At 39.4% G+C, this 144,179-nt stretch overlaps 1 protein-coding gene and 1 pseudogene across 1 annotated transcript; both read right to left on the reverse strand.

Moving 5' to 3' along the window:
- Positions 1-1,684: 1,684 nt before the first annotated feature.
- CEMIP2 (cell migration inducing hyaluronidase 2) lies at positions 1,685-83,449 on the reverse strand. Its single transcript, XM_040252310.1, has 24 exons — positions 82,883-83,449; positions 65,691-66,034; positions 59,563-59,703; positions 58,438-58,999; positions 54,517-54,686; positions 50,509-50,697; positions 48,643-48,812; positions 47,117-47,326; positions 46,608-46,813; positions 46,396-46,465; positions 43,213-43,341; positions 41,564-41,652; positions 35,500-35,631; positions 33,836-33,871; positions 32,947-33,102; positions 30,281-30,458; positions 27,814-28,029; positions 23,522-23,730; positions 19,281-19,463; positions 16,772-16,991; positions 13,295-13,393; positions 10,044-10,198; positions 6,155-6,258; positions 1,685-5,815 (listed from the first exon to the last, which is right to left on the reverse strand). Exons 2-24 carry the CDS (start codon positions 66,019-66,021, stop codon positions 5,619-5,621), a joined length of 4,152 nt encoding a protein of 1,383 aa, XP_040108244.1. The 5' UTR covers positions 66,022-66,034; positions 82,883-83,449; the 3' UTR covers positions 1,685-5,618.
- A 36,193-nt stretch (positions 83,450-119,642) lies between these two features.
- On the reverse strand, positions 119,643-119,937 carry LOC120872195 (annotated as a pseudogene).
- Positions 119,938-144,179: the final 24,242 nt, after the last annotated feature.

The raw sequence follows: 144,179 nt of genomic DNA on the forward strand, positions 1-144,179 counted from the left end.
TGACCAAAGCCTTCCTCCCTCAGGAACTGGGTGTTATGATCAATGAAAGCTGGTGGGAGAAGGTGGAACAAAATAAACCCTCCATGCCCTCCCAGAGAGTATATTACCCTCCTTCCTGGTAAGGACCCCTCAAATCCATCCAGCCTTCTCCAAAACCTCTCCATGAAGCTTATGTATTAAGAGGCTTTTGTGTACAAAGCAACTTGCTTATATGAAATAATTCATTCTACCTTAAAAAAAATAGACCTGCAATTGCCGATCAGCACTTTGATAAATGTGGGTTACAGTTCCACCCAAAAGCAAAGAAACTTAGGTTTTTGTTAGTCATGCAGCCTGATTGTAGCTTATTGTACACTTTCCTTTAGACTCCTTAAAATAATAAAAAGAACTTTCAAGGGTGGCTGGGATTTCTTTCTAGAAGTAATTTTAGTCAAAGGAATAATTCTAACAGTGAGAATTTCAGACAGTGAAGAGACTTTATCACAGGCTACAAACCTTTGCCGCAGAAACCACCACATACCGTGTTGTGGACCAGTTCTGCCCTGTATTAGTCACCAAACATTGTGGGGAAGACAGTGTAGATGAAGCTGTTAGAGTTTAAAAAAAAAAAATTGTTCAGCTGTATCCTCTATTAAAGGAAAAGAGAGAGAGTGGTAACAGGGGCTTACTACTTGTTACGGGGTTCTCAAATGTCAGTGCTCATAAGAAACACCTGGGGAGCTTGTTTTTACTGTTACTATTATATTTAATTTTTTGGCTGTGCTGCGCGGCATGTGGGGTTCCAGTTCCTCAACTAGGGACTGAACCAGTGACCCCTGCACTGGAAGCTCAGAGTCTCAATCACTGGACCGCCAGAGAAGTTCCCTGAGAAGCTTGTTATACTATTATATTTCCAGCTGCAATTCCCAGAAATGCCAATTCTCCAGTCTGAGTTAGAGCCTGGGATTTTGCAGGTTCATCGAGTACCTCAGGTGATTCTGATGAAGATTTTTCCCTGAATTTTGTTTTAAAAATTCTCAAGCCTTAGGAAGGTTCCAAGAATAGTACAATGAACACCAGTATACTCTACACCAAGATCAAGGGTCAGCAAACTCTTTCAGTAAAGGAATATAGTTCAGACATACCTCAGACACTTCCAGTCTGGTTCCAGATCATTGTGATAAAACAATATCACCATAAAGCAAGTCACACAAACTTTTTTACTAGTGGATATAAAAGTTTACACTATACTGTAGTATATTAAGTGGGCAACAGCATTGTCTAAAACTATGTTCATTTATTAATTTAAAAACTTTATTGCTAAAAAAATGCTAATCAACATCTGAGCCTTCAGTGAGTACTGTAATCCTTTTCCAGTGGTAACAACAAAGATCACTGATCACAGATCATAACAAATATAATTTGTTAGAAAAAGTTAGAAATGTTGCAAGAATTACCAAAATGTGAAACCCAAGTGAGTAAATGCTACAGAAAAATGGTACCAATCGACTTGCCCCATGCAGTACTGCCACACACCTTCAATTAACAACCCATATGTGGGAAATGCAATAAAGTGAAGCACAATAAAACAAAGCATGCCTGTAAATATTTTCAGCTTTGCAGGCCATGGTCTTTGGGCAACTACTCAAACATGCCATTGCCAAATGCAAGCTATAGTCAATATGTAACAAAATGGGCACGACTATCCTCCAATAAGACTTTATTAATGGATACCAAAATATAAATTATACATAATTTCACATCATAAAATATCATTCTTCTTTTGACTTTTTCTAACGTTTTATATTTGAAGATATGAAACCATTCTTAGCTCAAAATTAGTACAAAACCGGTCAAGGGGACAGGTTTGTTCGACAGGTTAGTTTTCCAGTTCTTGACTTACCAATTTTGATGAAAAAAATCTAAGCTTTTCTGAGGACGAATCTTAAATCTGCTATTACTTTCATAACCAGACTAATTACAATGTTCATCTTAGAAAAAAATTTTAAATGAATCTATGAAGTTGTTTTCTGACCCATTATTTGTTGGATTTTCAGATATTGCTATGGCTGATATTTTTGGATGCCCTGTGGGACACAGTTCCTCATTCAGAAATCTTCATAGTTCAATCAGTCATTCTTTAATTTTATCATATAAAAGCAAAGTGTTCTGTGCCCTTCCCTACAACAAGGCCTAACTAGCATCCTTTTTTTTCAGTTTTTCTCTCTTATCGAAGATAAATGTGAGTAAAACTTTCAGTCTTACAAATGATGCCAAGAGTCCAGCAAGAAATAAACAGCATTTTGTTATTTGTGAGCAAGGGGCTGGCAATGCCTTTTCTTAACTTTTTTCCCTCCCTTTTGTTGAAAATGAGCTCCAGTCCAGTGTGCATTCGTATTTCTAAAAGTCTGGATTATTACTAAGTTAAGACTAACTATAAATATACAAACTTGTTACCCAATTACTCCCATTCATGGTATTCACTTCTAGGGGAATTTCTCAGGTTATTAAACTTGATTTCACAAGTATCTGAGAGCCAAACAAGAATTCTGGAAGGTAAACTCCAACCACGCATCATGAAATCAACAAACACTGTCACAGTGGAATTTAAGTACTTACCTACTACAACCAACTTAAAAAAAAAAAGCACATACTTAAATTAAGTGCATACCTGCTTACTGAAATGCCTTTCAACTGGGCTTATCCAAACATTACTTCATCCCTTAAGGAATGAAAACTTAAGTTATCTGAAGCATTCAAGCCTCTATCCATCACCGCATTGCCCACCCCTCCTCCAAACCAAATATTCCATCTAATGGTACAAGGATATGTTCTCTTCTGACGGAGCTGGAGAACAGAGGAGTCATAAACCTCCTCCCCACTCTCAGGTCTAAACATCAGTTTAGTGGCTGCTTTGGAGTCCTATTCTGTAAGATCATGAGCCTGCCTTTCATCTTCTCACATGCACTCTCTTCCAGCCTCTGAAGATAATATACAACATGCTGATTCAGGTGGAGAGGGAGAAATCTCACAGGAAAGACTTAAAACCCAAGTCTGTCGATATATGAGAAGGCCCTGTGTTTCTCATCAGCTGGCCAATTCGTGGACGGCCACATTTCTGGAACTCAACCAACTGCCTCACCTGATGGAAAATGCTTATAAACTTATAAATCACCTTTGAACACATTTTCCCAGTAGAAATAAAACAGACTGCAAGCTCCCAATAGCCTTAAATGTGTATATCAGCTTTGATAACCAATTTAACAATTTGAAACAACTAAGGACTAAAAACGCCATCTGAAAGTTCAGACAATAGCAAAATGTTTTGTTTAGGGCTGGGAGTTCCATAAGCAATATAGGAATCACAAATAAAAATAGATAATTATAATTTTGTTTTTATCACACAAAAAATTATAGACTGAGGTTAAACAGTGGGCCTATTATATTAGTACAGTGATACCTAACCTTGGCTACATGTTATTAGCATCACCCAGAGAGCTTTTAAAAAAATTCCAATGGCCAGGCTGCACCCCACACCAATTAAATGTGAAGCAGGAGCTGGAGTGGAGGGAACAGACCAGGCCATCATAGGTTTTAAAGCTCCCAAGCTTTCTCCAATGTGCAGCCAGTTAAGAACCTCTGCACCAGCCTTCTGAAGTTACTTAGTCTTACAAAATCTACCTAGTGGATGAAAATTTCCTCATTATTTCTGCCCATAGCTTCTTTACAGATGGGATATGGAATGAAAAAAAAAAATTGACTGCTTGCTAGATAGACAGTCACACACATACATGAAAAAATACATGCACACATATTTTTATTTTATTTAAATTGGGCCCTGACCATTAGCATATAAATCAGAAAAACTGAGTGCTTTAGAACTTACATATTCTCTTCAAATCTTTAAAGAGCCAAACTCTAAAAATCACACATAAAAGATATTTGTCATAAAAAAAAACACACATACACACAAACTTTAATCACCTTAAGGAACCATGATCCAATAATATATTTAATAGGTAAGATTTCATTTATCAATGTACAAAAAAAACACCCCAAAACCTAAACTTTGATTAAGACACGTACTCTTTTAACAAGAGTACTTACAGTTAGAAAGGTTTATCGGTAGCACTTTGAGGTAGCATATTTTGTAAGGTAATGGAAATAAAATCACAGAGCTGCTCTGCAGTTTCTTTTGGACACAAAAGGACAGGCTGTTAGCTGTTGCTCTTGATAGAGAAGAGTGAATTTGTCTGTACTCATTGCCAAAGTCAGCCTGACCATATTCCTTGCTGTGGCCATCCCCACGTTACACTTCATACATTGTGGGTTTAGGAAAAGATAAAAGCATTTCAACACCTCTTTCCTCTTGGTGTAGTGACATCCTGGCTGTGGCATCAAGCTCCTTGAGCCACATGCAGTTCTCACTGGCAGGAGATGCACACACCCAGTAAGAAGAATAATAGGGCATCACAGTGCCTTTTTTTCAGTGGGCTCTAACGATTTACTTAAGAGTGATGGACTCCTCTAAGGCTAAAAAGAGGTTTATTTCTGAATATTCTCTCCTTGATTCTGGCCCTTAAAAGGTTCTCCTGTTTTTCCTCTCCCTGAGTACAATATTTCGGGGTATCATTAAGTTTTTTGCAATTGTCCTGCCAGGTTGGTGAGCAGAGAAGCTTTTTTTAAAAAATCCACAAACAAAAACAAATTTAAAAAACGGGTGCAGGAGTAACTCCAAGAACAGACTTCCTCTGTGCAAGTTGAAATGACACAAGTTAATAGTTCAGGAAAATGGCCTGCTCCTTTTTTTTAAAAAATGTAAATATTTAGCTCAGCTCTTGCATTTTAAATACAAATATACAGTCAAACAGGCTAAGGATTAAAGCTGCAAAAATGGTCCCACCAATATCAGACCAAGGTGCAGGTCCAATTTTTGCCCAATGGTCACAGATTAAAGGGATGTCGAACCCATAAAAGCCCTTTTTTTTCCCCAATAATACTTGCTGTTTGAAAGTTGAATCCTTAGAAGGAATCAATATACAAATGAATAAAAATAGCACATGTCCAAGCAAAAAAGGGCATGAGCTGGGCCTGAGTTGCCACTTAAAACTCCATCATTCAGTAACATACAAAATCCTCAAAGGCTGCGTGGAATCAGGGCACAAGGCATTCCTGAACATGCCAGCCACCCAGGTCAACTGCTGACGCAAAGTCAACGACACAAGTGAACATTAGACTTCAAGTATCCAAGGTGCTACAAGAGCTGGTCCTCTCAAGGACTGACTCTCCTCAGGCTGACTCTCAGAAGCTCCCCTTCCCTCACAACATCCCATTTTTTACCAAAGGTGAAGCACTGTTTATGGTCACTACAAAACACAGGACTGGGACGTGAGGGATAAGAGAACTGATCTCTGAAATATACCAGCCTAACAAATACAAATAAATTCTTTAACATTTTGTACAACTAGAAGGTGCATAAGCTGGTATTCAAGCAATCACTTTAAACTCTTACTTTTCTCCTCTTTCTGCCTCAAACAGGAAAATGGTTCCATTGGGTTAACAGTGTCATTTTAAAATGCCATAAATTAAATAAGTTAGTTCACATTTTATCCCCCAGCACTTAAGTTACAGTTAAGTCTCTAATGTGCCTTTGAAGTTTGCTTCAACAGCTCCAGGTCTCTTCGGCGGATAGTGTCAGCTCTGTGACAACCATATTCGTCCAGCTGCAAAGGTATAAATTGTTCAAGCAGCCCGAGGCCCTGTCTAGCAGGGCTGGTATACAGCTTAGTCCACGATGGTTTAAAGTTTCCATTGAATCCCAAAAATATGGTACTCCCTAAAAAAAAAAAAAAAAGTTCAATTTGTATCTCTACTAGTTTCAGGCAATATAATGTGAAAGGTGAGGTGGAGGTGAGTGAAACAAAAAACAAAAAACAAAACTATACTTCCTTACGTCAGAGAATGAACTCTTACCACCCACCTCCTGCCCCAAATAACAAATGACATCCCAACACACTTCCTCTAACACTGTCTCCTGATTTAGAAATTATCTTCATAATACCCACCCCAGCCTAACAAGCTCATGAAAGCAGGCTGGTAGCTACACTCCACCATAAAAATGCATATGTTGCTGCTCTCCTAAAAACTTTATGGAAGAATACAGATACAAACAAACCTTTGTTATAAAGATTGGCTGGTTTGGCTAATCCCAGAGGTACTAATGAATCTGAAATATTCAACTGCTTTATCTGTCCTCTTGTGCTCAATAGGACAACTGACCTGTAAAAAAGTTAGAAAATCAGAGCAAGTTTCAATAATTCAACATGTGTTTACTGAGTACCTTTCTGAAGTAAATACTAGATAAAAGCAGAACTCAAAAAACAAAAAGCACTCCACATGCCTTTTCATCCTTGCTGTTACAAGGGTCTACTTCAATTCCGCACCTAGAACTTAATGTTTCTATTACAAGGAGGTCTCTAAATACAGGGAAAACTAGTGAGAGTTGGACTGTGAAGAAAGCTGAGTGCCGAAGAATTGATGCTTTTGAACTGTGGTGTTGGAGAAGACTCTTGAGAGTCCCTTGGACTGCAAGGAGATCCAACCAGTCCATCCTAAAGGAAATCAGTCCTGGGTGTTCACTGGAAGGACTGATGCTGAGGCCGAAACTCCAATACTTTGGCCACCTCATGTGTAAGAGTTGACTCATTGGAAAAGACCCTGATGCTGGGAGGGATTGGGGGCAGGAGGAGAAGGGGATGACAGAGGATGAGATGACTAGATGGCATCACCGACGCGATGCACATAAGTTTGGGTGAACTCTGGGAGTTAGTGATGGACAGGGAGGCCTGGCGTGCTGCGATTCATGGGGTCGCAAAGAGTCGGACACAACTAAGCGACTGAACTGAACTGAACTGAAAGTCATATACATCAGTTGACCTAGTGGATGGCTTAGGACACAGCTCCGTCATGGAGCAAACTATTTTAACAGAAGAGGTTGGTTTTGTTTGTTTCAGACGTTCTATACGTCTACTTATGTTCTACTATCTATTTACTAAGTAAATGGATAAACGCCAATCCTTAAAAAAAAAGAAAGAAAATGTTTCCCATGGCTTGGTTTAAATTGCTACTTTTATTATGAGTATATCACCACATACAGTCAGATCTGTTTGTGGATTTTCTCTTCTGATCTCTCTCCTTTGCCACTGCTACACATAATTACTATGGCTTTATGGTTTGGGCTTCCCTGGTGGCTCAGATGGTAAAGAATCCACCTGCAATGTGGGAGACCTGGGTTTGATCCCTGGGTTGGGAAGATCCCCTGGAGAAGGGACAGCTACCCACTCCAGTATTCTGGCCTGGAGAATTCCATGGACTGTATAGTCCATGGGGTCACAAAGAGTTGGACATGACTGAGAGACTTTCACTTTATGGTTTTATGGTTTGTTTTAATATCTGATAAAATAAGCCCCTTGTATTATTATAATTAGTTTTAAAATGTTTTATGACTCCCTTATTTATTTTTCCAGATGAACTTCATCATCAACTGTCAAATACAATAGAAAAGTAACCTACTGGTACACTAACAGAAATGTATTAGATTTAAATTTTAATTTAGATAGAGTCACATGACTATGCCAAAGCCTTTGACTGTGTGGATCACAGTAAACTGTGGAAAATTCTGAGAGAGATGGGAATACCAGACCACCTGACCTGCCTCTTGAGAAATCTGTATGCAGAACAGGAAGCAACAATTAGAACTGGACATGGAACAATAGACTGGTTCCAAATAGGAAAAGGAGTACATCAAGGCTGTATATTGTCACCCTGCTTATTTAACTTATATGTAGAGTACATTATGAGAAACAAGGGGCTAGAAGAAGCACAGGCTGGAATCAAGATTGCCGGGAGAAATATCAACAACCTCAGATATGCAGATGATGCCACCGTTATGGCAGAAAGTGAAGAGGAACTAAAAAGCCTCTTGATGAAAGTGAAAGAGGAGAGTGAAAAAGTTGGCTTAAAGCTCAACATTCAGAAAACAAAGATCATGGCATCTGGTCCCATCACTTCATGGGAAATAGATGGGCAAACAGTGGAAACAGTGTCAGACTTTATTTTTTTGGGTTCCAAAATCACTGCAGATGGTGATTCAGTTCAGTTCAGTTCAGTTCAGTTTAGTCGCTCAGTCGTGTCCGACTCTTTGAGACCCCATGAATCACAGCACGCCAGGCCTCCCTGTCCATCATCAACTCCCGGAGTTTACTCAGACTCGCATCCATCGAGTCAGTGATGCCAGCCAGCCATCTCATCCTCAATCGTTCCCTTCTTCTACTGCCCCCAATCCCTCCCAGCATCAAAGTCTTTTCCAATGAGCAGCCATGAAATTAAAAGACACTTACTCTTCGGAAGGAAAGTTATGACCAACCTTGATAGCATATTAAAAAGCAGAGACATTACTTCGCCAACAAAGGTCTGTCTAGTCAAGGCTATGGTTTTTCCAATGGTCATGTATGGATGTGAGAGTTGGACTGTGAAGAAAGCTGAGTGCTGAAGAATTGCTGCTTTTGAACTGTGATGTTGGAAAAGACTCTTGAAAGTCCCTTGGACTGCAAGGAGATCCAACCAGTCCATTGTAAAGGAGATGGGTCCTGGGTGTTCTTTGGAAGGAATGATGCTAAAGCTAAACTCCAGTACTTTGGCCACCTCATGCGAAGAGTTGACTCATTTGAAAAAACCCTGATGCTGGGAGGGATTGGGGGCAGGAGGAGAAGGGGATGACAGAGGATGAGATGGCTGGATGGTATCACCAAGTTGATGTACGTTGAGTTTGAGTGAAATCCGGGAGTTGGTGATGGACAGGGAGGCCTGGCGTGCTACAATTCATGGGGTCGCAAAGAGTCGGACACGACTGAGGGACTGAACTGAACTGACAACTTTACAGTATTAACTTTTCCATTCAGAAGCAGGGAGAGCCTTTCCTTTTACTCTTATCATATATCCTTTAATAAAGCATTTCTTTTCTTAGTATATTGGGTGCCTTGCATGACTATTGTGTTGCTCTAAACATCTGTGGTGAGCTTTATGTTCCAGATTGTTTTAGGTGAAGTGACTGTGTTTATTTTCCAACATTAGGAAAAAAATCTTTAGATACATAAAGAAAATTGAGGCCTTGCAAAGTAAATACCTACAAATGTATTAAACCAGAAGATAGAGCTATATGTACACAAAGAATGTTATACTCAAAGAATATCATGACTTTACAGGACTTGTTGAGATCTGGTTCTTTAAAGTCTAAGGAGCGTAAGTGACCAGATCAGTTGATGATGATTCAAAAGCTACATAGGACTTTGCTCCCTGGGAAGCCTATGTTCCTCCCTTTTGGGGCTTCATTAAATGAAAGCCTGTGTGTAAAATCAATGTCCGCAGGAAAGCAAAGGGGGCAGAAAGGGGACTGAATTTATCTTCTTGCCTCCAGTCAGGGTCTGCCCAATACAAATACAGCACGGTGCACCTTTGTTCAGATACTAACAAAGAAAAATGAATCATGCTAGGGCTCTTAAAAAAGGGATCACACACTCATCCACTTAAAAAATCAATTTAGTCCTTTCCAGTCAATTCCAAGTGACCCGGGTGGCAACTTCCTATACCAGAGTCAGAGCACAATGCTGTCCAAGGGTTCATCAGCAGGATAGACTGTTACAAAGGCAAAACTCAATAAAATTGTTTTAAAATGATAATGAGCCTTCTGAGAGAGTTGGGTACAATGTAGACCAGCTTAATACTAAGAAGTGGGATAGGAACGATCCAAAATGTTGAGCTTTTCTCCTTCCAAGAACCTTCCCATCATTTGCAAACTCTTCTAACATCCAAGTCCTCACTTATCAATGATAAGCAACTTAGATCACACAGGCATCAACCTGAAACTGGAAAAGGAATGAGTATCCATCCTTCAAGAATCCTAAATACCCAGAGTAAAAAAGAAAAGTAGAGAAGCCAAAACTCAGAGTTAGCCAGGTGTCATCTTTAAGGTACCTTATCCTTTATACAGGGCAAGCTTCACCTACCTTGGAGGGATGCTTGTTTTTAAGTATTCTTCCATGCGACTGACATCAGTGAAAGAGAAAACCTTTTTTTCTGTCAACCGGAAGGGAACACTGCAGGCATCCACAATCAGGAGGAGGACACCCACACTTCGGAAGGGAAAGTCGGTGCCATTGATCTGAGAATACAAGATCGTCCCCTGCTGTCATTACCATTTCAGTATCTTTCCAGCCCCTTTCCCTCTGTCTTCTAAACCCATGAATCAAAAATAATAATTCCAAAATTCAAACTGCATGTTCCATCACTCTTCCTCTTCCAATATTTGAAACTGAGTCTGTGTTTTCATAGGCTTTTACCTTGACTGGTCTTTACTGATTTCTCTAAGCAAGACATGGCAGCCTACACTCAGCTGAGTAGGGTGACTCTGCAGGTTCAGGGTTTTCATTCTTACATACTCTCTCACTGAGTTTCCAACTCAGTGATCAGGTGACGGCCTCTATACTGAAGCTCAGATGTTGTCACATTGCTCAGGAAAAAAATATATTGTATAGACTGTATACAATAGGTAACTAGTTACATAGGTAGGTAAGTAGAGAGATAGACTTCCTTAACCCACATAAACTCCTGCCCCATCAGAGCTTAGGTTTGAAACATCAGAGGAGGCAGATAGTTTCATCTGCTTTGTTCCATATATAGGTCTCCCTTAAAATCAAAATGGAAAACAGGAAATTTTACCAGAATTTTAGCCACGAGTAGTGATAATCTTGTTCAAACAATTACTGTGAACTGAAAGTTCCAGTCGTTCTCTTTAAATTAATGGCTCGAGACATTTTCAAGAAAAAGGAATTCCAGATATACCCAAATCTCATAAATTCCTCAACCAAAAAAGGAAAGAAAAAAATCTTGCCTGAAAAAATGATTTAACACTAAGCCATAGGCACTGTTTCTCTTTAAAATGTGTAAAATTATAAACTATCTTAAAAGTTAACAAATGAGAGATGCTCTCTTCATTATACCTGTCCTCACTTGGAGAAGTTATACTTAAATTTTAAATTCTAAATTTTATTTCTAATCACTAATGATCTCACAGGAATTCAAAATGGCTTTTTGCCTGTATTTAAACTGCTCTAGTCCAGAGAATAATTCTAGAAGTGCTTAATATATAGTGCCATTCTATATTTAGAAAGATTGAAAGTAACTCATTTTTTAAAATCTGAATACTTAGAACTGAGACATATTTGATTTAAAAAAAAAAAAAATCATGATCTTTAACACACTCAAACTGTCCCCTTGAAAACCTGCTGCTTAAAAGAAACACAAAATTTTCCATAAAAACTAAAGTAAGGCCACATCCAGCAAAGACTTTTCAGGTGATACATGTGAAAAGTGTTGGAGGTAAGCATGACAAAACACAGTCCTCTGTGACCTCTTTTACGGTCCCAGGCACGCAGTGACTCCAGCAATGGAGCCAAACAATGTCTGCAGACCCTGAGGAATACCCTACCTGAGACTGTCTGGGCAATACAGTATCTTGTTTAATTACCTGGTAAGCTAGTAGAGCAGAGACTCAGCACCCAGTTGCATCCCTTTGCAACTGACACCCAGCAGATTCCACACAAGGAGGCTGGGATGGGTTCTTCACACTGCTGACTTTACTGAGATGCTGAGCTAACAAACTTCCTACGTCATGAATATACTACAAAATGAAGACATGCTACCATAGAGCAATAGGTATATATACGTGAGAAACCTTGGAGTTATATTTAGTAGGGATCTTTCTTTCTTTTCCTTACTTCCCTCCTTTCTTTCTAATTGTGGTAAGAACACTAACATGAAATCCATCCTCTTAAATATTTTAAGTGGACAATATATTATTACTGATTACAGGGAAAATGCTATAAAGCAGATTTTGAGAGTTTATGTATTTTACTCAACTGAAACTTTACACCTGATGATTAATAACTCTGCATTTCACCCTCTTCATCTTAAGTAGGGGTATTTTTAATTCAAAATTATTAAAAAGTTCTTAATTCAGAGTTAAGTTCTGGCAGTGGATAATGGTGATGGCCACACAATATTATGAATGTATTTCATACCAGTGAACTATACACTTTTAAATGGTTAGGATGGTGAGTTTTATGTTATGTGTACTTTAACATAATAAAAGAGATTGAGAGAGGAAGAAAAAAAAAGATTTAAGTTTGTTCACATATATGTGAATTTGTAAATGTGTTGTCCACCACTTAAAAAAAAAAAAAAAGCTCCCAAAGAGACCACATGAGACTAAGCCCAGGCCCTGGGTGGGTATCAGTTGGCTAGATACCTCCTACCCAAAGGGCCCTTTATATAGATGCACTCTGGTCAACTCAGTTTTGGACAGGCCACATGCCTAAAGCGGGCTTCCCTGATAGCTAAGTTGGTAAAGAATCCGCCTAAAATGAAGGAGATTCTTGGGTTGCAAAGATCTGCTGGAGAAGGGATAGGCTTCCTTGGTGGCTCAGCTGGTAAAGAATCCACTTGCAATGCAGGAGACCTGGGTTTGATCCCTGGGTTTGGAAGATCCCCTGGAAAAGGGAAAGGCTACCCACTCCAGCATGCTAGCCTGAAGAATTCCATGGACTGTATAGTCCGTGGGGTCGCAAAGAGGCGGACACGACTGAGTGACTTTCCCTCCTAGAGCTGATTAACCTTGCTGGCGAACTTGGCTTTTAGGCCAAATTCCAATACTGACACTCAGGCTAATAACACTTACACTTCCATTAACTTACTTAAAGACAACTAATACTTTGCATTGTCACCTTCCTCATCTGAAAAACTGGGAGCCAAGCAATCTCAAAATAAGAGGCTGAGGAGATTTTAAAACCTTCACCTTCCATATTTTAACCTTCACCTTCCATATTTTAATCAAATAACTGGGGAGCTTCTTTAAAGTTTCAAAAACTGAGGTTAAAAACAATTTCCTACATATTAATTACCAATGACAATTTTTTAAACCAAAAATATCTTTTCTCCTATAGAAAAGGAATCTGGGTCACCTGAATAATTTTAACATTTGCCTAAAAGAAATCAATAAACTGAGAAAAAAAATTTAATAAATTTCATTTATTTAAAAATACATATGGTTTAGGAGTATTTATACCTCTGTTGTATAGCTCACTACCAACAATAAAAATGTGATTAGAAACAAGTGAATGTTGTCAGAGATAATTTATGTTACCAGGATAGAATGAAAAAGTGAGAAGCTGAGGCAGTGCACACAGCAGATGGTACTCACAGAAATAACAGACACATCTCCACGCTGAGTCTCTGCTTGACTGGGTGACCGGAATTGCACAGGGAGGTAGCTTGTATGAGGGTCACTTGTAAACACCGCCTACATGGGGAAGAAGTTCCATATCTATGTTAACCTTCCAAAAAGATCCTTCAAAATAAACTCAACTATATCAAAGCCAGTGAATGTTTTTTTGGGGTTTTTTCTCTGAACTTTCTGTACATATTTCATGACCTGGAATTTTATTTTTTGATATAAGCTTTAATAGGAGAATGGTATATTCCTCATTTTCTAGAGCAATCCCAGTTTCAAGTCATTGCAATCTTGTTAATAAGATCAGCTCTTAATCTAAATCTTTGTAAACATTTCATGCAAAAAAGTCACAAATCTTTTTGAAGGCTCTTTTCAGACCAGTTATCCTCAACTGTGATTCAGTCACTCCAGGATTGAGGAAAGAAGTATAGATGACAAGGATTACTCTGTTTAAAAACTTTTAGGGGCCTTGTACATCACCAATTTTATTTAAATTTCTCTACCTGACATGCAAAATGTTCCACAAACAGAGCCACTATTCTATTCTATTTCCCATATTCTATCCACATTCAACATGCAGGGCATTTCCCTCAGTTTTCCACTCTTATGCCACTTGCCTTTTCAGATGCTGTTCCTTCCCCAAGAAAACCCTTCCATTTTCCCTTCTACTTCAAACCACTTCCAACCTCCAAATCCCACCATCTACCGCCTCCCTAAAGGCTATCTTCTCAATCAAAAGCACTCAACTCTTCACACAATTTAACACTTGAAAGTATATGTACCGAGGAATTCCCTGGTAGTCCAGTGGTTAGGACTTAGCACTTTTACTACCTTGGACTGAGTTCAATTCCTGGTCAGGGAACTAAGATCCCACAAGCCATGTGGTAGAGCCAAATATATATATATATATATATTCTTATAAATCAGTGCCAACAAGAACAAATAATCATGGCAAGAGCAGATAATCATGATGTTAAGTATCCAGAAGCTGAACATTTGTTTGAAGTCTCAGGTCTGAAGTCAAAAATTCTTGTGAATTTTCCTACTTATCAGATGATTAAATTATCTTTATAAATTCTAGTATTTCTTAAGTATAAATTATTTGAAGTCTTCTCAGTAATGAAGGACTTTCTTAACAAATTCAACTTGAGAATTAGGCTGGAAAATTTACTTCTCCACAAAGATTATCTGACAATTTCACTTTAACAGTCAAAACATTACATAGGACAGGCAAGGATTCACATAAGCTTATTTCTGTACCTGGTTTATTTTCTGGTCTGTTGGTTAGTTTAGCTGAACTGGAGTATAGAGGTGGCTCAAGGGTATAAGAGACCAAGACTGTGATAGTGAGTTGTCATCAGAAAAATAATCACCATATATCACAACAGGAAGCATAAATCCCCCTTCCTTTCCCTGTTCTTACTGCCACCAATGGACAGAAACAAGAAAAATTAGAAATAAGAAATAAAAAGAAATATTTAGAGGTTTTCTCCCTCTTATTACAGTATGCATTTCTGTGGCAGTAAGAACTTTTTTTAAAACTCCTCCAGGCCCATGGAACTAAAATGTGAATGTTTATCAGAATCACCTGCAGGGTCTGTTAAAGCAAAGACCATAAGCCCCACCCCTTAAGTTTCTGATTGGGTAGAACTGGGTGGTGCCCAAGAGTTCGAATTTTTCACAAGTTCCTGGGTGATGCTGATGCTGCTGGTCTGGGGACCACAAGTTGAGAACCATTCCTCTTGACCCATATTTGTTTATATACAGGTTAAACATTAATTAGGGCAATATTGAGTCTGTACTTCTTTTTCTCCTGGAATCAATGTGACTTCCTATGGGGTTCCCCATGCCTGATTTTAGCTCATACTTTGGATTTACTTTCACTGCCAAGTTTTCTCAAGATCTAGAAGACTGTCTCATTAAGAATATGTCACAGGAAGCATTTCACTTCTAGCCAAAGTCAGTTTGTACTTTTAATTACAGGTAAACATAATAGCATATGCTTCAAATTAATGGTTTTTCATCTTAAAGGAAACAATATTCATGAGTGCCTTTTCTAAAGATAAGTTTCCCACTGCCAAGAAAACAGATATTTCCACATCACTGACATGTATACATAATAGTGATATTGTAATGGAATCACAGCTGAGAAAGAAAAGATGACAACCAATAAATCCACAGTGACCCAGGGCAAACTGATGTGTAAATACATTTTGACTGATTTTATTATAAATTTGGACTGGTTTGCTTCTTAATGATCATTAAATTCTAGAGTGGGCTAAAATTCAGGAGAAATCATTCAATATTTATAAACTGGCAGCAAACATCATTAAAAAATGTACAAACAAATGCTGGAGGGGGTGTGGAGAAAAGGGAATCCTCTTGCATTGTTGTGCTGTGCTTAGCCACTCAGTTGTGTCCAACTCTCTGCAACCCCATGGGCTGTAGGCCACCAGGCTGCTCTGTCCATGGGGATTCCCCAGGCAAGAATTCTGGGGTGGGTTGCCATGCCCTTCTCCAGGGCCTCTTCCCAATCCAGGGATCGAACCAAGGTCTCCCACACTGCAGGCAGATGCTTTAACATCTGAGCCACAAAGGAAGCCCTGGTGCTTGCACTGCTGGTGAGAATGTAAACTGACACAGCCACTATGGAGAAGAGTATGCAGCTTCCTTAAAAAACTAGAAATAAAACCACCACATGACCCAACAATTCCACTACTGGGCATACACCCTGAGGAAACCATAACTGAAAAAGACACATGTACCACAATGTTCACTGCAGCACTATTTACAGTAACTAGGACATGGAAGCAACCTAGAGGTCCATCGACATGAACGGATAAAGAAGCTGTGGTACATATATACAATGGAATTATAGTCATAAAAAGGAATGCATTTGGGTCAGTTCTAATGAGGTGGATGAACCTAGAGCCGATTATACAGAATGAAGTCAGAAAGAGAAAAACAAATGTTGTATATTAACGCATATATGTGGAATCTGGAAAGATGGTATTGAATCCATCGGCAGAGCAACAACGGAGATGTAGACACAGAAAACAGATTTGTGGACACTGTGGGGGAAGGAGGACAAACAGTAGGATGGCAACATAAATTACCATACGTAAAATAGATAGCCAGTGGAATTTGCTATATGACATAGGTAGCTCAAATCAGGTGCTCTGTGACAACCCAGGAGGTGAGACGGGGTGAAAGGTAGGAGGGAGGTTCAGGAGGAAGTGCACATGTGTATACCTATGGCTGATTCACACTGATATATGGCAGAAACCAACACAATATTGTAAAACAATTACCCTCCAATTAAAAATAAATTTAAAAACTAAAATAAATGGGCAGCCCAGATGTTTCAGGGGGGAAAAATGTGTTGACTACACAGAACCTTTTGACTTTTTCTCTTGGACTAAAGCCCATTTTTACTCCTTGTTTTACCTGACGGGTTCCACAGCCTTGACAGAGTCCTTTGAGCATGGATGGCATCGACTTGAGGGCTGATGGCTTTCTGTAATACTGGGGATACGCTTTGGCCATGCAGTTACTGATGTCTTTTGAGTCTGTTGCTGCCTGGATCTTGACTCTTTCGCATCCCTGAGATGAACAGTAACTGTGACCATCCCTGTGGCTTTTGGCTTTAAGATACAGAAACAGCAACCTGCACAGAACAAACCAGTCCAAAGGGTATTAGATTTTGACTTTCAAAAACTTACAAGAGTTCCTCAAATTAACTCATGGCCAGTGGGGATATTCCTCCAAAAAAGTAATTTTTTTCTCAAAAGAAAAATAACTTATGAAACTAATAAAGTTGTTTCTCTTTCCTTTCTGTCCTCATAGGGTTCTAAGTCAAACACAATACCACTTTAGAAAATATCATGAAAATCTGATTCCATCATTATGGACAGTATCAAAGTAAATTTCTGGTTTGAATAACTTCAATAGGTAATTTGGGAAGATGGAATTTGGCTTGGCTCAAAAATTCCTTGGAAAACTTAATACTTATGTTGAGTTTAGAATTTGGTAAATTAGGGTGGTTTATTCTTTCTTTCTTTTTCTTTTGGTTTATACATTATTTTGTTTTAAGGCACAAAACTGGAATAATAAAAACAGCAACTTTGAGACTTGTTTGTTTAAGGCCAAGATATGGTCTCAAATCAATTCCTGTGATGTATACTAAGAGCAGATGGGCCTGGAGTCCTTCTGTCTATACTTTGGCCAAAATCAAGTGAAATGATCAGTCCCACCCAGTCTGAATTCTCCTCCAAAATGAATGGAAAAGCAACTTCTAGGCAGCAGTCCAATGTCTTGTCAGCAAACCTAGGCCTTCTAAACCAAAAGAAGTCAAGTTTCTAAAAATGACTTGATCAACTGTGATTGATTACTGGAGTTCACAAGTTCACATTTTAAAATGAAGTCAACAAACAATACAAAGTTGAGATTATGAGGTGAAAATCAGCCACTGTTCCAACATCTAGTAATTTTAACATATACATAAGGAATGACAGGGATCTAATTAGGCACGTGCCTTTTGATATATAATTAAAATCATCAAAATGAACAGAATTAAAAAGAATTTGAACCTCTAAGGCTGAAAGGTTCTAGAAATACCCAGATGAAACAATATTTCCTTATCATTTTACATATTAATCATTCATTTGTGATCACCAGAATGTCCTTACAAATTTGGGCCATACATTTATTTTTGCAGAAAATCAACTGGGAATGTGGCTGTTCTGTCATCTATAGAATAAAAGTCCAACTAGGTTTTAAAAGGTTTTAAAAGTCCAACGAGGTTTTAAAATTAGAAGTTAAACATAAGAGAAAATGATACGAAAGGATTTAAGCTAATCACACTGGCTGCTGCACCAGCCCTGGAGGGTAAATGAGTTGCTTCTTACCCAAACGTTAACAAGGCAACTGAGTGAACTCTAACCTCATTCCCCCACAGTCAGTGTGGCCACCCTTCTCTTTAATCCAAAATTTTCTTTCCCCAAACATGCCATGCCATGTTTTTCATGCCTCCATGCATTTATCCATACTGTTCTTGGAACACTTACTCATCTCCTCCTACTCACTCCTCAAGAGTTAGCCCCAGTGTCACCCTCATGGGTTGTCACTGACCACCCAAGGCTGAACTTATGGATTATCTCAAAAGGCAAGCTATAGGACTTACAGCATTTAAACCTTTCACCCTCCAATTACTTGATTTACATGCCCACATCCTTCAGTGGACAGTGAGTTTGCAGAAGAAATGCATCTTATTTACATGAGTATCTTTATAGTATCTAGACAATGGTGTGGAGTAGAAATGTCAGCTTAAGGAATGGATATTGGAGGAGCATGCTACTTTCTGGAAGAGTACAGGAGATCAAGCCTACCATAACCCAAAGGCTGAGAGACTGTAACTGGATAAAAGCAGACAAAGCCAACAGGACCCCAGGTGAACAGGATTAGAATTAAAAAGTGGAAAGATGCAGCCTAGAGAAAGTTGAAAGCAAATATGCCATGGTTACACAGTGTTTTTTTTTTTTTTTTTTTAAACCCAAGGTCAACTTGAAAGATAGCCTTAAAGGATGAGAAAAATGAGCTTTTGCTAAAATATGGACTATATCATATGGAAATAATCATCTTTAGAGTTGTTATGGAAAACATTATTTTAATTTTCAACTGGGCCTACTGGTTTTTTATTGACAAGGATAATTTCTCTCTCTAAATTGCCTTAATAGGTATACGGCAAACATCTCACTCGATTCCTATTGCCAACTGTAATTATGAGTCATTCTAGTTCTCCTTAAACCCCTAATGGTGATGAGCAGAGAATTACCCACATCAGCTGCTTTTCTAACTAGCCGTCACATCACAGCCTATTCTTAGTTACCCTGAAGAACTAGTAATTTCACCATTAAAGAAAAGCAAAAATTTTCGTTCACTGGTTGCCCTGAATTACCCTGTGCTGGAGTCAAAATAGAATTTCCTCTCAGACTGCTTCTTCTGCAATTCCTCCAGTGAATGCACAGGCTCATACTCTTCCATTTTGGATAACGAGCCATTATGCCGCTGTAAAAAGCCAAAGGTAACCTGAAAACTTGTGTTTGATGGATAGCAGAGACCAACTCGAATCCAGTCATTCCTATAAAGGAGAGACAATAAAAACACAAGTCCACATTTGAGCCAATATCTTTTGAGTATTACAGCATATGTAAATTTTAGCCATGATATTCTCCGTCTTAAATTACTACTGTGTATGGAGCCACTAACAATGAAAGTCCTGAACCCTAACACACATAAGTTATCCACCTTTCCATGTTACCCAGATTTCTCTCATCGTATATTTATAATGATATGGCTGAGAAAAATCTTCTTTGCAACAAGATTTCAGAGAATGTGAATAGATGTTGGATAAAATGTACTCAGATACTGTAAGCAGATAATAAAATTAAATGAGATGGTTGGGAATGGGTACACTAAGATGGAATAAATACTAATAGCCTGATTGTGGAAATGTACACTGCCAAAAGTTTTCCAAAGGATTTTTTTATTCATAAATATATTTGTATCTTTTATAATAACCCCAGGAAAAATTCCTAGTGGCAAAATTGCCAGTTGCTGTTATTGTTGTTGTTCAGTCACTAAGTTGTATCCATAACCCACCAGGCTTCTCTGTCCGTGGGATTTTGCAGGCAAGAATACTGGAGTGGGTTGCCATTTCCTTCTCCAGAGGATCTTCCCAACCCAGAGATCAAACCCACATTTCCTGCTTGGCAGGCAGATTCTTTCCCACTGAGCCTCCAGGGAAGCCCTAGAATTGCTAGAGATAAAGGTATATGCATTTTTAAAGTCTTTGATAATATTACCAAATTGCAATAGTGTTTTTTCTTATCTAATGTTCTTGGATATAAAATTAATACTCTTCAAAAAAAACCATTAAAAATATTTCTCCTTTTTCTATCATTTGCTTTTTTCTGGTATTCTTTAAATTGTGGTAAAATACAAAATGTGCCATGTTCTACATTTTTAACTTTACAGTTTAGCGGCATTACGTACATTCACAAGGTTGTACAACCATCACCACTATTCATTTCCAGAATTTTTTAATCATTCTAAAGAATTTTAACACAATATGTAATGAGGGTTTAAAACTGTTCACACAAATTTCATTCAGTAATCTCACTAAAGAATTAGAAGCACAGACTAAAAATAAATAAGGAAAATGTTCTATCCAGTATTATTTGTAATAGCAAAAGGGGAGGAGGGACAGGAGAAAAACAGTCTAAATGTTCATGGGGGAATGGAATAGTTAAATACATTTTGGTATAAGATATACTCAGAGAACCTTTGAGGGTGGAAAGAGATGAGAACCCTATACACATTTATAATGCCTTACTTTGATTAGAAGAATTATAGGTTATTGCAGTTTTCTTTATGTTTTTCTGCATTTTCTTAGTTTGTGCAAGAAGTATAGATTTATAACTTTTAAAATGTTATTTTCAAAAGTGCCACTATGACAAAATCCATGATCTCTCTATAATTATCTTAAACATGGGAAAAAAAACTTACATCTCCTCCTCTTGCCTCTGCCCATGATATAATTTTTACAAACTTTTAGATGATTAAACAAGGAAACTCTGACTGAATTTCAAGCCCATATAGAGTTTTGAAACTTCTGGCTCAGCCCTTTTCTCACTTTAAAATGTTTTTTACTTGCTCAGTATTTATTCAAAAAATTATGTTTGGTATGTACAGAACCCTGTTTACCTTTTGACTGTAATATCTCACCCTCAGGTTCACAACCTGCCAGCTATAACTTTTTGGACTGCTGATCACTCTTTGGCATGTCTCCCCCACCCTCTTTGACAATCATTTGTTCTTTCATTGACTTCTAGGTAGCTCACAGATGGGAGTGATATGATCAGACTGGCTTTTAAAAAGAACTACACTCTGGCCACAACGTGGGCCAAGGATTGGAAGTGGGGGGAGGCAGGGAGACCGAGTAGGAGGCTGCTGCAGGGATCTAGGTGAGATGATAACGACTCAGTCACAAGCAGTGAGGGTAGCAAGAGTGAAGAGATTTGAACAATATTAAGGAGACAGGACCAACCGGGCTTGGCCACTAATAGGATGCAGAAATGAGAGAAAAGAAAGAGCCAAAGATGAGTCCTGAGTTTGTTTTCTTTTTTTGACTTGGTTGACTCAGTAAGTGAGGTGGAGTTCTTTGGCAGCAACAAGTATTACAGGAAAACAGTAATGGTTCAGTTTAGAGCATATGTCAGAGGCCTAACATCTCAGAATAAGAGCATCTACCATATGTTCAGCCATTCTTAAAAGTGGCCTCAGTTCAGTGCAGTCGCTCAGTCGTGTCTGACTCTTTGCGACCCCATGAATCGCAGCACGCCAGGCCTCCCTGTCCATCACCATCTCCCGGAGTTCACTCAGACTCACATCCATCGAGTCCGTGATGCCATCAAGCCATCTCATCCTCGGTCGTCCCCTTCTCCTCCTGCCCCCAATCCCTCCCAGCATCAGAGTCTTTTCCAATGAGTCAACTCTTCGCATGAGGTGGACAAAGTACTGGAGCTTCAGCTTTAGCATCATTCCTTCCAAAGAAATCCCAGGGTTGATCTCCTTCAAAATGGACTGGTTGGATCTCCTTACAGTCCAAGGTACTCTCAAGAGTCTTCTCCAACACCACAGTTCAAAAGCATCAATTCTTCGGCGCTCAGCCTTCTTCACAGTCCAACTCTCACATCCATACATGACCACAGGAAAAACCATAGCCTTGACTAGATGGACCTTTGTTGGCAAAGTAATGTCTCTGCTTTTCAATATGCTATCTAGGTTGGTCATAACTTTTCTTCCAAGGAGTAAGCGTCTTTTAATTTCATGGCTGCAGTCACCATCTGCAGTGATTTTGGAGCCCCCCAAAATAAAGTCTGACACTGTTTCTACTGTTTCCCCAGCCTACTTAGAGGCAAATTCTTATATGATCTATGTCCATTTCTGTTCATTTCAGTTAGTACTTTAAGAGAGTTCTGACAAGTCAAGGTTTATGACCAATCAGGTGAACAAACCATTTCAATTTTTCAGGGACATATCTGAGCAGTTTCATGGAGTCCCATGGTTTAACCACCACACATATCTAGATAGTCCCAGTTCTGGTTTCTAGTCTCTTCTCTGTCACTTCCCTAACCTAGGCTCCCATGGCAATCAGTACATCGGTCTTTGAGCAGAACTAGCCCTTTACCAACTCTGCTGCTTTTTGTAACAAAATGATCACTTACTGTCACTTCCTCAGTGTAGCCTGGCCCACCTCCCTTATGCAGAATAATTGCTCTTATCCTTTGTCCATTAAAAAAATAGTACTGGCTTATTTACTAAAATTTTGTTCTACCTGTATACTGTGAGCTCCTAAAGGACAAATATTTCTCAGTCATCCTTATATCAACTGGCACACAGTAAACATTTAAATAAATTAAATAATAAATTAATTAATAAAGAGGTTTTGATTAAAAGTAATACTATGAGAGCAGACAATTGAGAGGTCAAGAGGGAACAGAAAGATGCTTTCACATACAGGCAGAGGTGCAAAATATCTGGCATTCAGGCCACAATTTTCCACTCCATGCCCACTGACGACATGAATAATCAATCATACCACTCTCTTCTGTGAAGTCTAAACTTGGCCTCAAAAACCTTTTTACTTTCTAGGTAACCAAGTGCTCAGCTGGAACACCAGATAAAAATGTCTTCCTATCCCAGCTATGGAGAATTAAAGTATTCAGCATACCGTATTAAAATCTACTGTTGGGGAATTCTCTGCCAGGCCAGTGGTGAAGACTGGTGCTCTCACTGCTGAGGGCCCAGGTTTGGTCCCTGGCCAGGGAACTAAGATCTCACACTTCCACATACAAGCCACATGGCAGAGCTAAAAAAAAAAAATAAAGAATCCTACTGCTAAATGGCTTTCTGCAATACCTTGGCCATAGAGAAAAATACATGCTTTTAAAAGGAGAGGATTTAACCTCTATTATCCCTTAATTCCATCAATATAACATATATAGCCTTTCCACAGCAAGAACAAAGTACGTAAAGCCGGCATTCTTTACTTGCTACAAAGGAGATAGGTTATTATTTTTCTCCACTAAATTACTACTTGCTCAACTATTTGAAATAACAGTAACAGAAACATACTTGTTGAAGTTTATGAGGTATAGAAAAGCAATCTTGGGTGCTGGCCCATTCCAGTGGATGGTGTAGCCCTTCTCCAGCATGATCACAGGCTGGTACTGTGAGAAAGCTGCCTTCTGGTTAATTCCTCGGAGCACCATAGGATAGTCTGGATACTCATCTCGTGTGATAGTCATAGTCAGATTCGGAGTGCTCCATGTCTGCACATAGACCTTCAAAAAATAATTAAGAATTAAAGAAAAGAAAATGAAAATTTAAATAGCTAAAAAAAAAAACATTTCCAGCAAAAGTCAAGTGTCTCTACTTTCAAAAGAGAGATTCTATGATCTGTGCCAGACAAAAATGAGTAGTAGCCAACTTCATCCTAAGCTCCACTTACAATGAAGCCTACTTAAGCTGAAATGGTAAAAACAGACCATGTGCTCTGCTAGCCAAGATCTTCATCATCTCTTCCACAACAGCCCAGCTTATTCATCAGAATATAAAACCTCTGTGGTTTACATAGCTTGTCAAAGAAATCCCTCAAGTACACACATATAAAAAATCCCTCTGAAGTACACACATATAAAAAATTAGTAAATTAATGTGAAAACTGATACCCTCTAGTTAAATCTGAAAGGCTTTCCTCTGAAATAAGAGGTGGAAATTTAAAATATCTTAGAGCTTTGGCTTTCGATTTTCCATGACCTGCATCAGCCCAAGAAGTCATTTTTCACCCATTAAAAACAAAAAAGTTATAAAGTGTTCTGCAAAAACTGGAAAAACATATTAAACTGAGGCAAATTTGAAAGCCCTGAGTTTATTCCAGTGGCATTTGGGCCCCATGCTACACCAAAACAAAATCTTCCCCAAATGCATCCTCCAAGGAACAAACTTCAGAACAATTTCCTAAAACAAATCAGCATCTGTAACAGAATTCCCCAGAAGTATCAAAACATCTGCAGAATGCTGCATTTAATCCACACGACTTCTCTGTTTTCTGTTTCCCTATTCCACAGTTTTGTCCATAGTGATTCCTTAATTATAAATTCTTTGAGCCAGGAAGTCTTAACTTTCATTTGTGTTTGACTATTTTGATATAACTCTTCTATACTGACAGCATGTAAAGATTAAAATACAGATAGGAAATATATAGTTTGAGACTGATTGTCTTCATTTAAATATATATGTTTAATATATTATATTTACTTATTGTTTATTTAAATGTTTATATGTGACCTGTACTTCATTACATTGGGTTGACCAAAAAGTTCTTTCAGGATTTTTTCATTACATGGCAACAGAAAAACCCAAATGAACTTTTTGGCCAACCCAATAATAGGTTATATAAAGGTTATATATAAAATATAATAAAATACACACCCCACCCGAAACACCTATCTATAACCTGCCTTTTTACAAATCCAAGGATTTGAGGTGGCACATGCTCCTTATGAGGGCTTCTCTAGTAGCTCAGCTGGTAAAGAATTCACCTGCAGTGCAGGAGACCCTGGTTCAATTTCTGGGTCAGAAGATCCCCTAGAGAAAGGGTAGACTACCCACTCCAGTATTCCTGGGCTTCCCCGGTGGCTCAGTCGGTGAAGAATCTGCCTGCAATGTGGGAGACCCGGGTTCGATCCCTGGGTTGGGAAGATCCCCTGGAGGAGGGCATGGCTACCCACTCCAGTATTCTTGCCTGGAGAATCCCCATGGACAGAGGTGCCTGGTGGGCTACAGTCCATGGGGTCGCAAAGAGTCAGACACGGCTGAGCAGCTAAGCACAGCACAGCATGCTCCTTATGATACCACCTTTCTTCTTGAGTACCTTTATCCTTGGGTCAGCAAAAAGCAGACATTCCATTAAAAATATTTACAAATAGCTAATATCTTGAGATCCAGTTGTTTCTAACTTTTGCTAAAAACTTACAGTATTATATATCATCCAAGGAACAACAAATGGCTGTAGATCTGGGCTCCCAGCCCAAATTTCAAATCCTCAGGAGAAAATTTCTATCTTACCATTCCCAGAGCCTCGTGGGCAGGATTAAACAAACAAAAACAACAGAAAAATAGAATTACTACTTTTCTTTGTAAGACAGAAGTATCAGGTTCACATTCTCAAGTATATGAAATCCAGATTACAGAGACATTTAAAATAAAATATAAAGTCTTCATTAATGAATACATATCATGTTAAGAAAGACAAACAGATACATATTCCTTTGAATACACATGGCTAGCAATTTACCTACAACTGTAGCTATTAAATAATTTAAAAGCTTCTTATTTTTGTTTTAATTCTCGAATTTCTACATCTTCTTAGGCATTAATGAGTCTACTTAATTTTAGAGGGCAATTCTGGTTAAGAATAAAATGAATGAAAAAATAAATCACATTTTTAATCACAGTCTTTTCTTCTTTATTTTTTACTATAATTAATTCTCCATCCTTTCCTGGTCCTTCCTGGAACTCAGGCAAGTATGATTCTTCTTGCTCCCATGGGGATGAGAAATCCCACAACAAAGAGGCTAGTATTCCATTAAAAGAAGCCAGAAAAATCTCTCTAATCTTTATCCCTCTTAAGTCCTTTGTCTTGTCTATTGATGAGAATCTTTTTGAAGCTGTTTTTTTTTTTTTTTAACTTAAGAATCATAGCATTCTTTAACAATGATGATTCAAAGTCTGAAGAGTAATAAAGAAATCTGCTTCAGGAAGCTCCCAATACAGAAGGCTTATTAAATGGCAGAAACCATAAGCCTCCAGGGGCTCAAGAAACTGAAACGCAGGAGCCGCAAACACACACTTGATGGTTTAAGTAGCCAGAGTTCAGCAAAGGTACTCCATCACCAAACTGGTCCTTCCCCAGGAAAAACCCATCCTGCAAATAAGCGGATTCAGCAGCACATCAGCAAGTGAGGCTTCTTTCTTGCCTTTGAGACTATCAGATCCCAGTCTGCCTTGGAGAAGACCTTGCTCTTCCTCTAATTCTCCTCTTCATGCTCCAGTTATCCTTTTCCTTTATTCTTTTATCTCCCTCAACATTTATTATTAAATATGACCATGTAATTGTCTAAAATATGGAAACAAAATTCTGCTCTATTCAAAATTCTGGGCAACTCGTACCTTCATTCTGCAATCTTCTATCCATCCAAAATATCACTATTAAAATCATCTTTGCAACTTAGAGCCTTGCTCTTCAAATAATACTAATTGCAGCAAGCACTTCACTATGTGCCAGGCCATGGGTGAAATGTATTATCAGTACTCATGCATTCTATCTTCGCAACAGCCACATATGAAAGAATCTAATATTATCCTCACTGTGCAGAGGCACAGAGCAGCTAATTAACTTACACATCTCGTATTTAAGAAAATAGCAAAGCCAGGATTCAAAGCCATGTGGTCTAGTTCCAGCATCTATTTTCTGAACATTATACCTCCCAAAGTATTCCATCCTCTTATACTTGGCATCCAGTTAATAAATGCACACTAGCTTAATGTTTTCAAAGAAGTGTTTCCCAATCTATAGCATCTCCTTCATATTTTCATAGATATATTATGATTTGCAGAATTTCCTTGAATTTCTTTCTTGTCCACTCATTTCCAATTCCCAACTCTGTTTCTGAGAATATACTACTTACTTTCCATGTGACCTACTGATATTCTGCCTCACAAGTTAGATTCCCTAATTTAGAGATAAATAGCGATAATAACCCTAAAGGGCTTCCCAGGTAGCACTTGTGGCAAAGAACCCACCTGCCAATACAGGGGCTGTAAGAGACATGGGTTCAATCCCTGGGTCGGGAAGATCCCCTGGAGGAGAGAATGGCAGCCCACTCCAATATTCTTGCCTGGAGAATCCCATGGACAGAGGAGCCTGATGGGCTACAGTCCATAGGGTCTCAAAGAGTTGGACACAACTGAAGCAACTTAGCACTCAGTAACCCTAAAAACAAAGAATAAAATGGCTTCTCAGGGGGCACAGCTGTAGCACAGCCAGAAAATCTGGCCTAAGACTCAGGAAATATGGTTTCTCACCCCAACTATCTCCCAACCATACTTAACCAAGTGCAAATTAATCCTACTTCTCTTGGGTTCACTTTTCCACTTTTAAATTGGTTTGTAGTGGGGGAACTTTAAATAAAATTCTATGAGTCTATGATTTCTAATGAAATTTTTCTTTTTTTTACTGCTTAAAAAAAAAAAAAATCATGCTTTGAGAAGTATCCATCAGCCGGAAGACCTGAAGAGTACTCACAGAAACAGTGCTGTCAGGGGCTGGGGTGGGTCAGGTATCACAATGCACTTCGGCCTACCTGGGCATAGCTCCCACTGCACACCACTGCATTCCATTTGGTCACGTTTATACAGCTTGGATGGCGGATCAGGTAGTTGTCCATTCTTCCCACATAAGCATCCTTGTATCCCGTCACAGAGCCATCAATGTCGTGGAATATGGAGTTCTTATCACCATCTAGCTCACAGTCTTCAAACCAGGGGCCAGGCTTTCCAAAGAATACATTAAGAGAGACCTGGCAGCAGTGAAAAACAAGGACACCCCACAGTGAGGGCTTCTGCCGTGTTCCCCAGCGTCCCCGGCAAGAACCCAACTTCATGTTCCTTACAGTGCATTACAGTGCCTTTAAGACGATGCAGTTCTGAGTCACAGCATAGTTGTCAACCAACATTTTTGATTAATTATGACATGAAGGGGAAAAAAAAACTTCCTGAAGCCTTAGTTTCGGCAGCAAGCATTCAACTTCATCTTTGATGTTTTCCCTTTTTTCAACTTAAAAACGATTACCTGTTCCCCAGATAAAACGAATTCATGGTAACAGAAACCAGAATAGTTGTGGAAAGAGGAACGATGTAGTCATATGTATTTGTTAAAACTTAAAACCTTTTCACTTAAGATCTCTGCATTTCCCTGTCTGCAAATTATACCTCAGTTAAATTAAAATATATTACAAGTTCAATCTCCTGAGCTAATCATTTCATTTTACTTCAAATGTTTTAGTTAACTTGTGAATGACTCCTGTCACCAAAAAATAAGTACAGTTCCAAACTGAAACAGTCTAAATGTTGTTTTGGTATGGTTGCCTGACCACTGGACTCATTAGAACCTGCTGAAAGGTGTCTGTTATTTTTTTCTCTCCTCAACACAGATTAAGTCCAGCTTAGCAATTTTCATGTCGGATAACATTAATTCAATACCTTTATCAAACACATAGTACATAGCTAGCTACAAAGCAGGCTACAGGTTACATCATTTATAATCTTTTGGTGTGTGCTAAGTTGCTTCAGTTGTGTCTGACTCTTTGCGACCCTATGGACTGTAGCCCACCAGGCTAATGTTATTCAAACCATGCAGATACACCTTACAATGCTTTTATGCACTCAGTGCCCTGGCAAGTTTTAAAATCAACTGAACATCTAAATGATAAGCAACTCAATGGAAACTCAGTGATGTGTGGGACCAATGGTTCTAAGTTCTTAGTTCTAGACTCTTCTCTCTTCACTTATACCTCTTTAACCACTTATACGGTTAAATCTTAAAGTCTAGGACATACGCTCCACCTTTTTAGAAAGAACAAATTTGAGGAACATACCCTTCACAAATGGTTCCAGAGCATCAGCACCTTAGAAAATTCCAAGCTGATGAAACACTGGCCTTAAACAGCATGGATTCTCCTAGGCTGTGAGAACTCTAACTCTGCAACAAATGCAACACCTAAAAACTGTTTTTTCAGTATGACCATGTCAGTGATCACTAAACTCTATGTATGGAGAGAACACCCAGGCTGTAAGTGAGCTGCCAACCTCCACAATGGAGAGGCAATCCAAGACCCACCCTATTTACATGCAGCCCTGTCCACAGTGTAGCTCTTCCTCTTCCCCTGGAGTAATGCAGTCTAGACAAGAACCAGTTAATCAGTTTGCACCTGTGCCTCTGTTCCATGCCTCGGCTATTCACAAAAACCAGTTACAGACTTTGGTAAACTAACCTAAGTTCTCTTTTAAACTGGGGAACCACAGAATTTGCCTATGGACATGAACGACAAAACTAGGAGTCACTTTACAATTGTGGCTGCCTGTGGGAGCAAAAAGCAAGATGGTCTGAGACTCAATCTCTACACCACTGTCATCTTAGAAGTGGCAAGATGGGAAGAGGCTGGGGGTATATAATCAGATTGGCCTATGTATCGATGGTAAGGAGGGTGCTGGTGAAACTACTGAGAAAATGATTTTTGCGGCCTACTGTATTGTAAACAATTATTTCTAAGTCTTTTTTGCAATCTTCATAAAAATACTCCAATAGTTTATATCAGAAATAACCCAATTTGTTTCCTATCACCCCAGTATTTTTCTTCTTTCCCAATCTTTTATTCTCCAGCTCCCTAGGATAGATCTCAGAAAAGTAAAATACCAGGTAAAACCCAAATCTCTTTATGGATTATTATACTGAATTCCCCAAAATCATATGTCCTCTTATTCCTATGAAATTCTACAATTCCCACCACTGTATCATCACATTAAGTCATTTTCCCTTTGATGATATCACCAGAATATCAAAAATACTCTAGGTCACATGGGACTTCTGTTCTCACCCTAAACTCAGCAGGATAGAGTACCTGAAATCAGGAGTTACTCTTGCATAGAATTCGCCTCCCAAGCCTAAAAACTCAGTGCAAATCCCATCTTTGTGTTTCTTTCTCTGGAAATGTGCCATCCCTCTGCTTGGTACCCATAGTCACTGTATAGGAACCATAAGAACGTACTTACATGTGGACCAAACTTTATGAAGGAGATGTTATTTCTAGGGGTTATCTGCCAGGAATTCTTCATGAGGAAGCCAATAGCACTGGTATATCTATCTAAAGTTGGCACATATTTTTTGAAAGTGCACCTGGTGAGATGAATGGGCCCATCATAGATCTGAAAGCCTCTAATTGGAAATGTCCTGTTGAAATATAAAATTTTGTTTAATGCATATGGGCCCATCTGTTTAACAGCATTTCACTTACATATTTATTTCATAAATACTGTTAAATATCCCATATACACTAAGTACAATTCTAGGATACAGTGCTAATAAAGCAAGATCTCCAATCTAATGAAACCTATACTGCAGTGAGAAAGGCAAACAAAAACATAATGGGTAATTTCAGATAAGAGCATAACAAAAGACACAGTAATAGAATAGAATTGAGTAGGACAGAGATGCTATTTCAGATACAGTGAAGGCCTCTCCAAGAGGTGACTTTGCTTCCTTGAATCAACTCAGTTAAGATCTTTTCTTTGATAACTCGTAACATTTAGCTTTAATTCCGAAATCTCTAGCACAAGAAGACAAATCTGTGCTTAATCAGAGAGACCTCCTTTCAAGCCACTAAATAACAGAAATAAGGAGAAATAATATACTTAAAAGTACAAAAGTATAAGTCTGCAAGGCTTACTACAGCTAGATTGAGAAATTCATTTTATTCATTTTACTCCTTTCTGTCCAAACATAAGCTCCTTAACTTACTAATCACATGTTATTAACCATAATTAATGTACAAAACCCATAATATTCTGGATCCCTTAGGTTTTTCCCCTATTAAGTTTTTTAATGGCATTGCAGAGGACTTCTATAGCAACTAATTAGTTTATGACTTGGCAGTGTTTTACAATAAAAAATCATATACACTAGCAAGAAAGTCAAATAATCTGGTTAAAAATCTATGCCTATCTTTGTGTATCCAAGAATATATTGCAAAATGGTCCTGTGCCATAGAAAAAGCTGCAAAGATACAGTAAAATAAAATTAGGCCCATTGACCAACCAGCAATCTTTGTTTAAAACATTCCTTGCTAGCTAGCACAGAAGCAACAGCATTTTGAAGTAAAACTGGAGGCCAAAGTAAAATAAAAATAATGAAATTGAATTGCCCACCATTTTACTGCAGCCCATACCCAACTAATACAGCTTTTCTTTTTCCTTTAATTTACATATTAGAAGAAATAGCTTTGGCTTAATTGCGAAGAGCAGAGCACTGAAGCCAAACTAACAGGTTTTGAGTCCCACATTAGCTACTTTTAGTAAGTTACTCATTTACAAAGCAGGACAATGACAACACCTACCTCACCAGGCTTACAAGGATTAACTGAATAACAAAATATTCAGAACAGGGCCTGATACATAATAAATATTTAGTAAATGTTAACTATTAAAAATCCATGAAGTTCCTTTCCTAGTGGCTTCCATGGTCTAACTAAAAGAAGTTCTACAGATAGTATAGCATGTAGTAAAGACGTTTAGTATTTCCCAAAAATAAGCACAGGGGAGGCAGGCCAAGGATAGGCTGCCCTTTGCTAGAAGCTAGTTAAGCCCTTCAGCCAATATTTACCACCTGTCTCTTAAAGTCACCTGTCTGTCTGCCTTACCCTGCTGACCTGTCCTAGCCCAATATCCAGACGCAGTGGATAGCTTTAAGGGGACTGATGCTTAATGAAATCTGACATTAGCTCTGATATAAGGACTTTAGAACGCTAACTTTTCTCTACCTGGTTTTCTTACAAATAAAATGACGACAATTCTAAACTGTGGCTCAGAGCTGAGGTACAGATTAATTAGGTAATAGTTTCCCCAAAGTTCTGAAGAATCTTTATAGTGCTAAGTACTATTTTAATGACTGTGATTATTTTGACAGAAAACATGCCAAAAGTCTACCCCATACCCTTTCAATATCTGAAACATTGTTAATTATACAGCTAGTTAGGTTTTGAGTCAGCTTTGGCATCTATCAACTGATTTTCTAGAACTCTTTTCAATAAGTAATTTCTTTTTTCCAGTGGCTATTTCTTAAAACTAACATCACCATATTAAGGGAAAACTGATTTGATGTCCATAGTTTATGGTTTGGTAACTTTCTGTGGCTCAAGAAAGAAAAAAAAAAAAAAAAACTACCAGCTTATATAAGACTTTATCCAAGAAGGATAAACAGGATAGTTTCCTTCATTATAAAACTGATGTGGTGGTTTAGTTGCTACGTTATATCTGACTCTTGCGACCCCATGGACTATAGCCGGTCAGGCTTCTCTGTCCAAGGAATTTCCCAGGAAGGAATACTGGAGTGGGTAGCTATTCCCTTCTTCAGGGGAGCTTCCTGATCCAGGGATCAAACCCAGGGCTCTTACATTGCAGGTGGATTCTTCACCACTGAGGGAAGCCCCATAAAATTGATAATGACATCTATATATAATGTTTAATAGTTAATGCTCCAGAATCCCAGAGGATAATACAGACAATAGAAATAGCAATGATAATGAATCACTTTAATAATAATAAATATGGTGGGAAAAGTGTCACAGTGGGAATCTATTCAGGCTTATTATGGAAACTTTTTTAAGGGTTAGAGCTTCATTTATTGTTTAAAGGTAACATTCCTCTGATAAAGCAATGCTCACCTGTTCCTAGGTAATGTCCGAGGCTTCAGGTCTATCCCTCCAGTGCCTACATACTTGTTCTGACCACCCTGAAAGCCGTAATTCCTGCTCTCCCCTACAAACAGAGATTCAGATACCTCTTGGCTGGAACCTTCATCACTTGGGAAGCTTCCATCACTGTTAAAATAAGAATAATCATTAATCACACAGGAAGGCAAGCTATAACTTTAAAAACCTAAAAATATTCAAAGTAGCCAGTAGCTTCTTAAATACATATTAGTGAGTCATCAAAAGGTGCCTCTAAATTGTGAGTATACCTCTTATAAATTAATATGTGGTTTGCAAATTAGACTTAAACAAATGAGATTTAATTTAGCAGCAACAACTAATTATTTTAGTCTCACACAACAATATTGCAAATGAGGAGAATAAACTTGCCCTAAATACAACAACGAGATGACAAACATGTTTAAGATGGGCATGAGAGTAACTGTTATCTGGGGGAAAATATGTAACATAAAAAGTTCAGTTCTTAAGGACCATTGTGAAACGAGACCAACTTTTAAGAAAGAAAATATTTAATTTGCTGCCAACTTTTACTCCCTACCTCTTTATTCCCCTACTTTTTAAGATCTTTAATCGAAAGCTCAAGGGTTTTCTTCTAAGCAAAAAATTTGATGGGCCTATCCTTCTGTGCAATTCCAGCTAGAGCAACCTCCTACTTTGGTGTGAATTCAATTAATCAATAAAAATGTATTTTTGGCCCTCTAGTGGCATCAAGAAGTGAGTGCTATTTTTTTAATGTTAATAAATGATACAGCATTCCTGTGCTATCAAAAAAGAAAATCACGGTTATTTTACCTTACAACTTTAAAAGAAACAGATAGATATCTTTTAAGTAATTACAAACCTGGCAAAGGTCAGTCCTATTCCATTGTCTGCAAATCTAAAGAGAATGAAGGCACACTTTAATTTATCACATCATGTAAGAGGCAATTCTCTCAATATTTAATTGTCATAAAATCCAAGAAGTTCCAATAATATTTACTCTCCAAGACCACACAAAAACTTCACTCTCCAATAACTAAAAGCATAGTCTCCATAGTAAAGGCACCTGGTTTGAATCTCAGCTTTGCCAATTACTAGCTGTGTGACCTTGGGCAAGTTACTTGTGTGTCCCTCAGTTTTCTCACCTAAAGGCTGAAATAACACTATAAGCTTCCTCATAGGATGTCTGAAAGCATTAAAATGCTTATTCATTTCAACTATTTAGAACAGCATCTGGCACAGAGTAAAGAGCCCATGAAAAGTGAAAGTGTTAGTCACTCAGTGGTGTCCGACTCTGCAACCTCATGGACTGTAGCTCACCAGGCTCCTCGGTCCATGGAATTTTCCAGGTAAAAATACTGAAGTGGGTAGCCATCCCTTTCTCCAGGGGATCTTCCCAATCCAGGGATCAAACCCAGGTCTCTTGCATTACAGGCAGATTCTTTACCATCTGTGCCACCAGGGAAGCCCAAAGAGAATGTGTGTTAAAAGCCTATATTTACAATTTTTATCATTAGGTTGGCTCCCATATCTGTGTGTTCTGCATCCACAGATTCAACCAACTGTGGATAAGAAATATTTTTTTTTAATTCCAGAAAACTCCAAAACGCAAAATTTTGTCCAGTGCTGGGAACTATTTACATAGCATTTACATTGTATTTACAACTATTTAGGTAGCATTTACAGTCTTGAGTATAACAAGTACTCTAGAGATGATTTAAAGTATACAGAAGGATGTGTATAGGTTATATGAAAATACTGAATACTATGACATTTTATATAAGGATCTTGAGCGTCAAGATTTTAGTACTCAATGGGGTCCTGAAACTGATCCCCCATGAATACCAAGGAATGACTAATTTTTATCAATTAGATCGTAGTATTCTCTTCAAAACTTTTCAATATTAATTCCAAATGATTTCTACAGATTTTATACAGTGTCAGTTTTTTCATGATAAATGTCAAGCAACTAATGTCAGTATCAGCCAGAAAAAAACATTTTTCTAAACTCCTGAACACCAAATCTTAGCTTGACATACCTCAGACTTCTCCTAGAAGTATACAAACGGAAAAGAAGTGAGAGGCTTATTGCCTCAAGTCATGTTAAAACATAAGTCAACAGACTTATTAAGGTGGAATTCAACTTTTGTTTTGAATGGCACTGGAAGAGCATCATGAAACTGAGTTTCCAAGAGGAAGGAAAAAAGTGCAGGTAGTTTCGAAATCTTTATTTAGTTCTCTGACATAGACCATGTTTGTTATATGAAGTCCCAGTTTCTGTTTAATCTCATCAAAAAGCTCTCATGTCACCAGACAAGTTCAGTTCCAATAACAGCAGCAGAATGAGACAATTCCAAACATTTACAGTCGGTTAACATACTTCCTCAGAGCTTGTCCTGTCTATTAGTAATGATACTACGATTCCAGAAACCACCACTGTACTTTCGGTCTACTGAGTTTTTAAAAATAGCCTTAAAAATAAATACATCAGAGTCATCAGATAGTAACTTCATAGAGAATACCCACGCTGAATTCTGAACGACAATGTCTCCTCCTCTAACCCAAGCTCCATTGTCGTTATTTTTAAAAGCAATGAGCCTGTCAATTAAAGCAGCAACACGTGGCTTTTCAGGGTCTGCATCCTGATGAGGCCGAAACCTTAGGGTTGGGAGAAAAAAAAAAAAGAGAGACTTTTAAAGAGTAATGAAAAGGCAATGGGAATCAGCTATTTAAAATTATAAGCTTAAGTGTCAAAAAACAAGATTCAAGATTTTGTCTTGACCAAAACAAGACAAAAAAACAAGACACAACTTAATATCTGCATTTAAAATACTGGAAAAAAAAATCACAAATTTGCAGAGAACTGATTTCATATTTCAGTTTGTTTTTCATCAATTTATCTTATAGAGTGGACATTACAGAACATTCCAAGTACTAAAGCACTTCAAAAATAAACCAAAACCTCAAACTAAGAAATACAGCATGTCTTCATGAATTCTTAACTTACATGATATTAAAATAAACTTACTGAGTAAATTAATCATATATTTCAACATACATATCTGTGAACCAGAGTATTATTTTAGTTGTGTGCTGCTGAAATGTTTTCGATATAGAGGGAAATCTGGGTTCCATGTCTCTAAAATACCTAAATTTAAAAGAGATTATATTTATAGAATATTAATCAGCCATAAAAAATGAAATTTTGCCATCTGTGATGCAGATGGACCTAGAAGGTATTCTGCTTAGTGAAATAAGTCAGACAAAGAAACACAAATAAATGCTCCACATTATCACTTATATGTGTAATCTAAAAAATAAAACAAATGAATATAACAAAAAAAGAAACAGATTCACAGATACAGAGAACAAACAAGTAGTTATCAGAGTAGTTACCAGTGTGGAGAGAAGGGAGGAGGGAGCAGATAGTGGTATGGGATTAAGAGATATAAACTACTATGCATAAAATAAACAGGGCTTCCCAAGCAGTGCTAGTGGTAAAGAACCCACATGCCAGTGCAGGTGACATAAGCAACACAGGTTCAATCCCTGGGTGGGGAAGGTCCTCTGGAGGAGGAAATGGCAACCCAAGCAACAAGGATATACCATACAGCACAGGGAAATTAAGCCATTATTTTATAATAACTTTAAATTAAAAGACACTGACTCCTTGGAAGGAAAGTTGTGACCAACCTAGATAGCATATTGAAAAGCAGAGTCATTACTTTGCCGACTAAGGTCCATCTAGTCAAGGCTATGGTTTTTCCTGTGGTCATGTATGGATGTGAGAGTTGGGACTGTGAAGAAAGCTGAGGGCCGAAGAATTGACGCTTTTGAACTGTGGTGTTGGAGAAGACTCTTGAGAGTCCCTTGGACTGCAAGAAGATCCAACCAGTCCATTCTGAAGGAGATCAACCCTGGAATTTCTTTGGAAGGAATCATGCTAAAGCTGAAACTCTAGTACTCTGGCCACCTCATGCGAAGAGTTGACTCAGTGGAAAAGACTCTGATGCTGGGAGGGATTGGGGGCAGGAGGAGAAGGGGACGACAGAGGATGAGACGGCTGGATGGCAACACCGACTCGATGGACATGAGTCTGAGTGAACTCCAAGAGTTGGTGATAGACAGGGAGGCCTGGCATGCGGCGATTCATGGGGTCGCAAAGAGTCGGACACGACTGAGCAACTGAACTTTAAGTGAAGTATAATCTATAAAAACACTGAATCATTGTTGTACATTTGACACTGCTGCTGCTGCTAAGTCACTTCACTCGTGTCCGACTCTGTGCGACCCCATAGATGGCAGCCCACCAGGCTCCCCCATCCCTGGGATTCTCCAGGCAAGAACACTGGAGTGGGTTGCCATTTCCTTCTCCAATGCATGAAAGTGAAAAGTGAAAGTGAAGTCGTTCAGTCATCTCTGACTCTTAGCGACCCTATGGACTGCAGCCTACCAGGCTCCTCCGTCCATAGGATTTTCCAGGCAGGAGTGGGTTGCCATTGCCTTTGCCAACATTTGACACTAATATACTGTAAATCTATTATAATAAAAATATAAAAAATAAAATATCAGCACTTTAAAAAGTAGACTGTATTTCATCGACTTATTAGTTATAAAGACTTAATTTTACTTTTTCTTTCTCTTCTGAAAACGTTTACAAGGATCTTAATGAAAAGACCAAGGAAAAAAAACTGGTGTCAAAAAATGTTAAGTGTAACAGATCAAATAATTCCAGAAGGTCTCCTAATTTAAAATAAGATCGCTTCCATCATAATCTTACAAAGCTGGGGAGGTGGAGAAAGAAAAACTAGAGAGCTTTACAAAAACCCATTCAGCAAGTTGAGATGCTTCAACCATATAACCATGAAGTATCATTTGCACAAATTGCTATTATGAAAGTTGCTGGGACATGGTAGTGCCCACCAAAGATGTATGTATGTTACGATGGGAGAGGCAGCTATGCAAAGAAAGCAGCAAGTGCAAAGGCATGAGCGAGCTTGGCATGCTCAAGAACAACAAGCAGGTTGGCTGGTAAGTACAAAGCAAGAGGAAGAGGACAGAGAGGAAGGCATGTTTCAGGCAAGGATGTGGTTCTTTATTCTAAATGCAAAAGGAAAAGTAGAATGGCGGTGCCAGGGGCTGGAGGGAGGAAGAAATGGGAAGGTGATGGTCAAAGGGTATAAAAGCTTTAGTTTTACAAGATAAATAAATTCTAGAGAGCTAGTCTATAGGTCTTTTGACAAAAAACTAATTTTTTACTTCATAAAATAACATCCATAAAGGAGACAGAAGGAAACTTTGCCCTTGATAGTTCATAGGTGTGTACTTATTTCCAAACTTACTGAGTTCTTGACACTATATATGCACAGCTTTTTACATGTCAATCATACCTGAAGAAAGTAGGTGGGTCAATAAGTGTGATGGAAAGTTGTCAGAAACATGGAGTCAGAGCAATGATATACCGAATTTCACTTTTTAACTGGTCACTAGGTGCTACTTGGTGACAGGATCATGGAGAACAGATAATAAGGACAGCACTCTAGAAAGCGCTCCACCCACCCTTAAGACTGTGTATGTGACCCCGTACACTAAATAGCTCTGACCTAAGGGGTAAAAAGACTGAGCCGTCGCCCACTCTTCTGGCATTGTAGCTGCTGCCAAACAGCTCTGCGGTCATTACATAATATCAAGCAGATGGAACAGTTTTGGAAAGGAAACTACACAATGTTCTAAAAGAAAGCCAAAAAAAAAAAATACAATAAAGCAACATCTAATTTTCTGCTGTAGCCATCTCATTTTTTCTGAAATTCCTATCCATATAAATCGTTGACCACTTGCTTAAATACCCTTTATTTTTCATCTTCCTTTCCACTTAGGCTGTAGAAAATGCAGCTAATTTTCCATCCCCTTCAATTTATGAGCCTTTAGCACACTTCCCGACTCTCACTTGTCTTCTGCTTTAAATGTACTAGTCGGTTTTCATGTTCTTTTACTCTCTTAGATGAAATTTCCCTGTCTTAACCTGAGAGCTTTCTGGAGTTAAAATATTCTATCTTTGGATTCTTATAGTTTTACATCTTGAAGATACAAGGAAAGACTCATCTGATTAAGTCAACTTCCCCTTTGATGAACACATTAAATACCTTCTGAATCCCATGAACTGGATGTTTAATTCATGGGCTGACTTATTACTCATTTGTGTTTGAGTTTCATCATTTTTAGTCATGTCTAGACTGCATGAATGCATGTGGCATATTTTATTCATCAGTTTATACAAAATTAAATGTATATACTAGCTGCCAAATGTCTTATTACTCTTCTACAATCAGTTCTTCTCAATAACAACTTCCAAATGGAGTCTAACTCCTTCCACCATGTATGCTTTATAAACTAGTGAGAAAAGTATAGAGAGCACAGAAAAGATTATCATTACCATGATATCAGACATGCATACACAGGGAAGGGAGCTTCTCTGGCCATTATGAATAGGTTGTTTTATTATCAAATATAATGAAAATATCAAGATTCTGAAATATATTTTCTTCATTCATCCCTTCATATACACACATATAATTTTTAAGGCAGATAAGAGTCGATTGTGTTTTATGTAAAGATTTTTTGATTAATACTATTAATACCTTAGCAAAGCACACATTACTAGTTCTACCAGTTATAACAAACTCTCAAAAAACAGTAGTAATCTTCTAGCAAGATTCCTTTGTTTTGTCAGTTAATATTCTCTTTTTGGTTCATAATTTATTGCCATCTATATGCTCCTTTTTCATCTCAAATTTATCTCCTGTTTTTCTACGTCATATCTTGCTCAGCTATTAAGTGTCTACCACTCAATGTATTTAAACAATACTCACAATTTCTCCACTTCTCAAACATGATCTGATTATTGCTTTAATATTTTTCAGGCTTAACTTGATCTTTCATAATTAGTAGTTTTACTAACTTATTTCCCCAGTTTTACTGTGTCACAGGGATTCTGCTTCACTGACCTAAAGTGTGGCTCCCACTTTATTCCCTTGTGAACAACACCTGGCATCCTCTTCTTTAAGTGCCACCCCTGGTGGCTCAAATGGCAAAGAATTTGCCTGCATTGCAAGAGACCTGGGTTCAGTCCTTGGGTTGGGAAGATCCTCTGGAGAAGGGAATGGAAATCCACTTAAGTATTCCTGCTTGGAGAATTCCATGGACAGGGGAGCCTGGCGGGCTACAGTCCATGGGGTTACAAAAAAGTAGGACGTGACTGAGTGACTAACACATTCGTGTTTTCTCTTGACCTTTTATTATTGTGTCACAACGATCCTGCTTCACCAACCTACAGTGTGGCTCCCACTTTATCCCTTTGTGAACAACAGCATCTGGCATCCTTTTCTTAAATGACTGCAAACAGACTCTATTAAACCTAGCACCTTTTCAAATCCTTTAGTTGGTCAATCCATCTGAAGTATAGAAAAATGACATACACACAGCTTCTACTGAATATGACCTTAAGTTGCCATCTTTTCCAGAAAATTTTGTTTCCAATGGAGACGTTTTATTTATTTTGGCTCATATCATGCTCATGCTCAGTCATTCAGTTATGTCTGACTCTTGCAACCCCATGGACTGTAGCCCACCAGGCTCATCTGTCCATGGGATTTCCCAGGAAAGAATACTGGAGTAGGCTGCCGTTTCCTCTTCCAAGGGATCTTTCTGACTCAGGGATTGAACCCATGTCTCCTACATCGGCAGGCAGATTCTTTACCACTGAGCCACCTGGAAAATGACTGGGATATAGATCAGCATTTCAACAAAGTGTTTGTTTTTTTTTTTTAACATGCACTATATAAGCCAAAATAAATTAAATGTCTCCAATAGAAACAAAATTTCCCAGAAAAAATGGCAACTTAAGGTCATACACAGTTTCTACTGAATATGACCTTAAGTTGCCATCTTCAGGAAAATTTTGTGTCCATTGGAGACATTTTATTTATTCTGACTCATTTACAGGATGTTAAAAAAAAAAAAAAACTTTGTTGAAATGTTGATCCATATTCCAATTACATTTTGTGGTTATAAAGGAGAATAACAAAGAGCCCAGCTATGATGTGAATCTGAGACTACAAACCACTGAACCAGAACTAGCTTGATCAAGTTTGAGACTTTTCCCTTTGAAATAGATTTAATGCAACATTCCATTTTGACCACTAACAATAAATTACATATTCCTTGGTTTTCAGGGATTATATTAAAACGTCTTAGCTTGTTTTTCGATGAATCATATTTTACTGTAGGCCAAATTTGGACCCTTTTCCAACATATCTCTCTTCTTTTTATTTCTCTTTCTACAGCTCCTTCTAATATCAATTTGCAACTGTCAAAAAAGAGAAGAAGCATCCATTTCTTTGGCATCTCACTAAGATAAAAAGCCCAACCACAGTACCTAGAACAGCATAATAAATGTTTTTTCAAAACCCTCCTACAAACCTTAAAAACTTCAGTTTATCTATGTTACTGGAGAAGAGGGCAATGGCTCAACTCAGAAAGTTTTACTTTGACAAGATATGGCTTGAGTGTGACTTAAAAGGACCAGTTCTACCTTGCGCTGTTATCCAAACAGAGGTACTCCCTTGGGTCAGCAGCACTAGCATTGGTTGTTTTGACACCTTTGTCAATAAATAAGCCAGCCTGGAAAAAATAATAATGGACTGAAATGAATATAAATCCCAAATTATAATGACATATAGGATACATGAAAATACGTTTTAGCTTATCACATCTACCAAAAAAGGAGGGAGAAGAGGTAAACAGCCAAACAAAAGTATTACAAAAATGGCTACTTTATTGGTTTGTTTTTTTTTTTAATAATTTTACTCATTTGGTCAAACCTTTCTTTAGTGCCCACCTTGGGGGTCACCAAGAATTATATGTCACCCAGAAAACCAGGGTCTTTGCTGCTACTTCATAAACGAGGAGCAAGATATGCAATTAAATAAACAATTACAATACAATATAGCAAGCATATAACGAAGGAAATAGATGATGCTTTGGCAGCACATAAGAAAGGCACCAAGATGAGACTTTCTATGAAGGCAGGAGAGAGAATTCAGGGAATGTTCTGAATTCAAAAGCTGACACTTGAAGGGACCAGCCACACAGAAGACCAGGTCAGAGACTGAAGGGCAGGGAGTGGGTGGGAAACATCTAAAGAACCCCGAGGAAAGCACTCCAGGGAATCATTTGTACAAAACCTCTGGGGATGAGAGAAAGCATGGCACATCTGAGGGGAAAAAACAATCTTAGATGGATTATCAGGAAATATATGGAGAGAGGAAGAAGACTAAAGAGAAGCAAATGCCTGATGATGCAGTCAGTATGCTTAAGAATCAAGACAACGGGATTTTAATAAAGGGTACGTAATCCACTGCATTTTAAGAAAGAATACTGTAGTCTCAAATTTAACAAATTTAAATTTAAAATCTAACAATCCACCCTTTATTCAGATCTAATATCTTTTATTTTAAATTGATATAGTGGAATACTACATTTCCTCACGGTACATGATATTACAAAATTAATTAGAATGAGGTGTTTTTTGTAATACCACCAATAATTTTAAAATTTTGAGGACTTCTACTTTGAAGTGCTGTTTTCAATTATTACCACTCTTAATCAACTATTCAGTTCATAAATATCACAATTCTGTGTAAAGCTTTTTCCTCTCTTTAGTCTTCATCAAGTGATTCTAAGTTCTTCAAATTATATCACACTTAGGTTTTTAAAGGATCCTCTGAGTTTCATAAAGGGAAATTATTCATTGAACTTTGATGTGGATCACATCAGAGGAAAGAATCTGGGCACTGTTCACATAATAAAAATATCAAGATGCCTCAAGAGTACAAAATGAACCAGATGCATTTTATCACCAAGGAGGTTAAGTGTCAAATACCATGAAAATCAGAGTTCCTAAATGGCCTTTCACATATTTGACCCACATATCATTTTAAATTAGGTCAAATACTCTTAAATAATATTTCACTGTTCACATAACTATATTAAATGTCCAATAGGACATTCCATCAGCACTAAGAGAAGAGAGAAAATATGCCTTTTAAGACCCAAAAGCATATAATATACTAATGTGTACATCCTTAGAAACATGCAATAACATCTCTCAGTTGTAATCACAGTAGTCCATCCTTTACCCTGTAAATTACACATACCGATTGTTAAAACTTAGGAACCTACCTTAAAACTTGAATGGACCCTGTTGTTATAAAATATTCCCAGTGGAGTGAGTTCTGGTTTTGCTAAGAGCTGCAATCCACTGGATTCCCCCGTAGGTTCCTTGTGGAATAAATACCATATTCCAGCATCCTATAATTAAAAGGGCAAGGTCATTAAAGGCATCCTTTTATAAAACCACTCTATGAAACACCCTCACGTAAACTAAGCATTTCACAAACAAGTTTAATCTTTTTAACACGAATTATTCATTGTTTCAGGTTCAGAGTTGACTTTAAAAAGTTGTGCACTCATGTAGCCAACTCTCAAAGCAGTGGATCAGGTTTGATTTTTTTTTAAGCAAGTTTAATTTTGCTTTTAAGATGGGACAAAAAAAACTGGCTGATACCAAAATTTTATTCAAAATAACTTTCCTATCATTAACTTTAAAAAGTCATGCAGAACTAGAACCAAACAAGCCTCCCTTCCTTTCACATGACCAGGACAGGATAGCCTTTTAGCAATATGGGTTTTTTTTTCTATTTACCTCCAAACCTGATCAATAGATGAGTCATACCTATTAAACAACTATCCATCAACACACAGAGATCACTGACTTCTTTCAAACAACTCCAATGCCATTCCTATCCTGAGGCAAATTTTTGCCAAAGAGAAAAAACCACCACATGCATGAATCAGGATGCTGTCTCAGTCTGGGTCCTGTCTGTTCAATCTCAGTGTTACTTACCTTAACTGGAGCAGCGGAAGAGTTTGAAATTTTCTGACACTCAAAATGGGATATAAAATAAAATGAAATGTTCTTAATCTCTGTGACAATTTTTTATTTTACAATTTAATTAAAAATCAGCCCAGTGTGAAGGACAACTTCACATCAACACTGATTAAGCAGATTGCTAAAACTCAAATATATAGTCCAAAATTACAGTATCAATTCAAATTTAGCAGACATTCATTTAGTGCCAGGTATACAATAGGCTATTCTCAAAGAATTCATAGTCTAATGGGAAACATAGAGGCAACTAAAGTATAGCTAATAAGTACTATACTAGTTTTGACAAAGTCCTTTAGGAACATAGATGAATTGTGGAAAACATTATCAGCAAAATGAAAGCAGTATTTGGCATTTTTCCATGATAAAACTTTACAGATAGGTCTCAGTAAAAACAAACTCCTCTGAAGAATGTGTCTGCCACCTCTATGCTTTTGGGCACAAAACGGACTCAGAGGGCTATGAAGAAGGCTCCACACCATAGCCTTATAAACTAAGGGCAGTGAACCCTCCCAAGACGCAGTAGAGTTTGGGGCTGGGGGATGGAAAAAGGGGGCTAAGGAGGTAGCAGCTGTTTCCTGTTAAAACACTGTGGTGTCAAGACAGGTAAAGGGAGCTTTGTAAAAGGCAGTGGAAAGGTACAAGAAAAAAGGGTTTGATTTACTTTGGGAGGAAAACCCTTGCCAAAACATGAGCTTGACGGGAGCAGTTTTTCTAGACAGAAAAAAAAGAACTCACAGAATGAAAAGGGAGAAGAACACATAAGAGATGGGAAAAGATAGACACCTGCTTTCTTCTTTTCTCAAATGAGCCCTCATAAGGATGCTGGCAACCTCAACTTACATTTTTCATGGACTCTTTGCAATTTACTTTGATCTGCAAGCCATGACTTCTGAAAATAGCTGAAAGGAGTCTCTGCTCTGTGTTCATTTGTAATGTAATGCAGATCAGATGATCCTGGGGTAAGACTGCACATCAAATCCCTGGCCACCTCTACCCAAAATCTCATCTTCCAACTAGAAACTCTCAGTACAAATCCTATATGGGCTCAACAAATATTTGATGAAACAGGAATGAATAGAAGACTGAAATGATTGAATGTCCAGGTCTCTGCCCTGTCAAGTAAGAATCTTATGCTTTATGTTTTTAAGAAAAACCACAGATATAAATTCTACCATCACCCAGTGATACCTGCTTTCTTGCTGTCTTAAAGAAATACTCCCTTCAAGTAATTTTTTCCTTTATTCTGGAAAACAATGATAGATATTCCTTTCCTTTTTAAAATGTTAATAGCCATGATGTATGTGTATGAATATTCAGGTTTTGCTGCAAAGCTCATATTTCTGTGCTATAGTTTTCAGCACAGATATAATCATAGTAGTATTATGTCTTAAAGATTCATTTGTACATTATAAATTAGCAGCTGTATTATAAAAACACTCAATTACAGATGTAAATTTCTCCGAGTTTATCCAGGAGACATTTCTGTCATCCAAAAATAGTTAATTTATTCTCTTAAATTATCCCTGTGTATGTGAAACAATTTAAGGCACATAACTAGTACATGGCACACAGCTGAACCTCCCTAGTGGTGCAGTGGCTAAGAATCCTCCCGCCAATGCAGAGGTCACAGGTTCGACCCCTCATTCAGGAAGATACCACATATCTCAGAGCAATTAAGCCTGTGTGCCACAACTACTGAGTCTGTGCTCTACAGTCCCACGCGCAGTAACTACCAAGCCCGCATGGTGCAACTACCGAAACCCGTGTGTCTGGAGCCTGTGCTCCACAGCAAGAGAAGCCACCACAGCGGGAAGCCCACTCACCACGATGAAGAGGGGGCTACTTTCTCCAACCAGAGAAAGCCACAGAAAAGCAACGAAGACCCAGTGCAGCCAAAAATAAATTGATAAATAAAATAAAGGCACACAGCTGAGTCCTTGCTTTACTAAGGAGGTGGATTTTCCAAGTGTATAAAATCCCTATATTTAACAAAAAGGATATGCCCCTTTGACCAGAATGACCATTGTCATAATATTCTACAGAATAACCCAGTCTCAAAAGGCTTTTTTTACTCATGAACATATGACTGAAATAGGAGAAGCCAGAAGGATTGTACATAATACACTAAAAATATACTCTGGAGATGACATGATAACCCGATATACTAGCCCCCTCTTTTCTTCCATTTAGCATCTGTCTTTGTACACTCATAAATACTAGCTGGCACAAACGATGTGACGAAACAGAAGAACCATCTCAACCACAGCCTGCTCTGAGAGCAGGCTGAAATAAGCAGTACCAGAAAGCAAGGTGCTTGAGTTAGACTACCACATACTCTGTTGCATATACATATAAACCAGAACACTTACAAACAAGAATGCAAAAAACAACCAATGCACTTTAGTGTTATTTACCTGTGAGCCTGCAGCTGCATTATTAATCAGATTATTGTTGGGATGAGCAATCCAGAAAGTTGAAACAGCCCTGAAAGGCATTTTTTTAAAGGTGATTTAAATATTCATCAGGAAAAATCCCATCTTCTAAAAACCTCCCACTAAACATATCCCCCAAAAGCCAACAGGCCTTAGCCATCACACGTGAGCTTTCCACTTCACCAATTACTCACATACAGTCAGTGGCAGGCACAGGGATATAATTTCCAAAAACTTTTTCCCGCATGGTGATGCACATGGAGTTATTCCGATCCGTGGGAAGGAGTGTGCCTGGTTTGGTGAGGAGTCCCAGATTGTGGAACAAAGTATTTCTCTGTTCAATACCATCTTCCAGAAAGAAACAATGACCCAGTGTGTCAAATCCGACAGTGTCTTTTATCTGCCAAAATACAAGTGTATAATGTCACTGGTAAAAAGACTGGCTGTGGTTGACAAGTGCTATTCATGAGGCACGCTAAGTACAAAAGCAAAAAATTTTCATCTTAGCTGATGGGGCAAAGTCAAATGTCAGGGTTCACTGATCTCTTAAGAGAACAGAGAAAAACAGCAGAATTCTCAGGAAAGTAGGACAGAGTAAGACCTGTGGTCCAACAGCTTACTTGTATAAAACTGATAAGTCATGGGAATGAAGGAGAGGTGACTGTTTTCATAAAATGTATCAGCATAATATGAGGTTACTTACCAGCAAGCCATTTGTCCCATGCACAGTGATGCACCTTGAGAAGCTGTGATGAATAGATAGGCCATCCACAAATGTTGCATGTCTGTACCCTCCTTTGTAATCCACATCTCCACACAGATGAAAATGAACAGGGTACCGCCCCAGGTGCTGCTGACCCATGTGTTTCAATTCCACATGAGAAAGATGGACTGAAGTAAAATTTTTCCTTATCTATAAGATAACCAAAAATCAAACTAACACATAAGCAAAGTAGCTTAGGGTAAAGTAGCTCAGAAGCAAGGTAACAAAATACATTGTTTTTTTTTTTTTTTTTTTTTAATATTTATTTGGCTGTATCAGGTCTTAGTTGCAGCGTGCAGGATATTTGTTGGGTACATGGGCTCTCTAGTTGCCCTGTGGTAGGTGGGATCTTAGTTCCCTGACCAGGGATCGAACCTGAGTCCCCTGCATTTGAAGGTGGACTCTCAACCACTGGATCACCAAGGAAATTCCCCCAAAATATTGTTTTAATAGAAAATATCTGAAGGAGACCAGACATGAAAGCATTTTTCTTTCACATCCTGTTTTCTTGGATCTCCAACTCAGAATTTAGCAAATGCTTCTTTACATAAATGAATATTTTAAAGAGTAATAAAAAATAGCCTCTTATTAGGAACCAAGGAAAGTTAACCAGGAAGGCTACAAAAATGATTTTTGTATATATGTGTGGGTTTGTTCAAATATTTTGGTCATTTCCTATCTGGTCTTGTTCTTTCATTTCTATAATCTCCACTGTAGTTTGATCAATAATTATTTCTAAATCCTCCTTCAATGATTTAGTTAGCATATAATGTTGTTTACTTCTGTTCTTTTTAAAAAATGCCTCTATGATCCCCAACCTAAGCAGTCTCAATATTTATAAACTCTGGATTTTCAATCATACTACTAAAAACAAAGTCATGACACTGACCAACATTTCAGAAATCAGTGTAACAGAAACATAGCCAAAAAGAATATCCTACTCAACACACAAAACTGATTTTAAGACACATGTAGCCAAAAAGCAGCCCAGGAGTCCAATAGATTAGTACATAGAGCAACATTTAGTATATAATAAGTGCTCAGTACTTTTACAGAATAAAAAATCTGCATATAAAAAATATCTTTACAGAAACATATCTTGAATTTGTACATTACTACTGCTTACCCTTTCAGAATATCATGTTTTTAAAAAAATGATCCTTTCAGAGATTGCATGCATGATACTGAGATTATTTGTTTTTTTTGTCTGTATAACAGATTCTTCCCAACATAAATTGATTTCATTCTTCACAGGACAATTCTTAAATGATTTAACTAAGAGTCCAGATCAACTAAATAAAGATATAATGTTATCTTTTAATCATCTAAAATCTCCTTGTCATTGGAAAGATAAATAAAATGTGATATCAATAGCCATAAGGATGTCATTCCAAAACTTGAAAGCTTTGTCAAACATGTACTTAGCAGTCACAGTTTCAAAGAATTCATCAAATCCTTTTGCCTACCATGACATGTCCTCCAAAGGTATCATAATCAAAGAACTGACACTGATTTTCAGCATAGCATGAGTCTTCCATTTCTCCTCGGATAACAATATTCTGGGTAAGAATTCCAACCTCAGCTCTCATGTCTACACCATCTATAATCTCACCCATGTGCAGGAACTGAGGCGTTTCTGGTTGACGAGGGCAAGGCAAAAATAACATCAGAACAAAGAAAACAGAAAGCTTACATCAAAAAGACAGTAATCTTTATCTTGTAACTTCAAGACATTATTAAATTGTTTGTTTCCATTCTTCAATACCTCAGAACAAAAGAATCCCAGGAAGCAGAGATTTTATGGATTTTCTACTCTAATCACCCACACTCAATGCCCTTAACCCTCACTCCCAACTATCAAACCCACACACAGAGAGCTTACCCCTCCCTAAAGTACTGGGTCAGCTAAAAAGTTCCACTTGGGTTTTTCCAGAAGATGTTACATAAAAACTCAAACAAACTTTTTGGCCAAGCCAAGAGTTCATTCTTCTCTTGAGCAGCACCAGTAATCTGGACCCCAACTAAGAATCCATGCTGTCTCTCTCTGCTTCCTGTCCATGCTTTTGTTCCACTCCCCTGAGGACACATGAATACCCAAGTACATGCCGTACCTAGGAAAGCTAATGGTTTGGTAGATGTTGATAATAGGGTGGAAAGTTTTTTTTGCTTCTCCTTCAAAGCTAAAGTAACCTGCCTTTGGACATTAACAGTCCAGAAATAACCACCTTTTCTTTCCACTTCTTATTTTAATATTATTATGCACTTTTAAATCCCTACCTTTACTAAAAACTTAGAAACACTTTACCAACGAGCTTTTATCTGATCTTAACTATACAAACTCAGGAAGGAAAAACACAAATAAACCAAATAATGGAGACTCATTATCATGTATACTTGTTAACAACAATGAGAATTTCCAAACAAAATTAATGCCAGATGGTATGATGATTTTTTAGTTTTTAGTTTTCTGCTTATGGCCTGTATGGTCAAGAAGGAAACGTACAACACTGAGTGAAGCAGGAAAAAACTACCAAGTGAGTCAATTTCATTTTTTTTAAAGCAAAAAAGTTTCCTTTAACCTTGAAAGTTCTAAATTACCCATTGAGTGAGTACTTATTAAATAGCTACTCTAAATTCGTTTGTTTTGTATCATAAATGTGTAATGCATAATTTTTATTACAGAAGCAAGGAAAGCAATATAATGAATGAATGCACAATGAATCCCATAACTGAGGTAATGAAGGAAGAAGCTTTGCCTATCATCAGCCTCAAAATAAGTAACTGGTAAATGTCAGTCATCCTTTCTAAACAGAGTTTACAGTAAGGATCTCATTGTATATTGCTCTCTCCCAAAAAAATACATTTGTCAAGATTATGATAGTATATGTAGTTTTATGAAAATATCTTTTTGGTTTCATTTTAAATATTTGTGAGATCTACTTGTGGCCAAGAAAGCAGACACTCAAAGACCATGAGTTTCATTTTTTTACATAAAAACGAGACACTTCTATTTAAAAAATAAACCTAGTTTACTATTATCTAATAGAAAAAAAATTCAATGCATTTAGTTTGTATCTCTTTTTTTTTAAACATAGAAACTGGCATAAAACACTGATTTGTCTATAATACATCATTAGCAACAACATTATTGCTCAATGACTACTTTTATCTAACATCCTCTGGGACTCTAGTGTTCAAAGCACCCCACTGCTAAGACCTTCAATATTGATGATGATGATGATGACAATGACGATTGAAGGAAAAACAAAGAATCCCAAGAATCATATCTCAAGAAGAGTGTTTTCCAAGAAGCCTTCTGAGCAGTCTGATACCTTTGACTTTGACCTGGAAGCGGCTGCACTCAGGACAGGGGAGAAGAGTAAACTCTTCTGCTTGGTACATGGAATAGTCCGTGCTTGCGACCACAATCTGATCTCCGGGTTCCCAGCTACTAACATCATCCAGCAGGTGCAGTTTTACTCCATCTATGGCCTCTACCCTGAAACCTGAAAAAGAAATACCTAGACCAAAAAGCAAGAAAGAAACTGATTTTTTTTTCTAAAAAAAAAAATCACTGATTCACAAATCAAAAGATAAATGTAAGTCAGCAATGCTTCAATCTGACCCATGCACAGGAAAAGATAGGACATGAACACACATAATCTTAACATTAAGAATAAAAGCTGGCCTTAGGTGATTTCTCACTTCTAGACCTTTGCTCATCATTTAGTCTCTGTCCACAGTGTCCATCCACTCTTAATTTACCAACCAAGATACTATTCATCTTATAAAGTTCAGGCAAACCTTTCTGGACTTCCCAAACATCCTCTTGGAAGTAACCATTCTCTCCAGTATTCTTATTCTGTTATTTTTCTCTGGTATGATTAGTATCATTCCAATGGGAAGACAGCTCACTTTCCTGGAAGCTCCATCAGTGAAGAGAGCAAAGCTCAGCCACCATGTATTGACTGCTGTCTCACAGTGCAGACTCATAAAATGCCTGCTGAAGGGATGAGTGTCCCCACTATCATCTGCAAAGTGACCTAGAGGCCACATGATAGCGCCCCAGTCCAACTCAGCACCTTTCCTGGGATAACATCAGACTTGCAATCCAGGAACTACTAATTTCTGATCTTTCCTGAGACCCCCTTCTGAAACTCACAGTTGGTTCCCAACTAGGCAGATGGAAACTGAAAAGCTGACCCAACATCTCTCTAACTTGCACTCTTTAACATGCAACCAAGTGCAGAAGCTTCTGCACTGCTTCTACACTGTTCGCTGCTTCTCAAAGTGTCCATGATATAATCTGTCATGGTCCAAAACCTGATTTAATGCAAATGAATATGGAATAGATGGAAGCTATGGAAAATATGGAAATGTGGGGCAACACCATATTTCAAAGATATCTGTTTACTATCTGTATTTCAGTATCACCTTTCCAATTAATTCACAAACTACTCTGGGGCTACTTGAAGATACTGACCCTAAAAGTCGATGAGGGACTTCCCTGGTCATCCAGTGGCTAAGACTCCAAGTTTACAGTGCTTGGGGACCCAGATTCGATCCCTGGTCAGGACAACATATCCTGCATGCCATAACTAAAGTCCCACACGCCACAACTAAGAGTTGGTGCAGCCAAATAAACAAATATTTTTTTTAATTAAAAAAAAATAGTCAATGATAGGAATGAAAAAAACTCATTTACTTAAGTTAGAGGAATCAAAATGCAGGATATTTAGGCAAGACACAAAGAATAACACAAATATCCTTACAGTCTTAGGGATACTTGATAATATCTAACCTGAGCAAGTTCTGAAATCTGCTCCACTAGACTGATCTACCATGCTTTCCTGTTTCTACAAAGCACCAAAACAAAACACACACACAAAAAAAAGGTGGGGGGGGGAAGGAACCTAATAAATGTAAAGCGTTTTTCATTGTTTCTTTCACATAAATACTAAAGCCCATAATGGAATTTTGCCTAAATAAAGATAATAACTATCAATGATAGCTAACAATTGTTGGGATTTCACATACATAACAACGATTCATCAAAACAGCTTTGAGATAGAGGAACTATTATATGCATTAGAGATAAAAGAAGCAAAGGTCAGGGAATCTGACTAATAGCTGAAAGAAGATAGTCTGACTAATAGCTAAAGAAAGAGCCCACAATGAATGCTAATTTAATTCCAGAGTCCAATTTTCCTAACCTCTATACCATTCCTTCCTAAGAACTAAAACAGGCAGGTTAAGAGTAAGCCAAAATATCATGGTAGCAATGATAATCACTACCCCAAATTTCAGATTTAACCAAAAAGATTTATCTAAAAAAGGGAGACTAAGAAACATTAAATTTTTTCATAAAAAATTTCAATGATGCTTTTTTAAAAATTTCTAGATAAATAAGTTTTAACTTAAAAGATCATTAGAATTTGTTTCTGTTAAAAAAAAAAAAAAGCAAGGTTACATAGAGAAAAATCTGTATTATTCAACAATTCTTCACTCTTTTCTGGATGTAGATGAAAATCCTTCCTGAGATATCTCCTATTGGCACTAATGAACTGGAAGTATGAAAGAAAATATGTTCATCATCCTAGCTTCCTGGAGTGACTTTCTACCTCTTCCAGAAAATAGGAAACACTGAGAACACAGAACACAAACAATATCCTACAATAGATAGCTAGAATGTATACTTTCCCAGAAATGAGCAGTCATTGGTAATGTGAAAATGTAAGCAAAATTTCTCAAAAGGAAATGTTGACTCCAAGTTTGTCATCCTCTGCCTGGAATCTTACTGAAAGAAGTTCCACTAAACTCTTCATGCAAGTCCAAATTCCTGCTCAGAAATATTTCTCATCTACCTATGTTTTTTGCTAGAGGCAACCATGATGTGGTTGAAAGAACAATAGTCTTGGAGGCAGAAAACTTAGCCTTGATTCCAGTCTCCTCATCCATAATAGATACCATCTCCTCACCTCAAACTCAGAAGGCTGCTTAAATGGAGCATGTGGAAGTCCCATTACATACCAGGAACTGTTTATCTGTTCGTTTTAAAGCAAAAGACTCTTTTTTTAATTACAAGGATACAAAATACAGTTATATCCCAAGTCATGTTTGCATTCTGTTAAAACAGCTAACCTTTATTGAGTACTTATTATATACTCTGTGTTAAAAACTTCATAGTCTTCATGTTTGATATTCACAGCAGCCCTATGTGGTAGTTTCCATTATTATCCCCGTTTTCAGATGAGGAAACTAAGGGTTAGGAAGTTGAAGTCATATGCCATCATCATATAGTAAGCAAAACAGCTGGGACATGAACCCAGGCATTCTGTCTCCAGAAATCCATTTCAGTGAATACTTTACTACAGTACTGCTAAAAACAGAAGTATGTGCCCAGCCTAAAATAAACCTTTCTGGGTAATTACAGATGTAATAAAGCACCTTTTAATTACTCATTTCATATTAATTTTGGTATAATACTGGGTTGGAAAAGAAAGGTGGTGGGCAAGCACAGACAGGAGGCTGCCAATTCACCTGGAACCAAAAAAATCTAGCAGCAAAACACAGAAATTCTTCAGTGAATTTCCTTTAAAAAAAAAGTGCCACTGTTAGACATGATAGTTCTTCTGAAAGGTGGATTCTAATTTTCAAAATATGCTGAAGAAAAGTAAAGGCCTAAGATAACTTTATAATATATTATTTAAGGAAAGGAAAGCAGGTTAAAACAAAATGAACACTAGGGGAGGGAACATAGATTTTAAATGCTAATTAACTCTGAATGATAGGGTGAAACATTAATTTTAACTTTGTACTTTTCTCTGTTTTCCAGTTTCACTGTAAGATAAACAAAGTAGCTGAATTATCAAGGAAACATTGCTAAGAAAATGAGTAATTTGTTTAGAAAGCATGTGTTCAAAGGTAATATTTGTCGATAGAGCTATATAACAATAAGATCCAACGTACAAACCAGTTCACTATCACAGAACATAATCAAAGACAGCTCACCCTATCACATCCAGATTGGTTTGACCAATACTAAATCTAGGAAACTAAATCTAGGATCTAAATATAGAAAATCCATTAACCACACCTAATGACTCAAGAATGAAGAACAATGTCCAACTGAGGATGCCTAAACTAGATCATTTTCTAATCCAGAAAAAAAAAAGTTTTGTTTCAGCCTAAAAGATCAACTATAGTTGGAAAACTATAGGTTTCATCTTCAACCAGTTGAGAAATCAAAAGACTATCATTTGAATATAATGCCACTTTAAAAAACATCTGTCACAATACTTACCAACGTATTAACAAGAGTATAAACCGTGCTTGCCTACCTTCAATCCATTCACTATAAGCAGTCACAGAGAACTTCTGACCATCCACAGTATAAAATTCTCTTTGGGCGAGAGCCTTCCCTCCACTACTATGATTCTCATAGTTTCTTACAGACTCATTGCAAGAAGTACTGCCACCATCAATGACACCAACCAAAGCCCAAGCTTGCCTAGAAGGAAAAAGAGCAGGTGCAACTGATTATTTGTCATGGTACTGACCCAAATCCCCAACGCAGATGTTATGACAGGTGCTATTAATTCTATTTCATTTTTGTCAGTCCCTCCAACTCTTCTTCCACATGCGGTTGCAAGTCCAAACTTGACCAAAAAAACTGACATCACAGAAGGAAATGCACCTGGACTTTAAATCCCTGTTTGTCCAGTTCTGTAACAGGTGAAACACTGATTATTATGATTTCAATTAATCACTGACTTCATCAGTTCACACTCTTTTCATTCACATTATTTATTTTTTTATTTTTCTAATCTTCTGGCCACTCAACATGTGGGGTGTCAGTTTCCAACCAGATATGAAACTCGCATCCCTTGCATTAGAGGACAGTGTGTGTTAGTCACTCAGCTGTGTCCGATTCTCTGCGACCCCAAGGACTGTAGCCCACCAGGCTCCTCTGGCCATGGAATTCTCCAGGCAAGAATACTGGAATGGATTGCAACTCCCTTCTCCAGGGGATCTTCCCTACCCAGGGACTGAACCCAGGTCTCCTGCATTGCAAGCAAATTCTTTACCATCTGAGCCACCAGGGAAGCCTCCATTTCTTTTTAAATGATTATTGCCTGGTCTCTTTTCCACTCTTATCTCCGCAATGTTCTCAAATCTAACTATATGATAGAATCATATGGAAGCTTTAGAAACATATCCAAGCTTAGACCCAGCCTACACCAATGCAACCAACATCTCTACAGGTGGGGCCTAGCATTAGTCTGTTTTAAAGTTCCCCAGATGCTCTGCCTGTGCAGCCACACTGGAGAACTACCAAGTTAGACCAGGGGTTCTCAAACTTCACTGGTATCAGAATTAAATGATAGGCTTGTTAAACCAGACTGCTGGGCTCCCCCTTCTGATGGTTTGATGTGGGGCCATAGAATTACTGACAAGTTCCCAGGCGATGCCGATGCTGCTGGTCTCGGAACCACACTGAGAACCTGAGTCACAGGTCAGAGGTTAGAGCAGTAAGTGTCATCTTTGACTGCACACGCTGCCAGTGGGGAGAGCAGAGAATGTCCTACGCTTCAGAGATCCTGATGTAAATGATGTACAGTGGGCCCTGGGCATGGGATTTTTTAAGATCTCAGGTGTGCAAACAAAGCTGAGACCACTGGGTTATTAGCTTACTATTATTAAAGCTATAGAATCACTATTTGACAGGTTTTTAATTTTATATGCTTTATATCTATTTGTTGAAAGCAATACACTTGAAAAACACCATTTTATTATTGTGATACTGTGATAAACATTCCAGGAACTTTGCTCAAGCTTATGATCAAAGTCAATTCAAAAAGAAAGAAAGAAAGAACAAAGACAAAACATCAGAAAATTAGCCTTAAGACTCCTGGTTTAAAACATGAAAAGAAAAATCTCAGCTTCCTATTGTATAGGGAAAGAATGCCAAATATAATCTATGCTAGACAGATGGCTGGATATTCACAGATGAAAGTTAACCAATGCATGCCTACATCCTTACAAATCCCACACCCGCCCCTGCATGGATTAGCTACTCTTTGGCTGACTGCGCTTTATAGCTCTATTTATATTCTTTGATACAGCAGAAAGAATCAAATGAAGAATGCTTCAATTTATTATCTCCTATATGAGGGAAGGAGAGGAAGACTATCAGAGGCTTCCTTTATTTACCAGAACTGCCTCAGCAACTACAAAACAATGTTCTATTCTACTGACACTATCTCCAAAACACTCCTACTTCCCTCCTCCACTTGAGGAAAATTTCAACGTGCCAGAACATTATCTTCAAAGGGGCATGTTTATGTACCCTGGAGATAATGGCAATGAAAAGGAACATTGGCAAAGGATCACAATTCTAATTTCTCCGTCAAATCAGCCTCAATATTTTAAAAGGAATTTGAAAACAATAGGGAGAAGATTACCCCAAAAGTTAAACAAAACATTCAGAGCTAATGATCACACAAATCCAGAACAATAATGACATAAAGAAACAAAAGTTATTATCTCTGGTACTACTAGATAATGAAATAGAGTGGGTGTCTGAGCAGACCATGCTTTCACTCCTAGGTCTATCAATTGTAGAAATACCTGCACATGAGCATGAAGAGAAGCTCCAGTACTCTGGCCACCTGATGCAGAGTCGACTCATTGGGGGGACTGGGGGCAAGAAAAGAAGGGGGCGATAGAGGATGAGATGGTTGGATGACATCACTCACTCATTGGATATGAGTTTGAGCAAACTCTGGGAGATGGTGAAGGACAGTGAAGCCGGCATGCGGCAGTTCATGGGATCACAGAGTGGCAGTTCATGACTTAGCGACTGAACAACAACACATATTCCCTGTGTGAGTAAAAAGTTTTAAAACCATTACAGACCCTTTTTCTTCACTAATTTTTGTCTTCTTAACTTTCTCCACAACTTCTATAGATAACATTCCATTCCAACACTGACCAAAGGAAAAAATAATAACTAGATAAATCAACCACCAAAGGAAAAAAAGAGAAACTAGATCATTTCAACATGCCAGTTCTCTAACTTCACTGCAGATATCCCCTGACTTTATTGTGAAAAGTAAGCAGAAAACTTCTGTTTTCTTTGTAAATGTTGAGCCAGCTACTTCCCCAGAACTGCATCAGGAAATCATGATTAATCAGAATATGGCACAAGAACACAAGAATAAATTGTAGGAATGAATACTACTATTTGGATGAACTTCCTAGCCCTCCAACTTGTGCCAGGGTCTCATAGGACAGTGCCAATCAAACAAGATTCAAATTAAAGGATTCAAAAAACAAAAGAAAAAAAAGAGAAAGAAAGAAAAGAAAAAGAAACCTGTTCATGTTCCACCTCTCCTCATGCTTTTAAGACAATTTTTACACCTTAGCTCAGAATGGGGCCATAACCTTTCAACTCATAAGGTGCCTCAATTAGCCTGAGTTTCCATATAATCTTTAGAAGATACTATAAGAAGGAAGTCTATTTCCTTAAACTGATTGTTTTTCAGAACCACACTCCTTAATTTGTCACAAGTCCAATGCTAAGATTCACAAAGTGTTTCATAAACCAAAGCTTAGAAAAGAGCTTTGTAACCAGTATTCTGTCCTCCAATTCAAAGCAAGAGGCAACCAGACTTCCAAATTGTAGTGGCCATTCTGACACCTGACTTTCTCCATCACACTCTCCTCTCACACAGACACAGATTCTAATACGCAGCGGGAAGGAAAGTAGAAAAAGATATGTTTGGGGCTTCCCTGGTAGTCCAGTAGTTGGGAGTCCACCTGCCAATGAGGAGAACATGGGTTTGATCCCTGGTCCAGGAGGATCCCACCAGCTGAGGGGCAACTGGGCCCTCAAGCAGCAACTACTGAGCCTGAGGGCCCTCGAGTCCGTGCTCTGCAACAAGAGAAGCCACCACAATGCAAAACCCAAGCACCGCAGCTAGAGAGCAGCCTCAGCTCGCCACAACTAGAGAAAGCCCTGCAGCTAGAGAGCAGCCTCAGCTCGCCACAACTAGAGAAAGCCCTGCAGCTAGAGAGCAGCCTCAGCTAACCACAACTAGAGAAAGCCTTGCAGCTAGAGAGCAGCCTCAGCTTGCCACAACTAGAGAAAGCCCTTGCAGCAAGGAAGACCCAGCACAGTCAAAAAAAAAAAAAAAAAATTAATTAAAAGTTGTAAAATATATCTTCATGCTAAAAAAAAAAAAGATATGCATGCCCACCTGTAGCCCAGCCCTTGGATCAGCTTACTTCCCAGCCGGTCCTGGATCATTTGTATGGTTCCTTGTAAGAGGCTTTTAACAGCTGAATCTCCAACAGCTATGGCAACAATCCGTCCTGGATCCTGGTCTCTCAGGAATTTCTGAAGTCGCCTACTTTCATTTTGGGATTCATGGGTATCAAATCTCTCAATTTCCAAAATTTTGGCTGTGTCTTGATCAATGACCCTCACATTGAGGCCCCTGGAAAAGTCCTTTTCAAAGGCATAGGAGCCAAAGGTCAAGCCTGAAGAATTCAGATTTCTCACCAACAACGTCCATGATGCCTTCTGGGTCCCATGTAATTCCAGTGTCCCGCCGGCTTCCACACCAATAAATTTTTTGCCAAATGTTGGCATACTTTCACCTTCATCTGACTTGCCATACAAGGCAATTGTCGCTTTGGATTTATAGCGGCATTTTTCTGCTCCAATATGAAGCGCCCCACCATCCTTGATCAGGATGTAACGAGTCCTCAAAGTAATATTTCTGGATCCATCTTTATCGTCCCCAAATACAAGCAGTCCTGCAGGGAATAACACTAAGTAAGCCAGTTTCTGAAATATCTTTCTAAGATACAGAGAAATAGCTTTCATCTTAAGAGGGGAAAAAAGCACTTCCGCAGTTAAGTTGGGAGAAAGAATTTACTAAAAGTCTGCTTAGAATATTGAATCTGTTTTCAAAACAAAGAAATGGAGAATTCGTATCTCAACACGCTAAACATGCCCATGTGTAAGAATTTCAATCCATTCACTTTAAAGGTAAATCATTTATAGAAAAATATCTAAGACTCTACAAATCTGAATCTCATTTTTACCTATATTATCCTACCTTAATTCTCTCATCACTCTCCATAGTTGTAACAAAGATTTAGCTATGAGAGATGACCTTCTAGAGCTCTTTCTTTCTGTGTAAATCAATGGTCTTGACTTGAGTGATTTCTAAGGCCCTTCTAGCTGTTGAATTCTAACTTAGGAATCTTTCCTGTCTCCACAGTTAGAGTGACACCACATTCTAAATGCCAACAATAGTTTTCTACATAAAGAACATCAAATGTTGCTGTTCCCATAGACAGGGACCGTTACTTACCTCCATCCTGAATAACTATAGAATTCACTGTGGCATCTGAGGTCAGACGAAACATATCTCCTTCCTTGATAACAACTTGTTTTGCAAAATCTTGTCCTGGATCCCAGTTCCTGAGACGGGGGTTTTGATCTGGGCAATTCTCTATAAAACAAAGCAACATCAATACCCCATTAAACCAACAAGACACAAAAATACCTTTAGCCAAATTCAAGTACTACTGTTGTTTATTGCAACTTGCAAGTAATGGGCTGACACATTTTCTTTCCATAACGATGGAATTCCTATCCCATCCCACCAAGCAGAGCTATGTCAAATCCTTTACTTCCTCAAAACGTAAAAAAGGTTTCACCACAAAAGCAAGTTGCTGCCACCTAGTTTGGGTCAGAGTCCAGTAAAAACAGAGTTCCCCGGAACTATCTACCCTGGAAACAAATCAACAGTAAGAGGCAAAACTCTGAATTGTGTTTAGAAAAGAAAATAAGTTCACAACATACTGATAGATAAAAAAATAAAAGAAAAACAAAACAGGAAAATTGCTAAGCAATATGTATATTAGGTCTTCCCAGGTTCCTTTCTATGCATGGTGAATCATAAAGCAGATGATAATGGCACTTCTTTCATCACAAAGGCAGCTGCTGATAAATCGAGGTATCTTCAGACATGTACATTTCCCCAACAAAACTGCAAGAGGCAAACGGCCAAAAACATGACTTCTCATTTGCAGAGATGAGGAAACTACAGATTAGAGAAGCCAAACCCAAGACTACTCAGCAAGTTGAGTGATATGAAAGTTCCCCTTTAAGAAATGAGGTTTACTTTCCTTGCAGTGTTCCTTTGCTAGAATTTGCCTATTGAATAGATGAGGGTGAAAATACAAAAAGTATTTTGCATTGCCAAAGCTATTTAATGCATGAGACCTTTCATTTCTGCTATAATTTGGAAGAGAGAGGAAAAAAATATCACACCAATTTTTTAAAATTTATTTTTAATGTTAGGATAATTATAATATTGTGTTGATTTCTCCCATACAGCAACATGGATCAGCCACAGATATACATATGTCCTCTTCCTCTGGAGCCTGCCTCCCACCTCTCACCCTATCCCACTCCTCTAGATTGTCACAGAGCCCTGGTTTGAGTTTCCTGAATCATACAACAAATCCCCACTGGCTACTTTACATATGTTAGTGTATATGTTTCCATGCTACTCTCTCCATTATCACATCAATTTTGACTAATTAATGACCAAGTAGTTATGGAGGACCAATTTGTCCACTCTGGACTAGATAGTGTAAAATTCATAAAGTTCATAATATATAAAATGTAGAATGAGCTCACAGCCCTTAGAGTATATAATCTAGTTTTGTATGAAATAATACTGAAAAATATGGTAGTTTCTTTAGATGCAAAAAAGCTCAGAGAAAGGAGAGGTGGCACTAGAGTAACTGAGACAGCTTCAATGGTGCAGACCTAGACCCCCAAAGACTGGACAGAATTTAAATAAGAGGAGCATGAAGGGGAGATATGAACACTAGCGATGCAAATATCCCTTATGGTCCAAGTCCATTTGGTTGCTCATTTAGAATAGCCAGATGTCCCCTACATTTAAACTAAGCAAAGATTAGAAAGGACAGGATACACTTGTATGAAGGTGGAAGGTATATACTACAGGATAATGTGAGAAAAAGTAGAGATACTGTGTACATCACAAAGATATAGTTTTTTATAGGAAGTAAACTGTGATTCCTTGTTTTGAACTTGCACACCACTAATGCAAACATCTATTTCTAAGTATTCATGTTGGTTTATGCTTTCTCTTTGAGGTGATAGTAACCACTACCATTAAAATTAGTCCTACTAGGTAAGATCTTGGCAATTACTTCATGGAATTAATTTTTGTCCTAGCAGCTTCATAATCATTGAAATTTAACTCTGATAAATCAATGATCATCACTAATATACTAAGAATAGTCAAACTTTTCAAAGAAACAAGAACCGTCTTGAATTCATTCTGACTTAATATTGAGTATTTCTTGAGCTTTTCTTGTACCTCCCTCTCCACCCATAAAACATTTAACTGGAATTCTCCATCATATCACAAGCAAATGTAGGTCCCAAGAAACAAGCAATGGACCCAGTTAGAGACGAAAATCCAGAAGGAAACTAATCTCAAAAGATCTAAAGCCTACTATAATACTTATATAATTCCTCTTATTTATAAATATTTATAATGTTTCTATTATATTCACTAAAAAATTTTTATCACCCAAAATTCCAATCTGTTTTTTTCTCCAGTAAAGTACATTTAATGAGAAAACATGTAGTCTGCAGAAAGCATCAAAAAATAGCTTAGCCAGCCCCACCTTCTTGGCTACCCACTTATTGAATAGTGGGATCCATTATTAAAGTTATGTAACAGCAGTAACCACAGTAGGGCTGATTCTGAAATATTTCAGTGCCAGATCTTTCCACTGATATTCTGCCCTTATACTGCCAAAATGTGAAACTAAAAAATGTTGATTCAAGGAACCACATCACCAATTCACTGTCTTAGCTGGAATATGAAAATGTCAATTAAAACCACAGATTTTAGCTCTGATTTTCCATAATCTAGCATCCATTTACTGTAGATTGCTTGGAAAGAATGAATCAACAGCAGTGAACTTGATTATTTCTCTGGAGAAAAGAGGAAAGAAAGTCAATGGTATGTGCAATGAAAAGCAATGTTGCAAGTTCTTCATGTGGTCCATTGGCTTGGCCAACAAAGATGTTGAGAGACACCTCAACATCACTCTGTCATACTGAATGAAGTATAAGTCAGAAAGATAAAAACAAATATTTTATATTAACACAAAACCTAGAATCTAGAAAAAATGGCATAGAGGAACTTATTTGCAAAGCAGAAATAGAGACATACCAAGGGAGGAAGGTAGGGTGGGATGGACTGGGAGATTGGGATTGACATACATACATTACTATGTATAAAAGAGAGAACTGATGAGAACCAACTGTATAGCAAAAGGAATTCTACTTAATGGTCTATGGTGACCTAAATGGGAAGGAAATCCAAGGAAGAGGGAAATACATGTATATGTATGGCTGATTCACTTTGCTGTACAGCAGAAACTAACACATTATACAGCAACTACACTTTAAAAAAAAAACAAAACACATATACATTTTAAAAAAAGTCAGAGAACATCTCTCTTACTTCAGGTCTACTTCTTTATAAGAATTGAAATTATCTCCCCCTAAACCTTAAAGTCTCTAAGACCCCTAAATCACCCATGAAAACCAAACAGACTAATGTTTCTAAGTCTTATAACCAGTAAGTGAAAGTGTGTTAGTGACTCAGTCATGTTCAACTCTTTGCAACCCCATGGACTGTATCCCGCCAAAATCGTGTCCATGGAATTCTTCAGGCAAGAATACTGGAGTGGGTAGCCATTCACTTCTCCAGGGGATCTTCTCAACCCAGGGATCAAACCCAGGTCTCCTGCATAGCAAGCAGATTCGTTACCATCTGATTCATTCCAGGGAAGCGTATAACCAGTAAAATACTTCTCAAATGTTACATCCTTTTAAGAAGGTACTAATTCACCTAGACCCAGACATCCTGGAAAGTAAAGTCAAGTGGGCCTTACAAAGCATCACTACCAACAAAGCTAGTGAGGTGATGGAATTCCAGTTGAGCTATTTCAAATCCTGAAAGATGATGCTGTGAAAGTGCTGCACTCAATAGGCCAGCACATTTGGAAAACTCAGCAGTGGCCACAGGACTGGAAAAGGTCAGTTTTCATTCCCATCCCAAAGAAAGGCAATGCCAAAGAATGCTCAAACTACCACACAATTGCACTCATCTCACACACTAGTAAAGTAATGCTCAAAATTCTCCAAGCCAGGCTTCAGCAATACGTGAACCGTGAACTTCCAAATGTTCAAGCTGGTTTTAGAAAAGGCAGAGGAACCAGAGATCAAATGCCAACACCACTGGATCATGGAAAAAGCAAGAGAATTCCAGAAAAACATCTATTTCTGCTTTATTGACTATGCCAAAGCCTTTGACTGTGTGGATCACAATAAACTGTGGAAAATTCTGAAAGAGATGAGAATACCAGACCACTTGACCTGCCTCCTGAGAAACCTATATGCAGGTCAGGAAGCAACAGTTAGAACTGGACATGGAACAACAGACTGGTTCCAAATAGGAAAAGGAGTACGTCAAGGCTATATATTGTTACCCTGCGTATTTAACTTTATATGCAGAGTACATCATGAGAAACGCTGGGCTGGAAGAAGCACAAGCTGGAATCAAGATTGCCAGGAGAAATATCAATAACCTCAGATATGCAGATGACACCACCCTTATGGCAAAAAGTGAAGAGGAACTAAATAGCCTCTTGATGAAAGTGAAAGAGGAGAGTGAAAAAGTTGGCTTAAAGCTCAACATTCAGAAAACGAAGATCATGGCATCTGGTCCCATCACTTCATGGCAAATAGATGGGGAAACAGTGGAAACAGTGTCAGACTTTAGTTTTTTTGGGCTCCAAAATCACTGCAGATGGTGATTGCAGCCATGAAATTAAAAGACGCTTACTCCTTGGAAGAAAAGTTATGACCAACCTAGATAGCGTATTCAAAAGCAGAGACATTTGCCAACAAAGGTCCATCTAGTCAAGGCTATGGTTTTTCCTGTGGTCATGTATGGATGTGAGAGTTGGACTGTGAAGAAAGCTGAGCGCCGAAGAATTGATGCTTTTGAACTGTGGTGTTGGAGAAGACTCTTGAGAGTCCCTTGGGACTGCAAGGAGATCCAACCAGTCCATTCTAAAGGAGATCAGTTCTGGGTGTTCATTGGAAAGAATGATGCTAAAGCTGAAACTCCAGTACTTTGGCCACCTCATGAGAAGAGTTGACTCATTGGAAAAGACTCTGATGCTGGGAGGGATTGGGGGCAGGAGGAGAAGGGGATGACAGAGGAAGAGATGGCTGGATGGGATCACTGACTCGATGGACATGAATTAGAGTAAATTCCGGGAGTTGGTGATGGACAGGGAGGCTGTGATTCGTGGGGTCGCAAAGAGTCGGACACGACTGAGCGACTGAACTGAACTAAATTCAACAAGAATCTGTTGCAGACTATAAAAAATGCAGACCAATATGGTGCTTATCCTGGTGTCCTAGTCTGCTTTCTCCACAGCTTTGAGCCCTTTGATTTTTAGAGATGGATGGGGTGTATTATAAGGCCAGTCTTCATTGGTACTGGGGTTTCCCAGGTGGCTCAGAGGCAAATAATTTGCCTGCCAATGAAGAAGACACTGGAGCTGTAGGTTCGATCCCTGGGTTGGGAAGATCCCCTGAAGGAGGAAATGTCAACCCACTCCAGTTATTCTTGCCTGGGAAACCGCATGGACAGAGAAGCCTGGCAGGCTACAGTCCATAGGGTTGTAAAGAGTCAGGCATGACTAAGCACACACACATTTTAGCAATACTATATTGAGGCTGACTGACAATATCATTCAAAGTACTGCTATGTTACCAACTCAAAAAGCAAAAACCATTTAAGAAATTAAAATCTTCTTAAATGAAGTTTAACTATAAAGACAAGTGTATCAGAACTTATACCTAGTAATGGATATTTTCCTTTAAGGATACACATTATTCCTCAAAAATACTGGGAGCTTCTCTTTTGGAACTGTCCCCTCAATTAGTTTCAAATGGCAGAACACAAATCCTATCGCTTTTACTTTTTTTCCCCAATTAAATGTACTTTATCACTGCATTTAGTAATTCTTATTACTAAAAACTTGTGGCAATCTGAAAATCATCCCTATTACAAAAGATGAAATTGTGCTGCCACAAGATTTCAGTAAAGACTCTTAAAATTACTATTTTGAAAAGAAATGTTCCAAGAAGGTCTTGAGCCCTGGGGCAAAGTGGCAAAATGGAAAGGAAGAGCAATCTTTTATCATTTTCAATGGATTCCTTTAACAATTGCTCTCATTCATAAGAAGTTATAGCTCCTATTATCTAATTATATATGTTAGCTAGAGCCAAGTTAAGATAACAAAAGATATTTCAGAATTTATTCTATTTCCTTCCCTTCTTTCTTCTGCTATATGCACTCACCATCTGGAGCATATTTTGAGGATATTCCTAAAATGACTGCAAGTGCAACAAAAAATGAAAAACTAGTAATAGCAAAGCAAATGAAAGTATTTTTGTGCCTCTTCTGCTTTCGGCGCTCTCTCTGGACTTGTTGTTCCTCAGATGAAAAAGCAAAGCTGGCCTGGGCTTCCTGTCGGATGGAGGTAAATTTGGCTGAAGCTTGGCTCTTTGGAGGAGGAGGGGGACGCAGTGGGACAACCTTCCCTGGAACATAGCCAGATGAACGATGGCTGTTTCCATTCTGAGGTTGCAGGAAAGCAGGGGAGTGTCCCCTGGAATTAGTGGCATGCATGATACAACTGTCACTGTGAAAAGAAACAAACAAACAAACAAAAATTTAGGCTCAGAAATGTGAGAGCTGTAATGCCTTTTTTTTAGTGTGGTAAAATATGTATAACATGAAACTTAACATTTTAACCATTTATAAATGTATAATCCAGTGGCATTAAGCACATTCACAATGCTGTACAACCATCACAATCATCCATTTCCAGGGCATTTTCATCATCCCAAACAGAAACTCTGTACCCATGAAGCAAAAACATTTCCCTCCTTCTCCCCAGTCACCACTGTAATGACTTTTTTGACAATATCAAGTCAGCTTACATCCTGATGTATTAAACTATGTCAACAATCACCTTCAGGGATCTACTTCTAATGCCACTGCTTCTCCACCCTACACACTATAATCACCTGATAATGTTAATGCCCAATGCCATGCCCCAAATATTGTCAGGAGGCAAGCAACCATATCTTTTAAATGACACAGATTTTCTAATGGGCATCTTGGTTGAGAACCACTGTTCTGGGGCAGTTTTTCTCAACTATGCATAAGATTCACAAGAGAAGCTTGTTAAAGAGGTATATTCCTAGGCTCTCCACCCCACTGATTCTGGCTTAGTGGGTGGAAAGAGGGCCCTGGAGTTAATATTTTTAAAATGTACCTTGGTGACACTGAATCAGGTTTTCACCCTTGAGTATAATTACTGTAAAGCTCTTCAAATTGAAGTTAAAGTTTATCTGTCATATTAGGGCCACAAGGTGGTCCTAACAAGTTCCAACAGGCAAGCATACATGTTTCAGTTCAGTTCAGTTCAGTCACTCAGTGGTGTCCAACTCTTTGCAACCCCATGGACTGCAGCACACCAGGCCTCCCTGTCCATCACCAACTCCTGGAGCTTACTCAAACTCATGTCCATTGAGTCGGTGATGCCATCCAACAACTCATCCTCTGTCATCCCCTTCTCCTCCTGCCTTCAATCTTTCCCAACATCAGGGTCTTTTCACATGAGTCAGTTCTTCTCATCAGGTGGCCAAAGTAATGGAGTTTCAGCTTCAGCATCAGTCCTTTCAGTAAATATTCAGGACTGACTTCCTTTAGGAAGGACTGGTTGGATCTCCTTGCAGTCCAAGGACTCTCAAGAGTCTTCTCCAACATCACAGTTCAAAAGCATCAATTCTTCGGTGCTCAGCTTTCTTTATAGTCCAACTCTCACATCCATACATGACCACTGGAAAAACCAAAGCTTTGACCAGACGGACATTTGTTGGCAAAGTAATGTCTCTGCTTTTTAATATGCTATTTAGGTTGGTCATAACTTTTCTTCCAAACAGCAAGTGCCTTTTCATGGCTGTAGTCACCATCTGCAGTGATTTTGGAGCCCAAGAAAATAGTCTGTCACTGTTTCCATTTTTTCCCCATCTATTTGCCATAAGTGATGGGACTGGATGCCATGAAGTGATGGGACTGGATGCCATGATCTTCCTGAATGTTGAGTTTTAAGTCAGCTTTTTCACTTTCCACTTTTACCTCTATCAAGAAGCTCTTTAGTTCCTCTTCACTTTCTGCCATAAGGGTGGTGTCATCTGCATATCTGAGGTTATTGATATTTCTCCCTGCAATCTTGATTCCAGCTTGTGCTTCATCTAGCCTGGCATTTAGCATAATGTACTCTGCATAGAAGTTAAATAAGCAGGGTGACAAATATAGCCTTGACATATTCCTTTCCCAATTTGGAACCAGTTGTTGTTCCATGTTCCATTCTATTTTTTCTTGACCTGCATACACATTTCTCAGGAGGCAGGTAATGTGGTCTGGTATGCCCACCTCTTCAAGAATTTTCCATACTTTGTTGTGATCCACATAGTCAAAGGCTTTAGCGTCATCAATGAAGCAGATGTTTTTCTGGAATTCTCTTGCTTTTTCTATGATCCAGTGGATGGATGTTAGCAATTTGATCTCTGGTTCCCCTGCCTTTTCTAAATCCGGCTTGGACATGTGGAAGTTCACGATACACGTACTGTTGAAGCCTGGCTTAGAAAATTTTGAGCATTATTTTGTGTGAGATGAGTACAACTGGGTGGTAGTTTAAGCGTTCTTTGGCATTGTCTTTCTTTGAGAATGGGATGAAAACTGACTTTTTCCAGTCCTGTAGCCACTGCTGAGTTTTCCAAATTTGCTGGCCAACTGAGTGCAGCACTGTAACAGCATCATTTTTAAGGATCTGAAGTAGCTCTGCTGGAATTCTATCACCTCCAATAGTTTTGTTTGTAGTGATGCTTCCTAAGGCCCACTTGACTTCACACTGCAGGATGTCTGGCTTTAGGTGAGTGATCACACCCTTGTTGTTATTGGTAATATAACTTATTTTTAACCTTGCTATCACTTAATAGACTGTGAATTCATTTAATGAGAACATCTATACTATCTTTTTAAATACTGACATTTTGTTTTAAAAAATAGCAGGCATTCAAATATCATGTTTAAGATGGTTTTAAAAAATAGTGAACTCTGGGAGTTGGTGATGGACAGGGAGGCCTGGCATGCTGTGCTTCCTGGGGTTGCAAAGAGTCAGACATGACTGAGCAACTGAACTGAACTGAACTGAACTGAACATTGCTAGAGCACTTACTACCTGGTCCTGTTCTAAACATCTTAGATGTGTTAACTCATCTAACACATTTAATACAACAAATCTATGAGTAGGTGCCATTATCCCCATTTTACACACCAGAAAACTGAGAACTAGAAAAGTTAATTAGCTAGTTTACAGAGAACCAGGACTTGACCCCAAGAATGTTGACTAACAGTTACACTAAGGTGTCTTCCAAAACACTTGAGAGACAGTAATTTCAAAGAATCAATTCTGCAAGGGTATAACCAGAACTGTGCTGAGTCTGAAAGGGCACTTTAGTATTCTCAGAACTTCTTCATGCAGAAGTTTACCAGACTATATATGATTCTTTCTAATCTAAGAGAATCTGATACAAACACAAAAAGACAGTCCTTCTTATTTTCTATATTCTTTATATTAAGCATTTAGTTTTTGAATAAAATAATAAGTTTTAAATGAAACTGACTCCAATTTTGTCAAATGAAAGAGAAGGGGGCTAGGAGGGAGAAAAAGAGAAAGAATGGAAGAAGGGAGGGAGGGGAAAAAAGGGAAAGAAGCATTGTCATTTAATGTTCTTATTGCAAGAGCTGTGGATAAATAAGAAATAGGATGTTCACTACTTCCCCTCCTTAACAACTGTAGCATCTCAGAGTCACCTGACTTCATTCAATACTCTCACAATTAATCCCCCTCATCCCCTGCCAAAACAACAAAAAAGGGTACCTCTAAACTACAGCAAATCCACTAAACACAAAATGTGACCAATTAAAGAAGCCACAAATAAGTGTTCCCAGACCCAAACCTGGAAATTAATGGGGACAGAAAGGGAATCTAATCAGGAATTGCTGATTTTACATGGGGCAAAGAACATTCTGAGAGTCAGTGTGTCTGTCAAAAGCACTTGGTTTGTGGAGTTTGATTTCTGGACAAAAGTAATTATTTAGATGAAGCTTAAGCTCCATAACAAAGGGAAAACAACATGATTCAAGGTGCTATTGAAGAAACTGCTGCATGTGCCAAGCAGCAGAACAAAATAATGGATACATCCTGCTGGAACAAATGAGAAAGTATGACAAAGAGCCCTTTATGATCGTCCATTAACAAAGAAAGGACTAAACTAGATATTCTTGAGTGTCAGGCTCACCAGGGTGAGAGGGGAATCAGACTATAATCTCCTCTGAAAGGGAGTGGGAATCTTTTATTTGAAGCTGCAATCATCTGCAACTTCATTGTTTCAGGGTGAGAAAGGCTGTTATTACTTAACAGGCTGGAGGCCCCTTTTGTGAGAGATAATGTCTCCAGATGTACCCGTAACAACAACAACAAAAAAGGCAGTGAAAGGCTCAATGAAATCACCATCCCACTTGAAAAAATGTTGTCTTCACATTCACAAAATGGTATCCTAACATGAAATTTCACATGGTGTTAATCACAAACTGACATGATCAATAAATCAGAAATAATCATGTGTTTTCCCCATAAATCTTCCCCCAAACAATATATATTTTTTCTATATATTCTGAGCCCATTAGCTCTATTTTACTGAAAAACATGAAAATACATAGCAATAAATACAATAATTATTTTCCTAAATAGTAAATTATTGCAACTATATTTAAGAGTAAATTTACAAGAAAATAATCATATGCAGATTATCCTCTCTATTATGATTTTAGAATATATAAGACAAATACATTGCTTTAGGATTTCACTTTACATTTACGAGTTTAGTTTAGGATTGGTATTATAAATTAATTACTTTAAAATATATTAATTGCTTTTTATAGATTTCAATAATTCATGGGAAAAAATGACATTTCACTCATTCAATAAATAATTGTGAGCTCTTGCTGTCATAGAGAATTGGGGTGAAAAGACAAAAGATATACAGCATCCCCAAGAAATGCAATTCCTAAATTCAATTTTATTTATTTACTTTTAAAAATTATCCCAAGTATTTATTTTGAGTATTTGTACAAGTGAAACAGTATAAAATTTCAAACAATATTATACATAGAGTCTTAAATCCAATTTTTAAATCCGTTGCTTGAAGGAAGAGCGAAATTGACCAAGGAAATATTGTAAAATACTGTGAGAGGTACTCAGGACATTCAATCCAAAAGGTTGTTATCTTTGGTTGCATTAGTTTGAGTATGGGGGTCCCCAAAACAAAGAGACCTAATAGAGGAAAGAGGATGAAGAGTTTCCCCCAGCCTTTCAAGCTTTATTCTAGGTGAGCATTAGGTGTAATTTTAAAATTTTTACTACAGACTGAAGTTTCTACTTAATACACTGTTCATTTGTTTATATCACCTGTCATTTTTTAAAGGACTGTATTTCTAGTGGAAAGCACACAGATTACAGAAGGAACACACCAAGATTTTAAGAGTTATTACAGACTGTGCTAAACCTCTAAATGCAGAAAATCCATAATGAGTAATAATCCAAGTTATTCATATCAAATTTGGAAATACACTTTTAAAAGGTTCTGAAGCATAAGTTTTGGTATTTAGATGTTCCTTGGAAGAATTAGCTTGTGAGTATTTATTTCCTGGATGATTAAAAAACTTAGTAGCCCCAAAAACTTGGTAATAATTAATTTAAAATAAAATCACATAATTAAAAATCTGCACAGGGGATTTAGGCAAAATCTAAAGTAGATAATGAAAGAAATTATTAAAAATATGAAAAATCATATCAACCTAAAGATCTGTAAATGCTGAGAAATAAGGGAAGCATTTTAAAACCTAGTACTTCTGTCAAATTCTCAGCTGCCTTCACACACACACACAAAATCTTAAAAATTTGCTGTTATTTAAAATAAAATTCTTTTCTTGTACAAAAAGAGTATACCCTCAAACAGAAACTGCAGGAGGGGCTTATGCAGTTGGCAAGAGCATTCAATTAATTGTATTCAATTAATTTATTTAGTTATAAATTAAAATAATCTCGGAAAGTAATTAATTTATTTTGAAATTTCAGTAACATTCAGTTCAGTTCAGTTCAGTCACTCAGTCGTATCCAACTCTTTGCGACCCCATGAATCACAGCACGCCAGGCCTCCCTGTCCGGATCATAGTTTTGGGTTTATATGATTTATTAAAAAGGTGCATGATGTTAAGAAAATCCACAATAAGCTCCCTGCTTGTTCTTCCCTGTACTCTGTTTAAAACTCTTATTGAATCACCTTGCTTTCTATCATATGTTTCAATTGATGTAAGTACATATCCCTCTCCTGCAGTTGACCAGAAGCCTCTTAAGAGCAGGTACATCTTAATCTTCTTGGCATTCTCATGGGAACTTACACACAATAGGAACTCAGTTAAGTGCTTACTGAACTTAGAACTTAAAAGTTTTCCTCTCTCTCTCTCTCTCATACACACACACACACACACATACACACACACACTTATACATATACACACAGATTGGAATTTCTCATTGACTCCTTTTTCAACATCCTTGAGGCTCTGGGAAATCTGTCTAATCTCTGTATTAGCTGCCCTAATTTGGAGAAAGCTGAGAACATTTCAAGCAAAAAAGTCAGCACATTAATTTTTATAAAATGTAACCCTAATATGCAACCCAGTGGGTGACTAAAAGGTATTATTAACAAATGCAAATAGGAATTCTAAAGATAAAGAGCAGCCAACTATCTAGACAAGCTCAACCTTTCACAATATTTTGCAAATTTTAACCACACACTATAAAATGCAGTAGGTACTTAGGAAAAAGGAAATGTTCCATTTCACTTTATATTGTTATGCTGACAGCAAGTAAGCTTTTATCAGAGGAAAAGTCTTCTCAATACAGAGATAGCGCCAATTAATTGAACATTCCTTCTTTAAAAAGGTTGAGTTTTCATTTTCTTTCTACTGCTGAGCTGTTAACACAGAAGACCAATTGCCTACCACAAGTGCTCATCACTCAGTGGTTGAGTACAGTTGCCCCATAGTCAGCAGAATCATCCAGCCCCTCCAACCCAATGCTGAGGGAGTCCCAAAGCCCACTGCTATGCCATACATATTGGCCCCATCACATGTGCATGCGTGCTAAGTCGCTTCAGTCGTGTCTGACTCTGGGCAACCTTGTGGACTGTAGCCCACCAGGCTCTTTCCATGGGATTCTCCAGACAAGAATGCTGGAGTGGGTTTCCATGCCTCCTCCAAGTGATCTTCCCCACCCAGGGATCAAACATGAGTCTCTTAAATCTCCTGCATTAGCAGGTGTGTTCTTAATCACTAGCACCACTTGGGAAGCCCTTAGCCCCAACATACTAAACTCCTAATGAAAATGCAGTACTTTTGACTCATTTAAGCTCTCCTAAATCCTGCCTACACTTGATATGAAAGCTTAGTTTTGAATGGAAAATTCAGGCTTGTAGGAACAGTTGAGAAGCTGGCATGATCTCCTCAAGCATATCTTTCTTGGAGCAAGGACATAACTCTTGAAACAGTATTCAAGCTAAAGGTCAGTTTTACAAGTGAGTCTAACTTTCCAGCCGTTTCAGTACAACCGGCCAAAACCTGGTTAAGTAAATTTTTCCTTTTATTAATATCTTAGTACGTCTTTGTAACAGATTGACTGGTATCCTCAGTCACAGAAAAAAGTAAAAGTAAACACACCAGGAAAGAAAGGTGTTCATAAATTATCATGAAAGCAAATGATAATTTTGTTTATAATTACTAGTAATGACGGGGAATGACCCTGATGCTGGAAAAGAAGAAGAGGGCGACAGAGGATGAGATGGCTGGATAGCATCACTGATGCAATGGACATGAACTTGAGCAAACTCCAGGAGATGGTGAGGGACAGGGAGGCCTGGCGTCCTGCAGTCCATGGGGTCGCAGAGAGTTGGACATGACTGAGCGACCGAAGAACAACAAATCATGACCTAATAAAAGTCTTAACTATCTTCTAATGGCTTTGAGCTTTCAATTAATAGTTCTAACTTCCAATCTCCTATTTATAGGAAAAGGACAAAAAAGAATAATATCAAGGTGATTTTCAGGTTTGGGCTTTGTGTGGGAGAAGTAGGATGTTTCATCTAGTTTTGTTTTAGATTCAGGTTATGTCACTGATAAACAATGAGCTCAATATCTCAATCACATAAAAACTATTCAGTAAGAAACAAACTTAGCAAAGCTGACTTTTAGGATCTTTAATTTCACAAACAACTGTCAAATTTTAAGTGTTATCAATATTCTCATATAAAGATTTTCAAATGCAAAGAATAAAGCAAAGAGTTTCAGAAGGGGGAATTCTCTTATACAGAGTTTAGCGGAATATACTTTATTTCATAGTCTATTATCAGAGCACGCAAGATAAAATACACTTTTCTACAACAAACACTGTGAAGGAATTCAGCATAAATACTAGGTCTATTACTACAACTATTTGAGACAAAATAGACAGAAGGTGGGAAAAAATTAAGTTCACGTTCATTCAGAGATCTGCTTGGTTTTATGTAAGCAGAATCTAAAAGAACTGAATACTCTGAGATGTCTAAACAAGTGCCTTCACAGTCTCCCTCACTGCCCAGCACTTGTCACAGCCCTGCTGTCTTTTTCCTTCAACTCTCAAAATCAGGATGAGTCACATTCCCAAGAAATAAGACACTGTGCACAGTTAATTTACCTGCACTGGTTCCTGTTCATTTTGCTAATTACCCAAATCAATGCTCAGAAGCAGAAGGGGAATGCACTCAACCTTAATGATAAACAGCTTCCTATGAAGTGAGAGGATAAGGGACTGAGACTCTTTAATCCCATTCTTTCTCCACTTGGTCAATTTAGACACATATGATGAATGATATACTCAAAAGTTAACCTACTATGTAAATATCAATAGACACTTGCCTTCTAGATTGGCATCCTATATTGCTCACATCTCTCCCCTCAAAGGGAAATAACTCTCCATATAATACATTAACTCTATTAAACTACAATACAGAGAAATCATACGGAATATTTCAAATGTATAGCCCTAAAAAGACTAAATTTACTTTAAAAAATGTTTTGCCACAAGCATTTGCATTGAAACAAGTATTATTTAAAGTTAGAAGACATTTTTTTCCCCTGTTTAGAAATTTACTTTTCATTTAAGCTATACTCTCTTTGTTAGAAAACTGTAGTCAGGAAACAGTAAATCCCTGGCAAGGAAAAATTAACTACAAATACCAAGAGTTTGCTTACATGGAAAACAAGAAAACAATATATGCTTATGGGGCCTGTACTTAAGGATTTCAGATTAGCTCATTAGTTACAATTTCATGTCTATATCCTTGGCAAATTCTATTGGAATCTCTTGTTAAAATATGAATCTCTCAAAACAAAGAGTATTTATACTATCTAATGCCCAAAGTAAACCCAGTGAACACTTTCCCACTCTAAAGCTAAGTTGAGTGGCCCTTTAAGAAATAGTTTCATTCATCATTTCACTCCTCTCATTTATGCAAAACATAGGAGGCAGATGTCTGATTGGTCTGCCACCAAATATACTCATTAATCCTGTCTTTTTTCAAATCTGTTAGTCTATCCATGAAAAGCAAGGCTTGACCCTAAAGCCAAGATGGCTGATAGAGTGAAAAGGCTGGAAAACGTTATCCCGGGAAACAAAAGAGAAGCAAAGGGAGCAAAAAATACAGATTTACATACCAAGGCGGAAGAAAGGGTAACTGAGGAACACCGAACATTCCTCGCCCAATCAAAGATAAAATTTAAAAAAAAAAACAAAACACAAAGTACATAGGCCTCTGGTTGGAAGTAAAAAAAAAAAAAAACTAAAGGATAAAACTAGAGGATGACTGTTTTTCAACTTGGAAAATTGAAGACAGAATGAGAGGGTCATTTTACCTACCAGTCCTCCGCTCCTCACTTCTGATTCCTTTCTTTTGCTTATGATTTCCCAGATTCCTCTTTCTCCTTAATTCTTCCTCCTGAAAAGCTGTTCTCTTTTCTTCTCCTCCCTCTCAAGTCTTTAGACCATCCCCCTTCACTCTTGTGGAGAGACTCCCAACCTGCTGACAGTGAAGGATGGCCATGCAGAGGCACACAATGGCAGGCGCAGGCATGTCATCAGCCTCGCAGCTGGCCTTTGAAAGAAAGAACCAAAGCCTAAGCCTGACCTGAGGGAGGCTGATTTAATTAAGATCACAGCAAAGGGCAGAGCTGCCTGTGGGCCGCAGGAAGGAAGCTTTAAGGTGCTCTTCCAGAAGGAAAGTCGTGGTGGCAGAATGTTGAAAGGTGGGAAAAAAGAAAAGACAATAGAGATGTGTTTGATAAATAAGCATAAAACTGTACCAAAAGTTTATAATCCAGTGATTACAGACATCAAAATGCAAAGACAGTAGGAAACATGTAACAAGTATGTTTTGACATGCCTTTCAAACGAAGAAATATTCCAGATGAATAACGCGATGACCAGACTGAAAAGTGATCCAGGCTACTCAATTCAGCAACAAAGCAAATTTCCTATTAACGATAGGGCTAGGACCATAATCCAAATGTGTAATTGTTTTACCTATACAACATAGTCTATTTTTAACACAGTATATCTAAGAGAAAAGCCTTATCAAACAGGGAATGTGTACGGGCTTGGGCATCACTTATGAGACAAAGATTTTGTGAAGATTAGGATCCAGTAATACAAAAAATTATACATGATCTCTACCTTAAAGGAGCTCACAGTCTAGTGTTGGAGGTCGGGGGGTGGGGGCGAAGGAGCTCACAGTCTAGTGTTGGAGGAGGGGGTCGGGGCTGACACAGGTAAACAAGTAATAACAATACACACTGAGGCAAAGACACTAGGCTGGTGTGTCTAAAGAGGTGACAGCCTGATTTTATTTAATTCCAAACTTACTTACCCAAACATATACCATCAGACTACTACGAATAGCTTCCTTAGTATGTGTGAACTAAAATTTACCACTGAATTTTGCCCCTAAAATGACAACACATTGTCCAGCAATAACCAGTATAGGGAGAAAATAACAAACTCACGAGGTCTGTCGTATTCTCTGACAGACTGGCTGGTGGGTGTCATCCACAGGTAAGTTCCTGGCCAAAATATTAATACAAAAGAATTACAGTCCCTATCCTCCTAGGGCTTATGAAAACTAGGCCTACTATAAGGACCATATTACACCTCCTCCACAGTCTCTTTGACATTCGCCGAATTCAAGAGTACCAGAGAGTCAAAAGGTAGGACCTCCACTGAACGAGCAATTACTCAGAGCTAGAGCAGAGACTGGACTCTGCATGGCTGAACAGGGACAGAATACAGCCAGCAGAAGGAGGTAAACAGGGGCTGGGTGTTGAGCTCACATGCCACAAACACAGTCCAGGAGCAAGAAGAAATACTTTAAGGCTAAGGCCAAGCTCAGATGACATGGCAACCAGGCAGCTCGGGAAAGTTATCCAAGACCTGACCATATATTGTGAAGGGTGGCCATATCATAAGGACAGTGTCTAAATCAGCAGGCACTTAGGAAAACAGCAACTAACATCCATCGAAAGATGTCATTAATCATGCACAGAAGAGGATTCATCTCTCATTTGGCCTTTTCTCCTATACCTTCATACACAGCCCACTGCCTACCAAATTGCTAGCTTCTCAGCATTACTGGCACTTCATTCTATGACATTGGATGGTTAGGGGATGGCTATGACTAAGCACCTATTAAACAATTAAAGCCATATCTTTTACATTAATGAAGTATAATATTTTTTAAATCCTCATGTGTGTATGTTCAGTTGTGTCTGACTCTTTGTGGCTCTACGGACTGTAGCCCACCAGGCTCCTCTGTCCATGGGATTCTCCAGGCAAGAGTACTTGCCATGCCCTCCTCCAGGGGATCCTCCCAACACAGGGAAGGTCTCTTGCATTGCAGGCAGATTCTTTACCACTGAGCCACCGGGGAAGCAAAAATGATGTTATATGCGAGGTTTCTTTTTAGCCACATTTTTTTTAATGATTCATTTTTTTTCATTCCTTCTGAAACAGGAATCAGGCATTTGTCCTTATGCTACACTTAATTTTTCCAGTCCCTAAAATATTAAAATGAACTTTCTAACTTCAATGTGTGTTTAAAAAAAAAAAGCTCATTTATTCTTCAGGAAAATGAGTCACTATAAACAGAGACCATTATGATAAAAGAAGGCTTGCAGTCTTAAGTTATAAACCAGTAATTAGGCAAGAGCCCCCAAATCAATAATAATTTTATTCTTCAGAGACACTTAGTATTCAGACGTGACTAGGACATCTAGTTTGTGGAGAATATGCATATATTCTAATACTTACATCAAACTCAGAGTCAATGAGGACAATTCTTTTCTTGGTTGCTCCATATGGATTGTCTCAAACTGCAACCTTTTCAGGCAACAACAATGTTGCTTCCAGCCACACTTCTAAATGCAATGTTAAAGCCAAGAGGAGCCTAGTGGGCTACAGTCCATGGTGTCGCAGAGTTGGACATGACTGAGCGAGTAAGCACAGCAAAGCTAAGATCACCACAAGCTCTCCTAGGCAAACTTTTCATAATATAAAGTCCCATAAAATGCTGCCAAGTTTTTATTTATAGTCCAAATGAAGATGAAGCACTGATAAATGTAAAAGATTAATTACTTGTCATCATGTAATGAAAAGAAATATCTTGTTATAAGCCTGATTAGTCTAATAATAATTTCAGAGCAGATTTGCCTACTAGATCAAGGACTCATTTATTGGGAGATAGGAATTCTATGTTTCAGGTCATACACAGCTTCGAGTGTGCTTCACTTTTTTCAAAAAGACATTTTAATAAAGACCCTATGCCTCATACATCTTTCCAGTGCCTTGAACATCTTAGGAATGTAATCAGATATTTGCTGAACATAGTTTCTAACAAGCAGCATTAAAGTCTTCTCAAAGCAAGTACAGGGAAAACAAAAGAACATGCAAACCTGTTTCTAACATGTTATCATATGATTCAAACACAAATCTGAATAATGTTCCCAGGAACTCGCTTCTTTTTAAAAATGTGCACTTCAACAATACTTTAAGTTGGTATACTATTTATGGAAAATGCAAGTAAAGTTAACATACTTTTACACTTAGTCCCTTACTTGACAAATTTACTACAAGTTAGCTTCACCCGCTCTGTGCACCATACCACATCTAGATTCTCGCAAATGAAACAGAAGGTATAGTGTCTGCCTTAAACTTGGGTGCAATGGGTTTCTAAGCCCAAATGCAAGTTATTTCACTATTAAAACATTAAAATAACTAAGTTCTAACAAAGCCAAACAGGAGCATAATAGAATATATTGGCGAAAAAGAAAAAATGCTGGCTGAAAATAGGGACAAAGGGGTTCTTGTCCCCACTCAGCCATTAATTTACTACATGACCTTACCTAATTAGTTACCCTCTGTGGGTCTCAACTTCCTCATTTTAATATTATTTTTGAAGCCCATTAAACTGCATGTCAAGACTCAGCATGTAACTGTCCTGAGAACTGATTTATAGTCATGCCACCCTTCCCCCTAAAAAGTCACATGTAACATGGCAGTTTTAAATAGCTGAGTATGGATTTCTATCAAAGGCAATTTATTAAAATGTCAGATGAGCTTAAGTCTATTTCAAGTGGAGAATTAAGGCACATATATTAAAGCAAGTACTGTTTACAGATTCAAGTTTCACCTAGACAGCAGCTGTTGCTATTGAGAGCACAGTCTTTAACAGGGTAGTTGAAAATTATACCTCTTTACAAATGGAGAAAACTACAAAGGGTGATTTTCATGGTCTCAGAAACACAGATGCATAGCTTTTTGTTAGGATCAAGAAAAAGAGAAGAACAAGCCTGGCTTGGGAGGCAGGGAGGAGAGCATGGAAGTTTTACAGTACACACCCAGACAAGCCCCTCCCATTTGATGTACCGTACTAGACAGCCTTTACTTCTAATTAGCGTTGACAACCCAAACGCAATGAAAAGATTTCCTATAGCTGAGATGAAGATGGTGGGAACAAGTGAGCTTCACCATATGACAACAGCTGAAGACTTACACTCAAGATGGGATTCAGATCCCTCAGGAATGGGCCAATAAAATAGACATCTGTGACTGAGACCAATTACACTAAGATATAAAGTGTATCTATTTACAGCTGTTAAAAAAAGGACATATTTTGAAAGCACCAAACAGCACTAGCTTATACGGTGTAGCCTACCAGGATTCTCCGTCCATAGGATTTTCCAGGCAAGAGTACTGGAGTGGGTTGCCATTTCCTTCTCCAGGGGATCTTCCCGACCCAGGGATCGAACCCGGGTCTCCCACATTGTAGGCAGATGCTTTACCGTCTGAGCCACCAGGGATCATATATATAGCAAATTAAATCAAAGTTAATCCTCAAAGAATTCCATAATGTCATTTTACAGATGAAGAAACAATTATATTAAGAATCAGGGGATTTGCCCGATAAGCAAATGGTTAACTGTCAGAGCCTTGTTTTCAACTCAATTCTGACTACAAGTCCTCCAATCTTTATATTTCAAAATAGTACTCTAACATCAGTTTCCAGCCCCTACTATTTTGTCTGATTTGGCAAATTTTATTTTTTCACTAAATTGCTTCCTCCTCCCATTCCCCGTTCAGATCCTCCTGTGGGTTCCTAAAGCATTCTATGCATAATTCTCTACTTACTGGGCCTTCTAATTGTTCACTTCCTTTTGCCCCTGAATAGACTCATTTCTTCAACAGCAGAGATTGTTTTATCTTTATAGATGGAGGCCCCCTTTATAGATGGAGGCCATCTTTCTTTATAGATTGTGACCTCTCAAATTTCAACCATTTCATCTAACTCCCTCTCTCTACCAAAAAGAACACTCCACCAAGAGAGTGGGCAATCAGATTGCTTCCAGACAGCCTGACACACAATAGGTGGTTAACAATTGTTAGCTGAAGGGATGGTGGGTGGATGGTGGATGATGCAATACTTGTAAGTATTTTACAGCACTTTACAAGGTATGTATTTACATACAGCATCTCCTGTGAGTCTAAAACTGTTAATTTGATAATGAAAATTTAAGTTTTCTTACCCGACATCTGGTTCATCATTCTCAATTGCAGAAACCTGCCAGAGGCACCTAGCTAGTAAGTAGTAATTCTCAACTTCAGAAATTGCCCACAAGCCTACCTCGCTCTCTTGCTTTGTTTCCTTTTCATTTCAAACATAGCTGAGAACAGGCTTGATTGTGTCTATTGGAACTTGAATAAGGTGTTGTCCCATTCTGGTTTCCTGTTGTGAAATCTGAGACTTTTGAAAATTTGAAGGGTTGGTTACTGGCCAGATCAAGAAAAGAGACTTTACTCAGACAATTAGCTGTGACAAAGGAAATCTAAACAAGTACCATGTAAGAATTTATTGATTCAAATTTCCTGTCCACATACACAGTGCCCAGTCCTCAGCCTGCTTGCTCATTCACAGACTGTTAAAGAGGAACAGGTGATGACTCAGAACTCACTTTTAACATTACTTTTCTGAGCCTCTAAACACATTAAGGTAAAACAGCATCACGTGGACTGAACTGAAAAAACTACAAGACTTTAAGTTACACACATACACACTCATCCTGCAGAGATGAGAGGTGTGATTTTACTGTATAGGATAAAGCACCAGAAGGTGCTACCCAACCTTTACTAAGAAAGTGAGTGAGTGAGTGTTGTGTCCGACTCTTTGCGACCCCGTGGACTATACAGTCCATGGAATTCTCCAGGCCAGAATACTGGAGTGGGTAGCCTTTCCCTCCTCCAGGGGATCTTCCCAACCCAGGGATCGAACCCAGGTCTCCCACATTGCAGGCGAATTCTTTACCAGCTGAGCCACAAGGGAAGCCCTTGCTAAGGGAAGCCCATACTAAGAAGAAATGCACTATCTTCTATTTCGCCCAGAAACGCAAACTCTTTTGGAACTTTGAGTAGCTAATCAGACACAACCAAAGTGTGATGCCCGACTAATTCTGAAAATAGCAAGCTCCCTTCAAGGGTCAAACAAACATTAATAGCTCCATTCTAGCCAACCAAAGAACCATAAGGCTAATATTTTAAATGTACTGGTTTTTAAAACAGAGACGTTTCCAACAGGCAAGCAGGCTGTTTTGAGGATTCAGTCCTCCTTCAGCTCAAGTGAAACTTCCCTTCATCCCCCTTCCTCTGAATCGTTCTCACTTTGTTCTGGGAAGAGCTACAGAAAGTAGCATCTGCACACTCTCAACACATGAAATTATGCAATATCGAATCACAATCACACTTAAAGAACGGGAGTGAATACAAACCAGTGAGTGACTCCTGTGCAGAATGAAAGTTCTTAAAAGTATGAAGCACTCTATTTGTAACCCCTAGTGCTGATGAAAGGAGACATATATCAAAGTCTGTTTTCCTAACCTAATGCGGAGAATTTAAGTGAGTGGCTTCCGCTCCACGGGAAATCTGGTGACACAAATCAACCCTCAGCAGAGAGCATCCAGGGACGTCAGAGCCTTAGTTTTATTGCAGGGAGTGCAGCAATCAGCATTAACTGCAGCACTCAGGGGTCCTCGCAGAACCAGATCCCCTTCTTTTGCCAAGACCTCCCAACTTTGCATTGGAAAGCTAGAAGTGGAGGATCCAGTGCTAAGCCTTTCCCCAGCTTTAAAGAAAGCTGCACGAGATCTTAAAGAATCGCCCCACCTTAACTAACAGAAACTGGGGTGGGGAACCATGGGGGTGGGAACCAACCCAGAGGAATAGAGACAAAGATCACCCCAAACGCGTACGCGCGCGCGCACTGAAGCCGAAAGTCTGCAATGCACATTCCTCCAATCTTTCACTGTAGTCTGCTTCCTGTGGGGTTTATTCCCCCAAACCAGCCCTCTCCAAAAAGTTTAAGGCTGTTCACACCGACTTTCAAAGGTCCATTGTTTCCTACCCCGTAAAAGTAATGAAAAGAGAGGGAGAGAAAGAAATCAAGACTCGGTTCCCAAAGACCCTTTCTTATGAAGAGGACTTACTCTGGGGAGTCTTGTTACTCCTAATCCAAAGAGGGGAAAGGCGGTGCGGGGGGGCAGGGCGGGAGGGTGCTGTTGGGGGGCGGGAGGATGTTTGCAGCTTCAATAGAAAGGCCCAGATGCGACTACTGGGAGCCAGGAAGGACCGGAGGACCACCGTCCGCGTCCTGGCAGTGGCCCCCAGCGGGGAGCAAAGGAGACCAGGCAGGGAGAGGGGGCTGGTGAGCCAGTTGCTTCTTACCTTCCCCTCCCCCGCTTAGCGTTGGCTAATTCAGGTGCCTACACAGCAGCCCAAAGAGACCGAGCAGAGCTCCTGGCGTCCCCGGGTCCGGATCTTCCCTCCATGGCCAGGGAGCCCCTCCAGCCCCGGAGCCCGCTGCCACCGCCGCCGCCGCCGCCGCTGCTGCTTTTACGCAACTGGCAGCCGCAGCCTCTGCCTGGAGGTGAAACACTCTCCTCCCGGGAGTGACGCGCACTTCCCTCCGCCTCCGCCTCCTCCTCCTCCAGTCCCGAGCCTCCGGGGCAAGGGCCTCGGCTCGCTCTCTCCAGTGCAGCCGCTCCGCTTTCGCCGTCCCTTCCCCTTCGGGAGGAAGAGGAGGAGAATCGTGGCTCCGGCTGGAGCGTCCCCGCAACAACAGGGAGGGGGCAGCCGCGCGGGGGCAGAGCGGGGTCCCGGGAGTCGGGCTCGTCTCTGGTCGGCGGGCGCCGCGGCTCGCTAAAGTCGCGCTCAGCCTCCGCCGGCCAGACAAGCAGCCCGGCTCTGCGGGGCCGAGGGCTACGGATTGGGCGAGCGGGCGGGCTAGACGAAGAAGGCGGGGGAGAGGAGGAGCCTGCGGCCGGAGGAGGTGGTGGCCGCGCAGGGCTCCGCCCGCTGTTGCAGCTTCGCTCCAGCTGCGGACACCAGCACTTAGCGCCTCTCGCTGCGGCGCCCAGGAACAGCACCTGACCGCCCGGTTGCCGGAGCAGCCCTCCCTACCAGCGTCCCCCGCTGTGGCACGCATCACCTGCAGGGTTAAGCCTAACTTGAGCCCCCCGTCGCCTCTCAGCTGAGCTTGACTCTGCACCTCCATCACATCCCCATTGACCCTGACAACGCCACCCCGACACTCCCAGCTGAACCCGACACTTAGCCACCCATCACTCCTCGGCTGACCTGGACATTTTACCCCATCACCTCCCGGCTGAGCCTGACTTTGCACCCAGCCTCTCAAGGCTGAGCCGAACTGGCTCCTTCATCGCTCCTGGCTGAGCCAAACTGCGCCTAGTATTCCCAAAGGGACTTCCGCAACTCGCGAAAATGTTCTCGGCGCTCCGCCACTGCACCAAGGCTGCCCCCACCTGGCCAATCACTGGCGCTGGTTTCTTAGCCTTTTCGGGAGAACTCAGGACAGCTCCTCCGGCGGCATCCAATTCAGTATAAATATACCTACGTCTCGCCCACTCCCCTTGCCTGCACCACTCTGGAGCGGCTGTCGCTTGCGGGAGTGGCGCTGAAAACCACTCCCTGGCCCACCTCAACTACGCTGTACCTCTCTTATGGACACCCATACCAAGGCTGGGATACCCTGAGGCCACCACAGCTGGGGCTGCTCGCATCGAGGAAAAGTCTTGGCTCCCGCTGAGGGCGCGGCCAGCGCTTGATCAGTCAGACCCACGAGGTTCCGGGATAATGACAGCAGTAGGACTGCCAAATCCAGGCTGTCGTCATCCGCCACTTAATTCGGAACTGGAAGTTTTCCCTCTAGGGAACTCTTTCACTGGATACTGTACAGATAGGATTGTTCGGTTTTCAGGCTTGCCTTTTTTTTCTTCCGCCCTTTTAATAAAAACTCAGTCATGTAACTATGACACATCCAGCAGGCGGGAAAGGGAATTCCCAATTTCGAGGGTTTTGGTTCAGAAATTTGTTGGAATTAATCTTTCTAAATTTTGGCTGATAAGATTCCCAAGAGGCACTGAAAATTCTGGATTCCGGGACCTAGCACCACCTACTGAATTAGAGGTGCCGGGAATGTGCAAGTTTGAGAAAAAGTGTTAGGGGGCATCCTGGAATTAAATAAGCCTTGGAAAGATGCCTCTAAAACAGCAACACTGTCTAATGCCGAGACCTTAAAGAAACCACCCCACTTTGATGGCCACGTCCTTTCTGTCAAAGGGTAAGTGAAAGTCACTCAGTCAGTCTTGTCCGACTCCCTGGAGTGGGTAGACATTTCCTTCTCCAGAGGATCTTCCCAACCCAGGAACTGAATCCAGGTCTCCCACATTGCAGGAAGATTCTTTACCAGCGAAACCAGAGGGAGGAAGGTTCTTTAAGGCAGATGGTTTCCAAGGACAAACTGGGGGAAACAAATGACAATTTTAGTTGTCTATGGTTTTTCCAGTAGTCATGTATGGATGTGAGAATTGGACTATAAAGAAAGCTGAGCTCCAAAGAATTGGTGCTTTTGAACTGTGGTGTTGGAGAAGACTCTTGAGAGTCCCTTGGACTGCAAGGAGATCCAACCAGTCCATCCTAAAGGAAATCAGTCCTGAATATTCATTAGAAGGACTGATGTTGAAGCTGAAACTCCACTACTTTGGCCACCTGATGCGAAGAGCTGACTCATTTGGAAAGACCCTGATGCTGGGAAAGATTGAGCGCAGGAGGAGTGAGGGAAAACAGAGGATGAGATGGTTGGATAGCATCACCGACTCGACGGACATGAGTTTGAGTAAACTCTGGGAGTTGGTGATGGACAGGGAAGCCTGGCATGCTGCAGTCCATGGGGGTCGCAAAGAGTCGGACATGATTAAGCAAATGAACTGAACTGAAAGGTAAAATGTCCAGAACCGTGCCTTGAAAAGACAGGACAGGAACTGTGTCACCCTGTGTGGTAGGCTAAAAAATGGTCCCCCAAAATATCATATTCCTGGCAATGTCCCCTTATATAGAAACAGAGTTTATACACATTAAGGATCCTGAGTTTAAAAAATTATCCTGGGTTTTCAGGGTAAGCCCTAGCTTCAATCACATGTATCCTTACAAAAGGAAGGCAGAGAGGAAAAGGCAATGTGACCAGGAAGGCAAGGATTGGAGTGATGCAGTCAAGGAATGCCAGCAGTAACCAGAAGCTGGAGGAGACAAGGAAGGATTCTCCCCTGGAACCTCCATAGGGATAGCAGTCCTGCTCTCACCTTGATTTCAGACTTCTGGCCTCCAGGAGCCTTAGAGAATAAACTTCTGTTGTCTTAAGCCCCCACATTTGTAGTAATGTATTATAGCAGCCACAGGGAACAAATATAACCCAGTGCCAACTTTATATTAAAATGCTTATTTTCTGAATCTTTATTATGTGTCGAGCACTTTGTTTAAAGTTGGGACACCTCATATAATCCTCCCAATTTTAGAGATGAAGATAGTGAGACTCAAAGTTTAAGGAGCCTGCCAAGTTCACACAGCAAGAGCCTATTGGAATAAAGTCAGCCAACAGCTCAAAAATCAAAAACAGTAATTAAAAGTTTACATAAACTATTGTAATGACAGCTTTGGTTTTAAAGAGATCTTATTTCTATAACCTATGTATGCATGCACACTCAGTTGCTCAGTCGTGTCCAATTCTTTGCGACACTATGGACCGTAGCCTACCAGACTCCATTGTGCATGGTATTCTCCATGCAAGAATACTGGAATGGGTTACCATGCCCTCCTCCAGGGGGTCTTCCAGATCCAGGGAGTGAACCCGCATCTCTTACATCTCTCCTGCAATTGCAGGCAGGTTCTTTACCACTAGTATCACCTGGGAAGCCCCTCTATAACCTATATATATTGCCAAAACCAAAGAAAATGGATCTTGACAATAAGGGAGGGTGTGCATGTGAAAGGAAGGCAAGGGATACAGGGGGACTCATGGCATTTTCTGCTTTGTGTTGTGAGCCTCAGTTCAGTTCAGTTGTTCAGCTGTGTCTGACTCTTTGCGACCCCATGAATCCCAGCACGCCAGGCCTCCCTGTCCATCACCTTCTCCCCAAGTTCACTCAGACTCACATCCATAGAGTCAATGATGCCATCCAGCCATCTCATCCACTGTCGTCTCCTTCTCCTCCTGCCCCCAAGCCCTCCCAGCATCAGAGTCTTTTCCAATGAGTCAACTCTTTGCATGAGGTGGCCAAAGTACTGGAGTTTCAGCTTTAGCATCATTCCTTCCAAAGAAATCCCAGGGCTGATCTCCTTCAGAATGGATTGGTTGGATCTCCTTGCAGTCCAAGGGACTCTCAAGAGTCTTCTCCAATACCACAGTTCAAAAGCATCAATTCTTCGGCACTCAGCTTTCTTCACAGTCCAACTCTCACATCCATACATGACCACAGGAAAAACCATAGCCTTGACCAGATGGACCTTAGTCGGCAAAGTAATATCTCTGCTTTTCAATATGCTATCTAGGTTAGTCATAACTGTTCTTCCAAGGAGTAAGCGTCTTTTAATTTCATGGCTGCAGTCACCATCTGCAGTGATTCTGGAGCCAAAAAGATAAAGTCTGACACTGTTTCCACTGTTTCCCCATCTATTTCCCATGAAGTGATGGGACCAGATGCCATGATCTTTGTTTTCTGAATGTTGAGCTTTAAGGCAGCTTTTTCACTCTCCACGTTCACTTTCACCAAGAGGCTTTTTAGTTCCTCTTCACTTTCTGCCATAAGGGTGGTGTCATCTGCATATCTGAGGTTATTGATATTTCTCCCGGCAATCTTGATTCCAGCTTGTGTTTCTTCCAGTCCAGCGTTTCTCATGATGTTCTCTGCATATAAGTTAAATAAGTTGTGAGCTTAATGATGCTCTAAATAAATTCAATTAACAAAAACAAAAAAGTGGTGGGGGGGAGCAGGTTAAATCTTTGTGTAAACTACCTTTGAGAATTTTTATTAACTTTTGATCTTGGAAATTTATCTGAAATATGAAAAATCAAAGGTCCTTAAAAAACAAACAAACAAACAAAAAGGATGGTTTTGAAACTAATGTGAAAGGACATTACAAAGGAGACAAAACAAAGTGAGGGGTCACAGAATGGAATTGATGTTGTCACCGATTGGGTCCCCAGGGAAGCAGGCTCTGAGACAGAGTGGCAGGACAGTCATTAAAGAATGCCCATGGAGTTGACACCTGTGGAGGGTGGAACAGGAAGCAGGATGGAACAGAGGAAGAAGTGGAGCGTCAACGTAAACCCAACAACAGGCTCAGCAGACCTCCCTTTGAGGCCCTGCAGCTAGCCTGACTCATAGGAGGTATTAGACCTACATTTCTGGACCTTTATACAGCCTTCTGAATTAGTTCTTGGATCTGGTACATCCTGGGGAGTAGCATGCCCTTGAGGTGACTCAGCAGCTGAGGCAGTCCCTGAAAGGCCCAGTTGTTGACAGCACTCAGAGCTGGACAGCATGTCCTCCCTTGAAGGCAGATCTGGCTGGTGAACTCCATGTCACCCACTCACACAATGGTGACACCCTCATTCTCACCATTGTGCCCTCCTTCCCATGTGAGGAGGGAAAGCCCCAGGAGGAGTGGGATGATACTCATCCTATATTTTTTGATTCCTGGTGGTGGCAGTGCTCACAGTCATGAGGATGGGTAGCATCCTCAAGGGCTAAGCCTTGAGGCCCTGCAATCAGATTGTCTGGGTTAGAAGCAGAATGCATAGCTCAACTGAACATGATGCCTCTGTGCCTCAGTTTACTTAAAAACGGGAATAAATAGAGGATGAGACCGTTGGATGGCATCACCGACTCAGCGGACATGAGCATAAGCAAACCCTGGGAGATAGTGAAGGACAGGGAAGCCTGGCATGCTGTAGTCCACAGGGCCGAAGGGAGTGGGACGCGACCTAGCAACTGAACAAACAGTACCTAGCCCATAGAATCATTATGAGAATTAAATCTGGTAATGCTCGAAAGAGTTTAGCTGCACACCTCACAAGTGTTGAACAAATTGCTTTATGGGTGTCTTTGGTCATTTCTTCTTTAGCCTTCCGTGATTTGCTAAATTGGAATCTTGTATCACAACCTGCGGTTAGGAAACTAAATGCTCTTGGATCCAGGCTGGAGGTGAAGGCCGTGAGATACATGCAATGAACACTACCTAAGGCAGTGGTCCCCAACCTCAGAAGCAGTCTTAGATTAGAAATAAAGCACACAATAAATGTAATGCACTTGAATCAACCCCGAAACATCCCTCCCACCCCATGGTGCCAAAAAGATTGGGACTGCTGACCTAAAGGACACTACAACTTTCTTCTAAATGATGAGAAACAGCAGTCAGACTCCAAATACGTCTTTTTCTTGCAAATCTCTCTGGCTTCCCTCTTCACATATCTCTGGAATGCCAGTTCTCCTATTCTGTATTTTGACTTCCATGGGATTTTCCAGGCATTTCCTTCTCCAGGGATCTTCCTGACCCAGGGATTGAACCCAGGTTTCCTGCAGGAGGTCTTCTGCCTTGCAGGCAGATTCTTTACCAACTGAGCCACCTGGGAAGCTAGTACCTTGACTGGCCCAACCATATACTATACTTGCCACTATCCTTTTCCCTCTCCTGAGTTGTAGCAAATGTCACCCTCTCTGAGAACATTCTAGGGTCACCAGTGAGGGCCTCCTCTCAGCTCCAATGGCTCTGCACACTCATCTGCTACAACCATTGGCCACAAAGCACTGTGATTATTACACAGGACTCCCTCCCAGCTATTCCCATCCCACCTATTCCTTCACAGCTGCTAAATTGGGGACCTGAAGATTCAGAGATTTAAGACTGATCTTTATTCATTTTTAAATCCTCAGGGCATCAGTTGTTGAGCGACACTGCTCACTGAGTGGATGACAAAGTTCACAGAGCCCTTCAAGAGAGGGCAGGAGAGCAGAGGACCAAATACCATGATTTGGAAACAGTCTGTACAGCTTCACGCTCAGCATTTCAGTGCCTCTTCTTGCTCTGCATTTTCCAGCTCCAAATCCTTTTAAAACAGAACCTCTCTTGACTATCACCCACTCTTTCCCTTTCTGTTTTCCCCAAGGCTGTGGAAACTAATTCCTACAAACAGCCTTTCATTCCATGAGGGTCTGAACAGATCTTTTTTAAACCATGTTTTTCTGTCCATACTTGCTCCCAGTTACATTTTGGTGGAAGATATGGATGGAAATGATTCCCAGGTGACTCATGCTTCACCAGGAAGGCACTGATATGCTGTTTGCCATCCTCACAGTAATTAAAAGTCTTAGAGGAACTTTCCCCCCAGTGACCCATTACAATAACATTACAGAATATTAGTGTAAACTTTCTCTGCTCTAATACAGCTGAGTGTCCACAAAACCATTTTTTCTTTCTTTATGTCATTCCATCGAGCCAACCTCATTCTCACACTTCATCAGCTTGTTATAAGGACTGTATATATTTTCAGTTCAACTCTCTGGATACCTGCTTTATTTCCTCCTCTTTTTTTTTTGGCCACACCATGCAGTATGTAGGATCTTAGTTCCCCCACCAGGGATTGCATCCGAGTCCCCTGCAGAGTCCTAACCACTGGACTGGACTGCCAGGGAATTCCCCTAGGTTCTTAAAGTATCAATATGATGTAAGCAATTCAGATGTAGCTAAAATTCTGACAGTCATTTCAGAGAAAGGAAAAAAATATTTATTTTAAGCCTCTAAATTCTGTTAACTAAGTAGGAATTAATTATCTTTTCTTTTTTCTATTAAATAACATGACTTTTTACTCTGGAAAGAAAATGATATCCCATCCTGATTCCTTCAGATTTTGCACAAAACCCTCTTACGTTGTATGCCCTTAGTATTTTTCTATTTTAAGGCCTTTACAGGCATCTTTATATAACTGATATTGCATTGCTGCTGGCACCCAAACCCAAGAACTAGAATGGACATTTCCCCAGTTGTCTTATTTCACAATTGAGGACACTGCCCCTAAGAAAGGAAATGAGTAGCCTGAGGTCACTCAGCTAGAATGAAGTTGCTAAAACTGCAAGAGTTGCTACTGTTGGGACTTCCCTGGTGGTCAGGTGGCTAAGACTCCACACTCACAATGCGAGGGACCTGGGTTTGATTCCTTGTCAGGGAACTAGAGCCCATATGCCATACTAAGATCCCAAAACTAAAGGCCACAACTAAAGATCCTGCATACCACAACAAAAATCAAAAGATCTTACGTGCCCTAAGACCTGGCCCACCCAAATAAAGAAAGAAAAAAAAAATTTTTTAAGGGTTGCTACTGCTGTTTTGGATTAAAATTTTCTTATATAATGTCTAAAATATATATAGTATTGCTACCACTATTTTATGTCTGCTGTATGAGGATTGTATAATGTAAGTAAACTGAAAAATACACATGAGAAATATAACTCCTTTTAATTAAGTTCATATATAGCTGTGTGGATCACAATAAACTGTGGAAAATTCTGAAAGAGATGGGAATACCAGACCACCTGACTTGGCTCTTGAGAAATCTGTATGCAGGTCAGGAAGCAATACATGGAACAACAGACTGGTTCCAAATAGGAAAAGGAGAACGTCAAGGCTGTATATTGTCACCCTGCTTATTTAACTTATATGCAGAGTAAAAGTGAAAGTGAAGACACTCAGTTGTGTCTGACTCTTTGCGACCCCATGGACTGTAGCCTACCAGGTTCCTCTGTCCATGGGATTTTTCAGGCAATAGTACTGGAGTGGATTGCCATTTCCTTCTCCAGGGGATATTCCCAACCCAGGGATTGAACCGGGTCTCCCGAATTTTAGACAGACGCTTTACCATCTGAGCCACCAGGGAGAAATGCTGGGCTGGATGAAGCACAAGCTGGAATCAAGATTGCCGGGAGAAATATCAATAACCTCAGATATGCAGATGACACCAACCTTATGGCAGAAAAAAAAGAAAAACTAAAGAGCCTCTTGAGGAACGTGAAAGAGGAGAGTGAAAAAGTTGGCTTAAAGCTCAACATTCAGAAAACGAAGATCATGGCATCCGGTCCCATCACTTCATGGGAAATGGATGGAGAAACAGTGGAAACAGTGTCAGACTTTATTTTGGGGGGCTCCAAAATCACTGCAGATGGTGACTACAGCCATGAAATTAAAAGATGCTTACTCCTTGGAAGGAAAGTAATGACCAACCTAGATAGCATATTCAAAAGCAGAGACATTACTTTGCCAACAAAGATCCGTCTAGTCAAGGCTATGGTTTTTCCAGTGGTCATGTATGGATGTGAGAGTTGGACTGTGAAGAAAGCTGAGTGCCGAAGAATTGATGCTTTTGAACTGTGGTGTTGGAGAAGACTCTTGAGAGTCCCTTGAACTGCAAGAACCAACCAGTCCATTCTAAAGGAGATCTGTCCTGGGTGTTCATTGGAAGGACTGATGCTAAAGCTGAAACTCCAGTACTTTGTCCACCTCATGCGAAGAGTTGACTCATTGGAAAAGACTCTGATGCTGGGAGGGATTGGGGGCAGGAGGAAAAGGGGACAACAGAAGATGAGATGGCTGGATGGGATCACCGACTCGATGGACGTGAATTTGAGTGAACTCTGAGAGAAGGTGATGGACAGGGAGGCCTGGCGTGCTGCGATTCATGAGGTCGCAAAGAGTCGGACATGACTGAGCGACTGAACTGATAGATGTATACTGATAGATCTTTTTTTTTTTTTTTCTTACTATTTGAGACCTTAGCTTTCTTTTTTTTTTTTTTCCTTTTTTCTCAAATTTCTTTTTTCTTTTTTTTTCTTACTTTGTTTTACTTTACAATACTGTATTGGTTTTGGCATACATTGACATGAATCCGCCATGTACATGAGCTCCCAAACTTTGTGTAAGAATTGAGAAAGTTGGTTATGTATATAGATTTTAATGTGCAATAATACCAATACCCTGAAATCATGCATTGTCCCTTGGGCTTTATCCCTTCTTTCCTGTTCTTTCCTTCCAGGCAACCAGCAAAGATGCATAAACTCACTCTACACTGAAAGATTAAGAATCCTGTGAACTCTTCAAAGGGGTAGAATTAGAAAGAAAAAGCAAGATTAAGAGCACCTAATCTGCATAAATTTGTAGCTGCCAAATTCCCCAAAGTATATGGTGTAAAAGCTCTCTGTGTTTCCCATAGTTATTCAGTTCAGTTCAGTTCAGTTCAGTCGCTCAGTCGTGTCCGACTCTTTGCGATCCCATGAATCACAGCACACCAGGCCTCCCTGTCCATCACAAACTCCCGGAGTTCACTCAGATTCATGTCCATCGAGTCAGTGATGCCATCCAGCCATCTTATCCTCTGTCGTCCCCCGCATAGTTATTATCAAAGGCTAAATAAAGTACAAGAAAAAAAATAAATTCCTATAGTTTCAGCTGGATAAAACAAGTCCTCTTCAGGAAACTTGAAATCACCAGTGATTTGAAAATCCACAATTAACAACTTGCCAGAAGTTACCATCATCAGTCCAGTTCAACTCCACAAATCCCTTTTGCAACATGTCTACATTCCACTGTAAAGAAATGAATATGAGACTATTCTGAAAGATAATCAAGATTACTTGAAATATTTATTATTCTAAACTAACAAAAGTAATCAAATGTTTCCCAATTTCTAAGAGTGCAATGAAAAATGGCCAAAATGACAGAAGTTGAAAAATCTGATTTTATGTTCCATTCAGATGTAAAAATTTACAATACATCTTTAAACTGAGGCATTATTTTCAGAAAAACACTGTTAAAATGTACAATGTGCTTCAAAATGGAAGAAAGAATTTCAACCCTCTCCATGGTCATATCACCACAGGGTCTTTTGTAAAATGAGCTGAACACAGCTTAGAAAATTCAGTTATTTATTCAACAAATATTAATGCCTATTGTTGGCCTGTGTGGCAAACACTGATAGACTTTGGAAGTGAACAAGATAGTGATACCAAACCACTTCAGTATGGATTTCTCTCACTAACAAAAGAAACAGACAAGTCAATAAGCAAATGATAATATAGGTTATGATAAATTCTCTGAAGGAGATAAGCAAAATTATGAACAAGGAGTGGGATAGAAATTACATCAATAGTCCTCAACGAACCACATCTCCTGGTATTCATGTCCTTGCAAGGTCCACTGCCATAATAACTCTGAACTTGGCCATGTGGCTTGCTTTGGCCAATGCAACATGGAAGAATGATGTCAGCAGAGGCTTCAAAAGTGCTTGTACAAGTTTTTGGAGGTGAGGTAGGGCGAAGGTATTCATATTTAAGATAATACAGTCACAGAATACAGGGAACCGTGGAACAACACAGGTTTGAACTGTGCATATCCAGTTATAGGTGGATTTTTTTTTTTCAATAAATACGTACTACAGTACTATATGGGCTTCTTCAGTGGCTTGGCAGTAAAGAATCTTCCAGCAATGCAGGAGATGCAGGTTCAAAACCTGGATCAGGAAGATCCCTGGAGAAGGAAATGGCAATTCACTCCAGTATTCTTACCTGGGAAATCCCATGGACAAAGGAGCCTGGCGGGCTACAGTCCATGGGGTGCCAAAAGAGTCAGATACAACTGAGCAACTAATCAACAACAGTACTACATGATCCAAGGTTGGTTGTATCCATGGATGCAGAACCTTGGGGTACTGAGGGCCAACTGCAAAGTTATATCAGAATTTTTAACTGCATGTAGGGTGGGCATCCCTAACCTCTGAGCTGTTCAAGGGCCAACTGATTGTAGGAAGTGATAGTTAAATCAAAATTTAAGGATGTTAACCCTAAGAACAGAAATTTCAGAAGGAAGATGAGTTACAAAGCTGAAAAAGGAAGGACCAGAGCAGGCTTAGCCTGAGGACCAGGAAATCTAGGCTTGGAATTTTATGGACTCAGGAGAAATTTTTGCATAATTTCTGCTTGGACTGGCCTTATCCAGATACCAAATAAATTAAAAGAAATCATTAAGGTCTAAGAATTTCCTAGACAGATTCTTCACGTTATGTAGAAAATTGCTTAGTTGAACATAAGCAACGGTTTTGAGAAGGCCTGACAGCTTTTACCTTTGTGTCCCTGGAATCCTTGGGCTGCTATATAAAAATCTGTTTACCCTGTTGGAGAAGCCACATAGAAAGAGTGCTCTACTTTCAATTTTTCATTATACTGAGAGACCATGTGTGGGGTAAAAGGACGAGAGATGATCTTATATAGAGAGAAGACCCAGCCACCTCAGTATCCCAGCTGAGGTCAGCCCCACCTACCTCACCAAATAAACACAGCCATAGGAATGACCACTGGCAAGAACAGCAGAGGAACTGCCCAACTGAGCCCAATCTAGATTTCAGAATCATTAGCAAATCAACTAGTTGTTATTTTAAGCCATTAAGTTTGTTGTTATGCAGTAATAAAAAAATATCTTGGACTTTTGTGGTGGCCTAGTCGTTAAGAATCCACCTGCCAATGCAGGCAACTTTGAGCCCTGGTCCAGGAAGATCTCACATGCTGCAGGGCAACTAAGCCTGTGTGCCACAACTACTGAGCCCAAACTCTAGAGCCTGCCATTTGCTACTACCGTTCCCCCACACAGCAACTGCCGAAGCCCATGTGCCGTAGAGCCTGTGCTCCACAGCAAGAGATTAGCCCCGACTCTCAGCCACTAGAGAAAGCCCCCAAGCAGCAACAAAGACCCAGCACAGCCAAAAATAAATAAAATTTTTAAAAAACCTTCAACCAGTATGTCTTGACAAAGGGAAATTTTGTCCCCCAGTGGATATCTGGCAATATCTGGAAGCAATTTTCATTACCACACTGGAAGGAGAGCTACTATAGGCATCTAGTGGGTGAATAGAGTCCAGGCCTGCTGCTAAATATCCTGCAATGTCCAGAATAAGAATTCTCTGTTCCCAAATATCAATAATGCCCAGGCTGAGAAACTCTGACTTCAACAAGGGTATACACATTTATGATTTTATAGGTAATTGTCAGACTATTTCATAGAAGCTATGCCAATGTATTTTTCCAGGAGCAATGTATGAGAATACCTATTTCCCTATTACCTCACTGGCAGTATCACTATATAGATATGTAGATATACATATAGATGTAGAAATATGTGCCCATCTTTGCCATAGGAACAATATCATAACTTTAACATATATTTACCTAATAATTACCATGATTTATTGCTCAAACTACCGCACAATTGCACTCATCTCACACGCTGGTAAGATAACGCACAAAATTCTCCAAGCCAGGCTTCACCAATACATGAACCGTGAACTTCCAGATGTTCAAGCTGGTTTTAGAAAAGGCAGAGGAACCAGAGATCAAATTGCCAACATCCACTGGGTCATGGAAAAAGCAGGAGAGTTCCAGAAAAACATCTATTTCTGCTTTATTGACTATGCCAAAGCCTTTGACTGTGTGGATCACAATAAACTGTGGAAAATTCTGAAAGAGATGGGAATACCAGACCACCTGACCTGCCTCTTGAGAAACCTATATGCAGGTCAGGAAGCAACAGTTAGAACTGGACATGGAACAACAGACTGGTTCCAAATAGGAAAAGGAGTACGTCAGGCTATATATTGTCACCCTACTTGTTTAACTTATATGCAGAGTACATCATGAGAAATGCTGGGCTGGAAGAAACACAGCTGGAATCAAGATTTCCAAGAGAAATATCAATAACCTCAGATATGCAGATGACACTACCCTTATGGCAGAAAGAAAAGAAAAACTAAAGAGCCTCTTGATGAAAGTGAAAGAGGAGAGTGAAAAAGTTGGCTTAACGCTCAACATTCAGAAAACGAAGATTATGGCATCTGGTCCCATCACTTCATGGGAAATAGATGGGGAAATAGTGGAAACAGTGTCAGACTTTATTTTGGGGGGCTCCAAAATCACTGCAGATGGTGACTGCAGCCATGAAATTAAAAGACACTTATTCCTTGGAAGGAAAGTAATGACCAACCTAGATAGCATATTCAAAAACAGAGACATTACTTTGCCAACAAAGATCCATCTAGTCAAGGCTATGGTTTTTCCAGTAGTCATGTATGGATGTGAGAGTTGGACTGTGAAGAAAGCTGAGTGCCAAAGAATTGATGCTTTTGAACTGTGGTGTTGGAGAAGACTCTTGAGAGTCCCTTGGACTGCAAGGAGATCCAACCAGCCCATTCTGAAGGAGATCAGCCCTGGATGTTCACTGGAAGGACTGATGCTGAAGCTGAAACTCCAATACTTTGGCCACCTCATGCGAAGAGTTGACTCATTGGAAAAGACTCTGATGCTGGGAGGGATTGGGGCAGGAGGAGAAGGGGACGACAGAGGATGAGATGGCTGGATGGCATCACCAATTCGATGGACATGAGTTTGAGTGAACTCCGGGAGATGGTGATGGACAGGGAGGTCTGGCGTGCAGCGATTCATGGGGTCGCAAAGAGTCAGACACAACTGAGTGACTAAACTGAACTGAACTGAACCATGGATTTGGGAAGATCCCCTCGAGAAGGGAAAGGCTACCCACTCCAGTATTCTGGCCTAGAGAATTCCCTGGGTCCGTGGGGTCTCAGAGAGTCGGACACGGCTGAGCGACTTTCGCTTCACTTCGCTGCACCCATGGATCAGTGTCTTTTCACATATGTGAGAGCCATTTGTAGCTCCTTGTCTGTGACTTTTATGTTCATATCCTTTGCTTAGTTTTCTCTTTAGCTGTTTCTCTTATTGTCATTAATTTGTAAAAGCTCTATAAGTATTAAGGAAATTATCCTTTTGTTTGCTATTTGAGTTGAAACTATGATTTCCCAGTTTAGTAGACTGATTTAGAAATGGTAAATAGCTAAAAACCAAACAATACCAAAAAACCCCATTAAGTGAAAAAATATGTTTGTAAGCTGCAGTTTAACCAGTGTCAGAAACTAACAAATGATGTGTTGAGGAAAGAAAAGTACCATTTGCTGCCAAGAACCACACAATGGGGCACAGAAGAACCAGCACACGTGAGCAGGGGGCTGAATGGACAGGGATCTGCATTCAGGGAAGGAGGGAGGCTCCTCTGAGGCTAGATTGTGAACGCAAGACTAAATTTCAAATTCTAAGCAATCATTTAAAATAGTAGATGATACCACAAGTCAAAGATCAGTTCAGTCTCAGCTCTACTTCACCTTCTGGACCATTTGACTCTTTTCCCTCTCCCAGCCCCTCCCAATTTAAACATACCTACCAACCAAGGACCCTTAAACAAGGGTCTGGAATCATACTGTTTCAGATCCTTAGCAATACCACTTACTAGCTGTTTGGACAAGGTATTGAAGCTCTCTGTGCCTGTTTCCTTGTCTGTAAAATGGGAATAATCACATCCACCCCACAGAGCTGTTATGACAGTAAATGAGATAATGAGTGAAGCATTTAGAAGAGTATCTGCATATAGGCATACAGTTAAAGTTATTTAATGCTATTAATATGTACTAATATACACACACTCTATTTCAGATAAGTAACACAGTATCTCAAAATTTCAGTCATCTTTTGTGGATAATTATCTTCATTTCACAAATAAGGAAACTGAGGCTTGGACAAAGTAAATAAGACCCACTTTTCTTCATCACCTTTGGATCACCTGCCAATATTAAAGAAAGTAGTATCTTTACAAGAAAACATGGAGGAAAAAAGTGTTAGTTACACAAGCAACTGGAAAACTATCTTTAAGTATATGAAGGGTTACTGTAAGGACCAGAAATTAATGTTTTGCTGCTCTAGAGGGGAAAGTGATATATCAACAGGTAGAAAGTCAACGGATGCAGAATCTGGTCCAGTCTTATGAAGATACTGCTGTCCTGACTTTCCATTGTATCCCTAGTCCCAAGCTGGTTGGCAACAGCTCTCAATAAATATTTATGAATAAATAAATCAATAAAATAGTAAGTGTATCCAGAATGAAACAGGCTACCTCAGAAGCACTCCATTCTGGTCACATGTAAGAAGCTACAGCTAAGCATCTGATGGAGAGTTACAATAACCTATTATGTGGATCACAATAAACTGTGGAAAATTCTGAAAGAGATGGGAATACCAGACCACCTGACCTGCCTCTTGAGAAATCTGTATGCAGGTCAGGAAGCAACAGTTAGAACTGGACATGGAACAACAGACTGGTTCCAAATAGGAAAAGGAGAACGTCAAGGCTGTATATTGTCACCCTGCTTATTTAACTTATATGCAGAGTACATCATGAGAAACACTGGACTGGAAGAAACACAAGCTGGAATCAAGATTGCTGGGAGAAATATCAATAACCTCAGATATGCAGATGACACCACCCTTATGGCAGAAAGTGAAGAGGAGCTAAGAAGCCTCTTGATGAAAGTGAAAGAGGAGAGTGAAAAAGTTGGCTTAAAGCTCAACATTCAGAAAAGGAAGATTATGGCATCTGGTCCCATCACTTCATGGGAAATAGATGGGGAAACAGTAGAAACAGTGCCAGACTTTATTTTTTTGGGCTTCAAAATCACTGCAGATGGTGACTGCAGCCATGAAATTAAAAGACGCTTACTCCTTGGAAAAAAAGTTATGACCAACCTAGATAGTATATTCAAAAGCAGAGACATTACTTTGCCGACTAAGGTCCGTCTAGTCAAGGCTATGGTTTTTCCTGTGGTCATGTATGGATGTGAGAGTTGGACTGTGAAGAAGGCTGAGTGCCAAAGAATTGATGCATTTGAACTGTGGTGTTGGAGAAGGCTCTTGAGGGTCCCTTGGACTGCAAGGAGATCCAACCAGTCCATTCTGAAGGAGATCAACCCTGTGATTTCTTTGGAAGGAATGATGCTAAAGCTGAAACTCCAGTAATTTGTCCACCTCATGCGAAGAGTTGACTCATTGGAAAAGACCCTGATGCTGGGAGAGACTCGGGGAAGGAGGAGATGGGGACGACCCAGGATGAGATGGCTGGATGGCATCATGGACTCGATGGACGTGAGTTCTGAGTGAACTCCGGTGATGGACAGGGAGGCCTGGCATGCTGCGATTCATGGGGTCGCAAAGAGTCGGACACGACTGAGCGACTGAACTGAACTGATTGATATCTAATTATCCTGGATTTCCCTGATAGTTCAGCTGGTAAAGAATTTGCCTGCAATGCAGGAGACTCCAGTTCGATTCCTGGGTCGGGAAGTTCCCCTGGAGAAGGGATAGGCTACCCACTCCAGGATTCTTGGGCTTCTCTGGTAGCTCAGATGGTAAAGAATCTGCCTGCAATGCGGGAGGCCTGGGTTTGATTCCTAGGGCCGGGAATATCCCTGGAGGAGAGCTTGGCAAACTACTCCAGTATTCTTGCCTGGAGAATCCCCGTGGACAGAAGAGCCTGGCAGGTCCCAGTCCATGGGACTGAAATGAGTTGGACACAACTGAGCAACTAAGCATAGCACAGCACATCTAATTATTCTAGCTGAATCTTCAGGAAGAAAATGACCCTAGTGCAAATAAAGAAAAAGAAGTTATTCTCAGAACCACTAAGGGACTGACTTTTGACTTTAAAACTTTCTGTACAACAGAAGACACCAACTTGAAAAGGGATTCTTGTCAAATACTTCTCTATCTGGTGAGTCATTGTCTCTGCGGACACTGGTGACCGGGGCAGGACTATGCTACTGATATTTCATATTGGTAAAACTTAGTAAGGAAGGCGTGCATGCTCAGTCACTTCAGTTCAGTTCAGTTCAGTCACTCAGTCGTGTCCAACTCTTTGCAAGCCCATGAACCGCAGCACGCCAGGCCTCCCTGTCCATCACCAACTCCCAGAGTCCACTCAAAGCCATGTCCATTGAGTCAGTGATGCCATCACTTCAGTCATGTCCAACTCTTTGCGACCCTATGGACTGTAGCTCACCAGGCTCCTCAGTCCATGGGATTCTCCACAAGAGTACTGGAGTGGGTTGCCATTCCCTTCTCCAAGATATCTTCCCCACCCAAAGATAGCACCCTGGGTCTCCTGCATTACAGGCAGATTCTTTACCACTGAGCCACCAGGGAAGCCCAGTAAAGAAGGCACAACGTGGTAAATCAACTCTATTTCAGTTGAAACAAAAGGGGTGGCAAACAAACAAATCTAGTAAAGTAGATGTTGTAAGCAGCCTACCTCAGCAAAAAAAAAAAAGAGGGAAAGAATGGTTCAAACATATAAAGTATTAATGTAACTTAACAATGATAATTCCTATCATTTGAGAACTTACTATGTGCCAACCTCTGTGAAAAACCAGAGTCTCAATGGGAAAAAGGCAGTTACCTTCCAATAATTAAAGATATTGGAGCCTCTAAGAGGCCCAAGTTCAAATTCTGACAGGATCATTTTTTGGGTAAATTTCTTAAATCCTCCATACTTTGGTTTAGTCATATATAAAGCAGTAAAATGAGGATAAATAATTCCACAGGACCTAGTTCGTTTTGGGCACTACCTTTCTCTTCCTCTCCCCACAATATAAAGAGCTTGTACATGATAGTTGGAATAGACCAACAATTAAATGACTTGCTTCCTGAAGTAGGGAGTTCTCCATCCCTGGAGGTGTTTGTGCAGAGGCTGGACAGCTTCATATAAACTGTTAACACATATAATGCTTCCTATGAGCCAGGAACTTCTGTATCTGTGAGATACAGAAGATAGAGACAGATATATATAGACAGAGATAAATTCTGGTGATCTTCATATAAGAACCCTAGGTAAATGCTATTATTATCCACACTTTAAAGATGAAATGACTAAAAGAAACTCAGTAATCTGTATGAGTATACAGCTAGTAGGTGCCAGGAGTTTGAACTCAGGAAGTCTTGCTCTTCCAACCTAGGTATACAAAAGCAATTGTATGATGGACCTTTGACTATTAATTGGGTGGGTGCTGGCATCAATGACCTTGATGTTCCTTCCATCACAGAGATCCCAGGAGCTCCTAATCTTAGTATGGGGTGAGCAGCTAAAGGGATTCAACCTGGACAGACAGGAGAAAGGAGTTTAAAATGAGAAGCAGTGGATGCCCACCCAGTGGTGGGGCCCAAAAGCAGCAAACATCTTCCAAGCTCTGGAGAGCACGCCACTCACTCTGGCTCAGGCTTTAGGAGGCAGGGCAGTGAACCAAGAATGTTTCCTAAAGCAAAACCCGAGGTGTTATCGTGTGACAGGGTGATCAGCCATCCTTCCACTCTTCTGCACTTTTCAGTTCACACAGGAAAACAACACTGTCAGCAGCGCTGTGGCCCCTGCCTGTGCTGCGGGGCGCTGACGCACGCGGGGCGGAAAGGGAGTAGGTGAGAGAGAGGCGGTTTGTGCCGACGTGAGAGAGAGGTGGTTTGTGCCGACACGTTTCAGTTGCATCTCTTCCAGCCCCAGGCCACTTCTGCCGGCTACTCCTACAAGGCTCAGGCTGTTCGGAGGGGAAGCTGGGGTGCCCACATTACATATTTGAAACTATGGTTTGAAGAGTTATTTTCATGGATTTAGATTCGGGGTTTGGATTCTGAAGGGATAAGGAAACAGGAGGATTAATTGGTCATAACAGGACTTTTCTTCTTTTGTTCTCCTCTGCCTGTGGCAGCATTTAGAATTAATGTCTCTTCCTAACTCTCAAGTTAAAAAGTCATTATGCTGGGATTTCCCTGGTGGTCCAGTGGCCAAGACTCTGAGCTCCCAGTGCAGGGGCCGGGGTTCAATTCCTGGTCAGGGAACTAGATCCCACATGCCACAGTGAAGATAGAGGATCCTGTGTGCCATAACCCAGGGGAGCCAAATAAATAAAGAAATAAAAATTTTTTTTAAAGTCATTATGCTGGATAAAATAATAATAATAATCCTGACTTACATGCACATGCTTGTGATAAAAATGCTTTCACAAACTCTGTCTTGTTTGATCCTCACCACACCTATGGAATAAACATGACAAGGATTATCATCCCCATTATATAGATGAGAAAAGTGAGGTTCAAATATTAGACTACTCAAATCAGTAATCAGTTCGTCTCTAAGAAACAAAAAAACATCACCTGTTTGCTTGTTTTTTTAATTAAATACATCTCTATGATTAGCCCATATTGTATACAAAGACAGCCTTATTCAAACTTCTTAATTAACACTCCCCCCAAGATTATCTCTGCTGGACACAAGAGGAAAAAGATTACAATGCAGGGCAAGAAAAGAAACAGTTATAGATTAAAAGAGACTTAAATGATAAGCAAGTGTAATGACTCGATTCTGATCTGAACAAATCAGAGAAAGACACATTTGGGAGTAAACGGGAAAATCGGAATATGGACTAGAGATTAGGTGATATTTATTGCTAACTTTGGTAGGTGTGTAGCGGTGCTGTAGTTATAAAGAAAATTTTTCTTATTTTTAGCGTCTCTCACTGAAGATTAGGCATTAAATGTTAAGACATCTCTTAAAAATTTAGCAAAAAATAATAATGAAGCACCTGTGACACTATAGTTACAATTGTTCACTCTAGCTGATGGATTTATAGGTGTTTATTTCACTTATTCTATTTTTCTATGGACTTACATTTTCATAGTAAAAGAAAAGCTGTTGAGAAAAGTGACACATTCTCCTTTTACATGTAAATACCTTTTTAAAGAGTTTTTTTTTGTGTGCTTTTACCTTTGCCTTGGCTCCCTTTCAGTGTATAAAAACTGTGTGACACCTGAATGGAGGAAAAAGCTTGACCTCATATTTGACTGAAATTTTCCAGTTATAACTGTCTTTGGATATATCCCACCCTGCAGAACTCCAAATTACAAGTGGGAGCTTAATACATTGAATGTGAAAAAGATTTTTCAGAAAAGAAAAAAAAAAAGATCCTCTAAAGGGTTGTTTCTTTCTTGCTTGCTTTTCATTTTTAATTTCAAACTTACAGGAGTTGCAAGAATGCTAGGAACCACCCCTGTGTATTCTTTATTTATGTTCTTCAATTATTAACACTTTGCCACATTTGTTCATCTATCTACAGATTACCTGTATTTTTTCCAAACCATTTGAAATAAATGGCATGTGTCATGGCCTTTTACCCCTAACTACTTCATTGTATATCTCACGGAAACAGAGACTGTTTTTTACAGAACAACAGTGTAATGATCAAATTCAGAAATTCTGGCATCAGTTCAGTTCAGTTCAGTTGCTCAGTCGTGTCCAACTCTTTGCAACCCCATGGACTCTGGCATGCCAGGCTTCCCTGTCCATCACCAACTCCCGGAGTGTGTTCAAACTCATGTCCATTGAGTCGGTAATGCCATCCAGCCATCTCTTCCTCTGTTGTCCCCTTCTCCTCCTGCCTTCAATCTTTCCCAACATCAGGGTCTTTTCCAATGAGTCAGTTCTTCGCATCACGTGGCCAAAGTATTAGAGTTTCAGCTTCAGCATCAGTCCTTCCAGTGAATATTCAGGACTGATTTCCTTGAGGATGGACTGGTCGGATCTTCTTGCAGTCCAAGGGACTCTCAAGAGTCTTCTCCAACACCACAGTTTGAAATTTTGGCGTAGGGTCTGTATGCTACTTTCTCCAGCTAGCCAAACAATGTGATTTACAGAACTCCACCCACCACCACCCCCAATCTGAATCCAGGATCCAGTCTAGGATCATCCATAGCCTCTGCTTGCCATTGGTTTCTTTAGTTTCTCCTGCTCTGGAGCAGTCCTTTAGTCTTTCATTCCTCTTTCTGGATATGAACAATGAAGAGTACGGGCAAGTTGTTTTGTATAATCTCCCTTAATATAGGCAAAATAATAATAATAATGATAACTCTCATTGACTGTGATACCAAGTATTTCATCAATTCAATCTCTATCTTCTCCAGGAAAACCTAGAATTACATTTATAAGAGAAGAGAAAGTTTTAACTGTTAAACCTTGAAAGTATGTATAATGAGCATTATTCTTTGACAGACGGTTCAGAGAGGCTCCACTGGTGAATAAGTTTATTTAAATAAATTTGCATGGCAATAGGGGCTTTCCTGGTGGTCCAGTGGCTAAGACTCCACTCCTAATGCTCTGGTCCTGGTTTGATCCCTGATCAGGGCTTCCTTATGTGGTGCAGTGGTAAAGAATCTGTTTGCCAATGCAGGAGACCTGGGTTCAATCCCTGGGTCAGAAAGAGCCTCTGGAGGAGGAAATGGCAACCTATTCCAGTATTCTTGGCCGGGAAAATCCCTTGGACAGAGGAGCCTGGCAGGTTACAGTCCGTGGGGTAGCAAAGAGTTCAACACAACTGAGCAGCTCAGAACAATAAAATAGCATATGAGATGGGGAACTAGATCCCACATGCCACAACTAAGAGTTTGCATGCCTCATCAAAGTTTGAAGATCCTGCATGACATGACTAAGGCCTGATGCAGCCAGATAAATAAATTAATTTTTTTTTAATTTACATGGTAATATCAGGTTTAAACTAGGCAAAAGATAATCAATAACTATAATAATTCAGCACTAAAGCATATTACTAAGGGAATCTCTAGTGATCTCTAAATGTTGAGGTTTCTTTTCTTTTAATTGAATCAATTTTAATCATCTTACTTTTAAAAATAGTGTAAATATTTCCTTACCTGATATGTGTAAGAAATGTTTATGGAAAAGCAAGAAATCACATTATAACTTAAGATATCTTTCAGAATATGGATTCTTAAAAAGAACCTTAAAGATCATCCAATTCAGCTTCTTGTTTTACAGAAAAGTAGACTAAAACCCAAAACTATATCCAACAGAAATAATCAGACAAGTGCACATGGGTGTCTTACAAGGATATGCATCCAGCACTGTTTAGAACAAGGAGAATGCTGGGAAGGAAATTATCTCAATGTCTATCAATGAGGAGTTGTTTTTTTTTTAATTATTTTGTCAATATATTAGATTCTTTGTAGCTATTAAATAATAATGCAAATATATATTTAACAAAAGATGGCCATCATATATGAAATGGAAAAGCAAACTCTAAAATAGTATGTGTAGTATATTTCCATTTTTGTAAAAGTAAATGTGTATATGTGTTTTCAACTCTCTCTTTCTGAGAGAGTTGAAAATGTCTGGAAATAAATATACCAGAATATCACTAGTGATGGCCTCTAAGGAACACTAGAATTGACTTCAACTGACTTTTTCATATTTAGTAAAGTGTGACTATTTGTAAAATAAAGTTATTTTCATTACAGGAAGAAGCAAATATCTTTTTTCATTTTCACTTTTACTAGTGAACATTCACCACCAGCAGAAGTGTGTTGAACAATGTACAAAATTCTTACTGGAGGCATTATTCTTAATGTCCAAGATCAGAAAAGATACTAGGGAAGAAAGTCATACCAACAGTGTATTTGAAAATGGAATTATGTCATTAGGCTTAGAATCTGAAGAGAAAACAGAATGTATCTGTGTCAATTGAGAAATGACATGCCATTTGGAAATTTTGGATGGATGGATGGACTTCAACATGTATAAATATGCATGGAATATCATTCCATAAAGAACTAGAGGTCAGTGGGAGGACAGATGACTGCTAGATTTGATCCTAGGCTTTCAGACTTTAGTATTTATAGCCAACTTTACACTCACTCACCCTGCTTATTTAACTTGTATGCAGAGTACATCAGGAGAAATGCTGGGCTGGATGAAGTACAAGCTGGAATCAAGATTACAGGGAGAAATATCAATAACCTCAGATATGCAGATGACACCACCCTTATGACAGAAAGCAAAGAACTAAAGCGCCTCTTGATAAAAATGAAAGAGGAGAGTGAAAAAGTTGGCTTAAAACTCAACATTCAAAAAACTAATTTCATGGCATCTGGTCCCATCATTTCATGGCAAATAGATGGGGAAACAATGGAAACTGTGACAGACTTTATTTTGAGAGGCTCCAAAATCACTGCAGATGGTGACTGCAGCCATGACATTAAAAGACACTTGCTCCTTGGAAGAAAAGTTATGACCAACCTAGACAGCATATTAAAAAGCAGAGATATTACGCTGCCAACAAAGGTCCATCTAGTCAAAGCTATGGTTTTTCCAGTAGTCATGTATGGATGTGAGAGTTGGACTATAAAGAAAGCTGAGCACCAAAGAACTGATGTTTTTAAACCATGGTGTTGGAGAAGACTCTTGAGATTCCCTTGGACTGCAAGGAGATCCAACCAGTCCTTCCTCAAGGGAATCAGTCCTGAATATTCATTGGAAGGACTGATGCTGAAGCTCGAACTCCAATACCTTGGCCACCTGATGTGAAGAACTGACTCATTTGAAAGATTGAAGGCATGAGGAGACAGGGACGACAGAGGATCAGATGGTTGGATGGCATCACTGACTCAATGGACACGAGTTTGAGTAAACTTCGGGAATTGGTGATGGACAGGGAAGCCTGGCGTGCTGCAGTCCATGGGGTCATAAAGAGTTGGACATGACTGAGCGACTGAACTGAACTGAACTGACACTCTCTTTGGGCTTCCCAGGCGGCACTAGTGGTAAAGAACCTGTCTGACGATGCAGGAGACAAAAGAAACATGAGTTCGATGCCTGGGTCAGGAAAATCCCCTGGTGTAGAAAATGGCAACCCACTCCAATATTCTTGCTTGGAAAATCCCATGGACAGAGGAACCCGGTGGACTATATTACATGGCGAGCTACATGTCCACAGAGTCAGACTCAACTGAACCAACTTGGCATGTGTGCATGCATACTCTCTTTAGGAAGAAAAGGGAGAAATTCAGCCCTCTGCTATTCCTCAAGCCTCTGCCCAAGCAATAGTCCTATATTGGCAACAAACAGTGGATAAAGGCATGGTGTATGGTGATAACTGTCATGATATGAGGAGTTCTTAATCTCTGTATGAGGCATTAGACCTCTCTTAAAATCCAGAAAGATGCACACACAATTCTGACTTAACTCCAGGAGATTCTTGAGTCCCTAGAATCCCATCCATTAATTTAATCGAGGTTCAGCAACTCCATGTGAAGAGTCCCTTAACCAAGTTGTAGCTGGAGATGACCAGACCTGGTAAGAATAGGCAGAATTGACAGTAAAACTTGGGAGGTCAAGCCCTTGTTTCTGTTTGGAATAGGGGATCTTGGTTGCTTTAAAAGTAGCCAGAGCAACTGGACCTTAAAATTAAAAAGGAAGAAAATGGAAGTTTATACATGTTTCTGGTTAATATTTTGAGTTAAAATGATGCCTTTCAGAATAAATAATTCACCATAGTTCCAAGTGGCGAATTAAGGACAAGAGTTCATGATTCCTTACAAAGAAAAAGAAAGAAAACTGAAGATGCATTCATTTATTCAACAAATCTATATTGAGTTCCCACTATATGCTAGGCCTTGTTCCAAGAGCTGGAGACATAACAAAATAGAAAAAGTGTCTGCCACGTGGAACTAGCTTTCTTGTGGAGGTAGGGGAGGGAGACAATAAACAAGTAAACAAACAATTCATGCTATAATGTCACACTGCGATAAGTACCAGAAAGAAAAATGCAGCAAAAGAAAGCAAGCAGTGGGGAGGTTGTTTAGCAGACGGCAGTGAGGGAAGGCTGAGAAAGGAACACTTGAAAAAGTGCCAGAGTGGAGTGAAGGAGCAAGCCACACAAGCATCTGGGGAGTTTTCCAGGAAAACAGAACAGGAAATGCAAAGGCTCCAAACGGGAATGCACTCCATGTGTTTGAGAAACAGCTTGGAGGCCACTGTGAGGTGAGTAAGGGAGGGAGTAGTGGGAGGTCCGGGAGGCATCCTGGAGTCAAACCTCATAAAGGCTTGGAGGCCGAAGGAGGGACTTTGAGTTGAGTCCTAAAAGTTGTGGGAAGCCTCCATCGAACGGTTTTCAGGAAGGCAGTATCATGATTTGACCTAGTTTATGATGGGTCACTCCAGCTGCTATGTGGAAAAGAAAAGTAGGAGGATGAGTGTGAAGGCAGAGAAGAGGAAAGGAAATGCTTGTTTTCCAATTCCGCATGGTACCCTGGGTTTTATTTTGTGCCTAGGAATAGAACATAGGTACAAAGATTATTGGGATCAAAGAGGATCATCCTGACCCATGTCTCCTGTGTCTCTTGCATTGGCAGATGGATTTGTTACCGCTAGCATCACCTGGGAAGCACCCAGTTCGTTCTACCCCGTATGTGGGTAGAATGAGCATCTAGCTGGTGGGTCCTGGGAGAGAGAGATAGCAATCACCCACCTAACATTAGCTGTGATATTATGATTTATAATAAAAAATAAATATTTGGTCTTCATCCTCTTGCCTGGCATAAAGTTTCAAAAACCCTTACAAGTTCCTAAGTGATGAGAGTTAAGTATCTTTTGTGTGTTAATGAGGTGCCTTTGGGACCAAACCTAAGGAGAGCCAACCACAGGATTAGAGGATTGAAACTTCCCTGTCTTGGGGAAAGGAAGAGGGGCTGGAGGTTGAATCATTAGTCATCAATGACTAATGCTTTAATCAACCATGTCTGTTTAATGAAGCGTCCATAAAAACAGACAGGGATCAGGTTTGTGAACACATGGGGATTCGGGGAGCATGGTTAGCTTGGGGAGAGCACGGGAGTTCTACACCCCTTCCTCACACCTTCCTTATGCATTTCTTGCATCTGGCTGTTCCTGAATAACATGCCTTTTTATAATAAGCTAGTAACCTAGTAAGTAGAATATTTTCTCTGAGTCCTGTGAACCCCTCTAGCAAATTAACTCAACCTAAGGGGGTTGTTTTGGGAACCTCCCATCTATAGCTGGCCTGTCAGAAGCTCTGAAGACAAACTGGACCTGCCATTGGCATCTGAAGTGGAGGGTGTGGGGAAGTCTTTTTAATGCTTTTAAAAAGAAATATATTTTTATTTGTTTATTTGGCAGTGCCAGGTCTTAGTTGCAACATGTAGGATATTTAGTTGCAACATGTGGGATCAAGTTCCCTGACCAGGGATCAAACCTGGGCCCCCTGCTTTCGGAGTGCAGAGTCTCAACCATTAGACCACCAGGGAAGTCCCAGGGGATGGGCAGTCTTGTAGGACTGCACCTTTAACCTGTGGAATATGACATTATCTTTAGGTAGATAGTGTCAGAACTGAGTTGACTTGCAGAACACCCACGTCAGCATGTCTGAAAAGTACTTGGTATTATGTGAGAAACCACTCCCGACACTGGTTTCCAGAATTGGTACCAGAATACTGTTAGCTCTTATTTTCTTTATGCAAATAATGCCTTGTCATTTCCTCAGTCTTCCCTTGTACAGGGCTTCCCTTGTGGCTCAACTGGTAAAGAATCCACCCGCAATGCCGGAGACCTGGGTTCAATCCCTGAGTTGAGAAGATTCCCTGGAGGAGAGAAAGGCTACCCACTCCAGTATTCTGGCCTGGAGAAATCTATGGATACATAGAGTCCATGGGGTTGCAAAGAGTTGGACACAAGTCAGCGACTTGCACTTCCCACAGCAAGGGAGATACGGTAGCTAAGACACAGCATCCAAAGTCCTGGACTTGGGATCAGAAGACCTGGGTCCAATACTTCATAGGACCTGCATAGTTTGTACGTCACATAATCTCTCTAGACCTCAAATTCTTCATCTGTAAAATGAGAATAACGCTAGCTTCTTCACAGAGCAGTTATGAGAAGTAAAATTCAAAAATGTATTTGAAAGGGCTTTGTGAATCCTAAGCAAATATAAAGAATTATTTTTAAAACCTTACACCTCTCCAATTCAGTCTTAACCCAGCTCAGACTTAGAAGCCACTAAAAGAAGGACGTGACAAAACAAAGAAATGATTCTGCCATTATCTCTTGGATTCCACTCTTGGAGATGGGGGAGGGGGTTGGGGGGATGGAGTGGGGTGTTGGAGGACAGATTAGGATTTTACAGAGTAAGAAGAAAAGAGAAAAAGTGAATAGAAGAGAGAGAAGTTTGGGGGCAGTGCATGAAGAAAGGTGAGTCTGTGTAGTAGAGAGTCACTGCTCAGATTTTCCTTCATGTCTGGCATTCAGCAGACAGCCTCTGAATATCAGTCCCTCTGGGTCTGCCTTGGCTGCAGAGAGCCTTATCTGAGAGGCTCCTTATCTGAGGGGCAGCTTGCATCTGGTGACTGACAGACAAGTGTTACAAAGGCCTACCCATTTTTGCTCACTGATGGACAACTGTAACAGTAATTCACTCCAACATTGCCAGCTGAGTTTCTGGAAACTTTGTCAGGCTTACATCAAAGATAAATTTCTCCCTCTGCTTCCCCTTCCTTACAAAAGTGTTAATGGCAACAAATATCTTGCAAGTCAAACTGTCTCAGCATCTGCTTCCGGAGAACCTGGGCTGTACCAGGAAAGTTCTGAAAGAACAGATGATAAAATGGGATTTAGAGCCAGATCACTCACTGGCCAGACTGGAGATAAGAACTCCATCAGTGGAGCACAGATAATCTCTGTCATAAACTTTCACTGGTAGTGAATCGAGAAAGGAACACACTAGCAGACATGATGAACCAGGCATACGGGACATATGGAGGAAGTAGAAGCTGTAAGGATAGCCATATTGAAGAGCTCTTGCTAAGAACTATTGTTCTAAGGAAAGACAGAATAACTGAAGGTAAGAAACAAGGCATTGGAAGTCAGATGTGAAAGGAGGAGGGCCTCTTGCAGAGAAGTTCTTATCTCCTGAAGCTGGAAAGTATAGAAAGTCAGGGTCCAAGCGTCAGTCTTAATAGAATGCTTGCACATCAGAGATGATTAAAAGCCTAACCAAAGAAACTCTGTTACACTAAGGTCAGAGCTCTGTTTGGGGAACTAGGGACTCTGACACATGAGCTGGAACATCTGGGCAGACATCCCCAAAGATTTTGATTCCTTAGATTTCTTTGAACTTTCTCAGGCTGCAGATGTTGTCTATATCTTATTATTAAGAAACAAACAATATTGCATCTTGGGCTTCCCTGGTGGCTCAGACAGTAAAGAAGCTGCCTGCAGTGCAGGAGACCCGCATTTGATCCCTGGGTCAGGAATATCCCCTGGAGAAGGGAATGACCACCCACTCCAGTATTCTTGCCTGAAGAATTCCGTGGACAGAGGAGCCTGGTGAGCTACACTCCATGGGGTCGCAAAAAGTCGGACACCACTGTGCGACTAACACACAGCTATATTGCATCTTAGGACCTACAGTATTTAAGGATTGTAGTTTTTATCACATTTCATTAATTCACTGGTCTGTCACTTGCAGAATGGATCCAATAGGATAATTGTAGAACACTAAAAACTCAACTAAATAATAGTCTAATCACAGATGCCAGGCCAGATGTGATAGTTTTGATTGAGGAGATAATATGGCCTCAGGAATATAGACTGAAGAGGACCTATCAACAGATTTTGGTAGACACTTCTGTTGGACACATGTACTCAGCAATATCAGTTGTGAGCACAGATGATGATCTAACTTGACGCTGAGACAAGACCTTTGAGGTCTAAACCAATAAAACCTTACTTTGGAATGACAGCTGAGTCAGCAGCTAAAGTCTTTTTTTCCTCCAGTCTGGAAGAATATAAAAATATCTTTGTGTGGATCAAGCTTAAATGCTTGATTGTTTTTATATTACTTTCATAAATATTCCTGTCCACATTTTACTTCAGCTTTGGCTGTGGTTACCAAGTATCTGTAACCCTTGAATTTCTAGACAGTTATCATACTTTTCCAAGATAGCTATATGCCCAAAAACTTGTGCTAGAATGTACACATGTTATATTGGCTATCTGCAAATATCCCAGAGAAAAACACTACTTGTGAGATTTCCCTGGTGGTTCAATGTCTAAGACTCCTTGCTCCCAATGAAAGAGGGTTGGGTTCAATCCCTGGTCAGGGAACGATATCCCACATGCCACAATTAGGAGTCTATATTCCACAAAAAAAGATCAAAGATCCTGAGGGCCACAACTAACACCTGGCATAGCCAAATAAATAAACAGGGGACTTCCCTGGTGATCCAGTGGGTAAGAACATTCCTTGCAATTCAGGGGACACAGGTTCGGTCTCTGGTCAGGGAACTAAGATCCCACATACTGCAGGGCACCTAAGCCCTCGTGCCTCAACTAAGACCCAACATAGCCAAATAAATAAGTGTTTAAACAATATTTCTATGTACATTATTGTAAGCTTCTTCAATAGTTGGGACAATGGCAATTCAGAAATTGACTTTGACTTTGCAAATGTGTTCTTTTCTCTCAATCGGAAAAGAAGAAACAGACAGTTTCAATTCTCATGTAACAGGCAAAAATACATAGTTTCAGTTTCTCCCCAGGGATATATTAACTCTCCTTCTGTTACATTATAGTCCAAAGAAGTCTGGACAACCTGGGCATCTCACAGAACAACACATTGATCCATTATTACTGGTGATGATGTGTTGATTGAACTGGGTGAGCAAGAAATGGCTAGCACTTCAGAGGGCTTTGTAAGATACATGTGTTCCAGAGGAAAAAAAAAAAAAACCCTGTGAAGAGTCAGGGCTTGCCCTATCTACAAAATTTCAAGGAGCCCAATTGTAAGGGATATGCCAGAATCTCCCTCCAAATTGAAAAGATTAATCATTGCATCTTATCTCCTACCACTGGCTGTTAAGTGTCTCTTCTGTAGATTCCCTCTGGTAGATGCTAATATTTGATACACTACACGGCCACTCCTGTGTCTATCCATATGCCTCTACTCCAGACCTCTTTGTCTGCAAACTTCCCAACTTATTTATCATTCCATCCAGATCACTGGCCAACTGGCTACACTATTTGCCACTGCCCTTGAGTTCATATATATTCTAATCTCAGGTTATTTTTCTTTCTGTGTAAAATGAATGTTCAAGTTACCACTCTATACTCCATGTACTGGAGGATTTTCTATTTACATTGTCTTTCAAGGCCACTTCTGAGGGAACTGTAGAGAAGCCACCCTCCATTTCCAGCTTGCATTCACATATGCAAAGCAAACCCAGACTCTTTTCTCCTCCTTCAGTTGGTCATGCCAAATCCCCCATACAGCTTTATGTGTGAGCTAGGAGGCAGTATGAAAGCAACAGTGGGAGGTACCGTGGGGATGTTTGAGCTACTGTTCATGCGGCTTACTTGTGCCCTCTGGTCTTGCTTATGCTCAATCCTGGATGTAGTGCCTTTTTTTGAGGTATTGCTTCTCTTATGACTTGGTTGATCAGCTGCAGCGCATGATAAGATGTTTCACTATGGGCTCACTTAGTGACCACTGACAGACTTTCTGTCTTTACTAGGGCCTGAAAGCATGGCAGGATACTTTTTTAAAGGCATGTGATTCTCTACTGCAAATAACATGGCCTTGCTCCCAATTCCCAAGGCTCTGAATTGTGATTCTTTGCCACAAAATCCATACAGCATCTTTTCCTGCTGCTGATAACTCCAAAACCATGGAGACTGTAGGGCCATAGGGCCCAAGTGACAAGGCTGCTCACACCTCAACCTGGACCTGCTGCAAAGTGATTTATTGCACAAGGCCCCCAAAGCCCAACATGCACCTGGCAGTCTTTCACAGCACTGAGCATATGAGCTGGATAGATAACTAAGCATTCATCTGTTTTTGATAAACACGACAGTGAAGGTAGTTGAACACCAGGGGACCCAGCAGAACAATTTCAATTTGTATACAGGAAGCCAGCCAGAGTAAGTAAAAACTACAGAATACAACCCCAAAGTCATCTAGGACCTTTTTTTTTCCTTCCCAAGACATGCAAAAATCAAACTTTCTAGTTGATTAGCCAGGTGTGAAAGTTACACCTTGACAAGAAAAAAGTACATCCTGTTGTCTTCACTTTTTTTTTTATCACAAATGGGGTCTTGTCAGATACTAATACATTACAATTCTTTAAACACAGGAAGTGGCAAGAACAAATTTTCTCAAAGGCCCAGAATGGTGTTGTTCCTCCCCTGCCCCCAACACACAAAAGATATCTGAGAATATATGTGGCTGTTATGTGTAAATTTTCATTGACTCAAGTCTGCCAGAAGGGTCTAAGCAGTATAGAGCATTGTTCTATTATAAATAAAAGTTCAGGACTTATTTGCAGTTATTTTAGGGGCATTCACTTTGGAAACTATTCATAAAGTTCAAGAGTAGTTAGTGCCATTTTTCTGTTCCATGTCCTTTAAGCATAAGACTCAAATCTACCAGATTGTCACCAGATAAGTAATACTCCTAGCTATCACTTATTTGTGTTATTATTATTTATTGTCATAATTTGTGCTGAGTGTAATTACACATAATACTTGGAAAACCAGTAAAGGAGGCTGTGTGAGGGGTCCACAAGGCCACTTCCAAGTACAGTGATTTGCTCAGGGGACTCACTAAACTCAGCATATGGTCATATTCACGGCTGTGATTTATCATAGTAAGTAAATATAAGGAAAAATCAGCAAAGGCAAAAGGTGCAAGGGGTGAAGTTTGGAGGAAACCACAAGAATTTTTATCGAGGCTGTTCATGTAGGCACTCTCTGCCTAGGATGTACTAAAATTCCAGACCCTCAGAAGGAAAACAGGTATACAGTATAAACCATATTGTGTGCAGTTTAAGGAAAGTGACCCACTCTTATAAAAAAATGGTGGAACTCCCCTTCAAATCCAATTTCTCAGGTGACAACCATGGGCCAGCCTTGCAAGCAGGCCTTTCAAAAGATGACTATCTTGGGAGTTCTATGTCATTCTACACCAGCGGTCTCCAACCTTTAAGACACAGACCAATGCTGTTCAGTGGCCTGTTTGTTAGGAACTGAGCCACACAGTAGGAGGTGAGGGACTGTCTTCTACAAAACCAGTCCTTGGTACCAAAAAGTTGGAGATCACTGTTCTCTTCTATGTCTTTTAATTCTTCTATATTCAGGCACTATTATCCTTTTTAAAATATATTCTGCATTTTCAAACTTTTATTTTTAAATACTATTTTACTTATATATTTAAAATATTTCTATTTTATTTTTCTACTTAAGCTATCAAGTCATTAAAAATGGGGAAATCTTAAACACATGTTGTTAAGTGGAAGAAGCCAAGCTGAAAGGCTATATACTATATGACTCCAGTTATATGACTTTATATGACATTCATGGAAATAGTAAAAAAGATCAGTGGTTGCCAGAGGTTAAGGAAGATGGAGGGATGAAAAGGAAGAGCAAAGAGAATTTTTATGGCAGGAAAACTAATTTGTATGACACTACAAAGGTGAATAGGTGTCTTTATACATTTGTCCAAACTCATGGAATGTACAGCAACAAGAGCTAACACTATTGGCCTTTGAGTGATAATGATGTATCAGTGTAGGTTCATTAATTATAACAAATGTATCACTCCGGTTGGGGATGTTGATGATGTTGGCGGCTATGAACATGTAGGGACAGAAGGTATATCAGAAGGTATATCTGTACATGCTACTCAATTTGACTGTGAACCTAAAACTGCTCTAAAAAATAAGGTCTACTATATATACTCTAAAGAAAAATCAGTGAGTGAATGTATGCTTAATGAATGTGTTATATCAATAAACTAATTATAAATTTTAAAAATGATATATGAAAGAAAAGTAAAGAAATTCAGTTATATGGTTTTGTTTGCTAGTTTCTTTGCTTCTGTGTTTTTATTTTCTTCTATGAAAAAAAGTACCAAGTAGAGGCACCCAAAAGAAAGTTCCCAGATTGGGTATCTTTTACTGCTTTCCATTAAAATGTCTTTGCTACTTTTTAGTAGAGGAAAAAGAAAGAGAGGTAATGTATCAAAACCTGTGTATGAAAAGCAACTCCTTTTCAGTTTCATCACAGGATTGAAGGAGTCTCCCTCCGCGTCATAGCATACTAAGTGTTTATAAGACCAACAACTATTTTGACTTTAGTAGCTTCACATGGGAAAAATCCCTGACACGGCTCTCATGTTGAAATGAAATAAGAAATAACATACAAAAGACACAAAAATAAGGTCACCTATAAGAACTGTTTCATGGCTATTAAAACACAAATACAAAAGGATAAACATATTATCTTTAAAAAAAAATTCAATCTACTGTTACTTCCTTTTACAGTGCAAAGAAACTACTTTGTAGCATGGTCTACATAGTACATCCTGAAAGATTCTTGCATTTGATTTGCATGGCAGAAAAAGATGTTCTCATAGAGCATTATTTACACAACAGTACAACAAAATATTTGATCAATTAACCAATCCAAATAAAATTAGAATCCATTCATGATTCATCTCAGTCTCACTTGTTTCCCATCAAATTATAGAAGCTTTGTATAAATGAAATCAAATTTACACTTAAGGAAGGAAGTCAGTGGTTATTTCAACCACCTCTTAGCCCCTATGTCCTTCCTTTTGTCTCCCCAAACAATACTTTTATAACCAACATCCTGCTGTCAGTCTCGCTGAAAATTTCAGCTTCTTAATTTACAAATGAAGTGAGCTTTAGCAAGTCACTTTAACTTTGTGGGACTTAGTTTCTTCATCTGTAAAATGCGGATAAGAGTAATACTTGTCTCATGACATGGCTGTAAGGATTAAATAATACAGTGCGTGTTAAGCTCTCAGCATACTTCTTAGCATATAAAAAATGTTCGGTAAGTTTTGTTTTTCATTGTTGACATAAGGGCCATTCAGTGATAGATGACAATCCCTTTTGAACTGTGTGTAATCTATTAGGACAGATTTTTCTTTTTAATCAGAAGCATTTATGCAATGCTAGCATCATTCTTATCTATGGAGCCTGGATATTGGGAAAGTCATGGGAAAAACCATGTGACACCTTTGCTGCCAAATGTCTGGAGTATTGGGATCCACCTGGGACGTTTCCAGTGCTCATGGGTGACAGCTGAATGTCACAGGATGTCAGGAAGCAAGGAGACTAAACACCAGTTGAGATCCTGGAAATAATTTTGGAACTAGGAATGGAGGTTCCATTTGCTGGCACTTTCTTACAAGCTTTCCTGATAAAACTTTTGCTTATTTGTCAAGTGGGTTGCTATGGTGATGGGGTGATGGGAAGGAGTTGTGCAATGGACAGTCCCAATCTATTTAAACTTTACTAACGTTTACTCCCTTAGAGGTGAAACTGTGACAGCACATACCTAGCTGCCAAAATTTTGGTGAGCATCCTGAGGTTACACTTGCCTCTATTTCTCCTTCCTTTCCTTGTGATCCAGGAAGGCCATGACTCAGGCCCACTAGAAGGGTTCAGTGAGGGGGTGATGGGTGTTGGCAGCAGTAAGAGTTTGCTTATGAAAGTCTCTAGCTTTTTATTGTGAGAATCATTTCACAATGTATATAAATATCAAATCATTGTGTTATACAACTAAAACTAATATATGTCACTTATATCTCAAGTTTAAAAAAGCAATCCAGGGAGATACCTGGGAGTCCAGTGGTTAGGACTCTGTGATTTTACTACCATAGCTCAATTTCAGTCCCTGGTTGGGAACTAAAATCTCTCAAGTGACGTGGCAAAAAAAAAAAAAAAAAAGGAATCCAGAATCTTTTACTGAAGGTTGTAGAAACAGCTTGAGGTTTGGAGTCACAAAAATTAGGAGTTGAAAGCTTGCCTCTACCTCTTAATAGCTCTGTATCCTTGCATATGTTAGCTTACCTCTGGAACCTTGTAAAACAGGTCAATAGTGTCTCTTTTCACTACTTTAGAGTTGTTAACAGAATCAAATGAATCAACAAATGTGGACACATAAACTGTCACACGTTATAACAATATTACAGCACTATCTAAATGCTAGCCATGGAGTGAAGTTTATTGCAGTCTTTCCAGAGAAGGGAATTTTCTACCTCCCAGAATGAGCTGAGTGAACTGAGTTAGAAGATGACATTCCCTAAACAAAATCCCCCAATTTATGAGCACCCTAAATGAGAATGTTGGAAAAGTACTACATTCAATATAATTTCTTTTAAACGTGTTATTTACCGCTTGTCAAAAATTTCTCAGTAGGAAACATTACATTCGAAATTAAACTACAGAAATTAAAGTTCACCTGAGAGAATTCTCTGGAAGTCCAGTGATTAAGACTCCACTGCAGGGGACAAGGTTCATCTCTGGTTGGGGAACTAGGATCCCATGTGCTGCGTGGTATGGCAAAAAAGTTTTAAAATAATAAATAAATAAAAATTAGAAGTTCACAATGTTTAAAATTAGTCACAGCGTGGTCATTTCTTTGTTAAAAAAATAAAACAGAGATTGAAATGAGTACAAGTCCCTTCATATCTTACCTCAACAGAAAGAAGAATCAAGCTGTGAAATTTAGTGACAGTTTGAAATAGGATTTGTAGAAATAATAGTAGTATCTGTAAGCCTTTAGACTTCCCTCTATGAAAGGGAAATACAGGTAAGGTTACTAAATATTTTTTTCAAGCTGATTTTTTTAAAGGTTTGACAGGCTATGCCTCAGTTTTTTTTGCAGTACATGTTCCAAGTTGTTAACAGGCAAAGCTCAAGAGTTTTGTACTTGGGCTTTCAATTTTTAATAACATTAATAATTTTTTAAATAACAACAATTTCTGATAACATGCCAATAGCTTTGAGATTTTTTTCAAATAAGGATATTAGGAGCTTCCCTAGTGGTTCAGGTGGTAAAGAATCTGCCTGCTATGCAGGAGACCAGGTTTGATCCCTGGGTCGGGAAAATCTCCTGGAGAAGGGAATGGCAACCCACGCCAATAGTCTGGCCTAGAAAATCCCATGGCCAGAGGAACCTGGCTGGCTACGGTCCATGGGGTCACAAAGAGTCAGACACGACTGAGAGACTAACACTTTCACTTAGGACAGAGAAACTTATTTTTATTAATATTATTAGTGGCTTGTCTTTGAATATTTATTCAACCATGTGAGATATATAAATATTGTGAGGGTTTAAATTTGCCTGAGCACTTTAACAAGAGTAGAGCAAACCAAATTTCAGCCTATATGATACTTGTAGTTGCCTCAGATCATTTTTTTAAACATAACGCTTCCGTTTTCTATCTGTTCCTTTTTTTTTTTTTTTCCACAGAGCAAAGAAAACTTTATACATCAACACTGCTCTGGAGAAGGGCAGGCTCACTTCAATATGGTATCCTCTTGGGCTTCTGCCAGCTCCCGCTCGATGCGCTTCTGCTCATCCCTCTTCTTCTCCTCGGCTGCAAGCCTCCTCTCTCCTCTTCTGCCCGAGGTTTCAGGTAATTGTAGCGCTTGGCTCTGTAGGCCGTGCCGAGGAACAGGGCGGAGTAACGGCCGAGCTTGGTGAGCGGAGAGACCAGTACCGGGGGAACCATCTTGTCCGTGACCCTCGCGCCGGAAGCACAATTCGGACCGAAGAGGACGCCGCAAGGCCCTGAACACCGCGGAGACCTAGCTGTTCTATTTTTGAAGATACCGCATTCTTTGTACAGAGCATGAAGAAAATATAATGTGTGGCATATTTCCATCACAGTAAAATATTTTTTACTTCATTGACACCTAATATATAGACTTGTAAGATTATTAGTGACTATATTAAGCTTTAATCTTTTTTAAAAATGTTTTTCTCATGAAAAGAAAACAGTATTTTTCATCATATGCTATATTTTACAAGGCTTGCAACATTTTGCTTATTTATTAAAAATGTTCTGGGGAAATCAAACTATTTTACTGAGGTGCTTTGGGGGAGAGTTGAAGGACTTGGAGGAGAATGAGATCTGAAAGTGAGGACAATGAGATCCAGAAAAAGAAACAACATTTTTAAAAGAATTTTCTTCTCAGAGTGAATAGCCTTTTTTTTTCTTAATTATGCAATACATAGAACTATACAAAAGAAGCCATTAGTGTAAAAATACAGGGCAATATAAAAGCCTTTTGTTTTCTCTTGCTTTAAGGAAATTCAATATAGTGTTTCAGCAAGGTTGGCAGGGGTGCCAATAGAGAGGTTGCCTTGCCCCAGTTCCAAGTGTTTGAAACTGCACTTGCTTTCTAGGCCATCTACTATTGTGGCAGGTAGGCCCTTGAATTAGAATATTTTACTAGATAGAGTCCTTTTGTATGGAAATGTTTCATGACATGTATGGGAAGTTAAAAACTAAGATGGAAGCAATTCTTCCCACACAGTGATATCAGACTAATTGCTGCAAATTCTTTATGTCTCAAAATGCAGTAGTCCTCAGTGGTGGGCTGTGGGATCATGGCAGCCTCTGTTGGCAATGATACCATGAAAGGAAAATACAAAGTGGGTATGGTTATTTTGCTGCAGTCTAGTCATGAATGGCATACAGATTGCCTCTTCAAATCTGGTTCTTGGTCAAATGATTTATCAACTTTGGCTGTTATGCTAATACATGTCAATACCAGCACAAAAGAGCTAGGTATTCATCAAGATTAAGAACAAAATAGTTTAATTAAAAAAAATAGAAAATGGCATGTATTTTTTTGTGTAGAATACAGTTTGAGTTGCATCTTAATTTGTAGCATCATTCAAGTTACTCTGTAAACAACTTCAGGTTCAGAAGCTAGCGTTGTATAGGTGGTCAACTAATAACTCAAGCTAAAGCAGGAGACTTTTCCTCTCTGAAAGAGCTGTGTAGGGTGCCTGTTGCCCTAGCATCAAAAGAGTCTGTTGGTTCACTGGGTGTACTGATATACATCATTAATATTGTTTGGGAGGAAGAACACTTTCATCTCTCCTTTTAGATTCTTCTAACTAGTCTAAGAATTAATTAAATTGACATGAGACAGATTAACAAAAGACAATAAATTTAAATTTGTACATACGGGAATCCAACATACATAAGAGAGTCAAAGATTTCCACACATGAGAGTGTCTAGACAGAAAGGTAAAATGACGTATATTTGCCATCCTGAGCCAAGGAATGGAATAGGGGCCTGGGGCTTCCAAAGCCAGGAAAAACTTCCCTGGTGGCCCAGTGGTTAAGACTCTGCCCTTCCAATGCAGGGAGCCATGGCTTTGATCCCTAGTTGAGGAACTAAGATCCCACATGCCACTTGGCCCAAAAAAAGAGCATGTATTTGGTAATTAGATGTTTACCTTGCCATATAGCTGGGGCCACTTAGATAAAATGCATTTCTGATAATAACATTTTTTTCTGGGAAAAATCCCCAGTTAAATCAAGGACAGTAGTTTCTCTCGAATTCACAGAGTCTTCTTTGCCTTTAGATCAAAATAATCCACATGCTAAGGTGGCACATCTTGGGGAGGCCTGTTCCAAATGCCTACAATATCTTATAAAAGAACTAATAAGACACTACAAGAATAGATACCTTCCTTTTAAATATGTGAAGATATTGAACATGCATGAATATGCAGGATTTCCCAGCAATCATACTGAAAGTTACCACTTTTTTCTTTCTTTCTTTCTTTCTTTTTTTTTGGCTGCTTGGCTTGTGGGATCTTAGTTTTCTTGACCAGGGATAGAATCCCGGACCCCTGCAATGGAAGCCTGAGGTCCTAACCACTGCACCACCAGGGAAGTCCCCCCAGAGCTACTGTTCTCTCATGTAGAATAACTTTTAAAAACACATTGACATAATCTTAAGAATTACTCATATTTTGATGGGAGTGCTGAATAATTACAAACAGTGTGATGCATTTGAAAAGAAAATATAAAGAAGCTGGAGGAATAGACCTGTATTTTGGAGGACATGACCCTGCTAACAGATACACACCAACATTTGTCCTGCACAAAGGAATAGAAGGAGGAGTCTAGCACATGTGGATGGTTTCACCTTTCCAGCAGCATCTGTCAACTAGTTTTGTATATGATGAAGATGCTATATTAGAACTGAGTTAAAACTGTAAACTGCTTAAAGGTTTAATGCATGTACACAATAAACTTGTGGATCCACTATACATAAGAAAGAAAGAATTTGAAGGGGATTGGAGCAAAATTCTGCTTGAATAAGCAGAATACTTTTTATAAGAAGTAGATGAAGTTCAGAGAGGCAGTGTGATGAAACATGGGGGATTTCTAAAATTGTCATTTTTAAAAATCCGATATCCATATGTTAAACAAATGCTTATTTAGAATGTATCTATTTAACACTAGTATTTAAGAGTTAGCTTTCATGACTGATCAGACATTTATTATACATTGTTGTTACTGTTGTTTAGTCACTAAGTTATGTCTGACTCTTGGTGACTCCATGGACTGTAGCCTGTCAGGCTCCTCTGTCCATGGGATTTCCCAGGTAAGAATACTGGAGTGGGTTGCCATTTCCTTCTCCAGGGGATCTTCCTGATCCAGGGATCGAGCCTGAGTCTCCTGCGTTGGCAGGTGGATTCTTTACCACTGAGACACCAGGGAAGCCCTTATTATAAATAAATATCTTAATTATAAATAAATGCTATTACACATAGAGACTATGAAAAAGCACAGAAGTGAAATTTCTGAAGTATAATAAATTTTAAAAGTCACTTTAAAGGTACAAATTCTGTACATCAAATACTATTTAAGATATAACTCCAGTGACATAATATAATAGGTGTATAATTTTAAATTATATGTAGACACTCCAAGCCTTTCAGGTATTAACTATCACTGCAGACTTCTGGAATGAATCTTTACATTTTCTCTGCATTATACACAAACTTTTTCTATACAGTTGCTTTAGTCATCTTTCTACAGTGGCATTTGGACATTGAATATATTGTTGGTAAGGGAAATCTGAAGATAGTACCTAAAAGTATAGTTTATGTCCTTTTGAAAAGTATAGTGCATATTTGGCTTCATCTTCTTCTTTAGCATTTTTTTTTTTTTAGTTCTACCAGTTTATTGCCACCAACCCATCTCCTTCCACCCTCATGCACGCAAGCTCAGTCGTGTACATGGACTGCAGCCCACAGGCTCCTCTGTCCATGGACTTTTCCAGGCAAGAATACTGGAGTGGGTTGCTATTTCCTTCTCCAATACCATTTTTAAAAGAAATGTGTCCTTAATATAAATAGCTTGGTTTTTATGAGCTTTATACTAACATCACACTAAGCAAATTCTTCTGAAGAAATTTATGATTATTGTTAAACTTCATAATGATTAACTTTATTCCTTTTTTATGTTGAAAAATGTCTAAAAGAATAATATGATGAAGTATACATAAAAGGAATACTGTAAACTATTTTAGACTGCCATAGAAACTTGCATTTTAAATTATAAATATAAGTATATTGCTTTCCACCTAACTCAAATAAAGTTCATAATAAATACAGAGGTAGGTGGAAGATCTTAGGTGCTATAGAATGATTTATTTGAGTACCCAAAGCCATCAGCAGTCAGATTCTCTGTCCCCTTTCTGGAAATGCTCTGCTCTGCCAGGAGAGGGCACCATTGCCTATCAGGCAAAGAGAGCCAAAGGCTTATTATTAAGTACTTCTGCTTCTAGCTCTTGGTTTCTTTCTCTCTGAAGTAATAACCCAGCCAGTGTGGGTATGATTGAGGGTACGTTGCCACAGCACCTGTGTGGAACTTCAAGCTCTTCTAAAAATGCCCCTGATCTTTTCAACACCCAGAAGATCCTGAGTTCAGCCTTACCCTGCTGAGAAAACAGAATATAATTATAATTGAATGACTGTTTTTAGGGGCTGCTGACAAAATGGATAAAGAGTGAGAGTTGAGGACATATCTTTGAAGTAGGTCACGCAACAAAATTCAGACAAGGCCTGGGGGTCAAGAGACCTTCTTCTCTTTTCAAGCTAGACCAATTCCTGAATAACTTTGTACAAGTGAAGGAACCAAGTTCTATATACTAGAAGCTTTGCCTTGGCTTTTAATATTCATGCTCAATGTGAGGACTCATATTTTTTTTTACTTTGCTGTTATAATTATGAAAATTTGTATTTCTATCATTTAAATATTCATTAAATATTTTATATGGAAGAATACATTCATACTTTTTATATTCATTATATTCATAGATTTAACTACAGCTACCATTCACAATGTAATATTAATATAATACAGAATTACCTAACTGATTTTTAATCTGGCAGAAGACAGATAACAATGGCTGAATATTGCAGAAATTTGCAAACTTGTGCATATTCAATTCAATATTTCTCCTAAAAAATAGGCATGCAATGCTTCAAGATAAAAATGCTCATATTTCCAGAGGCAGAATTTTATATGAAGGGGAAAAAACCCACATTGTTGAATTGTTCAAAATATTAGACAAAATGTAAGGGCTGGTACATAATAATAATAACATTTTCTTCCTATTTATTCATAACATTATTTTATGAGTGATGGCTGCAATTGAAGTAACTCTCTCTAGCTCATAAGTCTAACCTGAAAACAATAGGACCATCTCATGTCCTTGTTCATTACACTGTCATGTCTAAAAGAAAGACCAATCCTGCTCCAGCGAGCAACCAAGACTTATATAGATCTTAACTCTGGGTCTCATTGCACAACACAGAGCAAACCTTTATAAACATTTACCTTAGTAAACACCCACCTATTCTTTCCTTTTCCCCAGTGTCAGTTGCTTTAACTTCTTGAATCATTCTCCTTAAAACACTCACCATTCCAGCCTTCCTTCTCAAGTCTCCTCTTCCCTATTTTTTCTTTCTTTGGGTAGTTCCCTGTGCTTGCTTCTGTAGCAATAATTCAGTTTTTTCTTCAGCATTGCATCTTTTCCATTCCCTCTCTCAGCAAAAGATGTCCCTTGGGAAGTGAGGAAAAGGGAAAGACTGTATTTCTATGTATATCACCTAAGAAGTGATGGGGTAGTCCAGTGGTTAGGACTCTGTGCTTCTGCTACAGGGAATATGAAGACTCATATTTCTTTTACTTTGCTGTTATAATTATGGGGCATGGGTTCGATCCATGACTGGGGACCTAAGATCCAACAAGCTGCTTGGTGCAGCAAAAAAAAAAAAAGATGGAAATATCATGCTGCCAAAAAGAGAAGGGAAAGAACAGAAGAAAAAGAAACTACTTCTATAAAGAGATACTTTGCAAAATGATGTTTGCTTTAGTTAGATTTGACATCAGCCAAATCTGATACCACCTAGCTAAACTGCTTTATCAAAATCACAAATAGAGTCAGGAACTCCTTGACCTGAAGAGATCAATAAGTCCAAATCCACCATTTTACAGATCAGAAACTGAGACTCAGAATTGGGTTGTCCAAAATTCCCTCACTGGTCATAAAGTTGGGATCAGAATTCAGATCCATTGAGCCCTCCCTCTTTTGTCCATTTCAACATGTTTTCTTCAGCTAAGGGTTTAGGTGAAGAATTGCCAACATTCACTGGATTATAGAGAAAGCAAAGGAATTTCCGGAAAACATCTATCTACATTTCATCAACTATGCTAAAGCCTTTGGCTGTGTGGATCATGACAAACTGTGGAAAGCTCTTAGAGAGATGGGAATACCAGACCATCTTACCTGTCTCCTGAGAAACCTGTATGCGTGTCAAGAAGCAACAGTTAGAACCCTATATGGAACAACTGACTGGTTTAAGAGAAAGGAGTACAACAGGGCTGTTTGCTGTCACTCTGTTTGTTTAACCTACATGCTGAGCATATCATGGGAAATGCTGGGCTGGATGAGTTACAAGCTGGAATCAATATAGGCAGGAGAAATGTCAACAACCTCAGGTAAGTGTATGAATGAATGATACTACTCTAATGGCAGAAGGCGAAGAGGAACTAAAGAGCCTCTTGATAAGGGTGAAGGAGGAGAGCGAAAGAGCCAGATTAAGACTAAATATTAAAAAAATCTAAGATCATGGCATCCAACCTCATTATTGCATGACAAATAGAAGGCGGAAAGGTGGAAGTAGTGACAGATTTCCTCTTCTTGGACTCCATAATCACTGTGGACAGTGACTGCAGCCATGAAATCAGAAGACGATTGGAAAGTGACTGCAAACCTAGACAGTATGTTGAAAAGAAGAGACATCCCTCTGCTGACAAAGGTCTGTATAGTCAAGACGATGGTCTTCCCACTGGTCACATATGGTTGTGAGAGCTGGACTGTAAAAAAGACAGAATGCCAAAATATTGATGCCTTTGAACTGTGGTGCTGGAGAAGGCTCCTGAAAGTCCCTTGGACAGCAAGGAGATCAAACCAGTCAATCTTAAGGGAGATCAACCCCGAATATTCACTGGACTGACTGATGCTGAAGCTGAAGCTTCAGTATTTGGGGTATCTGATGCGAACAGATGACTAACTGGAAAAGTCCCTGATGCTGGGAAAGATTGAGGGCAGAAGAAGAGGGCATCAGAGGATGAAGTGGCTGGATGGCATCACTGATGCAATGAACATGAACTTGGGCAAACTCTGGGAGGTGGTGAGGGACAGGGAGGCCTGGTGAGCTATAGTCCATGGGGTCACGAAGAGTCGGGCACGACTGAGTGACTGAAGAACAACAACAAAGTGTTTAGCTACAGCATTTGTATTATAGTGAGATCTTCCATAATGCAAGAAAAGCCAAAATCTTAAAACAAACGAAATCATATTTCTTAGCATTTTCTCCCTTTGTTGCAATTATAGAAAAACCTTTCTATCTATACAGAGAGTAAACATTCAATATTAAATAAAGTATTTATTAATTGCAAACATTTTTCATCCAAGTGAAAAACTATAAATGCTTTGGAGATATAGTGCATATATTTTTATAAAAGATGATTTTGCAAATATTGGGGAAACCAAAGGTAGGTAACATTATACGTGTTTACTTAAAAATAAAACTTTAATTTAATCATCTCCTTTTCTTTGATATACAATAAACTTTTTTTCTCCTTTGCTATTGATGGTTTTGTTTTCAGATCAAGTACCGGCTTTCATAAGAAGTAGTGAATTCTGAGAACATGTTTTCCAGCACAGCCATAGACACTAGGAATATGAAGATGAGTATGTCATTCTCTTGAGCACAACAACCTAGCCATACTTACTCCTGACTATTGAAACCATCCAACCAACCAGAATGACTTGTTCCTCTCTAACAACTTATAAATAGTTCCACAAAAATGTTTCAAGTTTTTCTTCCCAGAAAGTGAAAAAAAGTCTACTCCAACAATACCTCTACTATATGAAACATTTCATTCTTATCAAAATATTGCTACACAGAAGAATTTACCCTGACTTTACTGGCAGCCTACTTTTCATACTCATGAAATAAATATTTGTTGGAATATCTTATCATAACTGCAAAAGGCAGAATAACCACTTTTCTTCTCTGAAAAAAAAAAAAAGATAATAAAACTTTATATGCTCCAAGATGAGTACTATTAGCTGCAAGCTGAAAATCTGAGTCTGGGATGACATCATGACTTTTGTGCAAGAAACAAGAGAAAAAATTATGTATACAGAAGTGGCTCGGCTATGATTGTCTTTGGGAACAAACCTGACTGTGTATGAGTCTTTGTAACTTTTGTTGTTTTTTAGTGATTGAATTGTGTCTGACTCTTTTGTGACACCATAGACTGTAGCGCCTAAACTCCTCTGTCCATGGTATTTCCCAGGTGAGAATACTGGAGTGGGGGACTTCCCTGGTGGTCCAGTGGCTAAGACTCTGTACTCCTAATGCAGGGGGTCTGAGTTCGATTCCTGGTCTGGGAACTAGATCTCACATGGCACAACTAAAGACTCCGCATGCTGCATCAAAGATTGAAGATCATGTTTGTAATAACTAATGCCTGGCACAGCCAAAAAAAAAAAAAAAAATACTGGAGTGGGTTGCCATTTCCTTCTCCAAGGGATCATCCCAACCCAGGGATCAAATTTACATCTCCTTCATTATTAGTAGGCAGATTCTTTACCACTGAGCCACCAGGGAAGCCCTCTTTGTAACTTTAGCTTGGTTTAAATTAAGGAACTGTATTGTGGTCAACCACCTATATTTAAGTGTAAAGGTGAAATGCTAACATTTTGCACTTATCCTATCGGCAAAGATTGTACAAGCTAACTCCCTGTGTTAGTTGCGACACTGAAAAACTGGCTCTCTAAAATACCATTGGTGGGAATGTAAATTGGCATAACCTTGCTGGAAGGCAATTCAGCAGTAGATAGCAAAGCTTTTAAAACTAGAAACTAGTCATGCTATGATTCAACAATTGTTGAATTAAAGACTCTGTGTTTGAATACAATCACAGTTAAGGTTTACCACCACATTACATTAAAAAAAAAAGCTGAAGAGCACTTAAATACCCAGCAATAGGGTTATCAGCATAAAATGACTATGTAAAACTGCTGAAAATAGTGTTAAATAAGATTTAATGCTATACAAAAATGTTTATGATGTATTTTAAGAAAAAAGAACATAATATTACATGTAGAATCCATATATATATATGTTTTAAAATCTGTAAAGAATATATATAATATGGAATTCCCTGGCAATCCAGTAGTTAGGGCCCTGTACTCTCACTGCCAAGGGCCTGGGTTCAATCCCTGATTGAGGAACTAAGATCTCACAAACTGTGTGGTGTGACAAAAAATAAATAAATAAATTACATTTTAAAAAAGCACTTCCTGATTATTCCCCTGGAATAATAATCTAATAGTTGGCATTTATTTTCTTCTTTGTATTTGTCTACACTTTCTACATTTTCTATAGTAAAGATGTAGTACTTTTGTAATTAAGAAAAAAATTGTCTCTTTTCTTTAAAGTCTGGTCTTTCTCAGTTGATTGTCCCAATGTGGTGACATGTATTTAGGAGAAAGTTTGCAACAGTGTGCAATTCTGTTCAGATCATACTTCCTGTTGCACATTCATGCGAGCCATTTGTCACCCCTGGCTCTGGAGCTCAACACAGAATTTCCTTTCCTTTAGCAACATGTGATCAATCCAAGGAGGAGCAGGAGCGCCTCAGTGGACTGGCCCTGAGCCACCTAGCCTTCCGAAACCCTGTTGGAGGAGCAGAAAGGGCAATTCCACCACTAACAGGCAGATGGTGAAACATCCTCTTGGCTCTTGTAAATCCAGCCATCTTGGTTCAGACACAGCTGGAAAAAAGGCAAGCAAATTCTCCAAGGCCAGGCAAAATTAGTTCTCTCTCAAAGGAGTTTTGTTTCATGCCAGCTGGCATTTCCTGCTATGCCCTCAGCTTTTTTTCAAGGATGGACAATGGGCAAAAAAATAGAGGTCATAAACTTGAGACCTGAGCATCTCAGCTGCTGAGGAGATAGGCATTGAATACACTGTCAGGAAGCAAATGATTCATATTGCAACAATGTAGAAAGAGCTCTGGATTGTTTAGGAGCCCTGGGTGCTAGTCACTGCTTCCTTATTCCACTCTTCAAATTTCAGTTCCTGTTATAAAGTAGCAGGGTGGGAGGTAGATAGATTAAATGAGCTAGAAGCTTCTAGCCTAAAAACCTTTATAATGATTTATAATGTGGTTATACAATATATTTCATTCAATAAAAATTTACTCAATGCCTATTATACCAGGCAAGCAGGAGCCAAAGTTAAAAATAAAAAAAAAAAAGACAAATTGCCTACCCTTGGGGTTCACAGTCCAGAGCACTGAAAAGTTTCTCAGTTTTGATATGTACAGTTATTCACTAAACCATTTATTTTAGAGAATATTTTTCAGAAAGATTGAATTTTCTCTGTTGGTAATATAGTTCCAACCTGTCAATCCTAAAGGAAATCAGTCCTGAATATTCATTGGAAGGACTGATGCTGAAGCTGAAACTCCAATACTTTGACCACCTGAGTTTGAACCAACTCATTGTAAAAGACCCTGATGATGGGGAAGATTGAAGGCAGGAGGAGAAGGGGAAGACAGAGGATGAGATGGTTGGATGGCATCACCGACTCAATGAGCTGGACACGAGTTTGAGTAGGCTCCGGTAGTTGGTAATGGACAGGAAAACCTGGCGTGCTGCAGTCCATGGGGTCGCAAAGAGTGGGACATGACTGAGCGACTGAACTATATCGAATATAGTTTCATTGTTGATAAGCAATGTGTTTACTATATACTAGCAGTCAATATAGATGTGGGTTAAAAGCATGAGCTAGAATCAGAATTCCAGTTAAATCTAAGCTTTACCTTTTGCTAACTGGATGACCTTGGAAAAATAACTTAAATACTATCTTCAGCTTCCTCAAGAAGGAAACTACTACTTTCCTCAAATTTTTAGAATTTTAGATTAAAGGTGACCTTAGAAGTAATCAACTTCATTTCAATTCTCTCATTTTACAGTAACTCAAAAAAATTGAGTAGGGCTCTCGGACCTGTTACTCTCTTTATTCATCTCACAAATTATTTAAGAAATGGAAGTGTTAGGTAGGTAGAATAAGGAAAAGGAGTCCAAAATGGTGGTGGCTAAAAGACAAGGAAGGGGAAAGCCAGTGAAAATAGAACAAAAGAAGGTCCGAGGACTGGAGTGAGGACCTCAGGTAAAACAAACAACTTCCTGGGTGGCCCAATTTACATAGGACAGGCTCAGGGAGAGAGAAACATATAAATGGAGGAGCCAAAGCTAGCTCTCTCTCCACCTCCCCCGCCCCCCCCCCCGCGCTGGGGTGATCTTCTCCTCGTGTCTTTGGATCGATGTGCCCTCACGCCTCGAAGATGGATTTTCCTGCTATCTTCTAAATAAAATAGAGCTGTAACACTGAGCTGTAACATTGATTTGTCTAAGAGCTGTAACATGGTCCATTCAAGACCTGAGAACTATAACACAGTCTATCTAAGACCTGAGAGCTGTGACACGCCGAGGGTGCTGTAATGTCCGTCACTCCAAATCTTTGTTGTGACGAGACAAAGAACCGAGGAACATACACTTGCGTGACAGTAAGTTTCCTAAATTATGCAGAAATTATTTCTATAATTTCTATTATTTTGAATCTTCCATTTGCCGCTTACTGAAATTCAACTGCTGTTTCAGAAAGTCTTTCCAAAAAGAATCTGGCATTTTGGCTAAATAGCTCACTTGATCCTTGCCCCAGCTTCTCCAGGTAAACTTAGAATCTCCCTCTGTATGTGTTTTGATGCAGCCTGTTTTCTCTCTTGGTTTTTCTAGCCACTCTTTACTAGTTAGAGAAAAACATTTTCAGGTTTCGATAAGCCAGGTTTGTTTAATTGACTCCAATCAGACAAAAAGACCTTTTCTGGAAACCAAGTCTCTGGATATTCAACAGTGTCTGCAAGACAATAAGATAAAAGAAAAGGGAGCTGATAGAAAATAGAGAAAACAAGCTAACATTTATCCCATGCTTTCCATGCACCCAGGGATTCACTTAATCCTCACAACAACCTTATAAATTACTATCCCCACTGCAGGTGAAAAAGCTGAAGGCCAGAAAGCAACTTGCATGAAGTCACTCAGACAGGAAATGATGGAGTCTAAATTTGAACCGAGGCCAGTCTGTTTCCAAACTCTTTCCGGTAAATCAGCCACATTCTCTCCTATCCCTGATCTTTATGACATACAATTGATAGAATATTTCTTAATGCAAACAATAAAAATAAATAAATAAAAGATCTCTGCAAGATGGTATAGTCACATATTTGGGAGAAAGAGATCCACTAAAAGTATGTTTAAGGTCTAGAAGCTGTAGGCATTGTACTTCAATCACTAAGACTTATCCAAAGTCTGAATGATTGTTTGGTCCTTCCTAATAAGATGTGCTCATATTATGTATTATGATTCCAATTGTAAAAGGAGAGACTTAATGGGTAAAGGCATAGAATTGTATATATTTTATTTCTATAAAGTTTTTTCTCTAAATTCAATCTCCAATTGATTGAATCATTTTCCATGGCCTTTTGAAGGCAAAGGTTTTGTGTTTTCCTTCACCTCCCTCTCTGGCTTTTTTTCAAAGCGTTTTCCCAGTCCACTTACAGTTCAGAACAGATGTAGATGCTGGCCTGCTCCCAGAACCTTGCTGCTGTATCATGACTCCACCATTCCCAGTAGACACAGTCTTGCCAAAGTAGAAAATGACTTCAACCCACAGCAGTATCTGTGTTGCAGTCAATCCAGTGTAAGCCCAAAGGAATTGATTCTGTTTGCAATTTTTTTATTTTTCATTTCAGCTTATGCTAAGAATATGTAGTACATTGCATTTTGATGATTTATAGAGTACTTTTCCTGTCCCCCACCCCATCCCAACATTGTCATTTGTCAATTCTTCAGACTGAAGAGAAGCAAAAAGACAAAAAAGTGTTCAGAAAATCTGAGACAAGCAGATAAACAGGAACTTGACAAGAAAATAAGAAAATAACTGCAAATTATTTAAAATGTGAGTAGAGTATATGCATCAGAAGACTAATACGACATAACTTGAGTTACTCGATGTATGCTAATGTTAGTATTATTTTCCCAACACTGACAAGTACAGAGAACTGTATAATGTTGACAAAGACAAGATGACTGTCAGTAATTCAGCCTTTTATTACAGCAAAACTACTCTAGAAAACCCTGACTCAAAAATTATAGTGTGCAACAAACAGCAGGAACACAAAGGGACCAAAAAATATTGTTACCACCTTCAATTCCAGAAACTTTGGAGAATATCCAAATGAAAAGCCCTGTGCTAGTTACAACTGATCATCTTTATTATAGATCAAGCAGAATCATCAAGTGGTTTCCAAATGGGAAAATTTTGAACCTCAAATAACCTGTCTTTTCAGAGGTGCCTTCATTTGCCTCAATATATTTAGGTTCTTTAAATTCTGACATTCCCGCAAATGAGCTTATTCACCTCATTCACTTATCCATTCACCAACTATTTGTTGAGCTCCTACTAGGTTTGTTAAAACAGGCAGGTAGATAGGTATGAGCAGAGAAAGGGGGACAGGGGCCAGGTGGAAGGAAACTATACATCTTGTGGACAGCAGGGGTCCCTGGACAGAAAGAGGAAAGTAGGAACCAAGTGGCAGACAGAGAAAGGTGGGAAAGGTGGGAATATCCTGTGTCCAAATGTAACCCATTGTTCATTACGCTCTCATTGCAATAAAATTAGCCTTACAGATAACAAGTACCCATCAGGCACCAATGCCATGAGACTTCTGATCTAAGCTAAATAAGGACAAGGATCCCTCTTCTCCTCAAGAAATGGGAGCTGAGATGAAAAATCAGAGAATATGATCCCCAAACTCCTCCTTCCCCCGTAATTATTCCACCCCTTCCTTCATCTCTATGTTCCTTATAGCCAGCTTGTCAAGGAGGCCTGGGGCTGCAGCTCTGCACCTGCTTGCCCACTCTTCCCCTGAAATATGTCCTTATTAAATAAACCTTCACTTTACTTTCTTAATCTCCCTGCTTCATCTCCAGTTTCTTTCCTGACAAAGAAAGAATCTTAAATTCATGGACAGCACGGTCAGGCACTGTCTGAGGCTCCAGAATCAAGCGTTGAATAAGAAAGACATGGCATTCATTCCAGAATCATACCTCTTACGTTTCCAACAGACAAAGTTTAAGCATGTGATCTATTTTGTCAATGAAGAAACTACTCAATCTTCACAAGGATATTTCAAAACGAATGTGTTTTTACTGCCAGTGTCCATGTTTTTCTTCTTCAAGGGATCTCTGTATTTTTTAGCCACAAAACATATTGTCTTAAACGGTCGTAAAAACAAGCAATGAAAATATGGAACTTTTAGAATAAGAGTCATTTATCACTGTAAACTGTGCTAAGCTTACCCTACTCTAAAATCTCCGTAGAATGAAAACACAAAGAATCCAAAGGAGCACACTGGTCTTTGACTCATATAATGCTCAAAAATTAACTTAGTTTTCTACTGATAACTGGTGAACTTTGACAAATCAGCATAAAGGACTAAATGAAATGGCCTCTTTTAATAGAAAGCCTAAGCAAAGGGAGTAGAAAATAACATAAAACTGAAAGGGAATAGAATTTGCCCCACCAAAATATACCTCTTTGGCATAAAGATTATCTTATCTTGAGAAGCTGTGGAGCATCTCTGAAAACAGAGCAAAAGTTGCCCTTTCCTGAACGATATTTACATGTACAGCGAAATCTCCATTTGTAAGGATTTTTCCCTTTATTACTAGGAAGAGAAGCATAAGACTTCTAATCTCTAGAAACTCTTTACCAATAGACAGGATTCCATTTAAATCTGCATAACAACCTTATTCTTGTTTACAGTGTTTTTCTTTTGTTCTTGCTCAGGCACTAAGCAAGAACTATGTCCAACTTTTTGCAACCCCATGGACTGCAGCACTCCAGGCTTCCCTGTCCTTCACTGTCTCACTGTTTGCTCAAACTCATGTCCCTTGAATGAGTGATGCTATCAATGTATCTCATCCTCAGTTGCCCCCTTCTCCTTTTGCCTTCAATGTTTCCCAGCATCAGGGCATTTTCCAATGAATCAGTATTAGAGCTTCAGCTTCAGCATCAGTCCTTTCAAAGAATATTCAGGGTTGACTTCTTTTAGGACTGAATGGTTTGATCTCTTTGCAGTCCAAAGGACTCTCAAGGGTTTTCTCCAGCACCACAATTCAAAAGCATCAATTCTTCAGCACTTAGTGGTCTTTGTTTACCTCCAGTATTCTTGCCTGGAAAATCCCACATACAGAGGAGCCTGCTGGGCTACAATCAATGGGGTCACAGAGGATCGGGCATGACTGAGAACTCATGCTTTATGCTATTTTTCACATCCGTAGATGACTACTAGAAAAACCATCGCTCTGACTACATGGACCTTTGTTGGCAAAGTGATCTCTCTGTTTTTCAATATACTGTCTAGATTTGTCATGGCTTTCCTTCCAAGGAGCAAGCATCTTTTAATTTCAACTTTTTGAAAGATGTTGAAAGATGGCTGCAGTTACCATCTACAGTGATTTTGGAGCCGAAGAAAATAAAATCTCCCACTGTTTCCATTTTTCCCCATCTATTTGCCATGAAGTGATGGGACCAGATGCCATGATCTTAGTTTTTGAATGTTGAGTTTTAAGCCAACTTTTCCACTCTCCTCTTTCTCCTTCTTTGTGAGATCACATGGGGTTCCCTGGTGGCTCAGAATGGTAAAGCGTCTGCCCACAATGCAGGAGACCTGGGTCAATCCCTGAGTTGGGAAGATACCCTGGAGAAGGACATGGCAACCCACTCCAGTACTCTTGCCTAGAAAATTCCATGGATGGAGGAGCCTAGTGGGCTACAGTCCATGGGGTCACAAAGAGTCAGACACGACTGAGTGACTTCACCTTCACCTTCTTTCTCTTTCATCAAGAGGCTCTTTAGTTCCTCTTTGCTTTCTGCCATAAGAGTGATATCATCTGCGTATGTGAGGTTCTTGCTATTTCTCCTTGCAATCTTGATTCCAGCCTGTGCTTCATCCAGCCTGGCATTTCACATGATGTACTTTGCATATAAGTTAAATAAGCAGGGTGACAATATACAGCCTTGACGTACTCCTTTCCCAATTTTTAACCAGTCTGTTGTGCCATGTCCAGTTCTAACTATTGTTTCTTGACCTGTATGCAGGTTTCTCAGGAGACAGGTAAGGTGATCTGCTCTTCCAATTTCCTTAAGAATTGTCCACAGTTTGTTGTGGTCCACACAGTTGAAGGCTTTTGCATAGTCAATGAAGCAGAAGTAAATATTTTTCTGAAATCCCCTTGCTTTTTCTATGATCCAACAAATGTTGGCAATTTGATCTCTGGTTCTTTTGACTTTTCTAAACCCAGCTTGTACATCTGGAAGTTCTCAGTTCATGTACTGCTGAAGCCTAGCTTGAAGGATTCTGAGCATAACCTTGCTGCTGCTGCTGCTAAGTCGCTTCAGTCGTGTCCAACTCTACCAGTATGTGAAATGAGAGCAATTGTAGGATAGTTTGAGAATCCTTTGACATTGGAATGAAAACTGACCTTTTCCAGTCTTGTGGCCACTGCTGAGTTTTCCAAATTTGTTGACATATTGAGTGCAGCACTTTAACAGCATCATCTTTTGCTATTTTATCAATAGAATTCTCCAGGCAAGACTACTGAAGTGGGTAGCCATTCCCTTCTCCAGGAGATCTTCCCAACCCAGGGATAGAACATGGATCTCCTGCATTGTAGCAGACTCTTTACCATCTGAACCACCAGGGAAGCCCAGAGGGTTTCATAGAACCAGACAACTGTAGAGCTTCATAGAACCAGACAACTTTAGCTTCTTTGGCCTTAGTGGTTGGGGTATAGACTTGGATTACTGTGCTGCTGAATGGTTTGCCTTGGAGATGAACAGAGATCATTCTGTCATTTTTGAGACTGCACCCAAGTACTGCATTTCAGACTCTTTTGTTGACTATGAGGGCTATTCCATTTCTTCTAAGAGACTCTTGCCAACAGTAGTAGATATAATGGTTATCTGAATTAAATTCGCCCATTCCCGTCCAATTTAGTTCACTGATTCCTAAGATGCTGATGTTTACTCTTGCCATCTCCTGTTTGACCATGTCCAGTTTACCCTGATCATGGATCTAACATTCCAGCTTCTGATGTAATACTGTTCTTTAAAGCATTAGACTTTACTTTCACCACCAGACACATCCACAAGTAAGCATCTTTCCACTTCTGCCCAGCCTCTTCATTCTTTCCCAAATGAATAATGGAATTCTTTCATTTTTTCAGTCTTACTCTTGTTTACAGTGGTTTTCCTGGTAACCTTTCATTTCAGGCTCCCCCAGGGCTTCCCAGGTGGTTCAGCAGTAAAAGAATCTCCCTACAAAGCAGGAGATGCATTGGGAAGATCCCCTGAAGAAGGAAATGGCAACCTACTTCACTATTCTTGCCTGGGAAATCCCATGGACAGAGGAGCCTGGTGGGCTACAGTCCATAGGGTTGCAAAAGTGTTTGACATGACTTAGCAACTAAACAACAAAAACAACACTCAGCCCCAAACGTCTTTCTTATGTCACTAGCTGAGGATGGCATTTAAGATGGGCTTCCCTGATAGCTCAGCAGGTAAAGAATCCACCTGCAGTACAGCAGACACTGAAGACGCCAGCTTGATCCCTGGGTCAGGAAGATCCCCTGGGGAAGGAAATGGCAACCCACTCCAGTATTCTTGCCTGGGAAATCCCACAGACAGAGGAGCCTGGAGGGCTACAGTCCATGGGGTCACAAAGAGTTGGACATGACTGAGTGACTTAGCACTGGGCCATTTTGAAGAGTTAATCAGATTTCCTGGGTTTAATAACATGTATACAGGAGGTATACATGTTATTCATGTTCTTTGTTTTTCTCTTTATAATCTGTCTTTTGTTACAGAAAGCTATAGGGAAGAAAAAATAATTTTCCTTCTACCTTTCTAGATTCTTGGCCAAGAGCCCCCATTAAAAAACCATCTTCCACTAAAGACAAAACAAAGATGTTAGGAGTTGGAGGAAGCTGGTTATGGGAGTTTACCAAGAAAACCATGGTAAACAAGGGTATGCTAATTGTGTAGATTTAAGCAGAAACTTCTGCATTCATAGTTTCTGGAGATTAGAATCTCATCAGAGGGAGACATTCTCACAAATGAATATTTCCCTTATAAACGTAATTATCTCTTGCAAAAATGTAACTTCTAATACTTAGTTTTCTGAGTTTATCCTATGTCTGCTCTTTCTTAGAAATCACCTACTCAAGATAACCCTTATGCCAAAGAGGCATATTTTGGGGTAGCATATTCTACTCCCCTTCAGGAATCTCAGCCAAGAACGCAGAAGGGTAGAGGAAAAATTATTTTTCTCCCTTATTTAATTCTTTTATAAGAGATGTTAGACTAAAGTGTACCCTTTTTATAGATGGGGAAATTGAGACTTCCAAGAGATAAAGTTTCTGTCTGCTAGTAAAGGACAGACGTCACTAGGGTGGGGAGATCTTTACAGTAAAGTGATGACCACTGGCTTTCAGCTCCTCATCAGTAAAGGTTCACTTCCTTCTCATGGAGGAAGGAAAAAAACCAAAAGATGGACAGCAGCCAGGAGCCAGGAACAGCAGAAGCAGCAGCACTTGAGGAGTCACTGTAGCTACTTCAAAAGGCAAAAGGTGAGGAACTGGCATGGCCTAGAAACTAAATATGTGTCTCTGAGCAGAGGAAGACAGAAATCAGGATTTCAGAATCTGGAGCGCAATAATGAAAAAGACATGGGGGGAATCTGTTCTCCAAGAACTCTGAGTTTAGTAGCAGAAACAGATACCATGTGAGAAAAGGGCATGTAAACTTAAAAAATACTTATGACCTAAAAGCTGAGAGTTATGTTTTTATATATATATGAACAGGATCTTTTAAACATTTTTTATTTCTTTTATATTTGCCTGTGCTTGGTCTTCACTGCTGTATAGGCTTTCTCTCGTTGCGGCAGGCAGGGGCTACTCTCTAGTTGTGGTGTGCAGGCTTCTCATTGTAGGGGCTTCTATAGTTGCAGAACATGGGCTCTAGGGCACTCAGGCAGTAGTTTTGGCTCCCAGGCCCTAGAGTGCTGGCTCAATAGTCGTGGCACACGGCCTTAGCTATTCTGTGGCATGTGGGATCTTCCCGGATCAGGGATGGAACCCATGTCTCCTGCATTGGCAGGTGGATTGTTTACCACTGAGCCACCAGGGAAGCCAGAGAGTTATGTTTTATTTGGTAAGAATTTTTTTTAAGACTTCAAGACCAAGAGATAGCATCTCAAGTAACTCTGAGACAACTGCTCCGAGGAGGCAATGGGAGGAGCCAAGAGGAAGAGCCAGATTACATATAGAAATTTTGCAACAAAGGGCAGGTAGTCAATGTCAAAAGATTATTGTAGATTAAAGAAAGTCAGATAACCCAAGTTAAGGAATTTAGAATTTTTCTATATATGGGAAGATGCAAGAGTCTGGACTCATTGAAGTCATTCATTTGATTTGCATCTCAGCTATTTGGGGCCAGTTTCCTTAGGGCTCACTGTGAGAAGTGGCTGTAATATATTTGCTGCTGCTGCTGCTGCTGCTGCGTCACTTCAGTCGTGTCCGAATCTGTGCGACCCCATAGACAGCAGCCCACCAGGCTCCCCCGTCCCTGGAATTCTCCAGGCAAGAACACTGGAGTGGGTTACCATTTCCTTCTCCAGTGCATGAAAGTGAAAAGTGAAAGTGAAGTTGCTCAGTCGTGCCTGACTCATAGCGACCCCATGGACTGCAGCCTACCAGGCTCCTCCATCCATGGGATTTTCCAGGCAAGAGTACTGAAGTGGGGTGCCATTGTCTTCTCCGTGATATTTGCTAGATGACAAGTATTCTTTCCTTCCTGAGATCCCTCAGGGCTACCAGCTCACCATCTGTCATGGCTGCAGTTGTCGATGACTGTGACATCTGCTGTTGACTGATATGGTGGGAAATATTCCATTTCTCAGACACAAGAGTCAAAATGAGAAACACAGTCCAGGAAAGTCAGGTAATTAAGCCTGTCAAATAACATAGGCATCATTTAAGAGGGATTATATACTGGGTATGAAAGGATAAATAGGAGTTTTCTAGGTAGAAAGTAGATGAAGACCATAGCATTCTAACTTAGAGAACAGCAAGTGTAAAGCTAATGAGTTGAAATCATGTGTTAAGGGCTTCCCAGGTGGCACAGTGGCAAATAATTCACCTGCCAGGGCAGGAGAGGCGAGAGATGCTGGTTCACTCCCTGGATCAGGAAGATCCCCTGGAGTAGGAAATGGCAACCCGTTTCAGTATTCCTGCTCGGAAAATTCCCTGGACAGAAGAGCCTGGTGGTTTACAGTCCATAGGGTCACAAAAAGTCTGACACAACTGTGCAACTGAGCACACACACATATGACTGAAGCTTAAACACCAGAGAGAAAAATAGCAGGAGGTGAGTCTGAAGAAGTAGGTAAGGACTTTGGACTTTATTCTGAGGAAGCCAATGATGTTTTTGCTTTGATTGTTTAATTTCATTTTTTAAATTATTTCAAACTTATAGAAAAGTAGCAACAACAATAAAAAAACTACATAGAACATCTGCATATCATTTACCAGATTCATGCTTAACATTTTGTCCCATTTGCTCTATCATTCTCTCTCTCTCTGAAGAACAGGAAAGAATAGAATCCAGGTCTCTCTCTAAAGGACAGGGAAGAATAGAATCCAGGTAACTAAATAGCAGAGGTGCTGCCAAGACAGACAGCAATCGCAGTGGAATATTACTCAGTCATAATAAATGAAATATTACCATTTGTAGCCACGAGGATGAACCTAGATAATATTATACTAAGTGAAGTAAGTCAGACAAAGACAAATATATAATATCACTTATATGTGGAGTCTAAATCATAATACAAATGAATCTATATACAAAACAGAAACAGACTCACAGACTTGTGAAACAAACTTATGGTTTCCAAAGGGGAAAAGGAGGGGAGAAGGGATAATATTCTAATTTATAGGATTAATTGATACAAACTATTATGTATAAAATAGATAATCAATAGGACTTACTGTATAACACAGGGAACAGTATTCAATATCTTATAGTAATCTTATTGTATTCATATTCAATATCTTTGTTATAATGGAAAAATAATCTATCTATATATATGTAAAACTGAATCACTCTACTGTACACCAGAAACTAACACAATATTGTAAATCAATTATACTGCAATTAAAGAAAGAAAAGAACAAGAAAAATGTGGAGGCCATGGGTCAAGAGACTATCTTAGAAAATTTGGAATATTCATCCTTTAATAACATCAGGAGATAGCTTGTCATTCTCTAAACTTCCAACCTTAGCTTGAATGCTAACGTGAAAAGTGAAAGTGAGAGTCGCTCAGTCATGTCCAACTCCTGTATAGTCCATGGAATTCTCCAGGCCAGAATACTAGAGTGGGTAGCCTTTCCCTTCTACAGGGGATCTTTCCAACCCAGGGATCGAACCCAGGTCTCCTGCATTGCGGGCAGATTCTTTACCAGCTGAGCCAAAAGGGAAGCCCAAGAATAGTGGAGTGGGTAGCCTATCCCTTCTCCAGCAGATCTTCCTGACCAAGGAATCAAACCAGGGTCTCCTGCATTACAGGCAGATTCTTTACCAACTGAGCTATCAGGGAAGCCCTTGAATGCTAAAGATTACATTAATTTTATATGTTTGTAATACTTGAAATTATATATATATATATGGCTAATAGAGTTTCAGCTCACATAGAAGAAAACTAAACCCAAAATACCAAAAAGTAAGAAATGCTTTTGACCACAAATTTATTTCAAATTATGAAATTAAATTAGATATGGAAATGGAAAATCAATTTTATTTGTATTTTAATATTCAAAGTGGTTTTAAATCATTGAGATGTAAATCAGCATCTCCCAGGCACCACTTTTTAGTTTTGGTTTAGTCATTTCTTTTTTTTTTTTTTTTGGTTTAGTCATTTCTAAATTGACCCTTGACCCTGATGGACAGACTTTACCAGGAGAACTTTATGAAATAGTTTCCAAGGTTGCATCTATGATCAGAACAGGGTAGGAGAAGACCCATATTTTTATAAAGCTCTCCAAAGTGATTTTGATGACCAGCCAGTGTAAAAACCGACAGCTTAAAAATTATCTTTTTTGTTGCTGTTGTTTACCTGAAACAATTTCAGATACAGTTTTTAGAAAGTTTCTAAGGAAACTTAGAAATCATTTTGTCCTGTTGCTTCATTTCACTTGTGAAGAGACTGAAACCAAAGCTGTAAAATGACTTATCTAAGGTCACAGAGAAAGTAAATGGCCACACCCAGAGCAGAACCTAACATTTCCTGGTTCTAAACTCAGCATGACTACTCAGAACAATTCAGTCTAATTCAATCCATCTCCACTTGTTTACCCCTTAACTCCCTGAGAGTTCAATAGCGTCATTACCCTCCATAGCACTTCTGACTAAGGAGAGCATGGGCAAAGTTGCTAACAGATATTCTTTGAAGAGAAATTCTTTCCTTTTTAATATTTGGCATATTTTAAAGATTGATTTCTAGGAGGCAGGGGAAATTAAGCAGGATAAAATATTCCCTATAAGACAAGCCACTTCTCCAGGATTTATGTCAGCTTTGAAAGATTGAACAGGAACCGCTTTCCCCAAATATCAAAGTATCACCTCTTATTCCACGTTAAAGATAATTATTCCTTGGGTCTTGAAATTTGAAACAGCAGTTGAAAACACAACTTTTAGGGAAAGTGAAGTCGCTCAGTCGTGTCCGACTCTTTACGATCCCATGGACTGTAGCCCACCAGGCTCCTCCAGCCATGGAATTTTCCAGGCATGAGTACTGGAGTGGGTTGCCATTTCCTTCTCCAGAGGACCTTCCTGACCCAGAGATTGAATCCGGGTCTCCCGCATTGCAGGCAGATGCTTTACCATCTGAGTTTACAGGGAAGGGTAACAGGAAAAACCACCTTCTAGTCTGCCCCTAGGCAAGGATTAGTGAGTTAAACTGAAGAAAGATGGACTGAGGCATGGGCAGGTGCTGAATGAGAAAAGGACTTTGGAAAGTAGGGAAATAGACCTGGCAAAGTTTGTCTACTTCATCATTTCCCAAGGGTTAGATCTGTTTATTCCCAACATAATTACATTTCTGGGATTCCTTTTGGTCCTTTCCCTCTGGTCTCTTTAAGAATCCACATCAACTTTGAGAAGTTCTGGGCTCATCTAAAACCTTGCCTTTTCAAAATTCAGACGAGCAGCCTGGGTATTTCCTAGGAGCTTGCTGAAAATGCAGAATCTTAAGCCCCACCCAAAACCTACTGAAGCAGAATTCAAATTTTAACAAGATCCCCAAGTGATTCACACGCATATTAAGGTTTAAGAAATACTACTCTAAAAGATAAATTGCCAAATACGAATACTGTGTCTGGAAAAGAAACAAAAGGTTTCCTAGGCCAGTTCAGAGTTTTCTCAACTGTATTAAAATCTAGGGTTTCATGAAATGTTTCCATGTTCCAAGAAGCATAATATGTTTTGCTGAAATTGTTGAATGTATAAATATTTTAAGCTCCAGGACTATATCAGAATCCAGTTTCTTTCTTCCTTTAAATTATACTCAGCTTCATTTGCAGTGGGGCATTTGATGCTAAATGCAATCGAAAAGAACTATTTCAAGCATTGTCATTCGAAGTAGAAACTTCAAGAAGGTGACAACGGCTCTCAGCATGTAATGAGTTATGTGGACTTCAGCAAATTACATGGTTTTCTTGAATATTAGTCACCATATCAGTAAGATTGAGACACTATTGTTTACCCTGTCTACCTCCCAAAAGAGTAAAAGATCAAAAGAATTCCTAGTTTCTGGAAATAGTGCTGCTGATTACTTAGTGGTTCAGATCAGAAATGTGGAAGCCATTTTTTACTTTGAGATCCATCATCAGTTGTTCTCAAACTTATGACTCCCCCCACAACCTTCTATTTCCTTATTCTTACCGCAACTAATCAAGACCAAGCCATCACCTATTTTTTCCTAAATCATGGCCTCCTCTGTGTGACCCCTGGCCCTACTGCACTTCACATTATCATTTACTCTGAAACTGGAAGAATTTTTCAAGAAGTACAATTTTGATTACAAATTTTCCCTACCTAGAATGCTTTACCAGCTTTCTAGGGCCTAGAAAGGCCTTTCCTTTATGGGAAAGTCCCAAATCCTCCTATGACTCATTCTGCCTTCAGATATGGCCTTTGCCACCTTCTTTACAACCTCTTC

Source organism: Oryx dammah, unplaced genomic scaffold (assembly GCF_014754425.2).
Source record: "Oryx dammah isolate SB20612 unplaced genomic scaffold, SCBI_Odam_1.1 HiC_scaffold_1, whole genome shotgun sequence".
Lineage (NCBI taxonomy): Eukaryota > Metazoa > Chordata > Mammalia > Artiodactyla > Bovidae > Oryx > Oryx dammah.

Coding starts and splice junctions, on each gene's coding strand:
- CEMIP2 (XM_040252310.1), bottom strand. CDS start 66,021: ATGCATGCCACTAATTCCAGGGGACACTCCCCTGCTTTCCTGCAACCT. Junction 46,814..47,116: donor ATGGGACAAATGGCTTGCTG/GTAAGTAACCTC, acceptor GTATTTTGGCAG/ATAAAAGACACTGTCGGATT. Junction 33,103..33,835: donor ATAGGACTGACCTTTGCCAG/GTTTGTAATTAC, acceptor TTATTTTAACAG/TGATGGAAGCTTCCCAAGTG.